This window comes from Pelecanus crispus, chromosome 1, assembly GCF_030463565.1.
Source record: "Pelecanus crispus isolate bPelCri1 chromosome 1, bPelCri1.pri, whole genome shotgun sequence".
NCBI classification, from domain to species: Eukaryota; Metazoa; Chordata; class Aves; order Pelecaniformes; family Pelecanidae; genus Pelecanus; species Pelecanus crispus.
This window is the reverse complement of record NC_134643.1, coordinates 167,319,372-167,463,550: the sequence shown is the minus strand read 5'-3', so window position 1 is coordinate 167,463,550 and position 144,179 is coordinate 167,319,372. Positions and strand designations below refer to the sequence as shown.

General features: G+C 41.5%; 1 protein-coding gene across 1 annotated transcript; it reads left to right on the top strand.

Annotated features, from left to right (window-relative positions):
* Window positions 1–78,519: 78,519 nt before the first annotated feature.
* Window positions 78,520–123,515, top strand: IPO5 (importin 5). The gene is made up of 26 exons (XM_075705877.1): window positions 78,520–78,612; window positions 83,325–83,405; window positions 89,271–89,463; window positions 89,956–90,058; window positions 90,288–90,384; window positions 91,498–91,602; window positions 94,941–95,063; window positions 95,154–95,274; window positions 98,849–98,936; window positions 102,122–102,228; window positions 104,592–104,716; window positions 104,806–104,895; window positions 104,987–105,160; window positions 105,386–105,604; window positions 106,846–106,929; window positions 107,733–107,865; window positions 107,958–108,079; window positions 108,605–108,701; window positions 109,213–109,385; window positions 109,844–109,955; window positions 110,554–110,609; window positions 114,419–114,541; window positions 115,192–115,411; window positions 118,667–118,895; window positions 120,456–120,597; window positions 123,403–123,515. The coding sequence occupies exons 1-26, from the start codon at window positions 78,520–78,522 to the stop codon at window positions 123,487–123,489; spliced, it is 3,297 nt and encodes a 1,098-aa protein (XP_075561992.1). The 3' UTR covers window positions 123,490–123,515.
* Window positions 123,516–144,179: the final 20,664 nt, after the last annotated feature.

Below are 144,179 nucleotides of genomic sequence, written 5' to 3'. Positions count from 1 at the left end.
TTTCATCACACAGGCAAGCTCACTATAAATAATATTTTCAACAGTGGCAGGAAAGAGGGGGGAGATGATCGCAAACTGGGAAGCTGTGACATGTGGCTCTAAAGCTTGTTCTGAATTTCAGCTTTCCATGTACATTTGGAGAGCAGACTTCAATTCTGAGGCAGAAAAGCAAGTTAAGAATGTGAACCGGCAAAGAAGGATTGAACGACTCACATGAACCGCAGGGCTCCTCAGAGCATGTTTTCAGCTAGGACTCCACTCCCCTCTCCCACTCATGCCCCCATAGAGCCACACTGCAGCAAATTCACTCTTATCCCATAGAAGCCTTCCTTTCTGTCATTTTTTCTGCCTATCAGCAACATTGCCTAATTATGTCCCTCTCTTTTTGCAAGAGCAAGTCCCAGTGACTTAGTGTATATCTGCAGGGAATTTTTCCTAATCTGAGGGATATCTACCCACAAACTCCACAAAGATGCTTTTCTTGAAAATGTTCAAGGTTGAAGATTGAGGCTTGCACCATAGGCCAATAGGAGGTGATAGTGTATGAGAGATACGTCAAGTGGGGATAGACCTTGAAGGTCCTTAAAAAAAGAGACTTTCTTCATTATGTGACACAGTGGAAACAGAAAGACAATGAAGAAATACAGAGACTGCCAACGTCAAAGCATCAAACTACAAAATCAGACTCCCTCTTTGGACATACCCAAAAGCCCTCTGGACATGGTCCTGGGCAACTGGCTATAGGTGGCCCCGCTTGAGCAGAAGGTTTGGATCAGATGACCTTCAGATGTCCCTTCCAACCTCAACCATTCTGGCATTCTGTGAAATTATCTTTGCAACACCATTTTAGATGAATACCTGGAGGACAAGACACCTGTATTTGTCTAAGGCAGAGAGGTGGTGATTCAGGAATCAAGACATGCACCGATTCTAACAAGTATGTGGCCAAACATTTTAAATAAGTAGAGAAACAGAACTACTAGATTGCAGGCATCTTACTCAGAAAGATCTGGAATGTGGTTGAAATCAGAAATGATGCCCAGGATAGGAGCCTGACCTGCAAGAAATTTAGTTGCATTTTCCACAGTGCTGAAGCATGTAAGGGGGTCTTTCTGGCCTTCTTGACCTTGATCAAATAGCTAGGCATCCATGGGAATGAAAGAAAGAAACAGCCTGAGATGTTAGTTTGGACAGGGAAAGAAAGTCTGCAATGCAGAGGAGGTTCTGAGGTAGTTCTATGTTTCTGTAGAGGAGGTAGTTCAGCTGGCCTAATTACCTGTCTTTACAGCAAACTATTTGCATCTATTCTTAAAGAAATGCATTTTTGTACTTTTTTCTGCTACAGTTTTTTCCAGAACTGAGTTTTCTAACTTCCATATGAGGATGTCAAGTGTAATAGCTCCACAAGTCAAGAGATGACAGGTACCGATTGTCTCCCATCAGCCAACTCTGTCAGAAAAGATTAGATTGGTTCCACACGAGTTGTTCTTGACAATTTTGCCTTAGTTGTACCTTCCAGGTGCCCAACAACAGCTTTAGTATTTCTTCCAGTAGTTTTTAGGAATCAAGGTTAAGCTGACTGGTTCCATATTTTTCTTTTGAAAATTAAGTACAAAATTTGCCCATTCCTGATTTTCTAGGGCCTCATACATTTTCCAGAAGCTCTCAACTATACCACCAACAGCTCCTGAACTGCCGGTGGTCTCTAAATACACTATGGTGAACTTCATCAGATACCAGGAACTTGGAACTATCTGTCCTATGTACACATTCTCTGTCCCTTTGTTGTCATCCCTCCTATCTTCAAAAAGGGCAAAAGGAAGACCCAGGGAACTACAGTCCAATGGGCCTCACCTCAATCCCTGGTAAGGTGATGTCGTGGTTTAGCCCCAGCCAGCAACTAAGCACCACACAGCCGCTCGCTCACTCCCCCTACCCCGATGGGATGGGGGAGAGAATCGGAGGAGTAAGAGTAAGAAACACTCCTGGGTTGAGATAAGAACGGTTTAATAGTTGAAATAAAGTAAAACAGTAATGATAATAATAATAAAATAATAATAATAATAATATACAAAGCAAGTGATGCACAATGCAATTGCTCAGCGCATGCCGACCAATACCCAGACAGTTCCCGAGCAGCGATTGCTGCTCCCCAGCCAACTCCCCCAGTTTATATACTGAGCACGATGTCATATGGTATGGAATAGCCCTTTGGTCAGTTTGGATTAACTATTCTGGCTGTGCCCCCTCCCAGTTTCTTGTGCACCTGGCAGAGCATGGGAAGCTGAAAAGTCCTTGACTAGCAAGAGCAGTACTTAGCAATAGCTAAAACGTCAGTGTGTTATCAACATTCTTCTCCTACTAAATCCAAAACACAGCACTATGCCTGCTACTAGGAAGAAAATTAACTCTATCCCAGCCGAAACCAGGACAGGTGATGGAACAAGTAATCCTGGAAGTCATTTCCAGGACAAGAAGGGGATTAGGAGTAGTCATCATGAATTCACAAAGGCAAGTCACACTTGACCAACTTGATAACCTCTTTTGATGAAATGACTGACTTGGTAGATGAGGTACTGAAGATGACTTCAGGAAGGTTTTTGACTCTATCTCTAATAACATCCTAATAGACAAGCTGTTGAAGTATGGGCTGGATAAACAGTGAAGTGGGTTGAAAACTGGATTAACAGGCCCAGAGGGCTCTGATCGGGGCTACCAAGTCTAGTTAGAGGCCTTGAACTAGCAGTGTACCCCAGGGATCAATACTGGGTCAAATTCTGTTCAACATCTTCATTAATGACCTGGATGATGGGGTAGAGTGCACCCTCAGTAAGTTTGCTGAGGATACAAAACTGGGAGGAGTGGTTAATACACTGGTCTAAACAGAAGGACCTCAACAGGCTGGACAAATGGGCTGACAGAAACCTCATCAGGTTCAACAAGGGGAAGTGTGAAGTCCTGCAGGCTGGGGAGAAAGAACCCCAGGCACCAGTACATGCTGGAAGTCAACTGGCTGGAAAGCAGTTTTGCAGAAAAGGACCTGGGAGTCCTGGTGGACACTAAGTTGAACATGAGCCAGCATTGTGGCCTTGTCACAAAGATGGCTAAAGGTATCATGGGCTGCATTAGGAGTGTGGCCAGCAGATCAAGGGAGGTCATCCTTCCTTTCTACTCAGCACTGGTGAAGCCACATCTGAAGTATTGTGCCCAGTTCAGAGATCCCCAGTACAAGAGAGACATGGACATATTGGAGACAGTTCAGCGAAGGGGCACTAGTATGATTAGGGGACTTGAGTGTCTCTCCTGTGAGGAGAGGCTGAGAGAGACGGGACTGTTCAGCCTGGAGAAGAGAAGGCTCAGGGGGATCTCATCAGTGTATACAAATACCTGAAGGGAGAGTGCAAAGGTGACAGAGCCAGGCTCTTCTCAGTAGTGCCCAGTGACAGGACCAGAGGCAATGGGCACAAGCAGAAACACAAGAGGTGCCATCTGAACATCAGGAAACAGTTTTTCACAGTGAGGGTGACCGAGCACTGGCCCAGGTTGCCCAGGAAGGCTGTGGAGTCTCCATCCTTGGAGATATTCAAAAAACATCTGGACATGGTCCTTGGGCAACCAGCTCTAGGTGGCCCTGCTTGAGTAGTGGGTTGGACCAGGTGACTTCATAGAATCAGAGAATCATAGAATGCTTTGGGTTGGAAGGGACCTTTAGAGGTCACCTAGCCCAACCCCCCTGCAGTGAGCAGGGACAGCTTTAACCAGATCAGGTTGCTCAGAGCCCTGTCCAACCTGACCTTGAATGTTGCCAGGGATGGGGCCTCTACCACCTCTCTGGGCAACCTGTTCCAGTGCTTCAACACCCTCATTGTAAAAAAATTCTTTCTTATGTCTAGTCTAAATCTATTATTCTTTAGTTTAAATCCGTTATTCCTTGTCCTGTCACAAGAGGCCTTGTTAAAAAGATTCTCCCCATCTTTCCTGTAGGCCCCCTTTAAGTACTGAAAGGCTGCAATAAGGTCTCCTTGCAGCCTTCTCTTCTGTAGGCTGAACAATCCCAACTTCCTCAGCCTGTCCTTGTAAGAGAGGTGTTCCAGCCCTTGGATCATTTTGGTGGCCCTCTTCCGGACCCGCTCCAGCAGGTCCATGTCCTTCTTGTGCTGAGAGCTCCAGAGCTGGACGCAGTACTCCAGATGAGGTCTTACCAGAGCAGAGTAGAGAGGCAGACTTCCAGAGGTCCCTTCCAACCTCAGGCATCCTGTGATTATTTTAATAAGTTTTTATATCAATTCACAGCAAAGAGTTCAAGATTTAGCAATGAGCACCCTGGGCTTGGACTCCTGACAAAGTGCATACTTCACAGGACATCAAGCTGAGTCATAAGATCCTCAACGGGAGGACAGCCAACCATTATCACCATTCATAGCCTCCTAAGAGTGCCCATAGTGCTTGATCTCAAGGGAACAGAGCACCCTGTAGCCCTAGTGGAGCCCATCAGGCAGGTGGCTCTTATGAAGTAGATGGTTTCTCTTCCACTGCTGATGGTGCTGTAAACCTTAGTAACTGGTTTGTTTTGGGTTTTTTTTTTGTCCTTGGATATCTCTGCTGACAAAATCTGATGAACCTGAATATTTCTCAGCCTAACCTAGAGCTGGAGAGATGCATCCAGTGCCTTTACTCATTCACCCAACATCTGGTCTTGCACTTCTTTTCCGCAGATTCCATGAGCTCAAGAAGAAGGAAAACTAGCAGCAGTATACAAATTTGTATACAAATACCTGAAGGGAGAGTGCAAAGGTGACAAAGCCAGGCTCTTCTCAGTAGTGCCCAGTGACAGGACCAGAGGCAATGGGTACAAGCAGAAACACAAGAGGTGCTATCTGAACATCAGGAAACAGTTTTTCACAGTGAGGGTGACCGAGCACTGGCACAGGTTGCCATCAGCTTTACAGACCTCTTTGCTGTCCTTCCCATAGTTTCTTACCAAAGTATTTCCTGCAGAGTCTGATAAGCCATGTATCAGTCCTCTCCCAGAAGATCTTCTTAAAAGGCTCCGACAGTGTTAAGTGGAGTGTCAGATTCTGTTATTATAACAGTTGCCTCATGTCTTAAAGAAATATGCATTATTTGGGAAACAATCCAAAATTATCAACATACAAAGCCCATATAGCACATTTTAAAAGCTCTTTTAATTGTACATGTGTTAAGCATTACATTTTACTTTGAAAGACTGGGGTGTTTTCTGGGACTTGTTTCCTGCATGCATCAGGACAAGAGTGCTGCATAAATCTGAGGCCAGGCATACAATTCAGCTCATTCAACTTTAAATTTAGAAATCTGGAAATTTAACATTTAAACACAGAAAGGCAGGAAAACAGTAATGGTCCAGTCCCATCCAGGTGAAAGCACTGGGATGGTTTGTGTCTTTTAGCTTTGGGGACACCCAACAGATGGGTGGGTGGGTACGGCTTCAGGCTGTTGAGATGCACAGACTCATGCTCTCAATTGCTCTCATCTGCTGCTGCACACATTATCAACATGGCAATGTCCAGCTGTATGCGAAAATGGACCATGATGTAAATATACACAGAAGAGTTTAACACAGATACCTCATTTAAAATGGTGCCTGCTTGGCAATATGGCCATCTTGGAAAGAAGGCAAGGAGAGGATCTGATGGCTGGAAGCAGTGCTCAAAACCCCAGCACCAGCCTGTCTCCTTCATTTGCTGTATTTCAATAGCCAGGAGTATAGCCAGGACGTTCAACAGCCAGGAGCTCACCAAGTCTTTGCTGAGACATCTCTTTAAAGGTGATTCTCCAAAAACATGAGGGTGAAAACCATTAAGTGGAGCAGGAGGTTCTTGCAAAATTACAATCAGCTTCTACCCCTCTAGAAGCATTCAAAACTCGCAAGTGACCTGCTAGGATTTTTACCGCAAGAGCTTTTCTCTCTTACTTCTCCATTCCTGCCTAAATATCCTCAGGCTCTTGAATGATTGAAACCCACTAAGACAGACAGATGGCCTTTTGATAATTTCTAATGGAATGTGTAATCTGGGATTCCCTCTCATGCTGAACTCTGTGACCCAGAATGAATATGTGCAAATTTCAGAATTCTAGTTCAATAATTAAATGGAAATATAATAAAGTAATTGAGCTGTTCTATTGCGAGCTTACACAGAGAGCTACTAGTATTGGAGTAAAATTGAAGATTTTACCTGGGCAATGACTTCAGTACAGAATCATGTCTAGAACATATGAAAAATATATTCTAGCTTTTTAAGGTAAGACTACGTGTAAGGTAGTCTCCTTTCCAAAATAGTTAGCTAATTGCACAGATTAGCAGGGTTATTGGGATACTCAAATGCATTATGGTCTATTCTTTCAAATGCAATTAGGAGCATTCAATTTAAGAACCGGTCTAAATGGGCTCATTTTACTCCATTATTTCAATCTAGCTAAGAGTAAATCAGTGAATAAATCAACATTTCACCATTAGCTGATTGTTATGGGATTAACAGGAAGCTGATATTACCAAGCAGTTCTTTATAGATTGGCACTCTACTGTAACAAGCCTTGTTCTGATTAAGCTTCCAGTGTGCTTTTGCACTATTTTATACTTCTGTGTGTTCTTACGTGCTTCTAAAAAGTGACAGTGACTGAAGGGGATACTGTATATGGACCAAATAGAGCCCATAATGCTCCTCACTGTTCCACGCAACATATTTGTTGGCTTCTCAGGCTCCTCTTTACAGTGTTTCTACTATGCATGACAAATTGGGCTTATTGGCTGTGTTTGCAAGTCTTACAAGTCCTTCAGTGCTCAAAATATGACTAGTAGGAATTAACCACAATAAAAGCTTCAAGTCCCAAACACTGACTTCCTGGGCTAGAAAAATGAATGCCCTGTCTTCTAAGAGTAAAACCACTTTTCTCTTTAGGTAAATCAGCTCATGGAGAAGGAGACACGAAACAATTACCCAGCGCGTTCCACATGTGTAAGCATCTGACAGCACACTGTCGGCAGGCTCTGACCTGTCACATACAATACTGGAAGGATTCAAGTACAGTGACTGGAATTTTTATGGAAGTCTTAGTATCTGCTTAATAATTTCAAAGTGTTTGACACTTCAGCAAAGAGGCCTCTTGCACAGGAGCCAATTGAGTTAACAAGAATTACAGTAGTAGAGAGATATGGTTTTCTGCACTGCTTTCTGCCCCAACTTCCTCCCAAAAGTTACTGCCTCCACATAAGCTGTTTCCATCAATACAATACCAGATTATGTAAACAGGCAAATGGAAATCTTTAGCGAAACCACAAGATGAGCTGCTCAAATTATTTCAGTCCACAGCTGATGGACAACTAGAAGTAATGAATAGATTACTAAACATTAACAGCTGCCTTAAGTTTCAGGAAGAGGTCACTACATTTACTCCCTAAACAGACCAGAAGTCAGCTGAAACTTTGCAACAAGATTATTCTGTGTCTGTGATATTACATTGGCAAAGGACAAATAGGCTTAGTTTTCCTGGATGGAGCAGTATCAGGCCAGTGCCGTAAATGTAAAACCTTCCAAGATGACTTCAGAAACATCAGTAAATAAAGGTCCCTTAGAACAGAGCCATCCTAATCCAAAGCCCTATGTATGTACATCTCAGAACATAAACATGTCCCACCTAATCTCCCTGGAAACTATGTGAGTAAAGCCAAACAAGCCCTGCAAACCAGACTGAATTCACATACACAAGAACGGGACTACCTAGTTGCTAACAGCAGTGTTTCACAAAATAGCCGTCCCATCTTCAACCTCTCCATCTTCACACTTAAGGAGCATCTTCAAAACCCCATCAAAAAACAGCCCTGGAAACTACTGCTCATAACTCATCTGAGTATTAAAAGTCGTAGATTCAAGGACAATACTGGTTTTACAATACTTCAAACTCTGGTTAATCCTTCCACAGAAGCCTGCTGGCAGGATTATTTCTGTATTTTACACTGAACAGTTGTTGGATGCAGATGGGCATCACACCACAACTGCTGATCTGAACAGAGAGAGCAACCACCTGAATTCCATTTTCTGCAGACCTGGATTCTGGGCTGAGCAACTGGCCTGGGACCAGGACCAGGACCTCTGTGGACTTTGACAAGGAAAGCTTAATTATGGACCTCTTTTGGGCTCAGGTGTGAGATAGGTATCAAGTAGCTTAGCTCTTGGGCAGATATGGACATGGCCAGAGGCACAGCTTAAGAGGCTTTGGGAACTTCAGAAGAAAAAAAATGAGGTGCTCGTGGGGCTTAGGCACCTTCAAGGCTTACTGATGTCCAGCTCCAACAGTGAAGGCCAGATCAAAGTCACATCCAAGGCAAGGAGACAGTTATTGGATCTTGTCCAAAACTGCCCAGTCTTGCAGCTATACCGTGTGGAAGCTGATTGTAACAGTACAATAAAAGTGCTTCTGACAAATAATGCAGACAGATCCTAGGCGAAAGTGTTGTCCACATGGGTGTGATCCCAGCTTCAGACAATTTCTGAAAATCCACCACCTCTATCTTCTTCTACAAGGCTACTGATTCATGTATTTCTTTGCCTCCTGCATTAGACTGTATTGTATCACTTCAGGATGCAAGGACACTGAATTGTCAGTTCTTTATCTAAATTTCTGTGTTGTACAATGGGGAACAAACGGAGAGGGCTGTTTCAACAACATAACAAAGTGTTCTGAAAGTGGATACTTTCAGAATAGAAACTATTTCAGGGAAAGGTTTGTATATTTTAGTTTGGAAAGCACTTAGCACACTGGTGTTGACAGTGGAAAGATGGATAAACACCATAGTAACATAAAATAGAATATACACCTTCCCTAACATGAAATGATAAAATAGAGTATAAAATACTGAAATAACAGAAATAAGAACATGCCAATAGTAAGTACAGCTTTTTCAGGGAGAGCAGAGTACTAGTTCTCCCGGATCATAAGCTAATTATTGCCTTCTGAAACAATATAAAGAAGCAGAATGTAACCATCTAAAAACAGCTACTGTATTTAAAGATTATGACAGGATGGAGAAGACTAATGCAGAGGTCAAACATTTGGGACTTAGATTAACAAAAATTGGCCAAAGTAAATGATGCAGTGACTGAAATATACTGGGTAGATTTGTTGGAGCCCAACTGACCAGGTACACTGCCTTGCCTGCTCTGTTCTGCATAATTAACTATCTTATTAACTGAACAATCGATTCACTACTTTATTGATTGATTGTTGCATTCATTCTCTTTTTGCTTTTTGTTTTGCTGCCAAATTTATCAGTTTAATTGCACAACTTTCTCCCTAAGTGATTCATTCCCTAGTCAACTCTCTCATTCACTGACGAGCCTGTTTCTCACCCAGTTCACTGCTCAACTGAATCCTAAACCTTCACCTGCCTGATCTTCTTGGCGTGTGTGACAAGTTGTGGGGCCCCTCAGGGTTCAGACTATGGGTTCTGTTTGATGCTTTGGACATTAGGAGATTTGATATTTCTGTGTGCTCGATGAAAAACTGCATTGTAAATTGGCAGTGATTGGCTTTTTGTGTTCTGATAGCGAACTGGAGCTACGCAAAGTCACAGTACAGGCGCTGTAAAAAGTCAATGATTCTCTGTTTATATGGATGCCTCTTTTAGACAACACACTTGTCTACATGACAACTGACTGTTATCATACTGCCCGAGGTAAAACTGCTTTTCAAATCTTAATTACAGAAGACAAGCAAATCTGCTTATTGCAAGTCCAGAGGAGGATACTTTGACTGCCTGACTAGCCTGGCTATCTGGCCAGCTAAAAAGGGCAACAAAAGCCACTTAAAAATTAAATCAGGTTGCTTAGGGCCTTGTCCCTTCAAGTGCTGAATACCTCCATGGAGGGAGGATCCACCACTGCTCCAGGCAGCCTGTTTCCATGCTTGACCATCCTTTTTGGAAGATTTTTTTCCCTATCTCCAGCCAGCATTTCCTCTGGTACAACTCATGACTGCTACCTGTTCACCTTTCGCTGTGCACCTCTTAGAGGAGCTGGGCTCCACCTTCTCCACAGTTCCCCTCCCAGTAGCAGAGGGCAGCAGTTAGATCCCCCTCACCCTTCTCCTGTATGTCACATGCTCCAGCAATAAGACAATATGATAGCAAAATGAGAAACTGCCAGATGCTGAGAGCAATGGAAGGGGAAAAGTGGCTGGACAACCCCAACCTGGGGCTAAAGTAGTAGAACAGGAGAAACTGCCAGATATCACACACAGGGAAAGGGATGTATTGGGAACTCCTCTTGGATGAAGGACATCAGAAGACAGTGGGAATAGAGAAGATCCCCAGGCTTACCAGGGTCACTGACTAAGGCCAGAATTACTAAATAAAATCACTGAAACCAGGGCCAGTGGGGAAAGAGTAAGCAGGAGTAGGTTGTTTATTTTGGAGGGGGAAAAAAGAGGAAAAAAAGGTAAACCAAATGGTATGATTGGGAAGTTCATGGGTGCCCATCAAAGCAGCCTTGCCTGGACCGACACTGCCCAGAGGGTGACAAGCACCCTGTTTTTCTGTCCACACCACATGCCCAACCTGCCTCTGTGTTCAGGGAGACCTGTAAGCTTTCTCTGAATGTCAACAAGAGGAAGCCCCAGAGGAGGATCGACCAAACCTCTCCAACATACTTCTTTCCAGGCACGGGACTTCTTTCTTTCCCCTTTACTATTTGTTATCACCAACTTTCTATCATTTCAGCTGCCCCTACTCCACTCCACCATATCCTCAGTCCTTCAAGTTTACTTGATTTTTCCACCTATCACCTCATTTTTCTCCTCCTCTTTCTAGGTAAATTAAATGACAGTGCAAGCTATAACATGTAACCCTTTTTCATCCTCTTGTCTACTATAGTTAATACTCCTTGCTTCCAAAGTGATAGCTTAAACCACTAGATCTTTGTTAGCTTCCCGTCTTAAGAAAGTGAGGTTTAGGCAGTCACATTACATGTGTGCCAGCTTTCCCTAGCACTTCTTGAACCCATTTGGCTTTTCAGCCACACGTGAATGAGCTGAGGATGACTGAGTTCCTACAGGTTCTGAGGACTCCCACAGCCAGGCAAAACAGCGACCCAAATTAGTACTCCCACTGGCAGAAAAGCAGTCCAAATTCACACATTATATATCATCTGGCAGCAGCTGGCAGCGCAAGTTGCAGGCACACCGCTCCCGGCTGGTGACAGTGCTTGCTGGTTCTTGCCGAGCAGGAGCACTGTAGGAGACATGAGGGAGAGTTGGAATGTTGCAGAGGGATAGCTTAAACAAGAAGGGACACAAGTCTGTAGGAAATTCTGCTGCTCAGGGAATTACTTGCCTTTTCAATCCATGAAAAGCTGCCAAAAAAAGAAAATCTTCTCATTAAATACTTCCAGTGGTAGAGATACTCTCAGGGATTTACAAATGCCAGGTTGGAACTATTTACTTAAAATCAGATTTATGATTAAAATCAAACTTATGCTGTTTCAAATTCATAGTAGAGTGTTTGTTTGTTTTTTTTTTTAATTGAATTAAAAATTAAATCTAAAGTAATTTAAAACAGCGCTATTGCAGGTACTTTGTCTTAATATGAGAAAATAGCTACAGGCAAAAGCACGATTGAGTAATACACACATATCCTTACCTGGAGAATATGCTCTCTGAGTTCAGTGATACTACATTTGGCATTAAAGTTAAACATGTGCAGCACCAGAGTACATAGCACCAGAGACTGTTTTATTTTTAAAACAACTTTTAGTGGCAAAAACTTAACAAGAATGCAGTTTTGTTGTGAAGCGACAGAAAACAAAAAACCTGCTTAGACTAATTTCAATCTACTAAATCAATGCAGATCATTTTATTTCAAGGCGGCAGCCAAGATCCAAGCCAAGCCGGTTTCCTACACTCATATCTACATTCTAAGGAAGGAGTCTCAAAGGCATCTCAGTGACTTCAGTGGCCAAGCCCCATGGACACAGGACACAGCCTCGGCTACTGGAGCAGCCCCTGCACTGTTGGGCTTAACTTCTCAGCCTTCCTAGGCAAAGGAGATGCAGCACACTCACAGCTGGCCCTCTTTGCAAGCACTTGCCTTCCAGTTTTTTGCACAAATGCATGGCTTTCTTATGGTAAGGATGTTGGTGAAACTCTGGCATGGACCCAGGCTCTCTCTTTCTACAGCATGTGTGAACATTTTAAACCGGAGATTTCTGAGAGCAAAGTCATTTCTCTGTGAAATGTGAAATTTTAGGAGGTGTTAGGAAACAAACTGAAAAGGCAGCCGCAGGTCTGCCACATTTGAAATTTAAGATGATACAGTGTGAACATTTATAAACATTTCAACCTACAAATGGCTTAATCAGTAAATCAAATTTAATTCTTTTACATATCTTTTTTTTTCTGCTTTCACTATATTCACACCTTAACCTCCCAGGCTTTTCTGAGCTCTCTGCCACCTCCTGCTTGCCTACCCTCAGCAAAACTCTCCACACCATCTCCCCAGGCCTCTCTCTGAACATGCTGTTTCACCATTAGCTCCCGCTACCAACTTCAACTTTGGAAATTCAGCAAATTAAAGCTCTCGGAACTGAAATATAAAAGACCACATGTCTGCAACAGCATCTGTGTGGTGTCTATGACTAATCAGAGCCCTACACTTGCCGTTCACCTCCACCTCTGTTCTCCAGGTACACACGGGTTTGCTTCTGGATATGTGCTCTGTCCAAAAACGTTAACATAAATACAATTTTCACAAATCACAAGACTCCAGAACTGCAGTGTGGAAATCAAACAGCAAACACCACGAAACCCATGATAAAAGCCAAAGAAAAGACACAATTGATCTTGTCACACAGTAATGATTATGCCTTAGTCTTCTTTTTAATAGTCTTCACTGTTACATGAAGAACGTTTGGTTGGACTGGATAATCTTAAAGGTCTTTTCCAACCTAAACGATTCTATGATTCTATAAATCCTAGAAAAAGACCTGAGATCCAGCTACCTCTGCATGACTTCCTCCTGGTGGGGATTTGCCCAAATACCCCCCGTGCAGAAGCACGGCCACCCACAGACCTGTCACGGGAGGACCTTCCCAGTCCAGCAGGCCCCAGCCCTCCTGCAACCGCGGCCCCTGGCCAAGGGGTACATGGAAAATATGATGCGGCTTTTAGGTTTTGTTTGTTAGCAGCAAAAGGGGTGAGACCTTTCTTTCTTGCTTATCTATTCCTTTTGTGAATACAGACCAGCCACTGGAAAAGATGTTTACAAGCAAGCTTTGGCACATTGCAGTCTATGCAACTTTTCTGGAAAAACTGAGTAAATACATATGTAACTAATCTTTCATCTTCCTTGGGACTGGCTGATTACCGGGACAAGTGAAAAAAAAACCCCATCATTTTCGGGCCAAGCAATTTGATTTGGTATATTTTGTTTTCCAAACAGAAAAAAGTATTGTTTCTCTACAATTAAGGACACACTGGAATGTTGTGTGAGGTCTAAACAGGACTGCATGTTCAATCATTTGCGGTTAGGGAAAAAGAGCAATGGGCCTCCTCTGACTAAGGTGCACCAGATATTTCTTTCTTTTTTTTTTTAATCTCCAGCTCTTCACAAAGCGCGCTTCTGTTCAAAAAGAGATGTTTTCATAAGCAAGCTTTTGTGTACAGCACCGCTTCAGCTGTATTTCAGAAATTAAGAGTCATCCATCTGAGATCCGCTTTAATGACTAATTTCCTGACCATAGAGTTTAAAGTACAAAGAACTGCCATGGACTGGCAGAGCCAAGCTTTCAGTTGCCATGCAACACCCCTGTCGCAGGTTTCCCTTCATCGTCTAGTGCTTTTACTCTGGCTCTGTTCTTCATGGATGAAAGTTATGCAATGCTTTCTAGATACTTAACAGCAGATGTATTAAATTTCTAATCTGATATAAACCAGACTGCAATTTTCTACTGAAAAAGTCACATCAATGAATTTAATAATGTTTTAAATTATAGTCTTTGATAGCAAAGTATCTAGTTTTCAAATTTACATTATGCTGATTTTCCTAGCATATGAATCAGTGACAACTCCCTTTTGTCTATGCCTTCTTTTAAATGCCTGTGGGATTTTGCCAATATTTTGTGGGGGGGGAAAGATCTCATCTGAAACTTTGCAAAACCACCTGTTGACACACTAGTTGGTGGCAAATGCAGAGCACTTGCTCATTGGGAGGCAGAGATGCACACTGTGACTCCTGCTAGTCACCTCATCCTCTTCATGCTGACCAGACTGGAGATACAAGCTGAAACCTCTTCATCTGAGTTGCCATACTGATCAGGAGCTAAAGGATTTTGCTATCAATTTGAATCAGATTTGAAGCAAAGAAATAGACAGAAATTACTTCATATTTTTCAATGAGACTTTGAGTGACAGAGTTGTCTATGCTGTTGCCTGTTAGTTCAGAGAACATCATCCTATTTTGGAAAAGAGTAATTTAGTATTATTACTGAACTGTAATGAAAATTCAGAGTAATCTAGACATACTAATGCAGCTATGCATTCACGCAAGGCTCCAGAGTAGCTCTGAATTGGCTAGGCAGCCATTTCTAGACACAACAGACACCAGCCATCCAGAAAACAGTGCTGTCACATACATAAAGATGATTTTTCCTTTCTTTTCCCTACATGGATGAACAGACAGGTTCTCTTGTGGTGTTTCTGAAATCTGTTTTGAAAATGTAAGAGCCTAATTCTATAAATTAGCGGGATAGTTTAAATTTCACATAGGGTGAAACTGGTGTTAAATTTTGTCTCTTTGCCATGATGATGAATATTCATTACTTTTGTTCTGCTATTTGGGTAATAGAATTACATACAAGTGCTTTTTGCAGTAAAATACATTTTTGAAAATAGACTATTTACAGTATCTAAATTACGTTCAGAAATACTCCAGAAAGATGCTGCTTGTCTACTTATTTTCTTCAGTTGTTGACCTGAGATTTATAACAAGTTTTACCATGTGATGCATTTGTATGGGTTCAATGACTCTCTTTCAATACAAATGTTAAGCTTTGTAAGGCATAAAGCTTGATACATGAGAGCCTTTTTTAAAGGCAATAGCACTTTAATAAGTTGGCATTTTATAAAGTGGGTTTTGCTTTTTCCCACTGAAAGCTTCATTCTGCTGCAGAGGAAAGCGCAGATGAGTCAAGAAAACAGAACAATTTTCATTGCATTCAGAGCCTTTGAGTGAAAGCTAATGTGTTCCCTGGTTCTGAGAAACATCATGCAAATCTTCTCCTGTGCAGACTTTCATATGAACCGTTCTGATTTTTTACAAGCACCTTCTCCTCCTTCTCTCTGCTGTTTGCTGGCCAAGGCTGGGACAGCCCCAGAGGTATTGCTGGGAGCTCCTGCTGCCCATCAGTCCCACACATGTCCCCTTCTTGCCCTTTGGTTGCTGTGGAGAAGAAATGCATGGGAATCAGAAAGGAGCCCTGCTCATCCCTGGTATCCCTGCACACCTAGCCCTGACTTCAGACCTGGCCTCCATTGACATTAAAAGTTGAGCAGACTACTTTCAAAGCAATCCAGATCAAGCTGGTCTTCTTAGTGTTTTGTGCCCTTCATTTTTCCTCACAGCTCTTCCTATTTTTTTGTGTCATTTTTGCCATAGCAAAGCTTCTTTAAAAATAACAAACTTTATCCAGCATGTAGGAAAGGTTTTCTCTTTGTTGCTGTGTCATTGTTGCTCTGCTGATCGATCGCAAACTTCATGCATTATATATCCTTCACGTAAGTTCAGGGAAGTGCAATCAGTGTTCAGCTGATAAAGTCAGTAAGTCTGAATGTAAAATTTTCAGAAAACATGACTCCGGTTTGGGCTGATAAAATATAGCAGTTAGGCGCATTTGACAAGACAGGCTGAGTATAATACAGAGGAGAGAGTATAATACATAGGCTTTTTATAAGGAACATTTAATTTGACAACAACCACCTATCAGTAGATATCTTCTCTTGCTCTGAATAAAACCTCTACCCATACTCTTTGCTTTATGTTGTTTCCCAAGCTTAGGATTCACTTATACAACAAATATCCTACTAGGTGGCTCTTAAGCCTCTCTGCTTCTGTGAGGGCCATGCTGGGGGTATTAACTCAGCACCTCGCAAAACAGAGCTTTTCACTGCTGCCATTTTCACCGTTCACTCAGCCTGTGCCCTCCCAGGCTTGGGAAATAGCAGGACATCTCTGCACAAACCAGGTCCGCATCTCTCCTGCACGAAAAGAACCAGGGCAGATGTTTCCACCACAGCGTTCCCCCATGTCACATGGTGGAGGTCCCCTGTCATGAACAGGGAGGTGATACACACATTACGCTCATGTCCCGTTGCAGGCAGGGAGCATGAAGCAAAGTACAGCCCCAGGACAAACAGAGGCTATATAAACCCTTGGAAGAGAAATCTGGAGCCCATCTTATGGTGAGCAACCCATCACCTTCAGCCTCAAGCTGGGTTGCAGTAGGTCAAATCCAATAAGTCTTGGCAATTTCTTGTCTTCAAAAAACATGTTGATGTGGCACTTTGGGACATGGTTTAGTAGGCATGGTGGTGTTGGGTTGATGGTTGGACTGATGATCTTAGAGATCCTTTCCAACCTTAAGGACTCCTAGTTTTACTTTCTTTAAAAAGTAATCCAGCCACCAAGCCAGGAAACATGAAATTAATTATTACTCTACCCTTAACTGGTTTAGTGGTGGACTTGGTAGTGTTAGGTTAATGGTTGGACTTGATGATCTTAAAGGTCTTTTCCAACCAAAATGATTCTATGTTTCCCTGATTGCTTGTTTTATGCTAGTAAAAGAGATGGGGAGGGCATGGACTTTCCATCCTCTGCGCTGCTTGCTAACTCACTTGCCAGCCTCTGCTTCAGCCTGTGCAAACCAGGAGTCTCCCAGATGATACCCAAGTATGGCTCAAGAAAGAGTACCCGGTGTGGAGGCGATCCATCAGTAGCAGAGACACACAGTTTGCCATACTATCTGACTTCAGGGCTGGTGTACGGGCACTGCTCTGCCTTGCTCAGTGGTGTAAGCAGAGCCTGAGAGCGTACCGCCAGCTTTGCACAGAGCTACTGGATTCAGGACCACGCAGCTGCCAATGTTTGCTGTTTCCAGGATGCTAATCTTGACTCGAGGGCTGGCTGCATTCCAGCAATGCACAAAATCTTTCCTTTCGATATAACAATGCGATGAACTGTTGGGCTTTACTGTGTAAAAGGTGCTACCGTACACAAGTATGTCGTTTCCCCCTCCCATTAAAAATAGCAGCAAAATAAAGCAAATCACAGAAAGCTGGCAAGCCAAAAATACATACAGCAACCTGACAGTCATACTGTGCTTCCCATTTGTTTGTGACGCAGAAGCTGTATTGCAGCACACTGCATGAAGGAGATTTGGGCATCGGCATGTATGTGCGTGGAAACGTCCACCTGCGTATGTGCCCGTGTGTTAAAAGATGGAACATTTGGGCAGGCACTGTTGCATAGTCCTGCAACTCCTTCCTCTGTCATACAAATGTTGCACCATTTTGAAATCCAATACTTTAGCCATCCTTATGCCATTTCTTCCTAGGGGAACCTTAGCAAGAAATAAAACTTCTTGTTCTCTGCTAAAGCTCTGTATCTCTAACTAAAGCTGGGAAACAAGCATTAGTGTTTATACTGAAAATCCTGGAAAGGAGAATCACCTATGTGTCATTTAAAATAATCACATCGATTTAAATGATTATGGTAAGAAATTAGATCACAGATGTCTCTTCCAACAGTGAAACAAACATTTAACATCAGTTAATCTCCTGTTGATCAGGTGAGAATTGATTCTGAATGGACAAGCAAGTCCATATTTGCAGTGAATGAGAGACACATTACATGAAGAGAATAAAATGCGTAGTTTGTGAGACATTCTAGTGTACATGACGAAGGACAAAATAAGAAAAATATACAATAATTGACAGTACAGGGTCACATGAAAAATACATGTTTTTGTAAATGAAGATGTGTAAATTAGGCAATATTTCCTTAGTTTGCTGTTAGCAGAGCAGACTCATAGGTAAGAATGATTGTCAGTAACTTCCTGGAGCGGTTAGCAGAGCAGAGTCATAGATAAAAATGATTGTGGATAATTTATTCGAACACTATCAAAAGTATCCCAAAACCTTCGAAGTTTGAACAGTATATTTGCTTGAAGTCTAGTTCAAAGCACCAACTTTCAAATTTGTTCCAATTAATAGCAAAACACAAGAAGAAATCATGATTGAAGTGGCTAGAATTCCGATTTTATTTTTCTAAATAAATGTGAGAATTAATTTCTTACCTTGAGCACCAAGTTAACACTTTAGTTAAGCTATGGTAATGGTGGTAGTCCTTTTACTCAGAATTTTTAGATTTTTACAGGTGATACATTTATATGAAGTAGCTTTCAATGGTGACACTGTAACTGAGACAACATAAGTATTTTAATAATCTATTTAATATAGGCAGTAATAAGGGAGGGAGCAAATTTTGACCTTTCTAGAATGGTTCATAGCACAAGAAGCCTAGGTCAAAACAAACTTTCCTTTTTTTAAAGAAAAGCACTCCTCTTTTTTGGTGACTGCTCTCACTTGTTTATTTTCAGCTATAAATATCAAGTTCCAAAATATGCTACACATCAGTCAAACTATTGTTCTGATAAGTTGCATTAATAAATGTAGCAATGTATTATTAAAATTATACATACATATATAACTTTATATGAAGGTAGCATGTTTAGAATGACAGCAGTAACCTGACCCTTATCAGAGGCAGAATACAAACTGGGCATGAGACTGCAGTGCAGGAGGTTGATTTACATATGCAGCGACCCGTCAGGTTTTGCAGAGATGCTAAAGCCCACCATCCCAGCAGTATTACACTTCACCGGTAAAAACACAGCACCAGGAATAGCCTGACAAACCACAGAAATCTCAGAAATCCCCAAATATAGGGGTTTTTGCTAGCATGAATTTTCTTCTACAGACAAGACATTAAGGTCTGGATAGAGTATGGTCTTCTAATATGAGCTTAAACTTATGAAACTTGCAGTCTGGAGAGTCTTGACAACAGACAGCTTCTGCTTTGCTAAATTCAGTACCTGAAGGTCCTGCTTGCCAGAGACACCAGTAGCAGGGTTTCGCCTGTCAAGCTGAGCTTATTTCTGTGGGTCCAAGTAAGAAACAAATGTGCAATCGTGGATAGATGTTCTCTGCTTATGAATATTATTTTGAAGTAGGTAGTTACACAAACTACTTATTATGGTTGATTTATTATTTAAAATGTATCAAAAGTAAAGCCTTGGCTATTCCACAGTTTAGACTGAAAAAAGTCCTTTCCAAAAGTAGGATCATATCCTTCACTGCATTTAATCACAGTGACAGCCAGGCTGTCCTGATCTGAGTCACAGTGGCTGTGTTCTTTTTCTTTTTGATTCCTTTAGTGCCAAAAAGGAAAAATTAAACTCCTGCCCGGGGTGGTCAAAAGGGAGAAGCAGCGTCTCCCACAGCATCAGGAAGATCCATTCAAGATTTGCACTGTGCATTAAGCAAGACCAGCTTCTCCTGCTTCAGGAAAATGGCCACAAAACTCTCAAACACTGCAGGAGCAGGTGGTGATGGCTGCTCAGGATGCTCTCCTTTTGTTCTTAAATGCATGAAAGCCCTGTTGCATGCACACCAGTGGGGACAGTCTGGAGTGCATTAGGCAGGTATGCTTTGGAGTAGTTGAAGTCCAGGAGCTGAGCACAGCCCTTCTGTGCAATATGACTGTCTGGCAAAAAGTACTGCTTTAGCAGATTCTTTTATAGCAACTGATATTGCTTATCAGCACAACGCGGGTTTGACTGTTTCTGCCGCAGGAGTAGCCAAGGTCTCTAATTTCCTAGTGGATATGGCGGCCAGTTTCAGACAAAGATCATTCGAATCCAACCATTCATCCTGGGACAGTAATGCGTTCTCCATAGGGGTCGTATTCATGCTGACACCGTTCCAGAAACGTGCAAAAAGCCAGCGCCTCCTCACTAAATAGCACAGTGGGCAGAAAACGCATCAGCCTGTTGTTATGCAGTATGGTCTAAATGCCAGTAAATTCCTGGATTGATCTATGGATGTCAATCACAGAATTGCTCTACCCATGTAATCCTAAATAGTTTGGAGGTTTTGATCTGCTCAGCTTTTTGTAACACCACTGGCACAAAAAGAAACACAAACCGGGTCTCCCACAGAGGTGGGCCGGCCTAGCGCTCTGCTTGGAGACTGCTCCCAGGCTTTGAAACGCTCCACCACATTTTCTCTACCTTGGCCTCCCCCCATCCTTTGGTGTGTTTGGATTTCCTGAGCTTTCTGAGCATTTCATTTTTTTATTTGTTTAAAAAGCATTTCACAAAGGTGGAGTGGACCTTGGCTGCATAAGAACTGCTGGTTGGATAACTCTATGTGTTTATGTCACATCTGCACCAGTGTTTGTCACTCCCTGAAGAGGGGAGGTGACAAATAGGAGAAGGGAGATGTTGTTGCTGAAGTTGTGAGGCCACCCAGCCTATATGAGGACATGAGGGACATGGACCTTAAAGTACGGGTGGTATTATTGTGCTTGGTAGACAGTCCCACTCTTAGGACCATTGCAGAGCACCCGTAAATGGAATATGTTTCAAGCCCTCTCCATGCTCCAAGGCCCAGGATACTCAATAACACAGCTCCCAGCACCTTGTTAAGGGTCTCACACAGGACAAAACTTTGAAAGCTGCCAGCCTAAACGTGGGGGTCAAGAATCTCCCTCTCTGCTCTGTTGGTTTTTCAGAGGCATTTTTCCTATCTGGCAAAATCTTGTTCACCTTACTTACAGCCTAAAAATATTAGACTAGGGCATCAGTCCAGACTGATCTTTGCTCCCCAAATATGTGTGAAGAATGATGAGTTTCCAGAAGCCATAGGTCTTGTTCTCCATGGTTTTACCAGCATGCAAGGAGGCAACTGAGCCATGGTTGCAGCCTCTTTGTGGTCTCCAAGGTCTGTCACCCTGACTGGCTCCTGCATGGCCTTTGCCGGCTTTGAGCTGATGCAATAGGAGGGCAGTCACAAGCTTTTTGGGCTGCAGCTGTGCTTGAAACACATAAATCACACCCTTTGATCCCAAAAATTATGAGGAAGCTGTCCAAGCTAGAAATGATGCTTGGGCAGTTCATCCTACCCTGAATGTCATTCAACTGCTCTGCCCAGCAATGACTTTTACTTAGTCCTCCAGAAGTTTTTGCTGATGGTAAATGGGCCAAACTTCCCTCAACTACAAGCACAATGCTTCAGAAAAACATGTGGGAACAAAGGAAGAGATGAATAAAGGAAGAGATGAGTGCAGACCGTTCCGAAACCCTGGTCGTCCTTGTCTACGCTGCATTTCGGCTAGTCCAGGTGATCTCAGGAATATGTCTCTTAGGTTTCCCAGACCTTTAAGCATGTCTGCCCAGCCAAGCTGCTCGATGACAGTGCAAAAATTGTCCCCATTGCCCTATGTCTCCTCTCTGGGAACAGTTACCCTTGGGCTCTCAGCTTTTGTCACCAGCTGATTGTATTGGGAAAGTTGTAGGCATTTGCTAACAAAATATTGGCAACAACTCACGGGGGGCATGGACTGAGGCAACTGTGTGATTTATTAGCACCAGTAGCTGGCATGGGCTCTCACAGGCATTGAAATCAGACCACCGAAGCTGTCACTGACCCACTGCTGGACTTTGCTCCCCCAAGGCAGAGGCATCTGATCTGCTTATGCACAACACAGCTCCTGAGCTGCCATAGTTTCCAGTCCACAGTTAAGTTTAAGTGCTTCATTTTTTCTTATCATCTCTCCCAGAGTAGTGATGCTCCCCTGTGGGAATTTTTCTTCTTCCTCATAGTTCATAATTTGTAGTTTCTAAGTAAAACTCTTGATAAAATCAACCAATATTTGGGAGAATCAACCAGGACTGTTGGTTCTCTGTCCTCCTATACCTAAGCTGCTACCATTCCTTGAGCTACCTAGGTGAAAATTAGCTTTGTTAACCTCTGCACTATGACTATACTGGCCATGGACCTTGACCAACGAGTTCAGGAGCACCTGATGCAAGTAAGAAGCTCAAGACTGGAGTGATTTTTGTGAATGGTGGCTCTCAGAACAAGCTGCTTCTCTTCCCAAGGCAATGAAGGCTAACAGTATTTTGCTCCGAATGGCTGATCAGCCCTCTTGGATTAGATGCTGTGGTTCATATGTTGAGTACTTTGCTCGTTCCTATTTGTTCTTATTTATAACAAATTTAAGAGGCTGCATCACATTATTTCTAAATTCCCCCCAAAAAATCTGCAGGACTAATTAGAGGATAGTTATCCCAGCTGGTAACCTTTTATCTTTGCTGGATACTTCCATTTACCAGCAAGGCAAAAAAATAGATTACTGCCATCACTACCATTACAGCAATCAAATGTTGTGGGCTGCCAAACACAATTTTTTCCCCCGATAAAACTTATTTCTTTTAAAGTGAACAAATCTTTCCAAAGCACATTTTCTTTCTGATGTGAATAAGTGGTTTGAAACAGAAGCACACACATGCCTATGTGATGTCTTTTTCACATCAGGTTTCTGGGCTCCAAGGAAACGAAGCATGCACACAGTATACAGAACTACAGAGGACAAGGTGGGGTCTTTTTATTGCCCTACAGCGATGCTCTTTTATCTGTTCTGGGCTGTTGGACACCATTTTGCAATACCTACTGGTGGCAATATCTTCACACTGGTCTAATGTTAGGAAAATCATTATACTGTTTTCGGAGGTGCCTCAAGGGAGGGAAGCTTACCACACGCATCTTCTCCCATTTGCCACAGGCCATCACAGGAGGAGGTTTGGAATGGAAAAGCACTGTGGACCTGTTCAGGAAGCGTGGTGAGCACTGCAGCAGTCAGCACCCCTGTGTTCAACAGAGAGCTTCTGGTCTGCTGTGATTCACACAAAAATGTGCTGCTGCTTAAACCCTCAGAAAAGGAAAAAAAATAATAAATCCTGTTTCAAAAATGCTCCCCGGGCAAGTCTGCTGCCACGTTGCAGTCCCAGGACCACCTGGCAGAGGGGATCCCAGGGCCCAGGGCTGGGGGAGCAGGCTCACTGTGCAGATGGTCGGGAGGTCCCCTCCTTTCCAGGACCTAGGGGAGGACCCCCCTCTCCAGAGTTGCATCAGTTGCACTCAGTAAGTGCACTGTGAGTGCATTTTATTTGAGCAAGAACAATACGCTGGCTGTGTCTGGATATGGAGTAGTACAAAATTCACATCTGACAAAGCTTTTCTGTTGTTGTTTTGCTGTGTTTTCTGACCGGGGTGAAGAACAATCCTGAACTCTTTGAGGATACTTTTGGAGCCAAAGTTGTTTTCCCTCTGGTTCCACCCATATGAAAATGGAGGTTTTTAACCAAGCAACAAGCACAAGCAGGTCAGCCGCTCAAAACTCCCCCTGCCAGAAGGCAGCTGCCCAGGCTCAAACAAAAGCCTCCTTGCAACTAACACTCCGAGTGATAGAGAAGAACAGAACAAGAATGTAAAATAGGGGTTTAAAATGAGGAGCCACACTTGAGCTTGGCCCTACGGTACCCCTGCTAAAGGACAGAAATTCGTTAATGTGCAATGCAGGTAGCTACCCAGGGGTTACCTTTACCGAGCTTAAAGGAAAAAGCTGTAATGGAAATGGAGGAGGGGTGAAGGCAACACATCTAGAATGTGCAGAGTCAGTTATAAGTATGCCAGGGTACAGAGAGCCAAAAAATGCCCGGTTAGCTCTGCCCTAAGGAGTGAAGGGAAATAAAAAGGGCATTTACAAATATCAGGAGAAAACAGATTTTTAATAAATCAAAGGGAATAGACTGCATGGGGATTCTGAAATGCAAAATATTAATTTTTGCATTGGGTTTGCTTTCATCAGAAAAAGTAGATAGATTTAATGCCTTGTCTTAAATGATTTATGATGAGTAAATGAATATACAAATCATATACAATCATTCATTCATTCAAAATAATGAATAAGAATAATAATGAAGAGAAGAGCAGTCTGATCATAGTTATCTGGTTTGATTTCCCATTTAACACAGTCTGTTTATCCTTGTTGGAAGCAGAGCAGATTATCAGCTTGTGGATTAAGGTGTCCGACTCCTAGATGTCTCTTAGCGCACATCTGGAAAAAGCCCTTTCCTTTTCCTGGGACCCAGTAGCTGGAAACAGGCAAAGCTTTGTCTACATTTTCCCAAGAAACACAGTCCAGAGGGTGCTTGCTTTTTCAGTCACATTTTCCTGAATCCAAATCACTGTTTGCACAACCCCTGTAACTCAATGCTAGTTGGCTCAAAAGCAGGATCGGGTCCTCTTATCACAGAAGCCTTCCAGGAGCTCCCTAGGACTCTTCTTCATGCTCAAAGGGAGGATGGCAGGAACTGGGCCAGAGAACGTCTCCCTCTGCCACACGCTCCTCCGGGAAATAAATCTTTCCCTATCAGAAACCCAAGTAAGAGTGAGCACTGCTCAGATATCCCTGCTAGGCTTTTCCAAACCTGGCGTACATTGCTGAATGTTGAGTATGCTCTGCTCTTTTTTCTTTTTCCCATGACTTGTCTATAATATTAAGAGTTCTGTGTAAAGAGGCATTTTCTTCAGCAGGAAACAAATTTATCAGATACTATCTGGTATTTGATCAGTCAGTTCATGCTGCACACTTGCAGCTGAGGCCTCTTCTTCCAACAATTCCACAGCAGGTCCCATTTTAATAAGAGCAGAAAAGTCCCATTTCTTCCCAAAAAACTTTTGGTCTGATCCTCACTTGAGTGGAATATGTTCCTTCAGACCAACTCTAATATAGTGGGAAACTTAGGTCCTCTACTTAGGGTGAACATCTGTATGAAATTTGGAAATAGCTACTACTTCTTCAGTGGCAGAGGAGCAGCAGATAAGGAAGGGCTGTCCCACTTGGGCTCCATGCTGGACCCCAGAAACCACTTCATACCCTGCTAGTAGCAGACCAAAACTTATTTGTACTGCAATGGAGCCAAAATCACATAGTAATTCTGTAAATGTCAAGGGGAAAAGCCAATATTTCAGAAAAAAAATCTTGTGTAATCCCAAAGAACAACAAATCTCCCTGAGGGCTCCAGTCCTTTGACACCAATCAATACCAGAACAAACATGGCACTCAGACACTGCTGGTGCATTTTACTGTGTTCAGCACCTGCACTTCCAACTATGTCTCTCCTTGATTTTAGGAACATTCACACTAATAGAGTTTAGAAAGACTACCACTCTGAAAAGAGGCACATGCAGATTTATTTTCATAACACAGTGAGGTATAAAGGAGGAATGGTAATTTATTTAACATGGACAGTAATGCCTGTCTGAGGCTTACTTTTGTGAACAGCTTATTGTAGCAAAATGTTAATTAATTGGGTATTTCAAGGGAACAGGCGTGCCTCCAGGAAGCCCTCAGATTTGTCTGACACTAGAAGACAACATTTGTCATCAGCAACAATTGCAAATACAATTTTATAGTGGAGTTTCTTGTGTGCATTAAGTGGATTGTGTTTAATCCCCTGATGACATGCAAAATGACATTAGTCACTATCAGTTATATAATGAATCACAAACATATAATTATAGAGTCAGCCTCCATGAGCACAGACTCTGGCAATAAAGAACAACATGCCAGCTTAAATAAAGGACATTGACTGCTGTGGTGGGGAAGAGAGAAAAGTTTTGCCCTCTTTCTTACTGTCCTGCATGTAGAAGAGTTTTATCAAGGTAACTGGCATCGCCTAAGAGCTTCTACCCTTAAAACTTACCAGAAAAGGCTTTGTTTAAAAGCAGATTTTGCCCATGATCTGCCATGCATGTCCTCTCCACCTTACAAAGCCTGTGCTCGTGGTAGATAGTACATGGGAACAAAAGGTGCAATGCATTGCCTCACAAACCAACACAAGCAGCCTTTTGTTGGCACTGGCATGGGATTTAAGATGTTGGTTTGGGGAAGGAGCTCGAGAGGGCTTTTTCATGTCTCTCCGTGACCCAGCTGCACCAGCAAACTCTTCATTTCACATGCACCAGACCCTCTGGAGCCCAGCAGGGGTACAGCTGTAACCAACTTCCTCTTGTCTCCTCAGAAGTTCCAGTTTTAAGAGCTTCAGGCTATCTTCTTAAAGAGTTCCTGTCTCAGTGTCCCCCAATGACTTTATCCCTGACTATGGGAAAACAAGACACCGCTTAAAGAAGATAAACTTCAAAGAAATCAGCACATCCACTACCTGTCTGACTACCAGCAGCACAACAGCCTCCATCTCACAGATATATATGAATGTAGACAACTCCCACGTTCTTGCCCAGTGCTCATTACCTTCCTGACTCACCAGAACAGCTCAGAAATAATTTAGGTATTCAATAAACTCATTAAGTATTTCCATTTACAATTTAGGATGCTATAATCTGGTCTTGCTGATTTGCATAAATTAAATCTTTCTGACTCATATCATACCTGTTTCTTTCAACCTCTGTCTTTACTTAGGAGATTTACATTACTTCCTAATTGCACATAGTCAAATTTTCTTATTCAAGACAGGTTTTTGTTAAAGTATTAAAATAATTTTAGAGATATGATTAATGGTTTGCCCTTTCTCATTAATCGGTCTATCTCTCATTCTTTTCTATTTCTAAGACATGCTTTTAAAGCAGGATAAAGTGTCCTTTCATTGCTTTTAGTTAAAGCTATTGCTGCTGTTGCACTTGCACTGTTATGCACCTTTAGTAGCTCTGTGCAAGGAACCTTCTATCAAAGCTGATCTCTACTCTGAAAGGCTCAAACCTAAGGGCAGACAAAGAAATAAACTGAAGTTTAAATGAGGGAGACAAAAATACAGTCAACACACAAAGCAATTTGTTTCTCTGTAGCCAGGAGGTTGCTTCTGAAAAGGTGTCTGTTTCAAAATTTCTTGGTATTCAACAAAGACCTCAAGCATAGGATGTAGCTTAGTGTAGGGTGAGACTTTTACTGAATAAGAATGAACTTGGGCTCATGAGTGTCCTATTTGTTGAGTTGAGGGTTGGTACCATTCAGATTGAAGTTAGTGGGAGAACTCCTTAAATGAAGAGTGCAGGATACAGCTCCTGGGGACTTCAGATACAGAATTTCTAAGTCATGAAACTGGAGATTTGAGGTCTTCATCAGAGACAGGTGAACACTGATTACCTTCTTTTAAAAAATGGATCAAAAAAGTTTCTCGTGATGATGGATAAAAGCTAGAAAAATTGGTATCTAAGTTAAGTGGGAACATGTCTGCACTGGGCTTATGTGCCCTGAGCTGACAGGAAGGAAGTAGGAAGAAAATTAACTCTATCCCAGCTGAAACCAGGACAAGACATTGCCTGTACCACTTGAAAACCAAAAAGTAAGGAACCTAAATGTATTATTTCAAAGATCTTGGGATTTTTAAGTTGCTGTCAAGATTTGGAAAGCTTGAGTCAAGAAGACAGCTTATCTGTGATGGGTTGTGCAGGAGCATGAAATGGGCATAGGCATGACAGGTGCACCTTGGAAGATCAAGCAGTGTATCATTGTTCTCCTGTCGGGCCTGGGGACAACAACTGCCAGGCCACAGCAAAATGGGCCCTCTGCTGTCGCTTTCTCAGGCATGTTCCAGGATATAAATGCCCAGAGATCTATATGACAGAAAACAAAGAAATTCCCCCAGGTGAAGCTTTTCCCTTGGTTCCTTCAGTGCTAGGGAGAGGGTGTGCTCCAAACCTGCCCCGAGTCGTGGACCCCTTCTTCTTTGTGCTATACCCTTTGAGATAGCTCAAGGGTCCATCACACGTCCCTGCAACCTTTTTGGCTCTGGGCTGAATGAGACCATTTCATGTTTTCTGAAATCCTGACCATGCCCATTCCTCTCCTCTGCACTGCCTACACTAGGTCCTTGTGAGACCATGATCCTTCTAGACATGGTTCCCAGATATCCCATATATCCCATAAGCTGGGCACCTCTGAGGCCTTTCCAGTCCTGAGGAGAGGATTATTTCACATATCTGGCAGGCTATGCTCCTGTTTAGATATTTGGGTAGGATATTCATCCTTTAGCAGCAGCACATCGTCGCCTAACATCTAGCTTGTTATCTCCAGGACACCCAAATCTTTTCCTGTAGGATTGTTAACCTCTATTACCTGCTCACTTGAACCTTCACTGCTGAAGTCCTGATGATAGGTGATACACGGAGCACCATGTCTCATTTGATTTTACTTCATCATTCTATTAAAATACAAGCTTGTATTATATTCAAGGCTTCAAGAAACAATTTCATGTTTTCTTGCATGATCTTTGTTTTTACTTTTTTATCCATTCTTCTGAATTTGAATTCAGACATATAAATTTGGTCTACAAAAAGCCATTCCTGTCATAAAGAACAAATGTAGTCCCCATGAAGGAAACAGAAAACAGGTACAGAGTTTATTATTTACTTTTCAGTTCAAATTCTTTTTCAAAAGCCAAAGAAACAGCAAATTAGCATAAGGGTGGGCTTGCTGATATAATGGACCCAGAGAGCAAAACCACATTTTGCTACCAGAACTACAGGATGTGTTTTGTCTTCTCTCACCATTTTTCATGCTAAATTTCACCACTTGCACTCAGGGTGGAACGAAGTTATTAAATGGAGCCTTACTTACGTAAGAAGCACATGGCAGAGCATTTTAGCAGTTCCTGCAAGGACATTAAAATGAGTGAGTCTCTGCATGAGTAAAGCAGTCTGACTGGAAGACCAAATATAAAGACAAAGATGAGCTTTCAGATGCCTACTCCCGCGTGTGTTGATAATGTGTTTATTTTTTGAAATGGGGGTTACCAGCAGTGTCAGACACACACAAAGACTGAGGGCAGATCAGTTCCAGTAGAAAAGATTAGCATAGTTTTTCTGAGGTTGGTGTGTTCAATCAAAAATAAAATGAGTAAGCAACACGAATTTGAAGTGTGTCATGAATATATCTTTTGTACTCTCTAGCCCTTAAGCAAATAATGAAAAGCAACTCTAGTTATGAGTCATGATATTTCTTTAACAATGAGAATTTATTCTTGATGCCTGCAATGACATTATTTAGTTAGATACTGTACAGTCTTTATCTACATCTTTTTTGCAAAGATAAAGTTATAGAAATGCACCAAAGGGTATTTAAAACCCCTTGAGATCCATCCATAAGCCCACATAAAGTACACTGCATTAGATATTCTAATAAAATGAATTTTCAGGTACAGTATGTAGTCATCAGTGCAGTGTTGCTTTCTATGCAGTTTTTTTAGCTAAGCTGAGTGAAGCTCAGTAAAGGTGAGTGGCTTGCTCTTGATTACATAGCACCTGGAATCCATGGCTCAACTGTTTTTCATTTTTTTCCAGCACCAGCCGCAATATCATGAAGCTGCTTTAAGGCAAGGAATGGAAACTTTTGGAGGCTTTGCACAGCATGACTGAAGAAGGATGAAACAGTAGGACACCTACACATCTGACCCTTCTTCAACAACCCTTGGCAGATCTAGGTGAGCTGGTTCATGTCAGAATAATAGTGAGGACTCCAAATGGGTCTTTGTTGTGTGGGAGTAGATGGTGGAAGAGCAAAAATGTGCTGTGAAAAGAATACAGAAAAGTTTGGTTGCTGGTGAAGGACACTTTAATGTGACATCTCTCAGGTTAATCCATGGTGGATACCTCTTGTCTACACTGCCCAGCAATAGGTAGACAGTTAAGTAGCCACGCAGTTCACATCCAAATTTGAACAAAGCAGACAACTATCCAAATCATTCACGTGTCTCCAATGCACCTCCCCAGCGCTTTTGGCTGCCCTAACACCTCAGCACATACCTGGCTCATCGCTCGACGGTCTGCAGTGGTGATGGAGCCTGGACAGCAGTAGCAGAAACTTCTCCCTTCTACCCCATCAGGGTGCCTCCAAACTGTCCAAGACACAAGACTGTACTTTAGCTTAACTCTAGCATTCGGTTTCCCCCCACGGAAGAAAGCCCATGCTGGGATGGAATGGAATGGAATGGAATGGAATGGAATGGAATGGAATGGAATGGAATGGAATGGAATGGACCGGACCGGACTAGACTGTTTCAGTTGGAAGGGACCTACAATGATCATTTAGTCCAACCGCCTAACCAATTCAAGGCTGAACAAAAGTTAAAGCATGTTGTTAAGGGCATTGTCCAAATGTTTGTTATGACTGTGCTGTAACAAACCCAATTCAGCTGTTTGTCTATCAGACTACCTGTGAGTGCCCAAGTAATAGGAACTTCAGGACACCAGGGCTTGCTATGACAGCATATCTATTGAGAGTGAGTTCACATGTCACTGGAGATTTTAGGATCTTATGATGACTTTGCTGCTGCCAAAAGTCATGTATGGCTCCATGTACCCTACTATCCAGTAATTGCCTCAGAAATACCCCCAGGATTACATTTTCCAGCAGCTTTTCTAATTTTTCCTTGACCGGGAAAGAAAAAATTTTGCATGGTGATGTTTTTGATCAAGCTAGGTTATAGCAGACAAGATCTATAGGCACAAAGGCCTGAAGTTCTTGCAGTAGTTAATGCACAGACAGTCCTTGTGTGCTCTGCCAGGGCAGGATAAGGTTTCTCTTTTTGGCTTGTAGGTACAGGACAGTCACCTGTAGGGATGGTGACTGCAAGACAGGCTGGCCCTGAGCAGAGGTACGCAGTCTCTTAAGACAGAAGAGTGCCATGTGTGTAAAAACAGATATATCCAGCTGTCTACACAGTATAAGAAAACCCATATAGTGCCCCAGAAAGCCAGTCTCTCCTGCAGCCTCTTGCAGGGAGGCTGGGGTGGAAGGAGGACCCCCTCATCCAAACCTACAGAATCCATCACCTTCGTCCCCCCCATGCCATTGCCGGGAGTGACCGTGGCCAGTCAGGCTGTCTGTTACAGCTCACTTCATCACCTCTGTTTTCCAGAAATAATAAATCTACAGACTGATTTCAGCCCCTTAATTCAGCAGAAGTAAAATTCATGGATTTCTATGCAGCTGAGAAGGTCTGAGCGGACAGTGCTACAGGTTTAGAATCAGTGAGCCACTTGCACCAGGGTGGTGATCTTCTTTCGATGTAAAGCACCATGCACATTAATGTATGGTATTTAAAAGAAGTCTTCTCAGTATCTTTTATAACTTCTGCAGGTGGTAAGTCCTTTTTTGAACAGGCAGCAAAATGACTGTAAAAGGCCGTACCCACATGTGGTTTGGGCCACCTTTATTTCAGCTTTTATCATCCAGAAGAATGTGCTGGCCTATGTCTGTTTTGTGATCTGCAACTACTCCTGTCAACTGCTCTTATCACTTAACTGTAGGGTAATCAGTTGTCACCTAGCTATGTGTTTATGGCATATACATTATACCGTTTTGGAGATAAGAAATGATTACTGACACACACACCTTCATTAATTCACTGACAGAGGAGTAATAGAGAATACAACTGTCAAGGTAAAATGACAGAATATATCAGCATTAGGGTGATCAAACAATGCAGGCGAATACCGTCTATAAACATAAACCTGTTACAACAGCAGTACTTTATGACTTTTGGCAGCCACAAAGTCATCAATAAGATCCTAAAAGCTCCGGAGACATGTGAACTCACTCTCAATAGATATGTTGTCAGAGCAATTTAGTTTGCTTTGTGGTGGTGTCACTCTCTGTTGGAGAAGGACCTTTCTCACCCTCAGAGTTCATTAATGGCAGTGTCAAAAACAGTCTTATTGCCATGACAACAATGAAGAAAGTTGAATGGAGACTACTGGATAGCAGAAAGCAGATATTTCACGTGGATGTGCTCGGCAGGCATGCTCATACCAACCAAAATGCTGCTATTTCCAAAATGTATTAAGGTGAGTTTAGAGTTAAATGTCCACAAGCAGCTTCTGAATTTTTGGAACGTGCCTCTCTATGCATAAATCTTTAACAGACACTAATTTTTATCAATCATTTTTGTACCAGAAAATTAGGAAAAACTATTCAATGATTTAGGTCTAAAAACCTGCTCAGTTCCATCACTTAGAGATGAAAGAACCTTTTGGACCCTTTTCGTCCATCTCATGGGTTTTTTTCACAGCAACGATGACCTTGTTTATATTGTTGGGTAGTGGTTACAGCTGCTCTTTTACTTTGCAGTTTAGTCACACAATCGACACTTGATAGAGTATTAATGGTAAACGCAACTCTGGGTTAATGATTTTTACGGTCTAATTATTTTTTCTGTGGTAACAAGATTCCCTTCTATCACTTTGTAATTTTCTCTCTGTGAGACTCATTGACTGAAAAAGTGGGTAAGCCCAGATGTTTGGTGTCCCAGGTTGGGGCAGTGAAAGCCAGATACATACTGTATTATCCAAATGAGAAGTGAACTAATTCCAATTAATTGTGTTTGCCTTTGTCTAAACCATTGATTTTCCCTTATTCTTGTGTTCCCAAGCTCACTTCTCCAGATCATCTGCTGTTTTATATATTGCTATCATACTCCCACTTCTCCTTGTTTCAAAAGCAAATGATCTCTATCTTTTAAAACATGGTTTCTCCTGAATATTTTTACACAGTCCCAATCATTCCCATCACCCTGTGCTGAAGCGACATAGATCTGCGTTGTTGCTTGAGAGTGTGAGCAGCAAGTACTGCACATGGTCGTCCCCACAGCGTCACACCACCGACCACATAAAAGCACTGCCTTCTATTTCCATACCTTTACCACTATGAACTTGTTTCGTTCTTTGGACTGTGGCTGTACACAGCTGTCTACCACCATATCCAAGTCCGCCTTCCTAACCTGACACAGGCAGAACAGTGTAAGGTTAATGAGTAAATCATGTTTTCCTCTCCAATTAGTATTATTTCACATTTGTTGACACTGAGCTCCACCTGTCATTTTGTTCACCTTTGTTCAGTTCTCTGGAGCCCCAACCAACCTTCCCCACTCAGGACAGATTCCAATAGTATTATTCAAGAGATCAGTACTTGAGTACTCTACTCTTAATCTTTTGCTTTGTTGGAAATGGATTCATCTGATTCTTTATTTCCTATTTCTTGGCTTTCGCTCCAGACAATACATCGCTTCTCTGAACAGAAACAAGTGATGTTTTTACACCTTCTTCTAAGGAACCTTTTCACTCACCTTTTGAAAAGTAAAATGCCCTATTTTTACTTTTTTTTACAATGCTTTACACTTCTACATTGCATTACTGACAGATTCAAAAAATTCTAATAGATTAGTGAGACACAATTTTCCATTGCAGAAACTGGTGTATTGCCGTTTTCCCTTAATGCCTCCTTTTTAATTTCTTTTTCTTAATGATTCCTTTTCTAGAGGCATGAGACATGATTACAAAAGCTATTATTATAATTTTCAACAGCAGAAGCCTGAGAGTATTAGGAAAAGAAGAGGCGATTCCAGGCCAGCCTTTGATATCTCACCGAGATATTATTCTGGCGCTCTTTGCTGGGTTCATCTACTGACTGCAAGTTGATTAATCAAATTCTTAAAGTATTAAACTGCAATGCAACCCAATTCTGCTAACTTATCATCTATTTGAAACACAGATTTTAGTCCCTTACACAGGTACAACATATTTTCAACATAAAATGCAAAATGGGAAGCAAGGAGAGAGATAAGAAACTGAAGGGAAACATCATAATTGAAAGCAGGGTCATGAGAAGGCTTCCAGAACCCCAAGGCCAGACTGAGCACTGCAGATATGCTCTCATCCATTGCCTTCCTCCTCAGGTGTAAATTCTCCACTCATATTTCATCCCCTTTTGCTTTTCTTTACTAAAGAAAAGGGGAACACATGTGTAAGACACAGCAGCTCATCTTGTCAGAGATAGACATCCCATCCATCCCACCTTTGCTGTGCAAATGTTCTGCAACACACCTTGGGTCTCAGCCTCTCAGACTGGAGACCCACCAAAGTATGCCACAGGGGTCTGAATTTTAGTGCTTGTCTTGATGTCTACCACAAGTAGCTCTTCATCCGTGCGAGCCCTGGGAGGGACCAGCCTCCTCCTGCTGACCTCTCGGTTAAGCACCTGTAAGAGACATGTGGCCCTCGCTGACCGCAGCCATTCATTCCCTGCCAATACCCTGCCTTTCCAAGTCAGGAATATGATTTTCACTAAATATTAATTGGCCTGGCTAGTGATGTTCTGAAAACACAATAAATTATTCAGCGGGTTCTTCGGCCACGTTTACTTACTGAAGAGAGGATGCCAAACGAGCTGTGTGTCAAGTACTGCGGTTCAAACAGCCGAGAAAACAAGGGCTTGCTCCGTCTGTCTGCAGAGCAGAGCAGGTGCGGGGCTCTGTGGCCAAGGGATGTCTCTACCTGATGCACTTGTATGGAATGAAAAATGAAATACTTATGTATTTGTTTTCTTTTAGCAGAAAAGAACAATGGTAAAAATTCACCTTTTTCGCTTGATGAAATTCCTTTGCTATAGTTAGAGCTACTTGGTTTAGGTTAATTAGAAATAATTAACAACTGGCCTCGTGCTCTGCACTTATGCTCAAGCCAGAAAACCATTGCATTTCTTACTTCATGGCAGCCAACTATTGTAACCTTGCCTTGTTTGGGGAAAAATATTCTAGGTTTTTTGCTTATCTATGTGCGAATGTCTGAGATCAAAGAGGAGTAAAAGACCAACCACCTAGCAATTAATGATAGGCTGTTAGTGAAAGTTCCTCATGAAATATCATAACAAAAAAAATTTAACACCAGTCCCCTGTACAAGGAATGTGTCCCTTAACACCAAGCTTTCACCCCCAAAATGCCTTGCACCCACATATTGTTGCTCTAAATGAAAGATTTTATCACAGTTTCACTGCTTGATTAAATTTGCACCTGAGTGGATGAAGGCACATCCTATGGCTTTTGCACCGTGCAACCTCTGTAAGGCTGTAATAGGGAGCAGGCTGCCCTGAGCACGGCAGTGTTTGATTTAAATTGGAACAGGTCCAGAAGGCCGCAGCCAGGTCAGTCCAAGCAGTTAAGAGGTCTCTGTGAAGATGTGCAGGGTCAACGCCGAGCCATTTCAGCTTGCCATTAACAAAGGAGCCCTACGTCCCATGTGCAGGTCTCCCTGCCTGCTGGTCCCATTACATACATGCTTTCCTGCACCCAAACCGCTGGTTAGGCTGGGCTGTACCAGGGGATGCATCCCCTGAGTGTGGTCTTCTGCCTTCAGCTGCTTCCCCTCAGCTACCGAACCATAATGGGGGCATTTCTGGGTCCCTGGAGATGGTAACTTTGATTACCTTTTTAACAGATGGGAATGACAAAAGCCCTGGTGCAAGCCCTCTGCATATTCACTTTTCTATGCAGCAGCACATTTTGCTCCACGTCCTCTGTCTGCGTGTACTGAAACAGGTAGCAAAAGATGAAAAGATAGCAAAAAAGCATAAGATGTGACATAAGGATGTGTGAATGGAGAGATTTAAAAGGTTCTGTGAAGTAAGACAGGATCACAAGACACTAAGGGAATCATTTTTTTCCTGTATAATCAAAGTTAGAATTCAAAATACAGTGACTGAAGTGTCACTTGTTCCACATCTTCTGTATGTAACAGTAGATTTGAAGTCCTGTCTGCAACAGAGGATGTATGGACCCTTGCTTAAGCAAGGCAAACAACTATTAAGCATTTATATCTGTCTCATTGGGTTTTACAAATGCAAGTCATCCAGCTTGAGAAATCCTACCAGTTGCCCTCCTGTTGCAATGATACTCAATGTAATCATTAGCATGTGGCTCAGACCTACAATAGATCATGGATACCACTCTTTTTTTTTTCCTCTTAACTATGATCCTAATTCTAGTGATGGATCACAGATGGGCCCATGCACCAGCCATAGAGAGGGAATGGGAAGACAGGTTTCTCCCCTCCACCTGGACAAGAACACATACAGTCTCTATGCCTTCTTATGATCTGATCCAGCAAATGCATGCCAGCTAGGGGTGACATCCATGTGTAGGCACCTACATGTGAGCTAGGGGTCTACAGGCCTGTGATAGTCAGTCAATATAGTCAGTGGAGCCTGGAGAGCTATCAAGCTGAGGAAATATTGGTGACATTAAGGTGAGCTGAATAGCTCTCTGGCTTCCCTTGGACTGACTAAGGGCTAGACAACTCAGTCTAAAGATAGGCATCCAGTGCCATTTAAGGTAGCCTGAATGGCCTCCAAATGCTTACCTGGAAGGACAGAGATCCTGTGCTGCATCTGTCAGCCCAAATCAGACATCTCAGATACCACAGGGCAGCTGAATCCAGCCCTAGATCTTGATTGACTATAATGGGAAGTTACACTCTTAATTCACATGTAGACATATATACTGTAGGCAACTATATGGAGACATCTGGATCTCTCTCCTAATGAGAAACACCTAATTTTTTATTTTAAATGTGCAACTTTAATTGTATAACTTCTTTTTTTCTGAAAAATAACCAGCTGCTTAGATAAAGGTAAAGTAGTAGATTTATTTTATTTAGATTTAATGCATGTCATATGGAGATTGTAGGAGTGAATACAGGAACTGCAAGGGCTCTAAAAGGAGTCTGAATGGCTATTTTTTGACAGGGTAAATTTGCATGATTTTTACACTGTTTTTAATTAAATCCTTGTTTCAGGGTTTCTACTAGTTGCTTGCAGTGGGCAGGAAGGTGTTTTTTTCTCTTGTTAATGTATAACTTGACTTCTTAGGTTTTTTCCTCCTCCCTTGAAAGCAGGAGACATGGTCTAGCTTCAAAAATAGGATGACAGGCAGAATACATTGACAGTACTGAAAACCTCTAGCAAGCTGGTTTATGTGTCTTGACGACCGGCTCAGGCTTGGACAGATCACCAGATCCAGGGGTAGGAAGGAATTTCCTCTCAAGTCAAACTGATAGCACCACAGGGGGAGACGGTCATTGCTTTTCTCTGTAATGTTGACATAGCCCAATCCCAAGCATCTTCCAGGCCTTTATTCCTTACAAATCAGCTCCCCTTGTAACAGCCCAAGTCATTGGCTCTAGACTTAGATCTTCCTTTGCTATTTTCTGTGACCTTTCATTGAATTTCTAGTACTTCAGCTTTTGTACTGAAGGTAAGGTTTATTTGCAAGGGGCAAAGGAGATGTTTCATGGCTTGTGGTATCCGCTCCGTGTGGAACAGGGATTTTACTGATCCTTGTGGATTAAACATTGACCAGATGAGGGCTTTTAATGTCAGGGCACTGGACTGATGATTTAGGCGGTCCCACTGGTCTGTACCTGAGAAATCCTACAAAACAGCACAGTCATAATCCCCTGCAAGTGGAAGATGAGAATGAGGGGTTGCACCATGATAAAAACAGAGGAGAAATTGCACAATTAGCTCAGGGCAGATTTTTCCAAAACTACTTAATAAAATTCTTTCTAAAAAAATACATGGCTGTAGAAACTTATTAGGAAGAACAGTCAGAGATTTCTCAGCAATGAACTGAGAAAAAAATAGCTTTGTCTTGGACCAAATTTTCTTCCTACAAGGGCACCATTGCTGTATTACGTTTACATTCATTCACATCACTGGCAAACCATACTGGTGATCCCTGGCTGATTCCTCATGATCCCTCGTTGGAGTCATGAGGCTATGACAGCCCGTACTCTCTGCTTACAATGTGGGTGTCACCAAGTTACATGAGTCTAAGATCAGCAGGAGACAAATACAGAGCGTACTTGCTCACCAGGTGTGGGGCTCACCTCCTTTTTGCAGTTATCCAAACTGAGGTGTCTACCTAGGGCTCAGGTGCCTGATCAACAGCGATCTAGCTAGCACGGACAGCGGGGAGGGAAGAGAGTTTGGGCTGACAGGCATCTGTGCTCACGTAAGGTGAGCAGCTCCACAGCCTCGATTCACCAGGTCTCCACCGCCCGTGACGGGAGCTCAGCGCAGTCACCCACCCCCTGCCTATATCACCCCATGGCCTAAATCCCACCCTAGCTGCCTATATGATGTCCAGCTTTTACCAAAACTATTTCCTTACAATGCCTCATGAACACAACCATTCCCAGCCTGTTCTTTAACTAAATGGGGTGTTTCAATGCCACACCAGCTACACTGCAGATAAGATATAAAAAGAAGAAACAAGGTAGCTAATAGGTGCTCTGTCCTCCCCATTTTTCTGGATATGGAGCACCAGGATATTTTTGTCTCCTTCGTCAGCAAGGATCCATATGGATGCACCAGTTGCTTCAAAAATAATTGTCAGCTTTCACCAGCATTCAGATGGGCCCTATTTCTGGCCCCATGCACGTAGCAAACAAAAGGTGCCATCTAGTGTCTCTGAGCAGCATCCGAAACCTAAAGGAGAAATCACTCGAATGGTGCATTTAATGTCTACTTTCTCATTGACAGACACAAAACAGGTCTTCAAAATGCACAAACATTTCATTTCAGGGAAGTTTAAGCAACCTAGGACTTATGTCTTCTCTCTCCCTTTGTCTCTCTACACTACCTTCATCCAAGGTCTGTACCTGAACTTAGCTCAAGACAGGGGTGTTTGGGAGTTGTATCCATTGGTTCCTTTGCCATAAACAATTTCAAGTCATTCTAAGCAATAATGATTCATTTTTTAATAAGTTGGGGCTTGAAATACAGTTTTGCATTTCACTAATAAATTTCTGCCCTGGAGGGGTTTAGTCCCATTTAAAGTGGAAAGCAATTTAGTCATTTGCTATCCCACACAGGGAAAAGAGACAGTTTCAAAACTAGTAGAATAGGCAGTAGAGCTGGATCTATAAAAGGACTTAAAAGACTAAATCCAGCTTCTTCTGCGGATGCCTTTGATGAAAAATCAGATCTCCGAAAATCCACTCACCACCTGACTGTACCTTGTAGCCATATTTGTAGTGCTAAGTCCACCGACACAAAGGCCAGGCCAAGTGGCATAGAGGTGTTGTGCCTACCCTAGTCAATCCTCATCTCCTGAAAAGCTGATGGGCCACATCCATCCAGTGCCACTCTTGGCCCCAGGTCTGATCACAGGGTCAGAGCGATGCCCTTATCATGCTACAAGTAAGAATGGTCCGGGCCTGCATTGTTTTTGGCTCAAAGTACCTCAGATAACGGGAGGACAGGGTGACACCCTCCAGACTGCCATTTTCACAGCATCAAGGAGGGATGCTGCACACCCTGGGGCACGGCAGGAGGGTATGTGGGAGTGCTGGGCGGTGGCAGCCAAAGCTCGGGGACAGTGCTAGAGGATGGTGTCCCCCACCAGAAGTGGCCAGACCTGGCATGGGCAGGTCCATACCGCCTTTTGGCAGTATGAATGGAAGCTGGCTTTAACCAACGCCTCCCGGAACTTGTTTCAGAGAGGACTGGTTTCCTGGGAGTGATCTGGGAAGTAGATATTTGAGACAGTAAAATCTTATATCTGCAACAACAGGTGCCTCTGCTATATGCAGATACAAAGGAACAATATGAAGCACGTGAAAGTTTACTCACACATACAAAATGGATGATACAAAGCAAAATCTGGCAGCTGTTGCCAGCTTTGACTCTGGTTCCACAGTAAGGGACTCTTGCTCCTTTTTTCAGCAAGAAAAGTCAAAAACAATTTATCATATCAGAGATGCTCTTTGAAAGAACAGCCATACATATTACCTGCCCCTAATTTGCAGGTATCTTGCTACCTCCTAGGCTGAGATGAGGCTACAGAGGATGGGTATCCGATCTGAACATCTAGGAACTCATATTGCTTCTCACCCTTGCAGAGCTTAAGTAGAACAACAACTGCAATAAAACAAAAGAAAATTAAAGAAGCCTGCAACAAATATATTTCTGCCTTTCCTCCCTGCAGGATTAACTCCCTTATAAAACCTCTGTCTGCTCTATGCTGTTTGTTGCATAGGCTGTATTCTTAAAGCTAAGTAATCAAGGATTATTCTGTGAGAACAAATGCCATAAATTATACTGCATTTTTTTTCAGAATCATTCATCTTTTTACTTAAGAGAAAATCTGAACTACTGGGCGAACATAGGTGATATTTACAGCTCTTTTTCCAAATGCAAATTATATATAAAGTATTTTACAACACATTTTACTCTGCAAATCTTTTCCTTGATTAGTAGGATATCTGTGCGTATAAATAGAAGCTGCTTGTTTTGCATGCCTGATTCATTCTGCAATGCCACCATCCAGTGTTCGTGATGCTTCACTGTCATTGCAATGATTATAAGGCCCTAGATATTGAACTGGAACATCAGAGGAGGGTAAAAGCTGACAAAATAAAGCTTTGTAAAAGAATGTACCAAGCAGCACATTAAAAGGAGAGGTGAGTTTGCACACCACTGTGAGTCAGATTCACTTGCCTCATTCACGAGCTGAATGCCATAGCAGGGCTCCTGTGGGCTTAAAGCTTTCAGTCGCCTTCTTTTGAGAAGCAAAGATCATGCATATGTAAGATTACCAGAAGGGTCTTTCTATATCTTTGAGCCAAGTCCCCTGGAATCAGAAGAAAACATGCAGCATACCTTCCTAAACTGATCATATTCCTGCTTGGAGCCAGTTAGATTTGCATTTTGTATGGAAAGCTGTCCCTGGATGGTTAGAAGCTTTCTTCTGATTTCCAGAGTAGTTGACGTACAGCCAGAATTCACAGGCTCTTTTGTCAATAGTGTTCCTTAACACAAATAATTCTTCCTTTCTATGCATTGGCAGAGATCAAACATGGAGCCTTAGAATAATAAAGCTGGAAGTAATTCAAGAAGCCCTGTAAGCCATTTCCCCACCCCAAAGTGGGATCATCTGTATAAATCAATATCATCCCTGACAAATACTTGTCTTATCAGCAACTTAAAGCCTTCGGTAATGGTGAATACAAAGAATATTTAGGCAACCTATTCCAGACTCTATTCGGAGATACTTTTTTTCTTAATGTCTAATCTGCATCTTCCCTTCCTAAAAAAACAGGTTCATTTCTTCTTGTCCCATCTACTACAGACATGGAAACCTGCATGGAAGACTTCCTTTTGAAAGGCTGAAAACAGCCTTTGAAGACTGTTAGCATGCTTCCCTCTTTTTTTGTAGAGTAAATCACACAAATTATTTCAACCTTTTCTCCTAAATTACATTGTCTATACATCTAGCCATTCTGGGCTGTTTCCATCACTATGAGCTGTGGTGTCCAAGAATGGACGCAGTACTGCAGAGACCTTACCATGCTGAGAAGTTTGAAATATTCTATTTCTTTTCATATATGTACTAATACGATGTCTGAATTTTTGAATCATGATTATGTTGGGATCCACTTTAGCTCCTGTATCATTTTCTAAAGAGCTGCTATATGACAATTATTCCCTATCTCACTTGGAGAGTTACTGCAAATTGAGCTGCATCGTATTTTCCACCTGATTCCTGAGAAAACAAAAGATATGCTTTTAGGCAGCTGCTTTATCTGTTTACCTGATATTTTTTATTATTTCCGTCAGCTTTCTTGGAACTCACTTGCCTCTTTATCTGATTTAGTTGAAAAGCTGCAAAGGTATTAAGTTCTTTCAAGTTGTGTGAAAATCGATGATTGGATAGAAGGAAAAGATGGAAACTACAGCCCCTGCAGAGGACCAGGCTGCAGTGTGAGCTCACTGGGCATTTATTTTGTCTGGTCTGTCAGCTGGCCCCTCTGCCTGGGCTAGCTCAGGGCAAGGCTAGCCCTGTCACCCACTGCCCCTTGCCCAGCTCAGAGCCAGGGAACACAAGGAAGAACTGGCCCCAGTGTGGAGCAGACTTGGGAAATAATACACGGTGAGGGGAAACGGCACCTTACACGGAGTACAGGGGGGACGAGGGGAAGAGCACGCTCACATAATGTACAGGGCAGATACAGATCGGGGAAATAAACCCACAGCTCCATGGATTGTCTGGTTTTCAAATCGTTTCTCTGATCACCAGCATGGCAATTTCTCTCAGATTTTGGTTACTGGCAAATTTAATAAGCATATCCTACTTAGTCATCAGTAAAAGGATGGAGTAAAAATGCACCAAGGACAGATGCTGCTGAACCCTCAGAGCTGCCCCTTCCCTGCTGGCAGTGTAACAAGGATAATACTCTCGAAATAAAATTTTTCAAACCAGTTTTGCTCCTATTCTCTCTCAAGTTGTTTAATACTAAGCAAGCAAAGCTTTCTCAATTTCTTCTTATGAAACAGGATATAATGTTCCCAATAGCAGTTTCTGCTCATCTTTATTGAGCATGGGTCATTCAAAACTATCCTGAACACAGGTAGCCAGAATTGCACACAGGAGTGCAGAGGAGGTGCCACAGGAATATCACCAGTGGCACACACTACTTCATCACTACTGGAAATACTTGGCTTGACAGGCTCCAAGATCACATTTTCATCTCCCTTTTCTCCCCATTTTCCCATCACCCTCATACACAACCTGCAATCAACTAATACAGAAAGTTTTTGTACAGTTCTGCCATTTCCAGCTGATGCATTCACAGCTTATAGGGACCTGTAATATGAATTTCTATTTTGTAAATGCCCTATACTGTTCCACTTTATCTCTTTTCCCCTGCTGCTTGGGAAGCAACTGGGGAAGTCATGTTCGGGACCTCATTAAAAATTGGCTATTCTAGTTCTCCTCTGTATCCAGAATGCCTTTATATCAACAGCAAATTTTGTTTGTATACTACAGATATTTAAAATAATGATAAACTCCCTTCCATCTGCTTTTTCATTTTTAAACAAAGCCTTTTACCATCCTCTATGTAACTGTTTTGTATCCAACTTTAAAAAATAATTTCATCAGTGTTAAGTAACAATTTTCCGTGTAGCACCATGGCTTTTGCTTACTGACCCTGAAGCAGCTGCGGCCTTCGCATCACATTGCACGTCCTCATCTCGCTAGAGTGTCATGAATTTTTGTTCATAACATTAATAATTAAAATAGTAATAACAACAAAACTACTATATAAACTACTAGTAGAGCCACATCTGTAGAGCCACATCCATAGATCCAGTTGCATAGAAATAATGGGCATCACCAGAACCATCTCACTGCAATTTTGATTCCTCTGGATTTCTCTTGGAAAATCCCCTCAGTTGAGTGGCCTTCATTCAACACGTGTGTCCTGGTTTCAGACGGGATAGAGTTAATTTTCTTCCCAGTAGCTGGCATAGTGCTGTGTTTCAGACTTATGAGAATAATGTTGATAACACACTGATGGTTTAGTTGTTGCTAAGTACTGCTTATGCTAGTCAAGGACTTTTCAGCTTCCCATGCTCTGCCAGGTGCACAAGAAGCTGGGAGGGGGCAGAGCCAGGACAGCTGACCCAAACTGACCAAAGGGCTATTCCATACCATATGACATCACGCTCAGTATATAAACTGGGGAGAGCTGGCCGGGAGGCTGTGATTGCTGTGTGGGAACTGGCTGGGTATTGGTCAGCAAGTGAGCAATTGCACTGTGCATCACTTATTTTGTATATTATTATTATTATTGTTATTATTATTATTTTCCCTTCCTTTTCTGTCCTATTAAACTGTCTTTATCTCAACCCATTAATTTTACTTTTTTTTTCCCTGATTCTCTCCCCCATCCCACTGGGGAGGGGGACAGTGAGCGAATGGCTGTGTGGTGTTTAGCTGCCTGCCAGGTTAAACCACAACAGTTGTTTTTGGCACCCAACGTGGGGCATGAAGGGTTCAAGATAATGACAGATCTGACCAGACCATGTTACAAAAAAAATTGTGATAAGCATTCATTATATTAGTTTAATAGTCACTGGTCACAATGTTGATTCATTTGCTCTCGGAGTTGTTGTGCTTGTTCTCAGAGTTGTGCTATGTAACACCTTTCTTGCCGTATGCACGCCCTGTGGTGCTGTTTATCACCTCTGGGAGCTGGATTAAAGTTATCACTTTGCTGTACTGTGTAACACTGGTTTATGGTACGATAAAATTATCAGTCATGAGATTGTACTCAGCACTACCATCATTCCCATACTTCGGGAGCTTCAGGAGCCATTTCTTGGAAACTATTAATAATTATACTTTTTACCTCTTCTCCTCAGAGAACTGATCTATTGGGGAGACAGAAGGGGACACTCTCCCCTGCTCCTTCACCATCCCTTTCTCCTTCAGATTAGTTACAACAACCCTTGAGAATTTTTAATATCCTTGGGATATTCAAACCAGCATCCTCCTACTGCTATGTCTCCTGAATGTGGTTCAGGTCTTGTTTAGGGTTAAACAACTATTTAAGAATATTGCCAGAGGAGGAGGTGACACATGCTGAAGAGGCCCCACTATATAATAAACTGCCAGAAAATGAGAAACAATATGCCCTGGTCACTGATGGGTCCTGTCGTCTTGTAAGAAAACATTGGAAGTGGAAATCTGCTGTATGGAGTCCTATAAGACAAGTCACAGAAACTGGTGAAGGAAAAGGGGAATCAAGTCAGTTTGCAGAGGTGAACACAATCCAGCTGGCTTTAGGTATTGCTGAATGAGAAAAATGGCCAGTCCTTTATCTCTATACTGACTCATGGATGGTGGCAAATGCCCTGTGGGGGTGGTTGCAGCAATGGAAGCAGAGCAACTGGCAGCGCAGGGGCTAACCCATCTGGGCTGCCGCGTTGTGGCAAGATACTGCTGCCCGGGTAGAGCACCTGGTTGTAAAAGTACGTCACGTAGATGCTCACGTACCCAAGAGCCGGGCCACTGAAGAACATCAAAACAACCAGCAGGTCAATCAGGCTGCAAAGATTGAACTGGCTCAGGTGGATTTGGACTGGCAACATAAGGGTGAATTATTTATAGCTTGGTAGGCCCATGACACCTCAGGCCATCAAGGAAGAGATGCAACATATAGATCGGCTCGTGATCGAGGGGTGGATTTGACCACGGACACTATTGCACAGGTTATCCATGAATGTGAAACATGCACTGTGATCAAACAGGCCAAGTGGTTAAAGCCTCTCTGGTATGGAGGACAATGGCTGAAATATAAATATGGGGAGGCCTGGCAGATTGATTCTATCACTCTCCCACAAACCCGCCAAGGTTTGTGCTATGTGCACAAGCGCTATGTGCTCACCATGGTGGAAGCAACCACTGGATGGCTAGAAACATATCCCGTGCCCCATGCCACCGCCCGGAACACCATCCTGGGCCTAGAAAAGCAAGTGTTATGGTGACATGGCACCCCAGAAAGAATCGAGTCAGGCAACGGGACTCATTTCCAAAACAACATCATAGACACCTGGGCCAAAGAACATGGCATTGAGCGGGTATACCACATCCCCTATCATGCACCAGCTTCTGGGAAAGTCGAATGATACAATGGGCTGTTAAAGACTACCCTGAGAGCAATGGGTGGTGGGACTTTCAAACATTAGCACACACATTTAGCAAAAGCCACCTGGTTAGTCAACACTAGGGGATTTGCCAATCGAGCTGGTCGTGCCCAGTCAAAACTCTGATGTACTGTAGAGGGAGATAAAGTCCCTGTAGTGCCTGTAAGAGATATGCTGGGGAAGACAGTCTGGGTTATTCCTGCCTTGGGCAAAAGCAAACCTAACCATGGGATAGCTTTTGCTCAAGGACCTGGGTACACTTGGTGGGTAATGCAGAAGGATGGGGAATTCTGATGTGTACCTCAAGGGGATTTGATTTTGGGTGAAAATAGCCAATGAACTGAATTGTATGATGTTAATTGCTATATAATACTGCATCACATCACTTTTATGGTTGCTATATGCCATTATCAGCATTATTACAGCAAGAATCACCCAGATTAATGAAGAATGAGCTTTAATGAAACCAAGCAAAGTGCAGCAGTGATGGAACCAGCACTGGTTTCAACATGCAACAATCCAATATCACACACCATTTTTCCTGTCCCAAAAGACTGTGATGACAGATGGAGCCCAGTCATGGACTAAATGAACTCAATGGACTTTTTAGAGGGATAGCCCACAGACTAAGGGAATGATATCTGTGTGTATATATCAAGAGACAGGAAAAGTGGTAGTGTTTAATTGGAATTTTTTTTTGAAAGGGTAGAGACCTGAGCATGGCATAGATGATATAGAATAAGGGGTGGATACTGTCCTGGTTTCGGCTGGGATAGAGTTAAATTTCTTCCCAGTAGCAGGCATAGTGCTGTGTTTTGGATTTAGTATGAGAATAACATTGATAACACACTGATGTTTTAGTTGTTGCTAAGTAGTGCTTACTCTAGTCAAGGGGACTTTTCAGCTTCCCATGCTCTGCCAGGTGCACAAGAAACTGGGAGGGGGCACAGCCGGGGCAGCTGATCCAAACTGACCAAAGGGCTACTCCATACCATATGACGTCATGCTCAGTATATAAGCTGGGGGGAGTTGGCCGGGGGGCAGCAATCACTGCTCGGGGTCTGGCTGGGTATCGGTCAGCAGGTGGTGAGCAATTGCATTGTGAATCACTTATTTTGTATATTATTATTTTTCCTTCCTTTTCTGTCCTATTAAACTGTCTTTATCTCAACCCATGAATTTTACTTTTTTTTTTCCCTGATTCTCTCCCCCATCCCACTGGGGAGGGGGAGAGTGAGCGAATGGCTGTGTGGTGCTTAGCTGCCTGCCAGGTTAAACAACAACAATGTGTCTGATGGAATAAACACACTAGAGTTTCTCATTCCTGGATCAGGATCTCAGTTGCAGCCAGCTGTGCGTTACCTGCCACTAACCTCAGCAAATCTCACCCATTAGCAGGTCTGGAGTTGGGTCAGCCAATGCTAGTCCAGGCGCCTCCGCCACACAGTGTACACCCATCCTAAATGATTCAACGGAAAAACAAAATACATTTTCTTCTGAAGGAAATGGTTTGTTTTCTGGCCATGCTGTATTTGGCAGATGTGAAGGCAGAGATAACAGAAGGTTTCTTTCCAATCCTCAAGATCTAATAGTCACCTAAGCACCCAGCAAGTCTTATGCCCAAGCAGAATAACTGCACAGTGTCAGCTGAAAATGTTTATTTATGTTCTTACATCATTTATTGTTGTGGGATCCTCCATTTCCATTTCAATACTGGCCAAAGCTAGAAATTGCAGAAATACTATTACTATTAGGGAGAACTGGAAATATCTGACAAAGTCTGATTTAAGTGTCTCTCAATTAGCATCCAAAATGAACCACTGCAGGTTTTGAGTTTTATTTGTGAGGAGCTGAGTAGGACCTAACGGTATTCATCTTAATTTGCCTCTGGGAAGTCTAGCTTTCTTCTTCAACCTTCATTAAAAACAAACAAACAAAAGAAGTTTTGTTTTATTTCTGAATCCTAGATTCAAATGATTTACAGAAACACAAGTTCATTTATCCACCCTAAAATCCTTCTGCATTCAGAGCAGACAACTCCCAGGGCCTGTGACAGTGATTCTGTGTCATTCCCTTTCACATTAAAACATCATGAGACCACGATTTTTGTCAAGGCCTCAGTATTATTTCTCACTAAAATTATTACCTTAAAAATCTCTCACAATTGATACCACATGGGGAACTGGCAAAACAAACCATTTAATTTAATTATCAGGACCTGAAAATATTTTTTTCTTCTAAGAAATGCTGATAGACCTCCCAAGTTGTTTTCAAATCAAGACATATCTCCAGTGTATTTGCAGAACGTATTTCACACCTGCTTTTCATCATTTAATATTCTTTCTGCTCCACGTGACAAAGAGTGTATAACAGAATTCACTTAATACATTCACTTACGTGTTGTTTTAAAAACAACAGTTCTTAAAGCAGATACATGAAACTGGGAAGGACACGTGCTGCTGCTGGTTTCTATTTTAGGATAAACTTCAGTACCTCTTCACTCGCAGATAAATTCTTGCCCTTTTGTCAAAACAGATGTTTCAGATAAAAGGAAAATAACATTCGGTTCCTCTTCCCAGGAGTCCAGGAGAAGGTTTGGAGGTTTCCACACTACACCTATGCCCCTATGCCCAAAGCCAAGGTGTTCTGCTACCACAGTGCAGAGGTACAACAGTGTTCAGCTGAGCTCAGATCCAAGACAAAAAGAAGAACAGCTGAAGATGACCTCCCAAGCACCACCAGTAAACCTAATGAAAGCAGATCTCAAATATGGAAAACACGTTATGGCTCTGAAACATGATAGCCCATGGTATGGAAGATTTTTTACATAAAACCTGCATGCTAGGTCAGATACTCAAGCTTAGGAAAGGATGTAGAGAAAGGGTTTGTCCCCAAAGATTCTGCTGCATGAAGCAAATTTCTAGAGGAGTAATGGTAGCTTCTAAAATCTCACTTTTTTGTAGTGGATTGGCTTTTCTTTCCATCTTACTGATAATTTCACTCAATGCACAAGTGGAGACGGTCCTACTGATGCAACATAGTCAATCTTTTGAAGAAAGTTTTTCTGGTTTTCTTTTTTGTCTTGTTTCTTATTTCTCCTTTCTTTGGCTAGTTGGAGAAAATTGGGTATTTGGACTCAAAAATTCACCTGCCTTTCCTTTTTCTTTTGATGAAATAGGCTGTAATCCATTATATGTGATATCATTATTCACTGTAGATAAGCATGATGTCAAGAAGAATAAAACTTCATAAGAGGAATACTCTCTGGGAAGTGAAGGCATTTTAAGCATCAAATAGCTGCTTTTCCTATTTTCAACAGTCTAAAAAGCAAGAACATCACTACACATCTGCATGATGAGAAGTATTTGCAAATATTATATACAGAGCTTAAATCCCTCCAGAGACTTCTTGAGGAATTATAGAGCTCTCTTCCGTTTACTGAACAGCTTGCCTATTACAATACTAGAAAGCCAATGCCTTCAAGCCAAAACTTAGATGTTCTCCTCAATTGCAGTGAATCTACAACTATCTGCATACCCAAATGAGGATTTAGAAATTCTTTGCATTATCTTTTTTAAGAGCCTATGTCTGAATTGAACTTAATCTTCAAATATTCTGAATAATACAAAGACTCATCTGAGAAAATAGAAGATTTTGATTTCAGGAAAGCTAAGAATTACTATCCAACCACCTAACAGTACGTTTCCCTCTCACCTCACTAATGAAACACCTCAAAGTAAAACTTCAGTGTAACATTTTGGAAAAGGAATGGAATGTAATTTTAAAAGGTGAGTATTTTATCTTCAAGGATGTTGATCATTTGAATGGTTCTATCTGTATTGTAATACCTTGATGAAGTATACATTGGGAACATAAGCTGGTATATTGGGTTTGCATGGCAAGATTTGGGGGGGGGGGGGGGGGGGCTACAGGGGTGACTTCTGTGAGAAGCTACTAGAAGCTTCCCCTATGTCCAATAGAGCCAACGCCAGCTGGCTCCAAGACGGACCCGCTGCTGGCCAAGGCCACGCCCATCAGTGACGGTGGTAGCGCCTCTGCGATAACGTATTTAAGAAAGGGGGGAAAAAAAACCCTGCACAACTGCAGCTGGAGTGAGGAGTGAGAATATGTGAGAGGAATGACTCTGCAGACACCAAGGTCGGTGAAGAAGGAGGGCAGGAGGTGCTCCAGGCACCAGAGCAGAGATTCCCCTGCAGCCCATGGTGAAGACCATGGTGAGGCAGCTGTGCCCCTGCAGCCCAGGGAGGCCCACGGTGGAGCAGATATCCACCTGCAGCCCGGGGAGGACCCCACACAGGAGCAGGTGGATGTGCCCGAAGGAGGCTGTGACCCCATGGGAAGCCCGCACTGGAGCAGGCTCCTGGCAGGACCTGTGGCCCCGTGGAGAGAGAGGAGCCCAGGCTGGAGCAGGTTTGCTGGCAGGACCTGTGACCCCGTGGGGGACCCACGCTGGAGCAGTCTGCTCCTGAGGGACTGCACCCCGTGGAAGGGACCCACGCTGGAGCAGTTTGTGAAGAACTGCAGCCCGTGGGAAGGACCCATGTTGGAGAAGTTCATGGAGGACTGTCTGCCGTGGGAGGGACCCCATGCTGGAGCAGGGGAAGGGTGTGAGGAGTCCTCCCCTGAGGAGGAAGGAGAGGTAGAAATGACGAGTGATGAACTGACCCCAACCCCCCATTCCCTGTCCCCTTGTGCTGCTTGGAGGGAGGAGGTAGAGAAAATTGGGAGTGAAGTTGAGCCTGGGAAAAAGGGAGGGGTGGAGGAAAGGTGTTTTAAGATTTAGTTTTTATTTCTTGTTATCCTACTCTGATTTGACTGGTAATAAATTAAACTGATTTTCCCCAAGTCGAGTCTGCTTTGCCCGTGATGGTAAATGCTGAGTGATCTCTCCCTGTCCTTATCTCAACCCACGAGCTTTTCATTGTATTTTCTCTCCCCCATCCAGTTGAGAAGGGGGAGCGATAGAGCAGTTTTGGTGGGCACCTGGTGTCCAGCCAGGGTCAACCCACCACAGCTGGGAAAATAAATTACAATCAATGCCTGTGTACTCTGTGGCAAAATCACTGTGAGCTGTTCATCAAACACCTGGACTCTCGGAAGTGGGATGGAATAGACCTGAGATTCTTCTGAGTTCAATGAAGAGAAGAATAGAGGCTTTTACTGAATACAATGCATCAATCAACAATGTTACTACAGCCTTCTTCATTTCATTTAATTTATCCTTGATTCTAGTTTCAGTTAATGAGAAGGTGTCCTGGTTTTGACCGGGATAGAGTTAATTTTCTTCCTAGTAGCTGGCATAGTGCTGTGTTTTGGATTTAGCATGAGAATAATGCTGATAACACACTGATGGTTTAGTTGTTACTACATAGTGCTTACACCAGTCAAGGACTTTTCAACTTCTCATGCCCTGCCAGCGAGAAGCTCGGAGGGGGCACAGCCAGGACAGCTGACTCAAACTGGCCAAAGGGCTATGCCATACCATATGACGTCATGCTCAGTATATAAACTGGGGGGAGTTGGCTGGGAGGCTGCTATCACTGCTCGGGCACTGGCTGGGCATCGGTCAGCGGGTGGTGAGCAATTGCATCGTGCATCACTTGCTTTGTATATAATTATTACTATTACTACTACTACTGCTACTATTTTATTTTATTTCAATTATTAAACTGTTCTTATCTCAACCCATGAGATTTCTCACTTTCACTTTTCTGATTCTCTCCTCCATCCCACTGGGGCAGGGGGAGCGAATGAGGGGCTGGGTGGTGCTTAGTTGCTGGCTGGGGTTAAACCACAACAGTCCTTTTTGGTGCCCAACATGGGGCACAAAGAGTCTGAGATAATAACAGATTAACCAGCGTGTATTAAGGAATTTGTTAACAGTTGCTGGTCACAATATTGATTCATCCATTCTCAATATTAGTTCATCTGATCGGCACCATGCTCCTTTTTTTGCTGTACATGTTAAAGAATGGTGTTGGTTTCTGCAGTTTGCTGTGCTCTGCAGTGATTAGTGATGCTTTGCCTGGGAGACTTGTTATTAAAACACTGACCTTGAGCTTTATCTTGTATTTGGGTTTTGTTCTGAAGCCATTACTGTACTTCGGGTACTACCTCTTGGAGACAATCAGCAATTATATCTCTTCCTCTGAGAGGTTTTTTTATGGAGGACAACTCCAGAGAGACACAAATCACTGCAATGTGCTGGGGCCTGGCCCATGCCTACCGAGCCCTGTTCAACAATATTCAGAACCCTCAAGGGAAAGAGAAGGTGTCTGGATCTCATGACAAAATGACAGGCACTGAAGCTACTCTAACCCCCACCACAGGCACTATGGCTAAACCAGAGAACCAACCCATGCCAGTATCTGTCGCCCCTATACACAAGAAGAAATACACAAGGAAATCAGCTCATTTAGTAAGGGATCAATATGAACCAGGGCCATTATGAGAACAGCAGGAGGAAGAGGCAGAACCCATAAATGAGATGGTAACCACCCAATCCCTATCCCTGAGTGAGCTGTCAGATATGCAAAAAGATTTCAGCCGTTGTCCAGGCGAGCACATCATCACCTGGCTTCTCCAATGCTGGGATAACAGGGCCAGTAGCCTGGAACTATAGGATAGGGAAGCCAAGCAGCTGGGATCCCTTTCTAGGGAAGGGGGCATTGACAAAGCAATTGGAAAAGGTGCACAAGCCCTCAGCCTCTGGAGACAACTCCTGCCAGGCATGAAGGAAAAGTATCCCTTCAAGGAAGAAGTTATACGTCAGCCAGGCAAGTGGACCACCATGGAGAGATGTATCCAGTACCTGAGAGAATTAGCCCTGCTGGAAGTGATTTATAGTGACCTGGACAACAAGCAGTTATCCAGAGATCCAGATGAAGGCAGGTGCACACAATCCGTGTGGCGGAAGTTTGCACAGAGCACACCATCGTCACATGCAAACTCATTGGCAGTAATGATGTGGAAAAACGGAGAGGAACAGACATTTGATGAATTGGCTGGCCAAATCCAGTAATATGAAGAAAGTCTCTCTTCCTCCCTAAGGGTCTGTTTCTTGGCTGTGGAAAAACTGTCCCGGGAATTCCAGCAACTCAAATGGATGGATCAGTATCTCAGCCATTAGGAGTAAGCATCCCTCTACCCAAGAAAAAGCATATAGTGGATATACACCACGGGGCATCCTGTGGTTTTACCTGTGTGACCACAGAGAAGACATGAGGAAGTGATATGGAAAATCTACCTTGACCCTAGAGGCACGGGTATGTGAGTTGCAAGGAAAAGCAATTACAAAAGGCGGTTCTCCCAGGAAAATTGCGGCTCCAGTTTTCCAGTGAGCAGTTCCCCATACAGAGTAAGAGGTCTGATCTTACTTCCAATCTTAATGAAAGGACTTTTGATTCACATTCACAAGAAGTGAGCAACGAATACTATGATCAGGACTAGAGGGGCCCTGCCTCCAGCCAGGTGGAGGAAAGGGACAACTGGGTTTACTGGACTGTGTGGATTCGATGGCCTGGCACATCAGACCCACAGGAGTGTAAGGCTCTAGTGCACACCAGTGCACAGTGTACCCTAATGCCATCAAGCTATAGAGGGGCAGAACCCATCTGTATTTCTGGAGTGACAGGGGGATCCCCACAGCTAACTATTGGAGGCCGAAGTGAGCCTAACTGGGAATGAGTGGCAAAAGCACCCCATTGTGACTGGCCCAGACGCTCCTTGCTTCCTTGGTATAGACTACCTCAGGAGAGGGTATTTCAAGGACCCAAAAGGGTACCGGTGGGCTTTTGGTATAGCTGCCTCGGAGATGGAGGAAATTAAACAGCTGTCCACCTTGCCCGGTCTCTCAGAGGACCCTTCTGTTGTGGGGTTGCTGGGGGTCAAAGAACAACAGGTGCCAGTGGCTACCACAACAGTGCACCAGTGGCAATATCACACCAGCCGAGACTCCCTGACTCCCATCCATAACCTGACTCGTCGACTGGAGAGCCAAGGAGTGATCAGCAAGGCTCGCTCACCCTTTAACAGTCCCATATGGCCACTGCGAAAGTCTAATGGGGAGTGGAGACTAACAGTGGACTATCGTGGCCTGAACTAAGTTACACCACCGCTAAGTGCTGCCTTGACAGACATGCTAGAACTTCAATACAAACTGGAGTCAAAGGCAGCCAAGTGCTATGCCACAACTGATATCGGTAATGCATTTTTCTCAGTCCCTTTGGCAGCAGAGTGCAGGCCCCAGTTTGCTTGCATTTGGAGGGACTTCCAGTACACCTGGAATTGACTGCCCCAGGGGTGGAAACGCATCCCTACCATTTGCCATGGACTGATCCAGACAGCACTGGAACAGGGTGAAGCTCTGGAACATCTACAATACATTGATGATATCATCGTAAGGGGCAACACAGCAGAGGAAGTTTTTGAGAAAGGGAAGAAAATAGCCCAAATCCTCCTGAAAGCCAGTTTTGCCATCAAAGTAAGGTCAAGGGACCTGCACAGGAGATCCAGTTTTTAGGAATAAAAAGGCAAGATGGACGTCATCAGATCCCAATGGATGTGATCAACAAATAACAGCTATGTCCCCACCAACTAGCAAAAAGGAAACACAAGCTTTCTTGGGCGTTGTGGGTTTTTGGAGAATACATATTCCAAATTACAGTCTGATTGTAAGCCCTCTTTACCAGGTAACCTAGAAGAAGAACCATTTCAAATGGGCCCCTGAGCAACAACAAGCCTTTGAGGAAATTAAACAGGAGGTGGTTCATGCAGTAGCCCTTGGGACAGTCCGAGCAGGACAAGATCTAAAGAATGTGCTCTACACCGCAGCTGGGGAGAATGGCCCTACCTGGAGCCGCTGGCACAAAGCACCAGGGGAGACTCGAGGTTGACCCCTAGGGTTTTAGAGTCGGGGATACAGAGGATCCGAGACCCGCTATACTCCAACTGAGAAGGAGATATTGGCAGCATATGAAGGGGTTCCAGCTGCTTCAGAAGTGATCAGTACTGAAGCACAGCTCCTCCTGGCACCCCGACTGCCAGTGTTGGGCTGGATGTTCAAAGGGAGGGTGCCCTCTACACATCATGCAACTGATGCTGTGTGTAGTAAGCGGGTCGCACTGATCACATAACAGGCTCGAATAGGATATCCCAGTTGCCCAGGAATCTTGAAGTGATCATGGACTGGCCAGAAGGCAAAGACTTTGAAATATCGCCAGAGGAGGAGGTGACACATGCTGAAGAGGCCCCACTATATAATAAACTGCCAGAAAATGAGAAACAATATGCCCTGGTCACTGACAGGTCCTGTCATCTTGTAAGAAAACATTGGAAGTGGAAATCTGCTGTATGGAGTCCTATAAGACAAGTCACAGAAACTGGTGAAGGAAAAGGGGAATCAAGTCAGTTTGCAGAGGTGAACACAATCCAGCTGGCTTTAGGTATTGCTGAATGAGAAAAATGGCCAGTCCTTTATCTCTATACTGACTCATGGATGGTGGCAAATGCCCTGTGGGGGTGGTTGCAGCAATGGAAGCAGAGCAACTGGCAGCGCAGGGGCAAACCCATCTGGGCTGCCGCGTTGTGGCAAGATACTGCTGCCCGGGTAGAGCACCTGGTTGTAAAAGTACGTCACGTAGATGCTCACGTACCCAAGAGCCGGGCCACTGAAGAACATCAACACAACCAGCAGGTCAATCAGGCTGCAAAGATTGAACTGGCTCAGGTGGATTTGGACTGGCAACATAAGGGTGAATTATTTATAACTTGGTGGGCCCATGACACCTCAGGCCATCAAGGAAGAGATGAAACATATAGATCGGCTCGTGATCGAGGGGTGGATTTGACCACGGACACTATTGCACAGGTTATCCATGAATGTGAAACATGCACTGTGATCAAACAGGCCAAGTGGTTAAAGCCTCTCTGGTATGGAGGACAATGGCTGAAATATAAATATGGGGAGGCCTGGCAGATTGATTCTATCACTCTCCCACAAACCTGCCAAGGCAAGCACTACATGCTATGCAATTGCATCACTTGCTTTGTTTATTATTATTATTATTAATATTATTACTACTACTACTACTACTACTACTACTACTACTACTACTATTTTACTTTATTTCAATTATAAAACTGTTCTTATCTCAACCCATGAGTTTTCTCACTTTCACTTTTCCGATTCTCTCCTCCATCCCACAGGGCAGGGGGAGTGAGCGAGCAGCTGTGTGGTGCTTAGTTGCTGGTTGGGGTTAAACCACAACAGAAAGTGTCTTTAAAATTTAAATCACTGTGCTGCAGAATCCAGGATATAAAACTAAACCATAGCATGTGGCAATTCGTTAAGTTGCATTTTTGATGCTTTAAAAACATATGAAGCAAGCATAAGCCTCAGAAACACACCAACATTGCATACCTTTAGTCCCAACCACAAACTTAGAGCGGTTCAGCCTCACTAGCATGGAACAGTCACAGCACTACAAAATGCTTCCCACAAGGGAAGGAAAATAAATCCCATCAGTTAAAGGAACCTTTATATCATGACAATTATCCCCTATTATGGGTTATTGCAATATTATCATCCATGATTAGATTTATGGAAAAAATCTAATATAATTAATATAATTTGTGTTAGTTCGTTCTGGGAAAAAAGAGAGAAAGGATTTCTGTGTGTATCCGTGGTGCTCATAGGTCCAACCACTGAGAGAGAAAGGCTTTTTTAATAAACTTTGATGAAAACAGATGGGAGGAAGAATGTGTTTGCTAGCATCGGGAGTTAGGTGACTCTTGGTCACCAAAGTAGATGAGGCTGATGCAAGCCACGATTGCTTGCAACTATTCAAGAGTCAGCGCTAGTGAAGGTGTTCAATTAACCCAAAATTGTTGGACAAAGAACACAGCTGCACATAGCTCTTGAGATGCTTTGTTTTTTAAGAGGGTACAAGACACAGCTAGAGAAGGCTTTTGTAGATTTTATCCTTACCAAAGGCAGAAAGTGATTGAGAATGCAAGACTATTTGTGTAAAGATAACACTCACATTCCCTAAGAAGATAAGAGGCAGAAGAGGGTAATAAAACAGGGATTTCAGGAAGGCAGACTTCAATAAGCACAGAGAATTCACAGGTAAAATCTCACAGGTCTCAAATAGAAAAAGGGCTCCTGGAAACCTTGTCAGGGTACAGATGCTAGTTTGCAAGTGAGTTTTCTCCATGCAGAGGGAGGACAGGAGCTGAAATGAGAAGAAATCAGTTTAGCTATCTTATGGTCTTTCCAGTGTTATCAAATACAGTAAATAAGCACACAGCCACAGAAACTAGGTCAGATTGATTGGGGTGTATATAAAATAATAGCATAAGCAATTAGGGGGAAAATCAGAAATGCCCAGCAGGGAAAAAAAAAAAAAAGAGGAGATGCAATCAGATGAGGGATTTCAAAGGCAACAAGAAATCAATCTGTAGCAATATCAAGTAGCAAGAAGATGACCAAGAAAAATGTCAATCTGTTGCTTGATTGGAAAGACAATCTATTGGCAGATTACACCAGGAAAGACCAAATGCCTTTCTGTATTTGTCTTCACACAAAACCAGAAATCAATTAGCTAATGAACCAAAAAGAGTGACAAATCACTGTTTAGAATAAAGACAGATTAGAAAGCATTTAAATAAGAAAAGTGTTTTTTCAAATCAGCCAGGCCTCATGAAAACTATCCTACTGGATTAAACAAACTGCGTTAGCAATCTTTGAGCACACTTGGAGGACAGATGAGTTACTGTAAAACTTGAAAGGGAGACTGTGGTACTTAGCTTTAAAAGGAGACAAAACCAAGAGTAAATACAGAAGGATAGCTAGTTGTCTTCAGTTCCCCCAAACCACTGAAACAAACAACCCAGTATATTTAAGCATCTATAAAACAAGGAGGTAAGTAACAGTCAATGTGGATTTGTCAGGGACAAATATTAATTTAAAATAGATTCCTTCTGTGGGTAGAGGAGAAATAGCAGATGTCATGTAGCTTGACTTGGAAAAGGGAAATCTCATAAGTAAACTACAGATGAAATTACAGTATTAGAAGAGCAAAAGTAATTGGAAAACTATTCAGAAAGAAACTGTCATGGACCCACAATGAAACTGGATGAAAATATGTTTCTGCAGGGCTGATGGAATCTATTACTAGCTGATGGAAAAGAGCATATTCCCATCAAACCTGCAAATTAAAAAAAAAAAAAAAAAAGAAGCAAATAAGCTTTAGGACAGGGTTAGAATTCAAAGTAATTGTTAAACTGAAGAAACTTTTTCTAAAATAGCATATGATTCAGCAAAGAAAAATACAAAAGTCTACACCTAAGCAGGAATAATGAGTTGCATGACTGAACTAGACAGCAGGACTACAAAGAAAGATCTGGCATTTCAGTGGATCATAAGCAGAACAGAAGTCAATGATGTCATGCTGTTGCTGAAAATTATATATCCTACTGGTATATAACAGGACTATAACCCATAAAAATATCAAATGACCCATCTGGCCTAACCACACTTGTTAGTTCTGAAAAAGTCCAGAGGACAGCAATCAGAGTGACCAGAGATCTAGGAAACATGACCTATGAGGCAAGACTGAACAAACAGAGGTTGTTTGGTCTGGAGAGAAGACAACCTCCACTCAAGAAAATCCCAAACTGGGAACAGGGCTGTCTACAGGGAATACAGGAATGAACAGGCTTCAACTGCAACAAAGAAGATTCAGATCGGATATTAGGAAAAAAAAAAAAACCAAACCAACATCCCAAACTTCTAACACTGAGGATACAGAAGCATGGAATAAGCTGTAGCAGGAATGCAGAGGATCCAACTTCTGAGATATTAAAGACTAGGTTGTATTACTACTTGTCAAGGAATGTTGCTGATAGAGGAGGTACTGCCTTTTGGCACAGGAATAGACTATATGACCTCTTGGAACCTCTCCCAACCATATAATTTCATGATTCTGTGCTTCCAAGATGATGTAGCTAATCAAACAAGCTAATTAACATGTCTTTATACATCTTAATTCTAGTCTCAGAGTTGCATCAGTCTATTTCTAGAAAAACAGCTCCAGTAGATTTGCCTTGCAACCACAGTGCTAGGAATGGTCTTTAATGAAAGCTGACTCTGCAGCACAAGTCTATGCCAATTCTACAGGCAAATGGCAAGATTACAGACTCCTATGTTGAGGTGTTTTAACCCAGAGCTAAATCCCATCCATGATGTCTTCAGGGCTGTGCAAGCCCCAGTGGCTGAATTTGGTCCCCTGGTATTTGGTAACTGCTGTCCCCACACCTGCTGTCTGAGCTGGACCTGACTACCAAGCAAGGACCCAAGCAGCTACTGGCAGCTCCAGCCACCTTGGGGTCCTGCTAAGTGCTGCTGGTGGCACACGCTCTGTGTGGCCTATTTTAAAGCCAAATAAACTGCTACTCACTTTTTTTTTTATGTACATGGCCTGTCATCTTACAGTCTCATCCTATTATTAACTGCATACATTAAAAGTGAAAAATAAAGCTAAGTTGTAAAACCCTAGCCTAAATTTGTCTTAATTTTCTTCTGTACAAAAACTGCCTAGTTAGAGGTACAGAATCGTATTTTGGTTTTTCATCTTTGACTCAGGTAGGTTTACTTTAATTTAGAAGCTGTTTGTATGTAATTTTTAAGCTACCCAGGGTTGATCTCTGCCACAAGCAAAGCTGCAGTAAAACCACTGTCTCCATGCAGTCGTTTCTAGGAAAGGCAACAAGAATTCCTGTAGTCCTTAAAAAAAATGTATATTATACCGTGCATATTTTATTTGCCACTAGGTGGGAGTGGAACATAATCTTCTAGTTAATCTTTATGTAGTATGAACACAGAAAGTGAAAGACAAAGTATCTCAGCTGGTCACTAAAGAAGAATCTTTCTGTCAATAATTACTTCAGCAATTCCTAGGTGTCTACAGCTACAAGCTATGGGAGCAACGCTGAACTTTTATTTAACACTTCCATAAAGTACTTACAATTCATAAGAAAGCACTTTGATTCCTACTCAGAATGCAACTTTTTTTACTTGTTTTTCAGTCAACATTAAGAATTGGAAGACTTACTTCTTTTTTTAAAATGTATATACCTAGCTAATGCATTTTCAAGGAGGTGCCTTGAATAATATAATATTGCTCAAGCCTATCACCTATTGTTAATGCTGCCTCTTTTGACGGTATTGAGAACACTGCATATCTATATAAATATTCTTCACGTACATTTCACAACAATAGTATACACCTAGAAATCATGCACTTCTTTTTACCATACAAGGCCCACTTGTGGTTTTTCATGACCAGTGACATTTAGGATCATTTTTGAAAGCCTCCATGTTGTAAATAAAAAGGGTGCTTTTTACAATAAAATATCTTGCCCAACAATCCTTTTACACATGTCTGTAACTGACTGAAAGAGGTCAATGTCTGTCATCAGTAGTTATCATATTAAACTACACATGGATCATCAAAGAAAGAAATAACCACAGTTGTGAGTCGCAGTCCTTTCTTCCTTCTTTAGAAAGCGTAACATTAAAAAAATTGGATTTTTAAGGTGTTTTTACTACTTCTTGGAAAGATATAAAGTTAAGGCATATGTTAAGAGGAAGACACTGGAGGTTTCTAGCATCACGAATGGTGTAAGGGAGGTGAAGATGGAAAGATTTTGCATCAGCTCTCTCAGTGCAAGAGCTACAGGGCGTTCCAGTGAAGTTAGTAAGGAGCTGATTTAAATAAGCAGGAGGAAGCAACGTTTCATATAACACGCAGTTAAACCACAGAAAGCAGTGCTAAGATTTGCAATGAAGTCAAAATAAAATTAATTCAAAAATTGATAACTACTCAAAACAAATACTGGAAGGATAAATCTGGCAGGTTTGGGGGTCTGGGGTGGTTTTTTAAGTGTTCATCGGTATTAAAAGCAATGGTCAAGATGGAAAAAACTATAGTATGTACATGTGGAACTAGTACAAGGTGAAGGAGTGCATTTGCTCCACTTCTTATGCTTTTTCCCCCCAGCTTTAGGAGCATCTCAGTTCTTGCTTGAGCCTTGAAAGTCCAGCCCTGCTTTGGGAACAGTTCTCCAGAGGCATGAGAGAGGTACGGTGCCACTTTAGAAAATGTCGTCAGTGCTCTCCTCCGAGGCTGACCAAGTCTGGTGGCTGCCAGGCGGGACAGGCTTGTATCTCACTATACGTTAGCCTTTAGAGAGAGCTGCAGGCATGCAAAAGCATATCTGGTTTCATGCGTATTTGTGGACTCTTTTTGTCATTCTTTAGGGTACAGCCAGCTCTCTCTGGGTCACCTTACCCAGCCAGCTCTTACCATGTGCCAAGAGGCTCTGCAAGCAAAGTACACACAGCTTAGCTGGGTATCCACAAAGCAGCCATTTCTTGGTGAATACACACAAAAGATAGCTGGGGTTTAATGAGTTACCAGGCATTAGTATGCTCCCCACCCTGATAAGACCCCTGAGGAGCCTTTGCTGACACAGGCGGCAGGCAGGTGGGGAAGGGTCAGCCCCTGCTGCTCCGTGCTGCTGACCTACCACCTCCTCACTATGGTTTTCCTTTAGGATTTTATACCTTTCCACGTTGTTCTTTTTTCCTCCTGAATTGCTCTCAACAGCCCTACCTCCATTTGCAATTTTGCCTTCCTTATCTTGCATGATTTTAGTTGCAGCTCAGTGATTTTGGTGGGAGCCCGAGCCAAGGCTGAGCAGATGGGCCGTATCCAAGCCGGGTCCTGGATGGCTGAGTCCCCGGGGAGAGGGCTCAATGCAAGGTAAAACAATGCAGTGGTTTATACCACGTGGCATCTCCAGGCAGTCCTAACATAAATTTAACCACCCTGGGCTACTAGCGGGTACTTCTGCCGTCAAAAATAGTAGGGATGACGCACACCCTGCTGCTCCTCGCCTCTCTGACTGCACACCCATGACAGCAGACCTGTGACAAGGGAATATAAAGCTGCTCTGCCAGCTCCAAGTCAGAAGGGGAGTCTCTTTGTGATACGGAAATTTGTCTTTATGATAAGGAAATTCTTCTGCAACCATTTCCTCATGTATTTGCTTCCATCAGGCTGCAATGCCGCTCAAAATTTGGTGCCACAGAATTGCCTGCAGCGCAAAATCTTTTTTGACCAAGAGTTACTAGCGAGATGCCATTGGAACAGTTTGAGCCCTTAAAATCAAGACTTTATTTCCATTAGAAAATTGTTTGCACTGAGTTCGGGATAGAGTCTGTAGTGAAGCTGCTAGAATACCTCCTCTGAGCTCTGAGGACACCCAGTCCCCTGCATAACATTTGACTATTAAGAATTTGGGGCAAAAATGCAGCTCATTTCAATGAAATCAGAAGGAGTTTCAAAACATGCCCTCGAGTGATACATTGGGTACACTTGCAAGCCTGTGCCTCAGCAGTCAATCCAAGTGACCTGGGACCCTCAACCTATAGGCACACTGCATACTGCCCCAAGCCAGGCAGGTGACCTGGTACCCTCCGCACCGTTTCCCCCCATCCCCTCAAATCATGCAGGACTTCCCTGATCTCTTTTCCTTCCCTCCCTCCCATCCTTTTTCCAAGGAAGGATCCAGCATCCCCTCCCCTGCTTTACATTTTAGCCTAATTTTTGTGCTTTCTGCTTGCAGCTGTGAGCTAATGGGAAAAGGGACACTTCCTTAATTAGCCATTTTTAGGAGCGGGAGCGGCCGCTTCTGGGACATTGTGACTTCTGTGCAGCAGAGTTCAAAATTATAATCAGGGTGATTGACAGAAACGCGGTGTGCTCGGGGACTGTGGAGGACAGTTAGTAGGACAGAGAATGCAGCGTATGCTGGCACCATCCCAGAGGAAGCTTCTTTGCCGAGGATGTGTTTCATTAAGGGAGGTAGCATTATGGTGGTATTAAACAGACCAGGTCTCCTCGGCATGGAACAGGCATACAGACCTTCACAAAGAAAAGGCAACTTCTACCAGAAAAGCTTTAAATGCTCATATTAGTTTATAAAGCCCTTTTTTTTTTTTTCCTAGTCCAGGCCTGTTTAAACCCAGCTAAGGCTAATTCTCCACTAACCCATGTTTATACACATTTACCGACATATCAGCCGCCTGGTCTAACTTGGAAGTTGGTCTTGATTTGAGCAGGCTGTTGGACTAGATGGTCTTCAGAGACCCCTTCCCAGCTGAATTATTTTGTGATTTGATAGTTTAAAGTTAGGAAGTGCTATTGTATCCAACCAGTTTGCTTTTAACTTTCATTTGGCACTTGCAGTGCCTCCATATAAACGACAAATGCAACACCAAGCAGTCACAAAACACGCTCCAGGCGTTTCACCAGCCCGTAGGCTTTGACATCCCAGATCACTCCCCAGCACTTATCCTGGCTGGGTCTGTGTCATCGGGGCGAAGTGCAGGATCAGGGGCTGTCATCTCCGGAGGGATGACGGCTGCCTCTCATTTGACCTATCTTCCTTTTTTAACAGCCGAGAGTAACCTGAACTGCGTTTCATCTCACAGATACTTACTCTCAGCTGCTTCAAATGAACAGCAGGCAAAGAAGAAAGAATCTTAATGAACAGCTAAAATATTCTGAGTATGATTTTTTATGCAGTAAGCCATCATTCATTTTTAATATTATTTACATTTTTTAAACTTTACTCAGTTTGGTTAGTAATTGCATTTTTGCACTCAGAGGAAATGCCTCTGGTGATTCAACTACTGTTAAAGGAAGAATTAAAAGGATTTTCAATATCATAACTCCAGCCAACAAAACACATTAGTTTGGAAATTATGGGGTGAGGTGCATGATAATTGTCATGAAGAATAAGCAGAAATTCCAATTAAAAGGAAAATTGCAAAATATATCCAATCAAATGATCCAAATGACAGGCAAATAGAACCATGTATTTTATCTGAGATAGTGACTGCTACGGCTAACGTGATAGAATAACTTTTCTCTTGACATTTTGAAATATCTGTGCAGAGAAAAGCTTCAAAGCCTTATTATTTAAAAAGTATCCAGAACAGAGGTGCTTCTGGTCACTAGCCACTTTGAGAATTTCAGTTATGACAATAAGCAGAGATACAGTATAAGGAACACTTAAATTATATTTTTACCCATGAAATAAGTCTATGCAAGAACCAGACTAGAATAAGCAGAGCAAATGGATTTACGTGAATTTTGTGGACATACACATTTCATTTTTATATTACAGAAGAGGTTTTTGCAACAGATCACAGCAAAGTAAAACTTTCCTTGGCATTGAGTAGAATAATGTAAAACTCAGGGAAAACGGTTGATCTGTAAGCCTGTTAGAAGGACCTGCTAATTTCAACATATGTTTATATTACCTTTTAAGCACTGTTGAGAGTAATTCTTTAACTTTAGAATGGAAACAGAGTGCAACTAACTCTGCAACAGACTGCACCCCTCTGTTCTCCTGTGACTTCAATGGAACTCCTGCCCTACAAGGTCAAAACCAGCAAGGAGCACGACACACTAACTGAATATCAGTTTAACTTCAGGAAAAACACTAAACGGTTGTGAAGGTAAAACTTCCTAATGCTTCCACTCAGAATAATTAGAAAGTATAATTCAGTATCACAGTTTCTCACAAACTTTACTGGTGTTAGACTTACACAACATGGCAAAGTGACACTAAAGAAAAAAATGTTTAGAATTTTATACTTGACAATAATTATAAAATTATTAAAAGTATGATGGGATATCATGTATTTCATAGACACAAATACATCTTCTTGCTACTTTCTGCACCGGCCAAAAAAAGTCTAATAACAAGGTATTTTTCAAAGTTGCCAATGAGAAGGCAGTCTTGCGTTAGTACTATTCTTCTAAATAGAAAAGAGAAATTCTCACAAATCAGGGACCTGAAAGAATGGATGCACACACCAGCAGGGTTACAGGCAGAGTTAGGTGAAGACAAAAGAAAGAGGGAAATGCACCTCTCAGATCAGCTCGTACAGTAGTAACACTTTGGCAGAACAAGACAGCTTGGCATGGCTGATATATGTAAAAGATACATACCTTTCTGTCAGAAATAAATGTACGTCTGGCCCTATTCATCCTTCTGTGGGATCTGCCTGCAGAGAGTAAACGGCAATGGTAAGCACACCCCACCCTGACCAAGCCTTACCTGCTGGCAGAGAGCTCTTTGGTTACCCTTTGCTAACACAGCAGCAGGTTGGTACCTCATGCGATGTCCTCTGGGTTGCTGCTCCTTCCTCAAAGGATTTAGGAAAGCTTTTGGAGATGGCAGTGGTTTTTCTACCACTGAAAAGGGTCCTATGATCCCTGAAAACTGAGAAAGCATCTTTTTCCTCTTTTCATGGCTTAGATGCCAGAGAAGGAAGTATCTTTATGATTCAAAGCCTTTCATTTCATGCAGACATATAGAGAGTGTAAGGACAAAGTTGATTTATTAATGACCTCTCTTCCTCTTGTCCCTTGCCCAGCCATGCACTAAACACCAAACTCATTGGCTTCCATCATGTGCTTCTTCCAGGAGATCTGCTTCACAGAAAGGAGAAGACCGCCTTCATTGGAAGAAGAAGGGAGAGGAGACTTTTGCAAAAGTTCCTTAGCATGCAACCACAATTACTGCACCTCAGTCCAGAGAGAATCCAGAAGGGCCCGTTCAGCAAGATGTCTTTCTCTCTTTCTAGGAAGTGACACCAAAACCTGTTGTTGTGCAGACAGAGATCTTAGCATTTAATTTTGTTATTTCAGTAGAGCTAACTTTACCAGACTAATTCTCAATCTGATATCCAAACATGCTCCTCTGCAGTATTTCATACGGAGACAAGGACTCGGTGAGCTCTGACCATAGGAAGTCTACGCACTGATTTCTGCAGCACTGCACCCCTCTGCAGGATTTCTCTGATTTCCAGCACAGAGACAAGCATACATGACTTCAGTTGGCAACTCCTCCAACTGCCCAGCCAGAGTAAGGATCTTGCCAAATCCCTCGCACTCAGGGTCTCCCAGTCCACCAACTCTGAGGCATGGAGCTGTTGGTAGCGCTGGCAAGCAGGGAGGAAAGCAGTCCTCCTTCCCTCAGCTCCCATGCAATGTGACAGAGGATCCAGACCCATCCCACCTCAACGGCATGCCTACGCTGGAAACCACGTCATCCTGGGCTTTGTCGACAGAAAGAGGAAGAGAGGAACTCCCTGGGATAATTCCAGAGCCAGGTGAACTGAATTGCCCTTGGGCAGCAGCTACTAACTCTTCTTTGAATAAATAGGGAGCCTGCAGTAACTAAACACCAGATGCCTCATGGGGACATCCGCCACGGTAAGCACAGAAAGGGATTAAAAGGAAAGCAAACAAGACGGGCACTGCAGGCAGCAGGTATTTCTACCATTACAGCTCCCTGCATTTGTTTTTTCTTTGATTTTTTAGATGGCATTTTGATAGGACAGCTAATTTCCCTTTTGTAAAGAACCAGCAATCTCCAGTTCATTGATATTAAATTTGTGTTAGTGTATATGCCTGGGTTTAATGACACTGTGTATTTAGCCAGTAGCTGTTGTCCACTTAATTGTGAAGAAATAAGAAGTGGTAGCCATACTCAAAAGTTTCCTTGAAGCATAATGAAGCAGCAAGCAACCCGCACAAGCCGGTAAAATCACGCCAAATAAACTGAAGCTGCCAAGCAGAGAGATTCACGTATTATATTTGGCAAATAAAACTGGTATTTCATTTGGCAAACAAAGCAACCATCAGTCAATGCCAGATTCATAAACTGAATCTGGCAGAGTATATTTGTGCAGAGTAACAGTCCTCACCCCTGGAGTTTTAAACACTCAGCACACCACCAGCTATCCACTACCACCACCCAAGAGACCCACACACATATTTCATGCTATTTGGTTAATCCTAAAGTAGCACATACACTGGTAATTGCTCAGTGCAATTTTCACGTGTGGCATGGATATGTGCACAGACTAGAGTGTTTTACTGGAAGACTTTCCACTTGTTACAAAATCATTGTTTGGGGTTCATTCCATAAGAAAACAGATTAACCTCTGGCTTCAGAGAGGTTTCCTTAGAAACTTTAGCTAATCTCAAAAGCAGTCCTTGAGGTAAAGGCTCTTTTTCAGCAGCAAATCGTTGTGAGAGAAAATTATTTAGCCATGTTTGTTCATAATTTAGAAGCCAAATTAAGCAACCACATACTCTGTCTCACTTTTATAAGAAAACCCTTTTTCTGATTCTTCTCCAAACCTTTTTGTGCTATTTCTCTCTTCTGGGAGGGCTCAGGCATTCCCCAGTTAGTTGAAGGAGCGGACATTGCCTGAGCATCCTGAGTATCCACTGAGCCTGGCACTCCGGGGCAATCTGCAGCTACTGCATTCACAGTGCCTCCGCTCTGCTGCATGACTTACCCTGGCCGCGACGTGCGAGTGGTCCGATCCAGCTGTGGCTCCGTTTGTCCTGTACAAGGCCTCCTCACTGAAGACCCCTTTTTCCAGAGCCTTGATGTTGCCTCTTTCTCCTCTTAGCAGGAAAGTTGCTCCTCCCCATCATGAAGGCCCTTGGGCAATAGCAATTTGTGCCCGCAGCTCTAGCCGTGCAAGCTATAGCATCCCCCCTGGATAACATGGTAACATGGGCCCTCTGCAGGCAAAGGCACTTCCAGGAGGATGCAGAATTTCTCCGTGTGAGCTCCCAAAGCCTGCTGCCAACCCTGAAGGAGGCCAGTTGTCATCAGACCAGCCATGTAGTACAAACAAGAAGTGGGCAGACTGCTGACGATCACAGGCACTGCAAGGAAGGTGGTGACATTGCTGGAGGGAAGAGCAAGCCAGCCATATGGGCTCTGAGTGGCTTTGGCATGGAAATAAATCTCACACGGCATAGACATCTAGAAGCAGAGATGAACCAAGCCAAGCCATAGCACGGAAGCTGTTCCTGCTGCGTATGCTGCACGTGTGCGAGAGGAAACGCGGGTGGCCCTCAGAGCCTGATATCTGAATCCAGATGGGTGGTGGTCCCAGAGGCTGCACACGTTTCTTAAAAGTGGGCTAATACTCAAGATGAATCATGGCCAAGCTTTTTTTCACCTAAAACATCAAGCTGCGCACTTTCAGTCAAAGCAACCACACCTTGCCTCTTATGTCTTCAAAGCTGCTTGCTGCTATCAGAAATTAGACTGTGTTTACCTGGGAAATTGAACTACTACCTGCCACAAAAATCTTACTGGTCCTAGATTTAGCAGGAAAATAATTTTCTCCCTGCTGGATCCTCACACTTTTCTGGATCTAACCATTTAAAAAGTTCTCGAAACATAGGCTTCACAAGCAGATGCTTTCATTGGACAACTCACTCGCAGTATGGCACGTAAGTGACTTCTGAGACATGTGCGAGCACTACTCAGTATAACCAAGGCAGAGCTGCTGGTTGCCTGAAGAACGTTACATACTAAGCAGGATTTTGTTGCGTCAGCCTGGTGGTTTCTTGCCTAACATTACTGAGGATAAGCAGAGGTCTATTTGAATTCATAATCTATTTTGGGGAAAGAGTGTTTCCTTCTGGGAAATAACTTCAGGATACCCTCCAGGCGATATTTTCTGTAACTCATAAACAACCAACTCATTACGCTAAAAATTATCCCACTAAGAACAGAAATTGACATATTGAGTCCAGCTTAAAATCCTTCTAACCTGGTGCCCTCTCTGTAATGGGAAGAAAACCCAGACATTTCATGGGAAATCAGAAGGTTGGAAGGAACTCTCAAACTCTCAAACTTCTATTTATAATGGCTGGAGAAAGGCTTCTGCCCTAATGCCTCCAGTTTAAGCACATCTCAGATGCTTTGTCATCACCCATTGATAGATATTCCAGATGGGCATGTGTCCAGATGGGCATGTGGCAGATGCTTGATACTGGAGGAGGATGTGCTCTGCGTAAGGAGACGTGCCTTCCTGCACAGGGGCAAAGCACGCAGGGGAGAAGGCAGGAGTGAGGACCTTCGGACTCACATGAGGAACCCTAACACAATTCTAAGTCTTCACCTGGCACCTCTATCACTGAATTTTCCCAGGCATACTTAGTTTATTTTTTTTTTCTTCTGGACCTTTGGTGTTATTTTCCAAACCAGAATTATATCCTCCCAAGGAAAGCACATTTATTTATGACTATGGCTCCAAAGGAGGCCAAACATAGCAAGAGTCATGAAAATTGTTCTCCTCCTGTCCCTTTTTCCAAACAATGTACTTTCCAAGCTACGCATGGGTTGCCTAGGAAGACTTCTGCAATTATAACACATCCAGGACCTGAAACTTGGACCGTAGCAGACAAAAACAGTGACTGAAATGTGCCCAGCATCCAAATAACAAGCACAGAAAACACAGAGGTAAAACATCACACATCCACTTTTTCCATAGATATTCTCTTTATGTTGCGTTATATGCCTAAGGGGAAAAATCTGGGGCAGAGTTTTTTGCTGGTCCGGCGTGTCATTGATTTCCTTTGAGAATTTTTAAGAACAACAGAATGTGTCTGTCCCATTCATTTTTGAAGTATTTGTATCAGCGAGTAAAAAACAAAAAAAGATAATCTAAGGAAAAAGAAAAACAAGGAAAACCCCTGCAGGAGATTTTTCTGCAAATTTATCATGCTTTCCTGCAGATATTTTTTGTTCCATTTTCCTTCATTAATCTCAAAGAAAACACATGTTCATCCAATGTTTTCCAATCATTTTATTTGACCATTGCCATGGTTGGATTTTAGGAACAATAGAAATGCTAGGAAAAAAATAATTAGACTTTACTTACCAGGACTATCAGAATGTAAATACCCTGTCCCACAAAAAAACTTTTATTAGATAAATGTGATTTTCCCTGGAAGATCTTTATTTACCTGTGATGAGATTCTGTCAAAATCAAGCAAATATTGCTCTGTTAAGGTTATCCACAGGTACGGTGATTTCTAAACCTTTTGTTTAGATGGCTGTTAGTGTTTGCCAGTATTTATTACCTGCAATATAGCTTACTTGAAAGAGATAAACCATCCATCAATAGGACATGCCCCTTTGGCAGTTGTTTTATCAACTGTTCCAAGCATCATTCTTTTTCATTAACTGTTTCATCAAACATCTGTCTGTCTGTCATCTTCTTCTTACCAAAAAACCTCCACAGCAAACTACCATTGACACATCACCCCTTGGAATGGATGATATTGTGCAAGTTTTTTACGGTTTGCGTTATCCTTTTCAACCTCCTCCACAGAAAGACGGCAAGCAAAAGGTAATATGTTTTACTAAACCATATGCAAAAAGCCCAACATGCATTTTCAGGCACCCAGCCCTTCAACACATTGGTTGAAAAAAAAGTCTTTGTACTATTTACACTTATTTACATATTATATTAAAATATGTAAATGTTAGAAGCACATAACAAGAGAATACTACTAAAAACATTCCTGTTGCTGTAGAAACTGAGCTTGATTTTTTCTGCTACACTAGTAAGAGGCAATTGACATGCAAACTAACACCCTGGCACCTTGACATTTTAGGCTAATTAAGGTGTAAGGCACAACAAAGAGATATGTGAAATGCTTTTCTTAAAAAAAATACAATAAAAAATGTTTTCAGGTAGAGCTGGAGGAGAAGTCGTTATAAACTACAAAGGACAGAAACAACCATTAGCATAGAGAGAAGAGATACTGTACATTTCTTCCCAAATAGCATGCGTGATCCAACAATATATTGTTCAAATTCTGATATTATCTTTTCAGTTTGACTGAAGTGACAAATATTGTGCCCTATCTTTGGCATAAAAAAGAATCACAGACTCCCAATGAATAAATTCAATGAAAACACGAAGAATACAGACACCTGAATTACCGATAGCATATGCGAGATTTATGTGATGAAAGAGAACTAGAGAATTGTAATGTTAGGAAGCTAAACGAGACAAGAAGAAAAATAAAGTACTTTCTAGACTTGTAAGATAAGTTTGGTATTCAGGGCAATTAAAACTAAATTAAATCTAAACTAGATTAAACCGAAACTCTTTGGAGCTCAATATGTCTTGCAGACTGTTCTCAGTCTCCATCCCTATTTAAAAAAAAAAATCAAATCTTCTTTTAATTAAACAATTTGACCTTCATTCTTCTTTGGGAACAACTTTCAGTTTCTAAGGGATAATGAAAAACAAGTGAGTGGAACCAATGCCACTTCATACTCTATGTCTAACAGACCCCAGGAGCCACAGGCAAGAATGCAATTTAATGGCTGGAAGATGTCACAAGTGTATGAGATGACACAACTACGTATCTTATAAATGAAAAGGTAATTAAAGCATGATGCAAACTCAGCTGGTACCCCACTACTTTTTTAATTTTATCAAACTCTACAATCAGTACTAAAATTTTCCATGTTTGTATCAACCACTTTTATTTTGATTTCATGCAGAACAGCTAGGCATTTCCAAGAATGGGACTGAAGGACAGTATTTTGGTTTGCCCACTTTAACAAATTCTTACAAGTTTTTCTTTGAGACATGCCTGCTTGGAAGGCCTTGAAATTTGCACTGGGGAATTTTTTTAATGCAATTATATGACATAAACTGTCTCTGGAAAAAGCCATTTTAACTTAGCACACGTTCCAAATATTGCTCAACCTTCCAAAAAAGTCACAATTCATACATGTTGAATAGAGACTTGTTACGACTTTTTCAAGAAAATGTCTCAAAAATGTTGATTATAGTATGAATCCTATAGCTCACTGTTGAGCTGGATTTTTACTCTCCAAGAGCACATCTGAGCCAGCTTTGCCCAGGTTAACAGCTGGAACCAATCTATAGTACCTGAAGAGTACAGAGAGACAGGTTCAAATACTCACTCAACTCGAAAGCCAGGCCAGATGGAAGACCATACCTTTACGATGTTCTCTCTTAAATCTTATTTAATAGATTTTTTTACTTTTTTTTAGTAATAGTCTAGAAAAATATTTAAGTTTATGAAGCTAAGCACTCAGAATTTGGAAAATACTAAAATGAAAAGTTTCCTGTGCAAACACTTTTCAGACATTTTATCAACATTACAGCAGAGTTACTTACATACATGACCTCGTATGATCGAGGAAGCTCAATGGAATTTTTCCAGAAATACAGCCAAAGGGGTTTTTTTTCCTTTAATTTAGTCCATGTGTACAGATATGTAATACTTCATATAACTCTCAACAGTGTAATTTGTGTTTGTAATATCTATCATGGTAATTCCTGATTGTCTTCTAGCTTTTCCTTTTAAATGCATCCTTCCAGTCCCCTAATTCTAGGTTAGAGTCTTTCCTCTGATAAGCACACTCAATTTTCATCAAAGGGAATGGAAATGCCACATACACAACTTGTAATCTGCACTTGTGGTTGCTACTTTCCTCTGATCACACGAGGTGATGCTTCCACAGCAATGATCATCTTTCCATTCCAGGAAGCCATGCTTCTGTCAGAGCAACCCAAAAGTACATTCATGGTTTTGCCAGTCTATTACTTGACCAAGTCATACCTAATTTTCTTGTGTCCATTCTGTCCTTCCATCTGCCTACTAAAGATTATGACTGACTGAATTTCAGGTCTTTTTTTCTTTCCCCATATGGATTATTTAATAGTTTCTTTACAATGAGTCACATTTCATGTTTTTCTTAATCTCTTATTAATACTGGCCCTTTTAAATTTGCAATTAACATTTCCTTTAATCTGAAGATCTGAAAATGTTCTTTCAGAGGTGTGTTGAAACAGGTTAATAGTAGTTAAACTTTTATAAAGGTGTGACAAATGCAATATATTATATGCAAAAAATTAACAAGTGATTTATGAGATAAAACATAGAATAAATGAAATCTGACATTTTAACACATGTTTTGGGCACATAAATCTCAGTAATTTGGAAACGCACTGTGTTATAATTATGCGCTTACAGAATATGCTTCCTTCCAATAGATTTCCTAATTACAAGCCAACTAATATGCCAAACCAATTAATGCTCTGTCTAATGCACAAACAATTGCAAATTTGATTCCTGCTGAAAAGTCTATTTTTCTATCAATACAGCAAAATGGACTGAACTTTCACTATTTAGCAATCTCTTTTCTCCCACGCATAGGGAAGCTGGAAAGAGAAATGAAGTTGTGCAACAATAAGGCAGAATCAGTTCTGGGGGGAGCAGGAACTACAGCTGAATCTTGAATTCTGGCAAGCCGACCTAGATATAGTAGTAGTGCATTTCCACAATGGTTTTCATGATTTTACATTATTTCTGAATAATACCTGATGAAATGTCAAACCTAAAGTACAGCTGACAGCAAGGAGGCTGTTAAGTTACCGTCTTGATACAGCAGGCAGCTTTCAACTTTTTCAGTAGGAAAAGCAAAATTTTGGCAGGAGCTCAGCAGGTATTCCACAGTACTTGTTCGCTGCCTCAGAAAAAGTATCGCTTTACTTTCATTCTGTGTACTTATAAAATATGCTATACAATAAAAAGGATAGCAAGTAACTAACAGAAACATATGAAAATGGTTGTGAATCTGCCTATTCCCGTGCAGCCTGGCAAGACACTTTGAGCTCAGGGGCTTGCCAAAGAATTAAATATGTAATCAGACCTGCCAACGTTCACTCATTCAAAACTACATTCTTTCGTACTGAATTCATTTTAAGGTTGTCAACTTTTGCCCTCTAGGGAAAAAGGACATTTACTGTGGATATTATGAGACATTGACAAAAACCTCAGTGCTACTCATTCCCTGGGGACCCTGAATTTGTGACTGCAGAAATGGTGTGTCATCTAATAGCCCACACAATGGCAATGTACTCACTTTGGAGTAATTCTGTTCATGTTCGTATCTTGCTTTTAAAACCAATGCACCTTTTCCATGCCAGGAAAACATCATCGATAGACCTGCATCCAAAGCACTAGCAGGTTGCTCAAATATTTTACTGTAGTCTAGGCTAACACAGGGAGGGCCAGAAAGTTTCTTCACCCTGCTCAAAGCCTCTGTGACAAGAGTCTGTTCAGAACAACTTGTCAGACCAATGCTTTTGACAAACGGCCCTAATAAAAGCAACAATACCACTGAAGTAATCTATAAGTCTTCAGTAACAATTGAATTCTATAATATTGAATTCAATTCTAAGAAAGGAATTCTATGAACGGCCAATTTTTTGTTTGGTTTGGGTTAATCCCCTGTGTCTTTATCTTAGTCTCTTAGAAAGTAATTACAACTCTCCTTACCACGTCTTGCTGTTATCGACTACAACTGATTTATATTTTCATACTTTATCCTTTTTTTTCAATACAACCCCTCTGTTTTTTGCGTTCTTCCCAACCTCTATGTTGTCAATACATCAAATCACACAGTCCTATAAACACTTGGTTTGTAAGTGTAGGAACGGTGCCTCCTAAGTTAACAAAATCAAATGGTCTTGTCTGGAACTGAACCTACATTCATTATGAATACAAACTACTATGCAAACTATTTTTCCAGTGAGATTTGCAAGCGCAGCTTAGTGAAGTTCAGCAGGTTGTAGCACTTGGTATTGCTCAGGCGATTCAGTAAATTATCCATCTTGTCTTATGATACAGCAGGCACAGCCTCAGTATAGTATTAACTGTCTCCTTCTACAGAAGAAACCTTGTCTCCTACTTCTTCTACTTTATCACTCTCCAGTAAAATGACCAGTGGGAAGAGCCCTGTTCAAGTAGTCACGTATCTCCACAGGTTATCCCAGCCCAGTACACTTCATTCTGTGCTGTCTGGTGGTCTCTGGTAAGGTTAGCGTGAACTCTTTTATCACTTATACCTGGTCTATCAGAAAATACTCCCAGACATATATGTAAGTCCCTATGAGTTCTGCTTTCTGGGCAGAGCAAAATTCCCTCAGCCTGATGTCCTCTTAAGGGATATTTGACTTTCAGTGAGTAAACCTGGCAGGGGGAAGTCTGAGATGCCTCTTCCCAACTCTACATAATGTTCACAGCTTCTTCATAGATATAGTAGCTTTTCAAATCTTTAGTGCATTTCGAATCTGTAGGGTCTGCAGTATAACCTGCTTGTGAAGCTTCCCTGTCTTCTCATTAAGCTCATTAACCATTCCAATGTCTTCAGAAAGTTCTCACCCAAGAATTTTGGATCTCATTAGTGCTTGATGGGAATTCTCCAGACTCCCAGCATGCTTGCCACCCCGGTACCCCCCTCAGCTCTTGGCCTGGCATGGTTGTATCACCTCCATCAAGCCTTGCTGTGCCTTCCCAATACAGGAAATCAGTAGGAAGCCACAGGTCAGGGCTTCCTGGAGTAGAGTTGAAGGACCAGCATCAGTGTCAGCACCCTTTTCAGCTACAGACACCCAACGCCCCATGCTTTGGGCATGGGAACCGATTGCTATGCCCTTCCTGAGCTCTGAGCACAAGAAAGAGATGAACAAAGGATTTGTGAAAACTGTGGTCCACTGCTGATGCTCGTTACCGAAAAGCTTGTAATTCTTTGCCTTACCCCACATTTTGGCCAGAACAATTCTCAGACACTGCATCCTCTTAGCAGATAGCTTGCTCTGCCAAGATAGCTTCGGCCAGCCCCCGCTGGAGCATAGCTTGCCACTGACATCAACTTACTCCGTTTTGTTGAGTTTTGCTGGAAATTTGCCTTCATGCACTTTTAAAACTCTTCTCTGGCCCCTCAGGTTACCATGGCTGCATTTTTGTGGTATGTGAAGGATATGGAATCCATACGGACCATCAACAGGTGCTTTAAATGTATACTAGATCTCCTCATATGGTAGGGCTGACATTTTAAGGACTCTGGACACAGTTGGCCTGTTTTAGTAAGTAGGTTTGGATTTATTTTGCTTTATTTTCTTTATCTTTCTTTTCTCTACTGTCTCTTTATCTCATTCTTTGCTTCTGAAGGTTGTAATACATACGTGTCAAACCCTTCACCTGTAAGTCAGCATCAGAAAGTGTTTTACAAGAGCCTGAGACACCTTTCCTCATTTTGTCTGTTATCCCCCATCTCCTATTATTCTGGCAGAAACCTTATAGTAAAATCACTGCCTCCCAGCCCTCCCTTTCTTTATAATCCATTTGTTAGCAGAGTTGTGAAGTTTAGTAGATACTTCAATAAAGCTTATGCTTTTCAAAGACCTGAATTTCCAATTTCTCAATCTGTCTGAGTTTCAAAATGTCAATAACGTTTCTTTGGATAAGCTACAGTTCAACACACTCCTTGGGTCTAGGCTGTTACAAGAGGTCAAGGGAGTCCTCTTGATTTCTGCTATTTAATGAATGTCTTCCTTTCTTTCAAAATATACAGAATAGTTTTCAGTACTTTGTACTGTCTTTTTTTTAAACTGAGACAGACTGCAGAAGTTGGGCAATATCTAGCAACACCAACATTGCTGCTGACTGCTTTGTGGCTGTATCTATTTGAGCTCTCCTCAGGTGCTTGTTCAAACCATCTTTGGTGCTGATACCTGCTTCTTCAGCATAGTTTCCGGCTCCTTGCCACACTTTGGCTTCAAACTTGCCTCAGGTGAGAACGAGCACCTGACATGGCAGACTCTTTGATCACACTGCACTAGTGACATTTTGAATTCCTTGGGACTCTTTCCGGTACCTTAGCTACTTCCTACTTAAGTGAAGTTTTTAATCTGCTTTCAGCAATATTAGGCTTTGAAGCAGAACAGCATCGATCTGCTGGGTTTACCAGCAGGTTCTTCTCAACCCAGTGCAGATGCTCCCTTCTATGTTTTGAATACCAGCGCAAAATGTATTCAAATGCATTCCTAGAGCATTATACTACCCGAGTTTAACGATGATTATACACACTGGAATGGAAACACACACACACGCACACATAGTCTCTTGCTAGGCTTGCTCTAACAAATTGCATTGGGTTGTTTCTGCCTTTCCCTTCCAAGGGAGCTCTAACTGACTCTCACTTTCAACACTGGTACTCCAAAGATGATTTAGCAACTGTCTTTTAGGTCTTTGGCAAATTACTGATTTCATTTGCCTAGCTGTTTCTCAAAGACGACTGAAAAGTTTTTATGCAACAACCCACTCCCTGCATCTACAGATGGAAAAAACAGCACAGGCAAGAAAACAATCTTCCACATCATGCAGTTTACATTCTCCCCGCAACCCCTATCAGATACCACATTCTTTAGCTAACAATCCTAGTACGGATTTATAGTGAAATCACCATTAAGACAATTCAAGATGAAAGCCAATACATTTATTTGTTTACACATGGAAAGCACACAGCAACGTTACTGAAGTTCATACAAACCACAGGTGATAGAAAGGCAGGGAAGTCGTGCTTATTTCAGGATCACATCCAAAAGGCCCTCCAGAACCTGTAACAAGCTGTAAACACATAGTTGGAGTCTGAGGGCATTTACAGAAAAGCACTTCAGATTAGAAAGCATGCTTGCTTTTGTAATTCATCTTCACTTTTGGTCCTTCTGAGCTTTCAATCAGCTTAAAATCATTCTCTAGCTCTGCCTGCAATTCTTTCTTAATTCAGTCAAGAAGGCATTTCTTTCTCTTTCCCCCCAGCTCGCTGGCTGCTCCCTTTTGCTTTTAAAGCTCTCGCATCCCCTGGGCACAGCCCAGCTGCAATGCCAACCCAGACGGGACCAGATTCGGCCAGCCGCTGCCTCATGGCTGAACCCCAAAGAGCTCCTTGGTCCACCCCGAGGCAGAAGGCCCTCCACCAGCGAGCGGGGCGACGTTCGACGCCTCTCACCATGCGCGCTACGACCCTCACGTTCCACGTGAGCACCGGTGTCGCGGTTTAACCCCAGCCGGCAACTAAGCGCCACGCAGCATCTAATTACCTTGCTATTCAGTCACATAGTTGGGATTGGGGAACGTGGCGTACCGTTGACCGGCGTTTGGAGATCTGGCGTAGCTTGGACCGAGCCACCTGAACGTGAAAATACAGGCGGGGGTACGTGAGGGATACTGGACTTATTTGAAGGAGAGCTGGACGAGGGCCTATAGAAAGGTATAGAAAGCAGGCTAAGGCATTGGCTCCCGCGCCTTCACGCCTCAGGGCTGTACGCGCGCCCGCACGCGAAGGCGCAGGTGGAAGCCCTCAACGCGCACCTGCTCCCCAAGCGCGCCGCGCGCTCAACGCCTTCCCCCGCGTCGCACGCGCCCACGACCGCCGCCACCGCCCCACCACAGGGAACTGCCGCTCAGCAGCACGTGGGGTTGAGTCACGGCCCTCGGTGCCGTCAGCCGCCCCGTCAGGTAACGCACAGCTCCCCGCCCCCCCCTCCCCCGGCAGCAGGGCTCCGGCGGCTGGGGCTCACAGGCACCCCTCCCACCGCCGCCCTCGGCGGGGAGGAGCGGGCAGACGGGCGGAGCAGCAGCACGGCAGCAGCGAGGGAAGGAGGGAGCCGGCGGCGCCCCGCGAGGTGACGCCTTGCAATCTCCCGCGCTTTGCCTCCCCTCGCCTCCCCTCCCCCACCTCGGCGCCCCGGCGCGGCCCCTCCCTTCCCGCACCGCCCGACCGCGCCTCTGACCAATCCCGCCGAGATCGCCAGCGCCGCCAGCCAATCAGAGTGCCCTTCGGGGCGTTTCCACGCCTCTGCCTCCCACCTCCGGCCCGGAGGCGCACCAATGAGAAAAGAGGAGACCCCCCCCCCCCTCCCGCTTCAGGGACGGGTGTTCAGTCGCTCTCCTCCCCCCCCGCCCACCTCGCCCCGAGCCGCCGGGACGTCATAGAGAAGGCAGGCCAATCGGGGGTGAGGCCCCGCGCGTCGCAGCCAATGGGAGCGTTCGAGAGCGCGGCTGGCGCGGTCGGCCCCAGGGGGGAGCCGGGAGCTGAGCGCGGCGGCGGCTCCGCCCCCTTTTCCTCCGCTGGCGGCGAGGCCGGCGTTCCCCCTCCCCGCCTCCCTGTCCCCGCCCGGCCGGCCGCGCTCTCTTTCCCTTTCGCAGCAATGGCGGCGACGGCGGAGCAGGAGCAGCAGCAGTTCTACCTTCTCCTGGGCAACCTGCTCAGCCCAGACAATGCGGTCCGCAAGCAGGCCGAGGTAACGGGTCCGCCTCGCCCGGGCGCTGGGCGCCGAGCCGGCCTGTCAGACCTCCCAGACCTTGCCGGAGGGAGCGGGGGGGGCAGGGAGGCGGCGGGGCCGGCCGAGCCCCACGTGTGAGCAGCGGCACCAGCTGCTGCCGGCGCGGCCCGGGCCTTGCCCCCCCGCTCGGCGCCGGCCCTCTGCGGGGGCGAGCCGGGCGGTTGCGGCGGTTCCCGCCGACGGGGCGCGGGGGCCGCTCCGGCCCCGGGCGAGGGCGAGGGCTCCGGCCGCTGGCGCCCGCCCGTGCGCCCGAGGGGTCTCCCCCCGCCTCCCCCGGGCCCTGCGCGTCTGGCACCGCTCGGCCCTCGGCCGCCTCCCGCCCGCTCCCCATCGCCGCGGGGCCGCTGTGGACCCCCCCCCCCCCCCCCCCGGGGGCCGTTTCTCCCCGTTGCCCACGGCGAGACGGGGCCTGGGCTGGCTCCGCCCGGGCTGGCCGGCGTGACGGAGCGCGGCCCCGGCTCCGGCGGGGAGGGCAGGGCCGGGCTGGCGGTGGGTGGTGGGGCCGGCCCTCGCTGGATCGGGAGCCCGGGGGGCGGGGGGGTGGCCCAAGCGAGGTCAGGGCCGGTGCCTGCCCTCCGTGGGGTGCGGGGCTCGGAGGGGCGGGATCGAAGCGCTCCGGCGGGCCCCGGGGGGCGGCTGCGCTTGTAGCCGCCTTTCTGCGCTCCCGAAGCGGCCCTCGCAGAGGCTTCGTGCCCCGGGGCTGGGGCAGGAGCGGGGCCGCAGCCGACACCCCCCCCCCATCCCCCCCCCCCCCCCAGGGCTGCTTATCTTTCCACACAGTAGTTTGGTTTTTAACTTCAGAATGGGCCGTGTATTCAAGTGTTTGGCCAGCTAAGAAGTATTTCACTAAAAGAAGCGTTTTCAGTATGCCGAGTTTCTCTGTTATCAGCGAAAACTTTTCAGATGTGTTATTTCAGCTAAAATTCTTTGTGATGGCTAAGCCACGTTAATTCTTTCTCTCTGTCATGCTTAAGACTCCATTGTCAAGCCTAGTGGGGAATCTCTCCCATTGAATTAAATACGAGCGTCTAGGTTTAGCATGAATTCCCACTGCATGGCTGCATCGAGTCTTTTATCACTCTCATCACTTCAGCGGTCAGCAGAGTTCAGCACATTGTTTGGTGAAGAATAAAAAGTATTATTGTTCCTGATGCTGCAGTGCAAGTTCCTGAAATACAAGTTGGGAATGAGAAGGAGGGGAGATGTACATCTTTAGGAACCCAGCGAAGTTCAATATTGATTACTACGAACACTTTCAGCAAGAATTACTCCCACACTCCTGAACATAGGGATGGAATCCCAGCCATTCCCTGGGAGCTCAATTTCTTTCTCTTCTCAACTGCCTGCATGTAACATCAGAACATTTCTCACAACTTTTTGAACTTGATTAAAATTGCAACAAAGCACATTTATTGGACAGCTCTGTCACAATGCCTGTGAAATAAAACATTCTTGGAAAGAAACTCTAAAACTTAGATTCTTACAGCTGGCATATTCTGTCAGAAACTTGCTTGGTACTGAGTTGGAGTTTGTTTAATCTTCAAAGATACATATGCACTACCATCAATCAGAATAAGAAATCTTAATTGTCATAATAAATTACCAAGCTTTTCAAGTCCATTGGTTTTGTATATAGATACAAGCAAGTAAGTAGTATCATTTTTACTTATTTAACTGCACTGAATCTGGCATTGGTTTCTGCATATTTCCAAGATGTATTTGAAGTATTTTTATGGTTTAAGATCATTGAGAGTGGAAGGGTCGTCAGGAGGTGCGATCTCCTGCTCAAAGCCCGTGTCAGCTATCAGGTCAGATCAGGTCACTTGGGGCTTTGTCCTGTTGGGTCATGAAGACCTCCAAGAATGGAGACTGCACAAGCTCTCTGAGCAACCTGCTCTAATGAGGACAGTCAAGCAGGAGCAAAGAGGTCTGAAGCTCTCTATCCAGTCTGAACCTCCTTTCTTCAATTTATGCCTGTTGTCTCTCGTTCTTCCACCATGCATGCAGTGAAGATCCCAGTTCAGTCTTCTTCATGGTTAACAGACTTGTACCTAGAAACACAAATCTGTCTCTCTGTAGTGTAGGTAGATTGACTTTTTTTAAGTTCTCCGTTTCTTGAAGTAAGATTTCTTTGGATGAAAGTATTGCATAGTCTTTAGAATATCTGCTTACTGAAATCATACAGGACTCACATTTGATCTTAAACATCTGCATAGTCCAGTCAGTTTTTTAAAGTGTGCTTGCAGTTGGAAGGCAACACTGAATACTATAGGGATTCAAATAACTGCGGGTAAATTGAATAGCAGGTTTTCATTTGTGTCCAATGGAGACCAGTCAGAATGAGAAATGGATGGACAGGGAACTGAAGGAGACTGACTCAGGTTATTTCTAATAGGTCTGGTCATTGAAATTAGGATGAGGGGCGGTATCTTGAAGGCTAGACTTGATGGAGATGTAGCATCTTAGCCTGTTTGAGTGGGAGTGTAGTGAAAGCTGTAAAAAACAGAAGGGGGGGAGGAAAATCTAATCACCTAAAACCTGTTTTTATTTAAGTATTTATGTATATGGCTCTATGTATGTGCTAGCACACTTGTAACTTATTCTGACCAGGTTGCTGAAACCTGGTTCATTCATTTTATCTCCCATTAAAAATTACTGGAACGTTGTCTGTTGACTATAAAAGCCTGTCTTTCTCTTATTTGTGTGTCTGTCTCCTGATAGAGAGACTTCTATTTACATTGTCTTGGTGATTTTATGCTCTTTTTAAAAATATATTTCTCAGGTTTGGAGGAACGTGAGTACTACATGTAGCTAATAGGTATTTGCTTGCATGCATTCTGAAAGTTAGTCATGCTGTGTGAGAAATTCGTACCTCTGGGTAAGGTAGCTGGGGAGCTAATCGTGAACTAAAAGAATACGGTGAAGATGTGGCAGGATCCAGGTACATAGTTAGGGCGTAGCGAAGGCTGGTAATAAGATGGATGGAGCCAGCAAAGTAGTCCTCCAGTAGCACAGGGGGAAGATTCTGGTTTTGGCCATATGTTGCTCTTGCTTACCTTGCCCTGGTGCTCTTTAGCATCCTCTGAATCCAGTTTACTGAATTGTCAGAACTATGCCAGTGAACAACTGGATAGGGTGCTGTCATTTCTAGTGAGTTTAAACAACTCAAAATAGAATTTCATTATTATCAGAATTGGCAAGAGGGAAGCCAGCTTTTACAGTGCTTCCACTGTCCATGAAAACATAAATTCAGGCCCGTGCTGGGCCTGTGTTTAGGGAACCTTCTTGTTTCTGTATTTGTCTTTACATTTGTAGATAATAGTGCAGGATAAATGTATACATTCATGGAAATAGTTAATCTGAGGAGAATTTGTATTCTGACCCTAAACCTCATTTAATTTTGTAGTCTCCGTGATTAGATTAAATGAAGGGATTCATTGGGGATTCAGTCTCATTGACTGTGAGCGTATATTAGCAACTCAAGAGAATATGATGTAAGAATTGAGTCCGTGAATGAGGCCTACTAGGAAACAGGTACAGAAAGTGGAGGAAGATGGTGTCTAATATTAAATGTGTGAATGAGGAAACTACTTTATTGAAAATAGCAGGTATACTGTCAAGGTGTGTAAATTTGCTAAAGTATTAGAAAGGGCTGCTGCAATGGTAAGAATAGGAAGTTAGGCAGGCAGGAAACTGATTGAATTGAACCTGGGCTTTGTGTAGTAGGCTTGTTCCTTGAGTTCAGGATGGGATAGTGAATATTTGGAAAGGGTGGAATAATTTATCTTCAAGATTGTGTCCACAAAAGAAGTAACTACTTCAGAGTTAGTAAGTATAGAACTATTTCTGAATGTTTTAAGTGGTTGCTCTTCAGCTTGTAATTCCCCTGCTCTTGCCTACACAGGTTTAGTATATTAGAAACAAGCATTTATAGTTTTAAAATGCTCACGTATACCATGTTTTGGATAGCAAAAGTTATTTTGCTGTGTGCCTACTCTAGCTTCTAAGTAACAATCTAATTTAAAAAGCCATAGTGAATATAACATAACTGAACTTCTCATTAAACTTTACATTTTATTAAGAGGGTTTCCCTAAGGGGGAGACTAAATAGTCTCTCTTTCTGAAGTTCAGGCAGGAGTTTAAAAATGAAACGTTCTTATTCAAAATATGTAGTTGAGATGCGTGACTGCCACATGACACTGTAAAGGCTGTAAAAAGGTTCAAAAAATGAAATGAACAAATTTTTGGACTACACATTTGTCAGTGGTTATTAACCTGTTGGTCACAGGTCAGTCTCAGGCTTCAAAAGTTCTTAATCCTTTGATGTGATAGAAGCTATGATGGATTCCCAGGAGGATAGATGTTCTGTATATGTTGTATTTCCAGGAGGACACATGTTCCGTTTAAGTTGTATTTCTTATTTCATAAGTGGCCAGCAATGCATATCTAGATCAGTCCAATATGGCAGGTGTTAGGTAACTAAGACTTTACTCATGATTTTAAAATAGGTCAGAAATTTTTATTTTGATAGGTGTGATTTTTTTTCTATGTTATTTTCTATTAACTGAATGGATACTGAAATGGTTTGAAAAAGAAAGTCAATTCATATTAATGCTTAACACATGCTTTCTAGTAATTATTTACAATAAACTGCATCCCTTTTTATGCAGGAGACGTATGAGAATATTCCAGGTCAATCTAAGATCACGTTCCTCCTACAAGCAATCAGGAATACTGCTGCTGCTGAGGAGGTATGTCTCAATAATCTTTGAATTCTGCAGATTTTCAAGGGAACTTGGAGAAGAGGGGAAGAAATCAGTGCCGGTCATTTTGAGATAAATGAACAAGTTGGGCATTAACTGAATCATCTTAATTTACTGTACATTTGTAGAGGGACCAACTCATCTAGTTTGTTGGATGTCAAGTTCACTAGCGGAGAATTTCTGATGTAGGATATTTAGTTTCAAAAGTAGTGTTTCATAAGTGACTGCTTAGACCTCCATTGTTTTCTGGTTGTGTGTTTTGCTTAATGAATGGGTTCTTTCCTTAAAATGTGTGACTAATATATGACTGTTACTGTGATGTTCCTTCAAGTTACAGTTGAGAAATCCTTTCCATTTTGGGGTCCAGTGCCTATATGTGTTAAACTTGCGCATCACCTGAAACTTCTTGTGCTTCTCAAATCAGAATTGGGGGAAGATAACGTAGCAGTTGTTTTGCATGTTTTATTCAGATGTCTTTTGCGTTTTGTCCTATTTGGGGAGGATATGGTCATTAAGTCATCTAGCAGTGTAACAGACTGAACAGAGAGCAGTCTAAGCACTATATAAAATTTTTCTGTGGGCATGCAGTAGCTGTGCCTTTTAGTTATTCCTTAATTTTGTAAAGGCTCACACACTTAGGCAATCGGGTATAGTCCTTCTTTGTAAGACTGTTATTCACTTGGATATGCAGAGTGAAGAACTACTAAGCTTTCAAGATATTACGATCTTCAGAGTCACTTAAAAGTAAAAAGGTTGGACTTTTTTTTCAAATCTAGAGTTTTACTGAACAACAGAAGGCCATAGCATGTAGAATTTCTGAACAGTATTATCAGGAGAGTATACGTGTGCTGTTTCTCTGGATAATGATCTCTTCTGGTAGATTGTATTCAGTTCAGAGGTAGATGCTATTTGTGCTTTATACTGCTCAGTAAGTATCAGCTTGCTAATACTGATGCTTATCCACCTACAAAGCAGTGTTCTTCTGACAGAATCCTTCAATATTATACTAGCAACTGGTTGCATAAGAGCTGTGTAGTTTCCCCTCCTGCCCCTCCGAGATGTTTCAAATGATAGAATGCCGTAGAGCAGTCTCTCCCATATTTAAATTTGCCATGAAAAATAAGATCTACTGTTGCTCCTTTTTCATCAGAAGATGCTTCTGTTTTGTAATGAATACATTTGATAAGTCTGAGTTGATAACTAAAGTCATGCTTGTGTAAATAAATACTTGCTCCATATACTTACTGATTTTATTCCCTTTACATCAGCTAAGGAAATAGCCCAGTCTAAAACTTGTTCAGAATCTTGCCAATGATTTGGCTTCCAACTTACTCAAGTGCAAAGAAACTTTTCACCTGTAGAAATTACTCTCACCAAAGATGTCAGAGGTCAACATTAGTAGAATAACTTGACATTTAACTCCACTAATGGATAAATCAAAGAAAGGTTTAAATGTTAGCTTATAACTTATGTAGACATTATGTGCTGGACTCAAAAAATCCTGATTAATAAAACCTGTGAACAACCTCTCTTCCCTGTAAATCCAAATACGTAGTAGCCTAATTAGAGCCTAAATGAAGTCATCCCCGAGATTGATATAAACATTGCATTTAAACATGCTGGGAAGCATTCTGCGTGTGTTCAGTATGGTGCTGGTACGAGCAGCTAGGCACTTCGTGTCTGCATATATTTCATGTAGATCCAAATGTTGGGCAGAACACTGCGCATGTCACAGTGGATAGGGCTTTGGGCCTGGTATGTGTCCTCTGAGCCCATCGAGTGTACCGGCATCACTGAACACAGGCTGCTGGAAGAACCCTTAGAACTTTAAAGATCCCTTGCCCAGGCTATGAGAAAGCTGGGTTCATGCTGAAGCCTCTGTATTGTTTTACCCCCTCCCAGGAAAACTAGGCTGAAGAAAATATTCCATCCTGTTCACAGGAGCTGGGCTGCTGTGTTGTAGAGAATACAAGATTCGTAAGACTATTTGGACAGTGGTTGAGGGAATCTGACACTGCAACCTTGTAATTTTGGCATTTAAGTGGAGAAATAGGATTCAGATCCTGCTCCCAGGACCCCTGGCATTTGACGTGGAAAAAAACATTAAGCTAGGTCAGGACTAACTCTTAAAAACTAACTGTTTAACAGGTTTTCTCTTCTAACCAAATGCCTAAACTGTGGAAATAATCACCTTTGCCTTCTGTTCTCATTTCATATTTTCCTGATAGCAGAGTAACACTGTTCACAGAAGTGGAGGGAAGTGCATGACCTAGGGGTTAGAACACTTCTCTGCCAGATGATATGTGAGTTTGTACACCTCAGGCTGAAAAGGGTCTTGAACCTGTGTCTCCAGCTTCCTGAACCTGTAGTCTCACTCTTATGAAGTCAGGACTCTACTTCTTCCTATGCAACTGCATTTTAAAGGGTTGAGCAGAAAGGTGGTATATATTGAGTTTATTTGATGGTTTTTATTCTCAGAATGTGTCTGAGGTGTTAGAGGGTTCTTCCTTTACAGTTTTGATTTACCACCTAAATCTTAGAGAGGAACAGTTCTGCATATTTTCCTGCATTTGTTTTCTTCCTGGTTAGCTCTAGATGGGCAGTTTTCAATTGTGTCCTAATTTACAGTTGACCAATTTCAGGCGCTGTGAAATACAGTTACAAATGCTGTGTAAAACTGTGTTTCTACTGTACTTGCAGCCCTCTTAGAGGGCTCTGACCTTTCCCTTCTCCCTCTCCATATTGTCACATGAAGGGGTTGCATTTCTTAGTCTGAAAACTACTGCTGTGGGCAGCTTCCTGTTCAGCATTTGGAGGGGAAGGCAGGCAGCCCATGGACTTCTGGTGCACCACGGTTCTGCCTTTGAGTTGTATACAGACCTTAGGCACTGTGTGCTTTGAATTCCACATGGGGCTGGATCCCCGAATGAGGTTGTGCAAATCCATCTTTGGACCGTGTCCTAAATATTGATTGCTTCCGTCCATGCATGTTTTCCTCCTTGAGGGCTTAAAAGGAACAGTAAAACAAAAGTAAAAATCCCTGTGACTGTGCTACGCAAGATGGTCAGTCTTTTTCTTAGAAAATGTATGGGATTACCTGGACCCTTTGAATGCCAGTGGAGAACATGGTATCCCAGATTTCTATTCATAATTCTTCTGCTGCCCTGCTCAGCAAGTTGGGTTTCTTCTTGTGCCTTGGTTCCATCATCCGTAAAATCCTAGAACATTTTTAAAACACTATAAATTGTATTAATAAGAAGTGGTATGTTGAAATTTGAGTATTATGACTACTTTTTATGTTAATACCGTTGACATTCCAATTGTATGTGAGCACATCAGTAATTTAGACATGCAGAGGAATCCAATGCTAGGAGAGAATTCTGCTTTTTTATGCTTCATTGGTAGATGGAAGTTCTTTGGGGATGTATACTTTATATTGTTCCTGTTCTCATTAAAAGGCATAGCTGGTAAGTTGGAGCATTTAAAAATGCTTGTTTGGGTACATGTCTTGTAATACTTAAATATAAAAGATCCTTTGGTGTGTGTGGAAAAATACATACTTTCTTCCTTAAAGCAGAAGAAACAGCCCCAGAGCTGCCATTAATCTAGCCATGTTCATCGTAATTAAATTGACAATGGTAATTTTTGTATATAGGTGGATATCTGCTGAGGAAAATATGCCATTTATTATTTAGATGTCAGTTATTTCTTTATCACTCCTTTAAACATTTGAATTTGCTTTAAGGAATTTGGGAATTTATTTCTAAGCTAGTAACAATAACCAGGAGCTAATTCATGTAGTGCTGATCTTGTGTCTTTCTGTATGCCTTGTTACTTGTGTTTTTACTTTGCAATCAGCCTGTGTTTGTCAGTCTTCTAATATTTCAGATTAAATTCTTCAGAGGTGGAAATTCTTATCTTTGAGACTACATGCTTTATGAAAACAAGCTCTATTCCCTGTCTGGCCACCTATTATTACTTCAGGAAAGGAATGAACATAATGTGAGTTCAGTCATTATGAGATGTCAGAGAATATGCACAGAAACACGATGCCCCGAGTAAGGGAAGACTTCAAATCAGAGTTTGTGCCTTGTTTAGTCCCAGCAAACTTGCTCCCCAGTCAAGGCTTCTCCTATGTAAGTTCACCATACTAATGAGGAGAAATTTAATGTTTCACAATATGGGCCCTTCTACGGATGGGAGAAGGGAAGATACCATTATATTGCGGTACCGTTAAAGTTTTTGGATGCATTGTTAGTGGGATTCCCAGAGGCAGTGGGGAAAGAATCTTTCTCCTTTCTAACTCACGTTCCCCATGTGACAACCTATTGCTACAGAACCTTGGCTTATGATGGGGGCTACAGCACAGGTGGGCACTGTGACCCTCTTTGTTCACCTGCTGTCTTCCTTAGATCTACTAGGGAAGATCTAATCCTACATACGTGGTGGCTTTGGTCCACACTGGAGCTGTTGAGGAGGAGGAGGAGATAAGGAACGATCTAGAGTAAGGTCCAATTCCAGGCCTTCCCTTCTGCTGGTATAGAGACACTTTGTGTGCACTACTCTTTAGCTGCGCAGAAGAGAGCTGGGTAGACTGGAAAAAGGCACAGTGAGTCTGGAGACTGCAGAACATAACAAGAATAGTATCTTGCGGGATGTTCTAGCAATACCTGATTTTTACAGGGTACGTTAGAAGTTGAGACTTCGCAGCAGCGTGCTTCTCATTTATAGGTTATGCTGTAGCAGTATAGTTGAGAGATCTTTTGGAAATTGGACTTCATTAGTTCTGGCTGCGCATTGAACATTTTTGAATTCCAAAGGCTGTTATAAATGAAACTGTTTTTCATTCAAGTACACATTAAATAAGAATATCTTAGGAAAAAAAATTGAGTGCATGTTGCATTGGATTATTTTTTTTGGTGAGGATCTAACGTGTATGAGGTTTTGTTACATGTGTTAAACTTTATAAGTTTGGGGGGTGGTTTTTAGTTACTGTTTTTCCTTCTAGAAACACTGGTTAGTGAACATCCTATTTAAGTTATTCAGAGTGCTTCATGTGTCTTTTTGCCTTTACTGCATGTACTGCATTCATTTTGAATTACTCTGCGATGTTTTTTGCTTCTAGTTTTTGTATAATTGTAAATAAATACAGATATGTAAACGATGCTGTTGTAGAATTGCTGTATGCAAGCAGGAAGCATAGAAGACTGTAATACACGGTATTGAGGTTCCTATGCTGAAATTCAAGTTTAAAGAAAAAATGTTTCATCATAGGTCTGCAAAAGGCTGAAATCTTTGGGTGGTGGGTTTTTTTTTTTTTGTTCAGAGTAGAGTTTTATTTGCCTAAATCTAACTGTAGGTTCCTGAATCTCTAGCGTGCAGTTTGGTTGTTTGAGAAAGTGAAGGAGGGTTTACAGGTTAATTGTCTGACAAAGTTGTCCCTTTAAGTCACTTGTTTATCAAAAAAACCTGTCTGGATTAGAATTTCCTCAGCGGGCCATTTAAAATAGATGTGCTTTAAACATCTTTCAACAATGCAGCTAAGTCCTTGACTTGCCACAAAATATATCTGTGGTTCAGCTCTGGAAAAAACCTGAATACCTTATTGGATTTCATGATTATTTCTTTGAAGAGCTGTAATTATCAGAAATATGGTTGTAAGCTGGTGTTTCTTTACTATGTTTTTACTTACTATCGTAATTGTCATCTATTGCTTGAGAGGTGTTCCATTCACCAAACAAGTCTACACAGTGAAAACTGATCATTTGGAAGCATGATGGCAGTCATCTTAGCCCATAAGAGTGTGATTGTCATATCAAAGCGCTTTAACATACATACTTTTTTATTCAATAGGCTAGACAAATGGCAGCTGTCCTTCTACGACGTCTTTTGTCTTCTGCTTTTGAAGAAGTTTACCCAGCTCTTTCACCTGATGATCAGACCTCTATCAAAAGTGGATTATTGTTGATTATTCAGTTGGAAACACAGTCCAGTATGCGGAAAAAGATCTGTGACATCGTTGCTGAACTGGCCAGGAATTTAATAGGTACTTTATATAAGCTGATATTGTGGTAAAATGTTTATGTGTTGATAGCAGTTGTATTTTGTGTAGATGTTTGCACATGATGTTCTAACTGATTACATGGTTTGAAATAAAATCTAATGTTCCTTTACATTATCCTTGATCAGATAAAAATAAGATTCCTTAACTCTGCTTTTTAAATTGCTTGAGTTTAGGTGAGATTGTGTCAAGGTTTAGAAATCCAATTTTGTTTAAATTCTCATGAATGTTATGCTGAACATCTGCATCAGTTTCTTTTTTTGAGTGCTGTTATATAACTGTAGGTAGAGATCATCATCTGTTCCTGATTGCCTTTAGATTTAACATTTCAGCCATGTTTTACACCGTGACTTGGACACATCTTCAGATCAGTTTTTTGGAAATTAATTTTAGTGGTGATGACTGGTTGCCCTGCACAATTGAGATCTCACCTCTCTTAAGTTTGTTTATCCTAAAACTTTGTTGTGTTTAATCTAGATGAAGATGGCAACAACCAGTGGCCAGAAGTTCTGAAATTCTTATTTGACTCCGTCAGCTCTCAGAACGTGGGGCTGCGTGAGGCTGCTCTACATATTTTCTGGTAAGCTTTCAGACTTCGCTACTTTTTTGCAGGTTAGCCATCATGTCTGTAAAAAAGTAAGAAAAACTGTCACAACTTAATTAACAAGCAGTCATATCTATTTCATTTATTCTGTTGTATTGTGGTTTACTTAACTTTTACATGTACAGTTACAGTCTGTAGCTTCAACAATGCATAAGGTTAAACTGTGTGAATTTTTATTAGTGTTTTGGTCTTTTCTTATCCTTAGGAATTTTCCTGGGATTTTCGGGAATCAGCAGCAACACTATTTGGAGGTCATTAAGAGAATGCTCGTCCAGTGTATGCAAGATCAAGAGCATCCATCAGTAAGACCTTTATGTTCATTTTTTTTTAACATGTCCTGAGCATAGAAACTGAATGTAGTAGTCTCAAACATAAAGGTTAAACCATAGACTCCAAACAGAGAATTGCATTGCCTGAAACTGATGTACATCTGGAGTTTTGACTATGCCTACTGCAAAACGAAAGGATCAAATCTTTTTGTGGTCCTAAAGCTGACTGGCTGGCTCCTATTTGAACTGCTTAGGCCCAGACTCTTCCCTAGGAGTTATGCTTGGAGAAACCTAGTTGTAGTGGCCCAAAACAGAGCCAGGGGTTTTAGCCAGCAACATGAGGGGTCAGAAACTCCTTGTTAAGCTCGTTTCTGGCCCTTGTGTTTAGCAGTATAGATACATAGTATCGCTACACATAGTATCTATACGCAGTATGTCTCGGAATTCTGAATATATGACAGCTCTTTGAACTGTTTGTGCATGCTTTGCTGTAAGGGCATGTTAGCAAGCCTTGGTTTTCTGGAAGGCTTCAGATTTATTGATTTGTGCAGAGAATGGTACTTTGAAAATGTTTCTCTTGTTGTGGAAAATGCTGGGCAAGGATTGGAAACCCTGCTGTGGTATATGGGTTCAGTTTGCTGCTCCCCCATGGATTACTTTTTCTGACCTTTGAAAGTCAACAGAGTAACATTTTCTAAAGTACCACAAGTCATGCCTTTAAAGAAGCGTGTTTTAAGCACTTAGGTCACACTGTTTGAAAAATGGGACTTTGACACTTGCATACACACTTGAAATTGGGATGGAAGTTGAAAACAATAGTTTTTTCTTTTTTGTTTTGTTAAAAAAAACACAACCCAAAACACCAAAACAAAAAGCAAACAAAAGTAAGACTAGGGAATACTTGCCACCTTGTAATATGATAAACTTTTTTCTTATATCATGGAGGACATAGATGCTGAAGATCTTCATTATCGCTTTACCTTAATTTGAAGTAAGATGTAAAAGCCCGTGATAAAAAATAATTGCTATATTTATTAGGGAAATGATAATACAAAATGTAGTATAGGCTTAATGTTAAAAGAAAACAAAGGCATGTTTCATTACCAGTTCTTCACGTTTCTTTCTCCAATCCTGCCTGTCTTCTAGATCAAGACTCTGTCTGCTAGAGCTGCAGCTGCGTTTGTGCTTGCTAATGAGCACAACCTTCCCCTTCTTAAACATTTTGCAGATTTGCTGCCTGGAATCTTGCAGGTAAGAAACCACGGAAGTAATGCTTAATGTGCCATTACTGTCTGTATTGAATGTATCCAAATGTAAATTACTGGTCTGCAAATTTGTGTGGCATGTGAATTTTTGCTGAGACCTGGATTAACTCTATCTTAGTTAGCCTGATACAGTGGAAACGGATAAGGAATCTTGTAAGCACAAGTTAATTGACAGGGCTTTAAGGAAAATAGTTCAATGCTGATTAATTTATAGAGTGTTACCTAGATAAATGAGTTAAAATTCTTTGCAAGGTACTTAACTCAAAATCATACAGCTTTTAAATTAACCATGATATTGAAATATACCTTAAATATCGGCTACCCTGAGATTTGAAGTAATCGGTATATTGGGAAATTCATTGACCCATGATATCCTCTATCTTTTCAGTTTAGAGGAAAGCGTAGGATTATTCTGAACAAAGATTCTCAGAGTAACCACAACAGTGTGGACAAATGATCTTTATTGTTTGATAAATTAGGAATTCGCAAACAAAATGCCTTTTTAGGCCTCATATAATTTCTGAGGCTGGATTAAGTCTCTTTTAGGATGGATGAATTTGAGCAAAAGTTGGAATTCTCATAAAAGGTTGTTTACTTTTGGGGGGAAGCCTATTGTAAACCAAACCAGAGACAGGAATGGTTTGAGCTCTGAAGGATGACAATTTCACTGTATAGTTCCCTTTCTGTATTAAGAAAAAAGTGGAAATAACTAAGTACCTGTGATAAAAGTGGTAGTGAACTTTTAGCGATTTTAAATCAGACTAAATTTAGGTTAAATACTGACTTCTTGCTACAGTCAGTACAGCAGGTTCCTGTTGACAGTGTAAGCTATAAACCTTGTCTGTGTGCACTTTGTGGCAAGCTGAAGAAAAATTGTGCCAAGTTTGCTGGCCTCTGCAATTGATGGAATTCTACTTGATCTTAAATGGGAACTGAGAGGAATTTATTAAAATCAACTGAACTTGAAAATGGGCTCTAGTGTGTACAAGATAAGTATTTTGATATTGAGGTCACTATTTGGTGGTTAGTCCCTGCCTGTGACTTTGGCAGTGACAGTTGTGTTGTTCAAAACCTGTGACTGCCTGAGAGGACCTTGGCCACTGAGTGCTGTATGAGTGGGAGTGAGGCAGGATTTGGGGGGGCATGTTATTCATCTTGATGTTTGGCAATTAAATAGTATGCTGTTTTTAGACTTCAGACTAATAGCCGACTTTGTGTGATATAAGTTTCAGTGCTACAAGTTTCAATGCTACTATTTTAGGCTGTACAAGCACATGCACTTGGCTTGCATTTTCAAGCTTTATTTTGCGAATAGAGCACAGAACTATGCTATGAAATCTGTCTTTTTAAAGTACTTACTGCAAGGAGGACTAGATTTTCTGGCTGTGGTAACACAAGATGGATATAAAGATCTGAGTTTATAAATAGGAGATGGGATGTGTTATAATAGTGGTGAGTGACCTTTGGAGACAGTTGGATGCTTTTTTTGTTGCTGTTCAAGTTCATTTTGTTGAAATATTGTCATGGTAAAAAAGCTAAAAATAAAATTCTAACTTGGCAATTCAGTCCTTTCAGTACAACTTCTATAATAGTTATGGTGGAAGCTGGACTTTCAGAACTAATAGTTGAAACTTGTATCCAACAGATTTATCTTGCAGTGGAGGTAAAAGCAGCTGGAACTTCAGCTGACTTCTGCGGTTGTTGGTGTTCGATACTACAGAGAAGTGCCTCTGCCTTTTAGGGATCACCGTGTATTTTGAACTTCTTTCTTCAGAAACCTAGTCTTGCTTTAAAAAACTGTCAAAGTTGCAAGGCGTATAAAATACAGAATTTTACAGAAACTTCCAGTAAATACTATGTTATCCTTTGCCAGAATCAGAGGAAGATTGGTAACTATTAGGCCAAAAGGCCTTAACCAAGATAGATTCCGCCCCCCAAAACATTTCTGATACTAGAAGATGCTGCTTCTATGTTGAAAGCATGGACTGTTTAAGTGGCTTTATTAAAAGCATTGGATTCTAGATTTAAGTATTAAAAAACACCTAACTATTCACTTTAAAAATTTTTTTCTATGTTAGGAAGACATCAAATACTTTGCTAATGAAAATTCCTTTCAGAACCCTAAAAGTGTGTTAAAAGACTTTTTTCTTTGGAGGTTTGGGTTTTCGTGTCCTAATTCTAGAAGAGTTTTAATGCCATTGAATAACTGTGTGCTGTTTTGGTACTAGAGTATCAACCTGGTCAGTGTAAAAGTAAGTTTTAAATTACTTTTCAGAATGTAGCTATGGGTTAGGAAAGATACTTGCAAAAAACTTGATTTATTTTTCTCTTTCCTGTGTCCTGTGACTGAAGGCTTGAAAGGTCTGTTTTAATTTGGTGGCTCTCCAGAGTTGTCTGGAAAAAAATAAATTATTTAATCTTGAGATTCATGGCGTTTGTACGGGTAAGAATTTCAAAGCTGTTCTCATGTAACAGGTAAAAAAGGAGTTAGGCTCGTTTTCCTTCTTTTGGGCAGAGTTGCGTTGAGGAGGTTTTTTTATTTAAAATGCATTTTGAAGTTGTGCTTGTCAAAACATAGTGTGGTTTTTTTACATGTTGGCGCCTCTGATGTGTGACCTTAATTTTTTCTGAGTGTCTGTCTACTGTGTTAGATTTAAACTAATAATGGTCCAAATTGATGGCATATAACATTGCGAGCTGTACCTTGTGGAAAACTTGTAGTTTTGGACCCTGCATATTCTCTCTTTGTAGTTGTTATGTATTTACGCACGCCGGCTACCGTACCAGGGTCCAGCCCTAGGATCCTGCTGAAAATGCAAAGTCTGAGTAAAGGCTTCCAATTAGTCTTATATTAGTTCTCAGGTTGCAGCTCGAGCTGGGTGCCTATGGAGAGGGACCACTACCCCAATTCATGCCTCTCGATTATACCACCCATCACCCAATCCCCAAGTCCAATCACTTAATTCTGGTCGGCGGGCTCTTGAGTTCTCACTGGTTTGCACTGTTGCTGGGCTGGCTGCCTTCTGAAGTTACTTCATTCTCTTGGAATTATCTCCTTGGTCCTTACCTTCTTCATTCTGCTCGTATCTGCCGGATTCAGCTAGTTCTTTGTTAGCGGCATTAGTCTTACCAAAAAGTTTACTCTGGGTCAGTTCTTGGGGCCTAAGGCTTCAACTACTTTAGCTGCTAATGCTAAGGCACTGATGGCAAATGAGACTATTCAGAGAGAAGAATACAGTTAATCAAATTTCTTCTGTAACAGTGGTCCCATTCATAGTATTATTTGTTCTTATTTAAGCTTATCTTCATCTTATCTCTTTATAGGCCGTAAATGATTCCTGCTACCAAAACGATGATTCAGTCCTGAAATCCCTTGTAGAAATTGCAGATTCTGTTCCCAAGTATTTACGACCACATTTAGAACCTACGTTGCAACTAAGTCTGAAGGTAAAGCTAGGAATTTTTTTTTAAAAAAAATCACTCTTTCTGCCCCAAAAGTTCTGTTCTAACCATTTGCTCTAATCTTCTGGATTGTAGTTGTGTGCAGATGCCAGTCTCAGTAACATGCAGCGTCAGTTGGCGCTTGAAGTAATTGTGACCTTGTCAGAAACTGCGGCTGCTATGCTGAGGAGGCATACAAACATTGTTGCACAAGCCAGTAAGTATTTTACTCATTTTCTTTGTTGAAACAGTGTGTCTTCCTTTACAGTGTTAAACTGACTTTGCAGGTGGTCAGTGGCAAAACCATGTCTAACTCGGAGTGTGCTGGTGCTGGTAACGTTAGGTGACACTGAATTGAGTTTTCTTATGGAGAAAACCCCTTCTTACTATGACTCTTCATAAATTAATCTGTACTTATGCAGCCACCAACAATTTGAATAAAAACACAGTACATTCTTCATTAGGTATTTCCAAGGAAAATACTACTTTCATGCTTTTCTGCTGGCTTTGGAAATTCGTACTGTAAAAAAAAAAAAAATTGATGTATTTAGTTCTGAAGTTCTGCGTTTGAAGTTTGGTATGTAGGCCAGATACTCTGTGGTGCTGGCAACTGAAGACTGAAGGAATTCAGCTTGCATGTTGAGCTTCAGTGTTGAGTTAAAGCTGTGAATTAAAAATCAGATGCTTATATAAATACTTAGAGATAGTCTAATTAGTCTATCTAACATGCGGATGGTAAATTCTTTGGAGGGGCACTTTTTTAATCATGCATTATTATTTGCGATACTAAAAATAACTGTCTTCTGGACAGCCCCAGCAGCAATGCTGTATGCACTGGTATTTCTCAGCCTTTTAAACCCTTTTTGTGAGTAGATCAGGGCACTGAGACAGCAGCGTAGCCTGCTTTTTGGAAGGATTCTTTTCCCTCCCTGTCACACTTGTATCTGTCTAGATTCTTGCTTGTTTTCTGGAACTTGCATAAAGACAGTCTGTTAAAAGGCAACTTTTTTTACTTGTGTTCTCGGGCTGGGGCAAGTTGTGTATTTACATGTCACTAAAATATCGTAAAACTTCTGGAAAACGTTGTAAACCGGATCTGCTTGGCTTAAGTGTTTAAACTATTGACTAGAAGTTTTGTTTACTTGTAGGATATTTTTTTTAAAGAACAGATTCTTTCAGAACATATTTTGAAATTTGAAAACATTTAGAATGCTGTGTAGCTTGTTGGGAATATTAACGCTTGACACTTGCTGTCCCCCAAATCATTACAAGCTTCTTATCTGGTCAGGCAGCGTAGTGAAGTGCCTCCTATCACTTTAGAATGTATTACTTTTATATTGGGTTGCTAGTTGCTGTTTAGGAATGAAATATGTGTATTAAGATATTGTATTAAGATAAGGTACCATGTGGGAATGAAATGTCTTCGGTTTGCAACCCATTGTGAAATTGCTCTTAGAATTAATGAGTCACTAAGGTGAAAGACATTTATTTTGCAGAGCTAGTAAAGCAATTATGTTCAGAGAATGATAAAAAGGTAGCCAACAAGGATTGCTTTTGTCTTGTGCCTTGGTTTTAAAGGCTTTGTATTTTCATTCAACTAAAAAGTTGATAGATCACTTGATCCTTGCAAACGAGAACTGGGTCTTAGGCAAAACTGTCATCTTATGCTGGTTTTACTGAACGTGATGCTCATTTAGGAGTAAGTCTGTGTCCTGTGTACCAGTTTCCTGCTCAGGAATTCCGTTTGGGTTCAGACTTCCCTCCTTGAGCTGAGTATTCAAGATAGCAGAGTGGTTTATTGCTCTTTCTGTAGAAACTCGAGCTGCAGCCTATCTTTTGGCTGTAGTTTTGCTCAGTCTCCAGAAAATGGAGAGTCACAGCACGCTCTGACAAGAAGGCGGCTTAGTGGGCTCATCCTCAACTTGTTTGTAAACAGTCTGTATGTTGGCAGTAGTTAAATTTTGAGGGCTAGTTGGGTCAATGTTGAAACTTTAATGCACAACTCTACATTTTAAAAAAGTTCTTTGTGAAACTATACTTACTGGCAACTACATTCATATTAAACATCAAGAAGAAACAGCATGTTTACAAGCTTTTGCAGGTTCTGGATATAATGAGAGCCACACAGCTTTGGATGACAGTTTGTTCTCAGCCTTGCTTGTTAGTAGCAACGAACACTACGACATCAGTTTTTGGAACTGTGTAGCATTTGTGGCAGATGATGGTTGATTTCCATATTTCAGAGGTGTGATGATACATCATTTCCACATGTGTGCTTATGAGTGTCTGTATCTGAAAAGCTTCTGGGCTATACTTTTCTTTTGGAGGAAATTCTTTTCAGGGACTAGTAAGTATATAGAAGTCTGACATGTGAGCATCATGCTAGAGAGTTCAGAGCGTCCATTAAGTTCTATCTGAAGGTTTTTGCAGCCATGGTATAATCTGTGGCTGAAGATATGTAGCCATGTCAAACAAATCAATCCATAAGCTGATCTTTTCTTGATACTTGCCCCACGATGGTGTCAGAGAGCCGTGTTTTCTTCTATGATCAGTTGACCGTAAGTTTCTCATCTGTCCAGATGTATGGTGAGGTGAGTTTCCTTAGGGTTGTGCCTCTATCTTAGATTACAGTAGTGTAAGTATATTATGAAATGCACCAGTTAGAGTATACCTAACCAGTTGCAGTAAATCTCATCAGCAGCATGGACTACTGTGTGCCTACTAGTTTTTGTGGTAGGTTGCTGTAAAGGACTGTTAACTATGACGCCTATCTTCAAGATGTGTGGTAGACTGTCCTAAAAAGATTCTTAAAGGTTGAATATTTGATTGAAAACTTTTGTTTCCAGGGCAAAGTGAAGCTTTTTTGCATAAATGATGTTGAATTCGAACTGCTCCGAGTGGTTAGTGTAATACAAAGTAAAAAATACTACGAGCATCTTTGCTCTGAAAGTGCAAGGTATACTTTTCATCCCTTGGGCTTCTGAACTGCACAGGAACAAGCAGGCTTACAGTTGACAAATCACTCCACTCCTCCCTCCTGTGAGAAAAACTCAGAAGAATAGGTGTTGCTTATTGCATAGTAGTTGAATGTTACGATAAAGTTTGTGTAATAGCCTCTGTAGAGACTTATACTGAGAAGAGCAGACAGAATCAATCCACAGAGGTAGAAATAGAAAACTGGTGGATTATGATGTGCAAGATACTTAATGATACAAATAAAACTTACATTAAGGGGGGAAAAATCTCTAGTTCTAAACAATTACCTTATTGTAAAAGTAAAGCTTTTTGCTAAGTGACCACTGTATAGACAATTAACAAAATTATCATGTTAGTGAAACTAAGGGTTGAGTATTATTCTTCCATAATGAATATAGTCTTTCATCAATAAATGTTGAAAGGATGATGTCAGAGTTTCAGCAAAATGAGTGAAGTATATCTGAGTTCTTAAAGCATATAATACTATTTTTAACTCTTCCAAGGAACTTAGACTTTATTAAGGAATTCACTTTTTACAATCTTCATGATTTAAAAAATCTTACATTGCACTATGAGTTTTGGTAAGAAATACACTCAACTTTTTTTACTCTTGATTTGAATGTTCTGAACATACTTCTCTGAAAATCTTTTCTGAATTACTGGCTGATGCGGTTTGACAGACTTGGCTGTCTGCTGCTGGAAGAAGAGTTACTTTTCTTCAATGATTTTTGAAAGGAGAGAACTTAAAATTTATGCTTGTTATTTGAGAGTCTATTTTAAGAAAGTAACCGGAGTCTAAAACTTACTTTTTTCAGTTCCTCAAATGTTAGCAATGATGGTTGACTTGGAAGAAGATGAAGATTGGGCAAATGCAGATGAGCTTGAAGATGATGATTTTGACAGGTAATTATGAAACTAGTTGTTTCAATCTATTGTCAAGACTGTGTTGCTAAAGGCAGATTTTAAGTGCAAGATGCAAATCCTGCAGTGCATTACTTCTTCTTTACTCAAATAACTCTTCTAATGTCATTCCCTCGGTCATGAGCAGTATATATGACTGTTCTCAGAGTTCATCTGTAGGTTATTTAGGTACTGTTCAGCAAGTAAGTAAATTCTTTCAGTATTCATGTATTGCTGTAACTTATTTCTACAAGTTGCATGTCTTCCTCATCTGCTGGTTTGCACTGTTTTAACTTTTCAAACTTTTGTTTCTTCTGTCATTTATGTTACTCAGTTCAGAAGTCAGTGCTTCCTAACCCTTTAAATTGAGGGCTTATCCCGAAGTTAGCTGGAACCAAAGCTGAAGGATACTGAGCTGTTTAATCATCTACAACCAATCTCTTTGTATTTTCTGTATCTATGCTCTTGAAAAGGTGGTGTTAAAGAAAAAAAGCTGCCTACCTTTGAAAGGACATCAGAATGCATAGTGGAATTCCTTGCTGGATTTCATCTAGCTCAAAAATATTATGATTTTGCTATTATTTTAAATCCCTTGGTATGGCTAGCAGTAGCTTATCTTGTTGTGTCTTAGGCAAGAAAGATCTACTAAAGATGTCCAGTCTTTCTGATTTGCTTATTCCTGCATGCTTTGTAGCTTGCTTCAGCTTTTCACTAGAATGACAGTGGTTTGTCTACAGCATCCTGTTACATCTACTCTTGTCCAAATATAGTTAGAATGAAGTGGGAGCAAGCAGAAATATGTGTAGGAGATAGTTATCCCCACAATTCTCTAAAGACATGGACGTTCATTTACCAATCTAGACACTTTTTTGCCACATCTGGCATCTCCTTCAAGATTCAGATGTAAATAGTGTTTCGAAATAATTTGTTACAGAACACATTGAGATCTTCATAGGAACATAGGCAATAGAAGAGATGGTGATTTACCACTGAACTGTATAGCAACTTCTACTAGATATCAGGCCTGTAAAGACACTTGCAAAATGGATGCATAGGAATTTATGGAAGAACCTGTTTAATTTCTGCTTGACTTGGAATACTTTTTTTGTTCCCCTTGATTATGGGATTGAAAGTATGCTGTCCTTTCTTCCCCCTCTCACATGGTAGGCCAGACCCTTTTAACCTGTTTTGTTTTCTCAACTTTGAAATTTTGCCATACAGGTAGAACTGTCAGATACCACTGCATTCAGGTTTGTCAAGTATTTCAATCTTTTCATTCAGCTAAATTTCAAGGGGAAATACAATATTAAAGTTCAAATCCTCATCAAGCCTTTCAGGGTGTGGAAGGTTATTCAGATGGCCTGCTTTAGGCAGCTTAGTAAGTACTCTGAACCATCCCCCTGAGGCATGCCACTTTCTCTTTACTGTCAGCAGAGTAACTTTGTTCTTCTAAACACAAGTTAGCTGCCTATGGATTTTAGAGTGAAAATTTTCCTTTTTTTGTTACCAGTTGCAAGTAGAGCAAGCAAAGATCAGAAACAAGTTATGCTCAGCAACCTTAGCCTAAAGGAGAAACGTAGCTCCTTTGGCCCTCCAAGTAGTAGGAGAGCTGGAGTCTTAGACACAAAATACTGGACCTCAGCTAGTCTCTGGTGATTGTGTGTGTGGTGAGTTTTTTCTTCTAGCAGGTTCACTCATGTTACTATGCGTTTCGCAACACTGAAGTTCACCTTTGTGGACAGTTGATTAGCTGATGTGTGTGCTAACTTCTTCTGGTGCTTGAGTCTTTATAGCTATATAAAAAGTCTGGAATTTCTGTGCAGTCCAAGAAACAGGCTGATGATCATCAGGCTGTAGCCTACTTAGGGTGTGTTCGGATCTGACTAAGGGGGATGTGAGTCAGCCTACACAAAAGCATCAGGGAATATTTTAGCATTTCCATTTTTTTGTTGCTCTGACCTCATAGAGCAGTGAAATTCTAAAGGAGGAAAAGGTTAATCCAACTTCCTCTTTCCCTGGCAAAAGCCTTGTGAACATTGCAGGGAGGTGTGTGGTCATTTTTCTAAGATACACTATCTTTATTTCCTCAAATTGAATGTATGAATTAGTGATGGAAGGAAAGAGCTCAAGGAATGTCATTTCAGATGAAAGTGTCCATTAACTTCAGTGGGTTTGCTCCAATCTAAACCTGTGTGTCCATGCTCTGTTGTCCTGTTGGTGATGCTTCTGTTAATTTGAACATGACTGATCTGAAGACCAAATACAATACTGTCAATATCTTTGCGCAAATACCTTTGTTCACAGCATGTGAGTTTCTAGACTGTTTATGGTTTGTAATGAGGCCTGGTGATTCAAGCATAATAGTTTGAAGACCTCTGTTTCTGACCCAGCTGACTGATACTTGAAAGAAGAGGGGGATTCATCCCTTTCTGAATCATTACTCAGTTTTTCCATCAGCATGGGTGTCCAGGATGGACTGTAATAACCTTATTACAGTTCTAGCCATACCCAGACTGTAACACTAGTTAGCTGTGTCCTGGAAACTTCTTCGCTTTTCTGTAGGGAATAATTCTATTGGGTGGAACAAGTCATCTTATACAGATAATGTTTGGCTATTCTCACTTCTGGAACTGAATGAGAGTCACAAATTCCTCACGTGGACTGGATGTTTTCTGCCCAAGTTGTTGGCAAGAGAACATGCTACTAGAGTACTGGTACTGGAGCCATGCAGGAAAGGTCTCTTACGTGCTAAAGCTTGAATTCTGCTGGTTCACCTGATTTATAGCAAGTCTGAACTTGTGTTCTCATGACAAAAAGATGCTGGCCAGTATTATTGCTCAATTCATTGCAAATTTAGTTTACAGCTTTCTAGGTATGTGTAATTGTTGCAAAAATCAGTCTATACCTTCAGTGCAAGTAAGGCCCGAGTTTTTCTGGTCTGAGACTTATTCAGCGGGCTACAGAAAATAAACATCTAAGTGGAGCATAAATAATTATTTTGTGACCAAAGCGTCTGTGGTGTGTGCGCTTTTAGGTTTGGGTATGCTTTATTTACTTACGGAGGCTCGTGTATTCAGATGGCAAAGTCTGAAGACTAGAACTGCCGGAAGGGGTGCTTCTGTGCCCTGCTGGACTGTTTGTTTTATTGTAAATATCAAACTGTTGATATTTCTGTAACTGATGTTTAGCAATGCAGTTGCTGGTGAGAGTGCACTGGACAGGATGGCATGTGGCCTTGGAGGAAAACTTGTTTTACCTATGATTAAAGAACATATTATGCAAATGCTTCAGAATCGTAAGTAACTGGTTTTTGTTTGGGGTTTTTTTTAACATTTCTATCCTTTCTGGGAACTTGGATACCTCTTAAATCTTCCTGTTTAGCTACTTAATATATTTTATACACTTCGACTTTTGATTTCAGTAGCAAAAACTGTAAATGCTGTGGACTTGGAAGTTTATACCTTTTCCTAGACTGGGATTTATTAAACTTATGTATAGCACATTACAACTTTTTGCTGGACCATGGGCAGCTGCATGGAGATGTCAAAACCAAAACAGTACATTTTTTTAAACTCGGTCTGTGAATTAAAGAGAAATAAGGGAAGACTTTTTTCTTACTTTATAATGTTCTCTCTAAATCAATATGTGATGCCCCACAGTATCTTAAGTGTGCCTAAACTGCCACCTGTTATTCTGTAGCTCTTTCTTCTTCTGTAGCTCTGCATTTAAGTTAAGTTTTAATACATTACAGTTCATAGAGGAACGCTTTTTCTTTTTTTTTCCTGGAATTTTATAGACCAAAATACAGCAGAGGTCTGTGGTAGTCTGGCTGTGTTTTGATATGCTGATTTTAGTATTTGTTTCATGAAGTGGTTCCATGTGTTCTTATCAGTTGCTTTGTATGCTTCTATTCCTCTTAAAATACCTGTAATGCTTGCTCAGGCAATCATTCAAAAAATATTGTGAGTTTGCTGCATACACTTTCAATTGACCTGTGCTTTGAGCCTTCCAAGTAGAAGATAATGCAAAAGTTCTGGCTACTTTTCCTACCTTAATGATTTAAAACCCAGTCCAAGAAAGATTGTCACCATATTGGGTATGGAATATAGGGCTGCTCAAGGTACCACCTGCAGAGTGTGAACACTTACAAAGTCTGTTTCAAGTGTTTTGGTAAAGAAGGTTTTGTTCTGAAAGCAGATTAACCTGACCTTTCCAATGTTAATAGCTTCAAGGCTAGCAAATGCCTAGTTGTGTAGTACTCACAGAAAGATGTGGAGTTCAGTGGCTGTAAGACCTGACTCCTGTGAAGGGGAGAAGTCATGCAGTTGATGCCTGATACTTTCTTTCTGCTGGGTCAGAGCTTTGCATAACCATTAGTACTCTTTGGCAAAGGGAAATGCAATAGATAGTTTGGTTCAGAGGCTCACTGGTAGGGATTTGGGGGAAAGGATGAAGACATTTAGATTAAAACATCATCGATACTCTCAGAAATCAAACTTCCCCTTCTATCCCCACCGCTTTTCTCACAAATGTTTATTGAAATAATTTAAAATTTCTGGGTAGCCAGATGGTTCAAACATGATTGCGTTTCATATTAATTTCAAGTCTGGAATGCATGCTAATAGTAATACAACAAGAGTAGCAAGAGGTGCAGGCTTAACTAGGAGCATCCAATGGACTTAAGTAGCAGCAAAATAAACTGCTTTTTCACTGTACCTTCTGTCAAAATGATACTTCATCTCATCCTGATCAAACAGAAGCTTAAGTGTCAGGATTCCAGTGCTCTGAACAGTGGTGCTTTCCATTCCAGGAATTTAATACATTACCAGCAATAATGAAATCTTGTATTATTTTGGGAAAGAAGTTCTGTTGCATGCTTTTCCCACAGGTCGTTTGATAAACCTGTTTGTTCTTCTGGATCCCTTTTCTGTAATCCCCGTGGTTTCTAGCACAGGGAAAGATTTTGTAAAAGTAAATTAATAAAAGAAATTGGAGTATCTCATATGGTTTCCCTGGCCTGAAGAAAAAGGAGAGGAGTGTGAAAGATCCATTTCAACAATACCCACCAGCCTGAGAATAGGCTAATAGGACTTGGAGGGAGGGAAGGCTTTACATCCCTAAATGGAATGTTACTGTTCTTAAACAGTCTTGGGGAGGCTGCTGAAAAGTTTAGTTCTGGTTATTTGTTTCAAATTTAGATATTGTTTGGTTCACAAGACCTTTTTCCCTTCCTGACCTAAAGAGGAAGGTATAGGCTGTTTTGATATAATTTAAAAAAAAGGGGGGGGGGGGTGGGGCAGGGAGGGAGAAGAAATACTGTCTTGATGTTTTCCTGATTAGCTCATTTAATAAAAATGCAGTTCCCAGGTTTTAGTACCATGTACATGCTTGTATCAGCAGTTTAGAATTCTTTTTTTCTAGGTCTGGATTTGGCCTCGATTAGATACTCAAATTTTCGTGCATCTCTGGAAGTATGTGTGAGGAAAAGTGAAAAGTATTTAACAAATCAAGTAGATGCATCAATTTCCCTTCCCTCTCCTATTCTTCACTCTTCCTCCTCCTGTCCCATCCCCCCCCAAAAGGTGATTCTTCTTTGTGGTGCTTTGTAGTTTCCAAAATGAATAAATACGTATTTATTTTCCTTTTACTCATCTGTAGCTGACTGGAAATACAGGCATGCTGGCTTGATGGCGCTCTCAGCCATTGGAGAAGGTTGCCACCAACAGATGGAGGGAATTTTAAATGAGATAGTTAATTTCGTTTTGCTATTCCTTCAGGATCCTGTGAGTCTAATTCAATTAATTATTTCAAAATGTTTTCATTTCTGCTGTCATGACTACTTGTTAACTATTTGAGGGAAATACTTTTTCAGCATCCAAGAGTAAGATACGCCGCTTGTAATGCCATCGGACAAATGGCAACTGACTTCGCGCCTGGTTTTCAAAAGAAATTTCATGAGAAGGCAAGTAGTGGAATAGTCAAAAAAAAAAAAGTGGTAAAACTATGTCCCTTTCAGAAACCTGTTTTTCTGAAAATAAACACTTCTGTTTCAGGTAATAGCAGCTCTTCTGCAAACCATGGAGGATCAAGGCAACCAGCGTGTTCAAGCCCATGCAGCTGCAGCACTCATAAACTTCACTGAAGATTGTCCCAAGTCACTGCTTATCCCATATTTGGATAATCTAGTGAAGCACCTTCATTCCACTATGGTGATAAAATTACAAGAGGTATAATATACTGAACAAATTGCTTCACGGAGGGTTATCTGTGACATATGCAAAATAAGTTTAGCTGAACTAAGATGTCAGAAATAAGCCAGTAGACATATCTGCTGATGTTGTTATGAACAGACAAGAATTAGGATACGTACAAGAGAGTTTTTTAGATTTGGCATGCTTTTAAGTAAAATATGTGCTTTAGAAATATAACACTTTATTCTTCCTCTTTCCAAGTTGATACAGAAAGGCACTAAGCTAGTTTTGGAGCAAGTTGTGACTTCAATTGCATCAGTTGCAGATACAGCAGAGGAGAAGTTTGTTCCCTACTATGACTTATTTATGCCCTCTTTAAAACACATTGTTGAGAACGCTGTTCAGAAGGAATTAAGACTTCTACGAGGAAAGACTATTGAATGCATCAGCCTAATTGGTCTTGCTGTTGGTAAAGAAAAGGTAAGCTTATATCTTATCTAATGGCCTAAATATATTTTAAAGCACCTTTGTTTTCTGTGGTGTTAACACTGAATTCATATATTAACTTGTTAAACATAGAACTATGTTGTTCCTGGTTTCTGTGTTTGTCTTCATGTTTTCATTTCTGAGGTAACTGTCTTGCTGTTTAGATTCACAGATTCAAAACAGAATCTTATGAAAATGTTACAGCTTAAGTTATTCTTGTCATATTGAACAATGTTGAAAACAAGTAGGTTTTTTGCCGTAAGAGAAATACTGGAGCATCTCATTTAGGCAGTGTCAGAATGTCAGGTAAAATGTATGTAGTTAAAAGGAAACTTAGCATTGGTTTTTTGTATGTCGATGCCTGAAAAAGTTTAAATGTACTCGTAATAGAACTTGATGTACTTGTTTATCATGAGACTCGATGTATTTAGCAGGATTTTTTTTGTTGATGGTAAGTTGGTTAAAATGTGTCTCTGTAAAAGTACCAAGAAAGAACTGTGAAGGACTATATAAAAGTCTAAGTGGTGCTCTCATAGCAACTTCACGTCATGGTTTACAGATTCTCATTTTATTGAGTGAAGAAAACAAAAAAATCACACTTTATAATAAAATAACGTGAGGTACACAGTACGAAAATACTAATAGCCCCGAAATTATCGGCCCTTTCCTTTGACTTAGAAGGACTACCAGTAAACTTACCATTCATGCAACTAAATTTTAAACAAATTTTAAACATAACTGATGTTTAATAAATTATTCTTGGAGGACTACTGGGAACGTGGGGATTGAAAAGAGGATAGGTGTAACGTCATTGGGGCATCTGATGCGACCTGAAATGTTACTGACGCATGAGTAAGTAGCTCATGCTGTCAGCTTTCATCACAGTTCCATAAAGGAGTCAAAATAGTAAGGAGGGCATCTGGGGAAGTTAGAATTGTCAGAATATTTTTTGTGAGTATTAGTATTTATTTGTGACGTGTTTTATTTAAATAGTCCTCTGCTTTCAAGTATATGATTAGAGGTACAGTGAAGCATAAGACAAGAATGACTTGGTGATACTTCCAGAAAAAGAGCTTGTGTTTTCACTTTTAGCCATGTTTCAGTCTATTTCCAGCTTTAGGTTGTGTCTTGATAGTGTGTTGGACATAAATGCTCACCTAAATTATTTGGTGTTAAGTCTCAGAAATGTACCCTTTTAATTTGCCTTTAAAAACATAGTTGTTTCCTATATCTAGTTTATGCAGGATGCATCAGATGTAATGCAGCTGTTATTGAAGACACAAACAGATTTCAGTGATCTAGAAGATGATGATCCACAGGTATGTTAAAATTGTCTCTTTATAGTGTGTAGCTCATTGGTTAGTATTAAAAATTTTCTTTGTACATGTGACATTCCCCCCCATGTAATTACACCTTCAGACTAGTTGTTCAACATGTCTTACAAAAATTGAGATTGATTGCCCTAAGATGGCCTTAGAATCTTTCACAGAGTGGTGTTTAGGAAATGAGACTTGCAGGGCCTATATTTGCTGAAGAAACTTCAGCATGTGGATAATCGTTCCTTGTCTATTAGTAACTACTTTGTTTGGCATTGTATGACCTATTCCCTTGCTGTCACCTTCTTATAAATAGTTCAACAAGACTTGTTAGACAGCTGTTCTGATGAGTGGAGAGCTATTTTGACTTGTGCATCTGAAAATAAATACTCCTCTGAAAACACAGTACTGCACTCTTTTTTGCTTTATTTGCTATTTTCAGGAACGTGGCTCAGTATCATTTAAATTCAGGAAATTATTCATTTCAGAAAGACATTTACTCTAAGACAGTCATGATTGCATTACAAGTACATCTTATGCTGTCACATTTTTACATGTATAGCAACTTTGATCAGAGGTACTGTCAATGTGTTGTTACAAATAAAGACTTGGGACAGGTCTTTTGAAGATGCATTTTTATATGGATTGCATATTGTATGAGTTGTTCTCTTTGAAATAAGTTTTATGCACTACTGACAAATTCTTTTAAAAAGTCCTATTGTATAATGTTAGTCCTTTATGCTTTTCGTTTAAGTATGCATTAAAATAAAATGTGGGACATGAAAATTCTGACTGTTCTCTTACAGATTTCTTACATGATCTCAGCATGGGCTAGAATGTGTAAAATTCTTGGAAAGGAATTTCAGCAGTACCTTCCTGTTGTCATGGGACCTTTAATGAAGACTGCATCCATTAAACCTGAAGTAGCTCTTTTAGACAGTAAGTTTAAGATAGTGTTTTGCTTGAAAAAATACTGAAATAAATGATTTTGTAGCACTTAATCTTCCCCCCCCCTCCCCTCTGTATAACAGCACAAGATATGGAGAATATGAGTGATGATGATGGTTGGGAATTTGTAAACCTAGGAGATCAGCAAAGTTTTGGAATTAAAACTGCAGGCCTTGAAGAAAAAGCAACTGCATGCCAGATGCTGGTGAGTAGTAGGACAATTTTGGTGATCTATGTATTGCTGGACAATCGAGTCTGAAGCCAAAACCTGTAAGGAAAATATTCTTTATAGTATCAACTGAAAGTTCTGTTTTTCTTTGGGTGGTAGTGTTAAGTTTGGATTTCAGACGCTTTGTGTGGTTTACTTGATTAAACATAGTTTCTTTAGTTTGGAGCTTCAATTTTTGAGATGAACAGGTAGTTTTCCTTTGTTAGCAAAACTTTGAAGGAATTGGAGATGTTAAAGAGTAGTTCCTTTTTGCAAATACTGATGTTTCTGAATTGGGTTTAAAAAATACACACATGTACTGAGTGAGAACTGATGATGCTATCAGGGTTTCTTAAAGTACCACAGTGGATGGAGTAGGTAAATGGATTATTGCATGTATTCTTAAAATAAATTAAAAAAAACCCTTAAACTTCTAACAATCTTTCTCACCATTACAAAGTTGAAAAATACTAGTAACAGCATTTTCCCTTAAAGGTGGCACTTCCATGCTTTGTGTTTCAGGTTTGCTATGCAAAAGAGCTAAAAGAAGGATTCGTGGAGTACACAGAGCAAGTTGTAAAGCTGATGGTTCCCTTGTTGAAGTTTTATTTCCATGATGATATCCTATGAATGAATTCTACTGTGAAAATGGAAACTTAGTTGGGAAGAATCAAAATAGTGCTTGCTGTTTTCCTAAATGAATTGAAAGTGTTAGTGTTAAAATATTCTGTTGCTTTATAGCTGAAATTGTTTCTGAGAACGTTGTTTTACGCACTGTTGTAGGCAATCCTACTTTTTTCCCCAGTTTCTTTTTAAATAAGCATGTCTATAATGTTAAAAGCAAATAGTAGAGGAAGTGATGTTTGTGTCAACAAAGTGAAGGAGAACTTGAATAGCTTTTCTGTCATAGCCTGAAACAGCCTTGAAACAACTTTTAAATAGCAAGAAGTTTAATTTTCCTATGATCTTAATCGGTATCTAATTAAGAAATCAAATGCACTGGACTGTAATGAAAAAAAAAACCAAACCAATTTCTGGTAGAAAACTAGTGACTTCGTTATGGTGATGGGTGCTTGTATTCTAAGCACTTTATGTTGGTATTGATTGTTTTATTTCCTTAATAATGAAACGTGTTCGAGTGGCAGCAGCAGAGTCAATGCCTCTCCTTCTTGAATGTGCTAGAGTTCGTGGCCCAGAGTATCTCACACAGATGTGGCACTTCATGTGTGATGCACTCATCAAAGCCATCGGGACAGAACCAGATTCAGATGTTCTCTCAGAAATAATGCATTCTTTTGCAAAGGTAACTTTCTCCCTTACAAATTTTGTGGTGTTACTGTTCGTAGCTTTTCTTGGTAAGAAAGAACATGTGTTTGATGCTCATTTAAATGGCTGGAAGAAATACAAGGCTTTCTCTACATTAATTTTGTTTGACTATAAATGTTGTTAGAGCTGATTGAAACACTTAGTTGTACTTCTTTTGCAAGAACAAAAATACGGAAGTATTAACCTGAAATATTTACCAGATTTGTTCATTTTAACTACAAACCATAAACTGAAGTTATGTGCATGAAATGTACAGTGGTACTGTGCCTTACTTGTATAATATGAGTATTGATTACAGTATGAATGTTCTATTAGTATTATTTCTGCTAGTGATCACTTGGAGCATGTATTAAAATTCTCTATGTGCTTAGATTTCATTGACACTGCTCATGGAACTTGGGTAAAGCTGAAAAAATGATCATTTTATTTCACTAGTGCATTGAGGTAATGGGAGATGGATGCCTTAACAATGAACATTTTGAAGAACTTGGAGGAATATTGAAAGGAAAACTAGAAGAGCACTTTAAAAATCAAGAATTAAGACAGGGTAAGTTAACACAAATTCCTTTTAACATGTGATAATGGCTATTCTTTAAAGCAGAATCCCTGATAATGTCTGAACACACAAAAAAAGTACCTAGTTCAGATTTCTTTAATTTGCATATTTATGTAAGGTAATTGGGCTTTGAAACAACAGAATCCATGAATTATATTTATAAGCTCTGGGAGGATGAAGATGGCATCATTTGCAGAAATACTGTAGTTTAATCAAAAGTTGGACAGATTTACTTGAAGACAGTGGACGTCTTGTGGTGTCACTTCTGTGGGTTTTTCTCCATCTGGAGTCTTTGCATTTTTCTTAAAGCAGTGGTAGTTTCTTATTTCTACACGCTTTTCTTGTCCTTGTGGACAAGTTGGTGTGTTTATTTCATGTGCTTTTACACATTCTTAAACTGAGCTGTCTCATTATACTTCTTGTTTTTCTGTGAAAGCTCTTTGAAGCTTCTTAAAGACGGAAAATTCCTGTTGCATCTTCAGCTACCTTTTCCTGTTTTCTAAATATGTTTCTGCATCATTTTTTCCCTTTCACAGGCTTCTTATGCACTTGTAGAATGTAATGGTTTAATATTTGTTTTTTAATGTAGTGAAAAGACAAGATGAAGACTATGATGAACAAGTTGAAGAGTCATTACAAGATGAAGTAAGTTGGTTTGGGGAGTTTTCCACTCTTAAAGCACCAGGATGGAAACACATTACACGGATATGCTATGCTACTCAGTTAAAGTATAGTGCATCCTCAGAATTATTTCTTCCTGGAAGGATGTTCTGTTACCGTATTTGTTCAAAACTTCCAGTAAGAAATGGGTCACACTACATGTGTGGATTAGAAAATACGAAAGGTTTCCTTGTCCAGTATACCTAAGGAAGAAGTTCAGGATATAGCTCTTCATTTTCTTCATCCTCTCAAATGACTCTTAGATGACTTTTAAATAGTCTGCTGTCAAATGCTGTATCAGTGATAATCTAAGGCCTAGCCCTGCTGACGTGCTTTTTCTTTATTCCTTATGACCTAAGCGGCTCTTAACCTTGAGCATACCTCTGATACCTAGACCTCTGATGTGTCAGGTCAGGAGCCTGTCTCAAAAAGAATAGACCTAAAATAGTATCAAAGGAGGACAGCAAGATGAATAGCTGGCATAATGCGTTTGCTTATGAGAGAATTCCGAAGTGACTGCTTACCTGCTGAGATACTGAGCTGACTTTTTAGTTTGAAGTGGAGGTGACTGTAGGAGAGATACCATAGTTCTATTAAATCATTATCGGTATGGAGAGAGTAATAAAGAATGATAAGTCTCTGTTGCTTGTAACATGAGACATAAAGGATGCTCAGTAAATTTAAGAACTAGGAAATTTTTTTGCCACACAATGCAGGTGTGAAGGTTGTGAAATTGAATTTTGAAGCTTGTTTACATGAGTTTAACCTGTATGCAGACTTTAGAATATATCTTGGCAGATCACGCACCCATATGTAAATACTTCTGTAAATAACAATGCAGTTCTTGAGCGCCTTTCCTTTGGGAACATTAGGCCAGCATTCAAAAGGATAGATTTCTGGCACCTACATACTGCTTGGGATCAAAAAATAACAAAACTCAAGTTCTGAGCCAAGAGCCTTTCCTGATTTTTCTCCTTTTCTTATTTGCAATGTTTAGTGTTCGTTCTTGTAGACAGTGAGTTAGGCGGTTTGTTATCTTTTTCTTATGTGTCACTCTGTACTGATAATGAGAGAAAATGCTAGCAAACAGCAGTTTCAGAAAAGCTGAGTCCATACTCTGCAACACAGTTGCAAGGCATTTTTAAAAATGCTTTAATTTATATTTGACCTTGTGGTTTTTTTTTTTTTTTAAAGACTGCAAGGAAGACTTGTCTGCATTACCCTGTCAAAGTAGGAGTGGGACCAGAATGTCACTTGCCATATGGACAGAATTAACATATGGTAATGAGTAACATTTGGATATACACCTTTGGTCCCAGAATATGTTTATGTAACCTTTATCTCAAGGCAGTAGAAGTATAAGGGAGTACAGAAGTCATGAAAGATATTCAAACAGTAGTTTCAGTAAGATATCCAGATACAGCCCTTAGCTTAGGCAGTAACTAAACTGCTGATTTGACAGAGGGTAGGAGAAGGCATACACTAAGCAAGTGTTATGCTCCCTCCCCCTGAGCATCTGTTATCAGCTATCAGTAAACAGGCAATACCAGGCCAGGTGGACCTTGTGGTGTGCTGCAGCAGTTCTCTACCTCTATTTTCATTTGTCCGTATGTTTCACAGTTATTGCTTGAATTATGTCTTGACAATGCAGAAGTGTCTAACTGGGGAGGGTTTAAGTATCCAATTGTGGGCAGCTGTCTGTTGCATGAGAAATTTTTATTAGTTTCTCACTAGGACCAGAAACTAGCTGTATTCTGTTTTCCCTGCCTGTTAAACTGATTAAAGGAACCATCCTGAGTACAACAGAATTTGCTTTTAAACAAAGTTAAAGGGTTTTCCCAACACAAGTGTGTCCAGGGAACAATCCTCTCTTGTAGATATAATGTGAATTGATAGCTGAATCTGAGCTAAGGGTCTTTACTTCACCAGTTTGATGCATTAATTGGGCAAGGTGAAAAATGAAGTTATGTGGTAAGAGGAGAGGATTAATATTCCTTATATTTTTGCCACAGTCTTCTGTCACAGAGGCAGTTGTCCGTTTACTTTTTAATAAAAGGTTGTTGCAGTATCTGTAAGCTACGGAAGAGGAAAAGGGCCTTCTGTATTCTGTAAAGGATTGGAGCAGTAAATTTGCACAAGACAGTGTTTGCCTTGGTAAAATTTTTCTGTCCCTGAAACAAACCTTCAAGTCCTAGGTAATTAAGTACTAGTAATCGACTTACATTTTTAAGAAGGGTAAAAAGGAGGACCCTGGGAACTACCAACCAGTCAGTCTCACCTCTGTGCCCAGTAAGATCATGAAACAGATTTTCCTGGAAGCTATGTCAAAGCACATGGAAGACAGGGAGGTGATTAGAGACAGCTGACATGGCTTCACAAAGGGCAAATCATGCCTGACTGATCTGGTGGCTTCTATGATGGAGTGATTGCATTGGTGGATTAAGGAAGAGCAACTGATGTCATCTATCTTCTGTAAGACTTTTGACATGGTCACACACAACATCCTTGTCACTAAATTGGAGGGATACAGATTTGATGGATGGACTATTTAGCGGATCAAGAATTGGCTGGATGGCCATGTCCAAAGAGTTGTATTCAGTGGCTCAGTGTCCAAATGGAGATCAGTAACAAGGGGCATTCCTCAGGGGTCCGCATTGGGACCAGTACTATTCCATGTCTTCATTAACCACATAGGTAGTGGGATTGAGTGCACCCCAGCAGGTTTGTAGATGACATGAAGCCGAGTGGAGCAGTTGATGTGCTTGAGGGATGGGATGCCATCCAGAGGGACTTGGACAGGCTTGAGAGGTGGGACCATGTGAACCCTGTGAAGTTCAACAAGGTGAAGTGCAAGGTCCTGCACCTGGGTTGGGGCAGTCCTTAATCTCAATCCCTTCATCCCCTGTCTGTATTGATAGCAGCCCTGTGGAGAAGAACTTGTGAATACTGGTGCATAAAAAGCTGGACGTAAGCCAGCAATATGCACTTGCAGCCCGGAAAGCCAACCATGTTCTGGGCTGCAGAAAAAGAAGCATGGCCAGCAGGTCGAGGGAGGTGATTTCTACCCCTCTACTCCGCTCTGGTGAGACCTCACCTGGAGCGCTGCATCTGGCTCTGGAGCCCTCAGCACAGGAAAGACATGGAGATGTTGGAGCGGGTCCAGAGGAGAGCCACAACAATGATCCAAGGGAGCACCTCTCCTATGAGGCCAGGCTGAGAGAGTTGTGGTTGTTCAGCCTGGAGAAGAGAAGGCTGCGAGGAGACCTTATTGCGGCCTTTCAACAGATAAAAAGGGCTTATAAGAAAGGTGAAGAGAGACTTTTTACCAAGGCCTGTGCCTGTACCAAGGACAAGGGTTAATGGTTTTAAACTGAAAAAGGGTAGTTTTAGATAGAACATAAGGAAGAGGGTTTTTTATGATGAGGGTGGTGAGACACTGGAACATGTTCCCCAGAGAAGTTGTGGATGGCCCACCATTGGAAGCGTTCAAGGTCAGGTTGGATGGGGCTTTGACCAGCCTGACGTAGTGAAAGCTGTCCCTGCTCATGCAGGGGGCTTGGACTAGATGATCTCTAAAGGCCCCTTCCAATCCAAACCATTCTATGATTAGACCAAGAGTTGAAAAACAGTGGACTTAAAAGATTGGTTTTACAAAACTAAATCATGAAACAACTTTATTCCATTCGTTTCGAGACCTTAGCATTTCATGTGTCTTTTCAAACCTAAAGGTTTCTATGATTCCACGGTTTTAAAGATCGTTACTCTTAATGTGAGTTGTATCCTTTTCCTATCAGGATGACAGTGACGTTTATATTTTGACTAAAGTATCGGACATTTTGCACTCAATATTCAGCAGTTATAAGGAGAAGGTGCTGCCATGGTTTGAAAGGCTACTTCCACTAATTGTCAACCTAATTGTAAGTACCTTGCTTCCTTTTAATTTGACTCTGATTTTTTTTTTTTCTTTTTCTTTTCCTTCCGATGTGTAATAGGCCTTCCATGCTAGAATCTTAGAGAACTTGGTAGACAGAATGTAGCAATTATTGTTTTACAAAATAGAGGCAGTTCAAGGTTTATTCTGGATCAGGTGTGAAGTTGTTACCCTATGCTTTTTGAACAGCTGCACTGCTGTGCTACTTCTAATTTCTGTGTTGCGAGACCCAGGATCATTGACACACGCAACTATTTTAAGAAATTTAATTTGCCTGGGAGTGTCTGATACTCTCCAAAATGGATTTCAAGAAGAGGGCCAAAAAAGTGTTGCGGACTAGTGGGGAAAATTGGGACTGAAATAGGTAACAGAGTGTGAAACAGAGGTAAAGGGTTTAGCCTAAAATCATTATTATTTTAATTAGCTCAGCTATTCACCTGGATTTTGCTTTGTTTATGGTATTGCTGCAAGTATCACTACAGAAAATTAGGTGTTTGTAGGATTAAATTTAATCCAGGAAGATTTTAACAAAAATACTAGACCACTCTTACTGTGACTGTTCTGTTGATACAATGATTGACTGTACAAAAATTACCGATTTTAAGGTGGCTTAAATGTTACCCGGTTTTGATGCAGTGTCCACATAGGCCATGGCCAGACAGGCAGTGGGGGCTATGCATTTTTGACGACATTGTAGAGCACTGCAGCCCCTCCTCGTTCAAGTATGCTGAATACTTCCTGAGGCCAATGCTACAGTCAATATGTGACAACAGCCCAGAGGTTAGGCAAGCAGCTGCCTACGGTGTTGGAGTTATGGCACAGTTTGGTGGGGACAGCTATCGTCCTTTTTGCACAGGTATGTACATGCATCTGATAAAACTATTTGAATGTGTGATTCGGGGAGGGGAGGGGGGGAAATTAAAAATTGCTTGCCTTTTGGCTGATGAGGTCTCTTCCCTTTGGCAGTGAAATAGATTGCCAGTATGACCTGCGTGGCAGTCTGGTGATGATTAGTAAAGTACCTGAATTCCTTGGGCTTTTTGTGATGTTCTGCTTAGTAGCATTTCTGTGGCAGAATTTACTGCTTAGCAAACTTGATTTACGTATTTTTTAAAAAATATGGTCTGACCTGCAAATGTTAATTTCATAAAAAAATAGCTTTCTCGTACACACCTGTCTCATAGTTGCTTTTTATTAATACTAATGTAGTTACATATTAATGCAAAACCCTTTAGATGTCTGGAAAAATTATACAAGTGACCTGTATTAGGGAGTAGCCTAGAATACAACAAATGTGGCTCTGCTTTCCTGTTTTGTAAAAAAAAGGAGCCTAATTTCTGTGACTAAGAAATGAAATGGGTATGATAATGCCTATCAGAAACACTTTGTCTGCTTTCTTTCTGAATGTCTCAGGTTTCTCTAAAACTTCAAATTTGTCTTGAATTTAAAGAAGTGATTGTCTGCTGGCACTCTTCTTGCCAGTCAATAAAGTTGATTTTGCACACTAAATAGGGTTGGGGTTTTTTTTTTCCTTTTTTAGGAAAATGCTTAGCTCTTTCAAATATGTATTTCACATGAATCTTCAATGAAAGCTGAATTAAATGATGTAAGAAAATAAGAACCATGTGATAGGAATAAACTAGGGCTGTAACTCACATGGTGACAATCAAGATGAGGTGTCTTTTTTTTTTAAAAAAAAAAAATGAGCAGGGGGCGGACCTTGCAGTGAAACATTAAGAGCATTAAAACTTAAAATTATCTAGAAAAATACTTCCTAAAAGTTCTTTTTTTGTGAACTTTTCCATGAAGTTTTTATGTCTTGTCCCAAGACTAGACAAGTAGAGACTGAGGTCAAGATAGTTCTGATTTTGGAGTTTTGGGGGTTTTTAGCATCTGTTGAAGTCCAATTTTATTTTTCATTCATTAGACTTTACCTTGGCCCACTTAAATTTTTGTAACAACTTTGATCCTTTTCTTTGTATTTGGACAAATAATTTTTGATTAAACCCAGACACTTGGCCTCTCCTTTAGTTGGATGCTTAGATAAAATAACCTTTTACTTTACAGCATACAGCCTATTAGCAGGCATCTCAAAATTATTTTAAATACTTTTGTATGAACATGAAAGAACTTTGTGATTTATTTTAATAGATGAAGATGTGCTGTGATTAGAAACAAAGTAAATCCATGGCACAAGAAGCTCTCTACCCCATAGGTTTTACTGTCTTCCCAAAAACATCACGTTTGTGAGCTGTTATTTATAATTTAATTTCTTTACTGATTAATGTATAGCACTGGCATATTGTTCTTTTGCAAGTTTGTAGCAATATGTAAAGACTTGAGACTATTCAGAAAAAGCAGATGTATTAACCGTGAGCATTTTTGGCAGTCAGTTGAAAAAAATACAGGAATATAGGGAGAACTTGTAAATGGCACAAGAGCTACATTATGATGAAACAAAAGGAATTAAAAACAGAATTAGTAAAGAACAAAGTAATAAGATTGAAAGAAAAACTACAGCAAATCAAGTAACTTTCTAAATGGGGTTACAAGGTTACAATTTATGTGACTGTCAACGTTGCTTCTATTTCTTCTGTTCATGGAAGAATATAATCAGCTACTCTCTGTGAATATTGTATTAATCAACTGCGTGTGTTTCTCCCTAAATTGTATCTGTGGCCCCGAAACTTTTGGTGGTACACGATGTCAGAGCAGTCAGTCTTTGGAAAAAACCTATTATTGTTATAGAAGATGGTCTTTTATAGTCAAAAGGGGGTTTTAGGGATCATCTACCACAACATCTATCTGAGAATGGATCTGCTTTCTAGACAAGAAGAAAACTTGTCTACTAAGCTACGGATCAGTTTGCCTGGACATTGTAGACTTCTATGAAACAAACTCTGCTTTGCAGAAAAGTCCAGCATTGTTATCTTGCATTCTGTACACAAGCTAGTGGGTCTGATGACCAATGTTTCTGCAGTTCTGTAATGTTTTTCAGCCCTGTAAAAGTATCCTCATCTAGCTTAGGGTTAATCACATTTTTCCATAGCTGCTAAATTCGTCAAAAATCTAATTCAGTGAAGTTGGTATACCAAGTGTCATTGTGTATTCCTTAACTGCAAAGCTGCTACTTACTCATCAAAATGAAGTAGTGTGAGATCTCACTCTTCTTCAGTAATTTGAGTTATTTTGAAGTATGCTTTCAGCACAATTCCACAACCTGTTTTCTGTGCTGATAAAGAATTCTACAGCTTTATCATTATATTTTTGGAAGAACACAAGGACAATTGTTCCCGTATGCATGTAGAGTGCTCTGAAGTCTGCATGGACACTAGTAACTAAACCCGTGACATTAATGTTCATTTAGAAGTGTGCATGTGGTTACCTGCATGACTATTAAAAAAAAAAAAAAAAACCAAAAAACCACAAGCCAAACTTGCTATTAGTGTAGCAAGAAAGTTGGCAGTTTTCCTTGATGTTTGGTTTTTTTTACCATCTAAACTATGCCAGGTGGATTCACCAGATGAGATTACTCCTATGAGCTTTTCCTAGTGCACCTTTTAGCACTGGGAGGTGTGTATGTGTACGTACATACATACTTTACATATGTGTGCACAAGCAATAGATGTGCATTAGGCATACGCTGTAGACATGCACTACAGTCCAAATTAATGTGAATGTTGCTGTATCAGTGCTTTTTTTTGGTCCCCTGTTTACAGAACGTGTTAGATTAAAAAGATAATGCTTGTTATCTTTGTTTCTACTTTAAATTACAGTGTCTTGTATATTGTAGATTGCATAACTCCAATAGAGAGATACCAGGTTTTTTTTTTTCTTTTGAACTTATAAAGCACATCCAAACTTTTGCAGTAGCTGTTCTCTTGTGTTTCCTTGCATAGCTTTACAGCTTGCATAGCTGTTTGTTTTTCATATGATGATTATTGAGCAGGGAGGAACCTAGAAGTAGTGGGACGTTAGGATGACTTGGATTTTGGTGCTTGGCTCACAAAAGACCCCAGTTTTAATACGTGCAGTAGTCTCATGTAGAATTAGCAATAATAAAATACAACTTGATTGTACATTAAACTTTATTCTTGTGTTTAACAACTAGAGGCGCTTCCATTGCTGGTGAGAGTCATTCAGTCACCAGATGCCAAAACCAAAGAGAATGTCAATGCAACAGAGAACTGCATTTCAGCTGTAGGAAAGATAATGAAGTTCAAGCCTGACTGTGTAAATGTTGAAGAAGTCCTGCCACACTGGTTATCATGGCTTCCACTTCATGAAGATAAAGAAGAAGCGGTTCATACTTTCAATTATCTATGTGACTTAATTGAAAGGTAAGGCAAAGTCTTGACATAAATGCAGCAAGTAAGCCTGTTTACAGGTTCTTTCCTTGCATTCGCTTTCCAAAACTGAGAAACTGTCAGGTTAATCTGCATATGCTTTAGAGAAGATAATTTGGAATGTCAGAACTGAGCCTTCCATGATGTTATTGCTGTTTTTTAAACACTTGGTGTTCTCATCCTAACTAATGCCTGTATGGCTTGACAAAATTCTAGGCTGCTTTATATGTACATGATGGGAAAGGACCAGCTGGGAACTTCTACAGAAAATTTCAGGAAAATTTTTGATACTCTGCTTACATATCAGCACTAATAACTGATCAGGTCTTTTTACTTAAGAGCAGCACATGTGCCCTTGCAGCTCCTTCTTTTCCTAACCTTTTAAAGTGGCTTTGCAGCTTTTTGCTTTCCAAAAGCTTGAGTGTCATCAAAACAAAGTATGAAGTAGATCAATAATACAGATAAATTCATGGTACAGTGCTATCTCCCTCAATAAGTTTGTAATAATAATAATTTCAGTTAGTATTGAAAGCATCTTGTCCCACAGCTTGCTCTTTAGATTTGTGCTCCCTCCCGTAGGTCAATGGAAGAAAAAAAAAAAATTCTAGTGTGGGTGCAAGTTGCACTTCATAATTGAGTGGAGGAATCTCAGCTTCTGAATCATTATATAGTAGCCATGTTCTGGCTGACACGGTATTATATCTTAGTAGAAAAGTAGAAAGGGAGTAGCTTTCCTACGGTCATTTCTACTATGTGAATACCTTGTATCTCTTGGTGCTTTACTAAGGCAAGATCTCAAAATGGATGGTGGCAACTGAGGTCTCTAATAGTACAGTTGTGTAGAGATGCCATAATAATACTGGCATGTATGCATATACACACGTACATAGAAATCAGGAATTACATTGCTAGCACGCTTTGGTACCCAGTTCTGTGCAGGTGGCTCAGCCTCGCTACGTACTTCTCTGGCGCTCCGTCAGTCCTACATTCACAGCCTCTGCGTTCCAGCAGTGGTAGGTGGCAGGGCTGGAAGTAGATCATGTTTTCCACCCAGATCCCTGGTTGCCAGCTCTCCTCTACTCCAACACTTGGCTGGGAAAGAGAGAGCAGAACTGCTTACTTGCTGTGTCAGTGAGAGTGCTGGCAGGGAGCTGAAGTCACTGGTGCTCTCTGATGCCAGTAACACAACCTCCTCCCCATCGCAGCACTGAGAAAGAGAGAGGAATAAGCCCTTTTAGGCAGGGTATTTCTGTCACGCTATTTGCAGTTCCATCTGCATGGATCTCAACAGTTCTGTAAGGTTCAGAACTTCTTCCTGATCAAGTGTAGGCTGATTAAAGAATCAGCTGGTTAAATATTAACAGGAGAGGGAACATTCTGTCAGCAGGAAACAAAGCCATGCATACTTATTCAGCTGAGTGAAACTTAGATGTAAATAAACAGGTTTAGAATAAGATACTTCAAAATCACTCAACTGGCATGTAAAATGTTTATGTTAATTTCTTTTTTAGTTAAACATTAATTTATTTGTAATATATATTTTGATTGTAACAGCAACAACCCAGTTGTCCTCGGTCCCAACAACTCTAACCTTCCCAGAATATTTGGTATAATTGCGGATGGTGAAATTCATGAAGCTATTAAACATGAAGATCCATGTACCAAGCGGTTGGCTAATGTTGTTCGCCAAGTGCAGGTAAATAAATGCTTGCTTAGGTGTAAAGGGAACATTTAGAATCTACTTTCAGAGGTAACCAAACTGTTAAACTGAGTTTGAGAGCCTTGTCTCCTTAGAGAATAATGCTTCAACCAGTGATCTTGGAGATCCTTGGACATTCCTTGAACCATTAATATAATTATTTGCACTTGAATAAAGTCTGTCCCTTTTGATAAACTTCAGAATCTTATTAATTAAAAAAAAGTTTTAAGATATGTGCAGCTACATGGTTAACATGCTAGCCAGTGCTACTTGTTTGTGGGTTTGGTGGTTTGTTTTTTGAGTTTTGTTTTGTTTTGTTTTTTTCTTTCTGAGCCAGAAATTAAAAACTGGAGAGAACTCTGCCTATCTCTGTATCAGAGGACTGTACTGCAGGATTTGGTCCAGTATCTGGTTCCTGTAAGGGTCCCTAGCACCCTGTGGTGACTTACTAATATAGCAGAGGCGTGGGATCTTTGCTAGAGAATGAGTGCAAACCACAAGTAATTTTACTGCTGCCTTCTTTAATCCAGTGCAAACATACACTGCCGTTCAGTATTTTCCCTACATCTGGGGAACTGCCTCGAGGTTCCCTTCCTTTATGCCATAATGAGTACTTATGGTGCTGGGTGATGAGGGTTTCCAAGTATTTAAGCTGCACCTCTCCACGGTGTTGTAAGTGTTAGTGTTCGTAGGGCACATCTGATCCAGGGCCCAATGTTATCAGGTGGACTTACTTGATAGTTGCAGCACCTAATGGTAGAAAGTAGTGTGCCTGGCAAGCATATAGCTTATAAAAGTGTGCAGAGGATTTAAAGCAGCAGCTGTTCAATTATTGTCTGTTCTACCTGGCATGCTTTGGCAAAACTCAGGTTCGAGAATTTTAGGAATACTTGATTTTGGGAAGGATTCACTTGAATGAATGTATCAGCCTGTGAGATCCAATGTGTCTGGTAGAAAATGACTTGTTAAAACTCTGAAGGCATAAAAAGAATGAAAACAAGCGAAGTTTCAAAGTGAAAGTGGTATAAGTGGCTGCTCTAGATTCTGGCTGACAGATACAAATCCTTGCTGTTAGTACTGAAAGTCTGGGTGTGGAACTTTATATTAGGGTTTGCTAATGCATTTCTTCAGTCTACCTTAAATGCTCAAGGTTAGTTGATTTTTTTTAAAACAATACAATGGCACATACATGTATAGATTAATTGTGTATAGCAAAGTCAAGTCTTGTTTTGGCCAGGAATGATAGAAACATTAAGATGGAAACAAGATTTCTGCATTAGTTAAATGATTTAACTGCAGACTGTGGGGGAAAAATCTTAAAGGTCATGTTTTTGTAAAAATATAATTTTAGCTTACTTTTACCAGTCCTATCTCTCTTCACGCATAATACTTAGACTTTAGTAAAGCACTGTAAATGTTTTATACCATGGTAGCAACTTTAAGGGCTGTGTAGTTGCTAACAGTCCGCCTACTGTTGCTGCTTCCCAGATTCCAGGAGAAAGACTTTTTTTTTTTTCCTACTTTTTTTTTTTCCCTCCAAAATGATCTCAGTAAGCTGTTCCACTGCCAGCATCTGACATGAGTAACATTATGGTCATAGTTGCAATTAAACGTCAACTTTTTTCTTCATGCTTAGATATTCTCAGACCAGAAATACTTCAGTGTAGTGTATCAATTTAAATGCGCATCAGAATGCTGGAAGAGCACATTTAGTTTTGCAATATTCCGTTATACATGGAAAGTCTAAAATGCCTAATATTATTTAAAACTAAAAACAAATCCAAATTCAACCTGAGGACTTTGTTTTTAAATTCTTTTGAATTCTGTGAATCCATTTTTATTTTATTTTTTTTAAAGAGTATGTGAGAAAAGGGCATTTTAATAGAGCTGAACATAAAATATGCCAAATATAAATGAAAACAACTCTTTTAAATTTACTTCAAGTATACTGCTATTGGAAAAGCCAATCTAAAGGCCTACAGCCAGTCACCTGCAATGTTTTTTCCTATCATTGTCCTTCTAAAGAAAGCAGGGTGCCAGTTGCTTCCAGCTTCTATCGATAAGCGAATAAATACTCCCAGTCTTTTTTAATTTTCAGCATTTTCTGGTACCATTAGAACCAGTCCCTACTGCTGGTGACTTTAAAAGCTAATGCCTCAGCCGAGGGCTGTGGTAACACAGACGAGGTATACTGAGGGGCAGGGAAGTGCGGGTTTACGTTTACCCAGATAGATGCTGAGTACTTATCGTCTCTTCTCTCTGGGAAGTAATTCACTATTACTTTCACTGAAGAGTAATGCCGTGTGTTGGCAGCAGAATTTTGCACGTATGCACACGGTGCATGCAGCGTGTCATGCTGGAATCACAGTGCTCCCTTCCTCTGAATGCATTACTGGTGCACCAGTGCCCAAAAGATCTCTCCCATTTAGTTATGGTTCAGTTTTGCCTGAACATTGATCTTTTAAATCCAGTGCAAAATGGGGCAAATGGTTAAGCTATGGTTAACTTGAGAGTGTCAACTGTCATTTGACCCACTTAGTTATAGGGAGTTCCCAGGAGCTTCAAATCAATTACGCTGGTGCTATTTAACCAGAGCTTGCCTCTGTTTAGCATTTTAGAGCATCTCTAGTTGAACCTCTCTGTACGACTGTATATAACTGACAGTTCCAGTCTGTTCTCTTTGGCATATATATTACAGGAATAAGCCCGGTGAATGTTGAGCGTTGTAAACATATGCAAGTTTAGTGTGTGCCTTAGAAGCTTGTCAGCCTGCATAAAGACAACTTCTTATTTGTTTTCTAGACATCTGGAGGACTGTGGACAGAATGCATATCACAGCTCAATGCAGATCAACAGGCAGCCATACAGGAGCTCCTGAACTCTGCTTGAAGGGCCTTAATTATCATCTGCAAGAAAACTAACTCCAAATAAACGTTTACCCTATCGTTTAGGTTTCTTTTGTTTCTTTTTTGAGTAAAACCAGAACTGTAGTGCGTGTAGGCCGTTCTTCTGCAACCTACAGGCAGCGGCAGCAGGAAGAAGCATTCTTTCAGAATGGTGTTTAAATCGGTTTCTACCCCACAACACAGAAGTTTCCTGTAAACCCTACAATAGCACTGAAGAGTATTTTTCTAACGGTATAAGCCATCCATACGATGGTGAAAGGGAAACGAGTTGAATTTTCTCATTAGACATAATGAATTAAGAAACAGCTTTAAGACCTTGTATTCAGCAGTAGATGTACGTTATAACAGATAAACGTTTCTCTACATCTAGTGTTAATTGTATTAACTGGAGTGTGAGTCTTTGTAGGGTAGAAAGTGTCCTTCTGCCCAACAAGCTAGTAGATCAAAAGATGAAAAACTGAAGACAAACATCGAGCATGAAGACCTCATTGATCGCACTTTCAGATTCCCGAAAACAACTTGTACAGTGACTCAATGAGGAAAGCTGTTCAGCTTCCAGCCCTTGAATGTGAAGTCTCTTTGGCATGTCTGACAGTATCTCATTCACTCCTCAATAAATGACATTGAAACACAAGAAGCTTGTGTAGAAGTTCAGTGGTGTGTGGTTCTTTTGATTTCCTCTTGTGAAAAGATGCAAGTAACAAACTATACAAGTCATGATTTTATATTTAAAACTCTGTATATTGTTGTCTATTACAGACTTTATGCATTTTTGTTTCTTGACTTTTTAACAAATTTTTCACCCAAGTGTATAGAATGGAACCTTAATGGCATTCCTTTTAGGACAGTAAGTTTACATATCTGGACTTAAAAATGGTTTTCATGTTCAGATGCAATTGCATTTCATAACTTATAAAATGTAGTGTTGTTCCAGCTACAAATGTGCTACATGATTTGGCAGCCAGCGATACTGTTATAGTCGTGTGTGTTGTGTTGAAAACAATCGGATAGTTGATAGCCTGGCCTGAAAGATTTAAAAAACTTTTCAGGTCGTCTTGGCAATACATCATTTCCCAGCTAATGCACCAGCAAACATAAGCATAGAGTATCTGATTTCTAACAAAGGTGAGTCAAGTTTTTGCACTTTCTTACTTTGAAGATGTTGGTATACACGTTGATCTTTAAAAACTTCAGTTGTTTACTGAAGTGTTCAAGTCAATCTCAATAGTCTCTTAAAATATACAAATCTTTTCAAAGAGGGTCTAAGTTTTCTTCCTTTACAACAAGAAAAGGTAGAACTTTACATGTAAGAAATTGCTCTCTTACTCAAGAATAAACTTAGTTTTGCCTTTGAAAATGTTTCAAAAAACAACCCCAATACAAAACGAGGTCATTATATCCAAATATTTGTGACACAGCCTGCCTTAACCATAGGGGTTGAGGCTGTAGTTTTGTTTAGAGGCAGCTGAAACAGTGTAACAAAGTATCTACTGGTCCAGTTTCTACTTTGTTAAAATTGTCAGTCTTGTATTAGCAGCAATTCAAGCATTCATACATCTGGAAAATGAGCTGTTAAGGATTAGATACCAGTACTGTGAGAGAACTAGTAAGTCAGGTCAGTTATCTCAAGCACTGGTCCTGACTACAAAATTGGGGTATTGCGTATCTTTCATCTTTCCTGTTGATTTTTTTTTTAAGTATTCTTTATTTGAATTTCCCTCAGTCTAAAAGATTCAAGTTTTTCCCTGAAGCTTGCTTTTTCTTTTTTTTTTTCTCAAAGCTTCAGCCTTAGAATTTTTTTCTTTTCCCTTCTTTGGATTACCACCATGTGGAGAAAATAGTAGTACATCTGGTATTTCCCTGAAACAGCATCAACTTTGGCTGTCTGTAATATAGAAGACCAGCATTCTAATTGCTCTCCCAGTGGACCAACCTGAATCTTCTTTTCTTCCTTTCAGTCCCAGTAAATGAGAACAAATAAAACCAGCAGACAGGGTTGCTCCGTGTGCCAGAGCCAGCGCAGAGCAACTTTGTGGAGTTGCTTCTACCTTGTTAACAATCATTTTATCAAAGAAAAGGGCACTGAGTCAGTCACTGGTCACTGCCACCCTGACAGGAAGGTCGGTTCCTGGGAGTACCTGGAGGTCTTGTCTTGCCTGTCCCCACTGAACTTGTCAGGGTTAATCCAAAAGCTGCTGTAGCATTTTCTCAACTCATGCAAGCTTTAAAAACTCTACACTCCCTTTCTACCTATTTAAAAGCTGTCTGAATCACTCATCTTAGCTTTTCAGGTTCCTTAATGGATGCTTACAGGAGTACAGAATTTTTAAGCAGTCAGCCATTCTTCGTCTTCCACAGCACTGAAGTACTCCTGCCCAAACAAAGTCTAGGAGAACAGTAGCTTTATCTGCAGCTATCAAAAAAATAAAAAGTCATCCTTAGGAAGGAGATGAAGGAATCTTAACTGCTGTGGCATTCTGTCATTGCCTTTCTCTGCAGAGACTTCAAAGTAATGCTGAGTGCAAGGGCTGCTATTCCCCAGCACAGAGCAGTTGTTGTTATGCCAAATGTTGTTTGTTGTTCTCTACATGTCTACATCTTTCAGTCTCATGTATGGAGTACATGCGTGAGAGTAAGACGTGTTGCACAGTTGGGATTTTTGATGAAATAAAGAATTAAGGAAGATGACTTCCCTAATGACTCTGTGTATGCGTGTATGTACTCTGTACGCAGCTGCCTTGGGATCCTGAACTGGAGCCTTATTTTTGCATTAGTGGTGTCTGCAGGGATGCACACATACACTGAGTCTTTGAAATACGAGGGGGGTATTAAAAAAATACAAAAGTATTTGCCACCCCATATGGTTAGGGTTTTTTTTCCAACTTTGAAGTATTTTGCTGTGCATCAGAGCGGCCTTAGCCTTTGCTATTTAATCATTCAGTCCACTCTTATTTGCTAACTTAGACAATGGTACTTACTTGCATGGGGCTTGATGGTCTCTTAAATTCTAAGAAATGCATTTGTTGTCTTCTGAGAAGCAGTGAATGGGATTTAAGCTTCTGTCTGGTAGAGGTCCTTTTCCCTTTTTTGATTATCATGAAGATGTTTGTGTTGCTTCAAGAAAGAACATATCACAGGACAGCTTAACATCTGTTGAGACTTCAGAGGTATGGGCTCAATATTAGATAAAAGTCGTGGGATTCATCTTGCCTGATACTGGATATCTGTAACAATGTTTGAACATAAATGATTGTCTGCAGCCCTGTTCCGAGAAGGAAAACAGGTGTGTTAGATAGTGATAGATTTTTGTCATAAGGAAGTGTTTTGAGACCAAAGGAGACTGCCATCTGAGTTGGTGCTGATAGACGAGAAGTTGTTAGTATCTCAGGTGGTCCTTGGGATGGTGTTTATTATTGGCAGTTCAATGGCTCACTGAATAGCCTCAGTAGTTGTACTGTAATGCAACTACTTGGAAAGACTTTGATTTCCTGGAATCTAATTTTTTTCCTACCCCTAGAATCAACCAATTTAAAAAAAAAAAAAAAAATCCAAACCTACAACCCTTTCTCTAAAAGTCAGACAGGCCCCCAGCTGTCTCATTGTGTCAGTTCTGAAGGAGATTTCACTAGCTCTTGAGGTGTTTCACCTGGCAAATTACCTGCTATTAAATCCCCATTCAAAGGTGCGATTCAGAAGATGCTTTTATTTCCAGAGGGTGTAAGCTACCTCCACCAATATCTCCTTTTGTCATCAAGTTAGTTAGATTTCTCTCTGATTTATGTTAGCCTCAGACTAACATGCTATTAACAGGTATAACTCCAAGTTTGTGCCTCTTTGCCACTACTGAATCAATTTTCCTCTTTCACAGAAGCCTCATTCAGGAGATGTTACCCACTGCTATAGCCCTAGAAGCCATAAACTTGGTTTGCTTTTAGTTCAGGAAAAGGTTTCTACAGCATCTTTTCTGACTCAAAAGAGATATGAGGAATGGAGACCCATTCAGGACAGGAGAAAGCTGTGTGTTGCGTATCTTTGAATACAAAATGCTAAGCTCAGTAACAGTATGGTTATTCCAGTGGAAATCTAGGTTTTTGTCTCTCAAGTTTTAGAACTTTTCTGTATTGGAGTATTTGCTTTTCAAAGGTGGTATCTTGTTCCTTCACAGCCCACGAGGCCCAAATGTTTGGTCTTTACATTTATTACGTGTTCACAGATTTTTGCTTGCAGAATTGACTCTGGTCTTTCCAATTACCTGATAGAGAAGAAATCAAATAGCCTCTCAGCTATTCTGAGTCTATTTAGAAAATCAGCCTGGGAATGGCAGCCTGGGATGATAATCTTCAAGCGCTCTTGCAAGGCTGGATTTAGTGTGAAATTCGCCTCTCTGGTTTGGAGACAAGAAACAGCGATTTCTGCTCTGAGAAGAGTGTTTCTACAATCTCTGTCAGACCTGTTCCTGCTGTTCCAGTTGAGATCAGTGACGTAACTTTCTCCATATGTTTTCAAGAAGGTAAGGTAGGACCTCGTACGTTCAAGTTGGTTTTGATTTTCATGACTTTGCTTTCTCGCTCAAGAAGCTGCCCATGACCTCCCTTCAGGTGCAGGGAATTTTTGTGGCTGCTGAACCGTGAAATCAAAATGTCTTCTGAGTTTAGTATTGGTACCACTCTTGGTTTAAGAATAACTTCAGCTGATATAACACTAGATGCACACAAGTATTTTTAATAGAGTTTCACTTATTTAACAATAGATACTGAAAATTTAACAGTAAGTAGTGAATGCCTTAAGTTTGGGGTTGCTCTTTTTTTTTTTTTTGAGGATGTGGTGTTGTGTATTGCTCCTAGCAGAGGAGGTTCAAAGCTCTCCTGAGGTACCACATGAGCAGCACTGGTTGCTGAAATGGAATTTTGGAATTTTCTTCCAGAAAAGTGGGAACGATGCATGTTGGCAGACGGTCCCCCGGGGACCATTACCCAGGGGTAAATAGTGAGGTATTCCTGAGTTAGTGGTGACTGATGGGAATGATAAGTTTAACTTCAGTCAGTTTTTGCTCAGAAGGTCATTAATTGTCTCTCCTTTTGCCAGCACCATTACCACTGGTCACTACCTTTTGCGGATGGCCAGTGTCTTCTGAGGGTGGGGAAGGAGGAAAAAAGAAAGGGGATATTTCCTCAACTTACTATTTCTGCATTAAACGTGTGACTGCTTCTTTCCTAAGTAGCAACAGAAAGTTATATTTTAAATATATCTGAAGTATGGGTTTTCACGTAATATATGTGCTGTTAACAAAAAGTTATTCTTTAATAACTGCATGGTCCTGTCTTGAGGTGATAGGATTTGTTGTAAATTAATTAAATGGTTTTAATATTCAGTTCATATACTATCTTAAAAACTGATGCTAATTTTCCAACCAAAAAAGCTTGGAATAAAACTCACGTTTTGTACTCAGACCTGCAAAAAATATGATCAGATCATAACACAATATTGTGAATTGGGGAAGTTAATGTTGCCTGAATTACTTGAAGTAAAATTGTGCAGCATCACCATTTTTAAATATCTGAGAATAAAATACCAAGAGATGTTTTTACTGTGGAGTTTTGTCTGTTTAGGAGTTGATATTCCTGGGGGAGGGGGGAAGGGGAAAAAAAAAAGCAAACTCAATAAACACTGAACCCCCCAAACTTACTAAAATGGGGCCTTATCAACAGTTAGCATGAAGACCTGTGTGGATGCAGTGGTTATATTTCACCAGTTCTGTGCTCCAGCTGAAGTTTCATCTGGCCAGTAGATGGAGATGATACAATAGAGTATTAGAAGGCCATGCACTTGTACTAGGCAAGTTTGATACTTTACAGTCCCTAGTTTTTTGGGAGGGTGTTTCTTAACAGGGCCATTTTATAGGCAGGGTGTTAAACTGTAACTTCTGTTTACTGGAAACGTGTGCACAGAGCAGGTAGTTTGTCTCAAGAACTGCCTATTGCAACCATAGAGAAAGAAAAGAGAGAACGGGGGAGTGTTAAATCAGTACAGGTTTAACCAGGTCTATTCCCTGTCCCTGTTTCTCCCATCATTAAAAAGTCCAAATAAAGTACATGCCCATAAATAAACGTCTCGCTGTAGAATGAGACAGCCACAGCAACTTTCTCCTTACTGCTGTGAAGGCAAACTCTGTCTTTGGAACCTGCCACTTCTCCTCATCCGCAGGGTAAGGAGGAAATGAGTTTCATTTGGGTTGCCTGTCAGTCTCTGGGAGCAAGTGAAAAGGAATGGCAGCTGTGTGGATGAGCTCCTGAGGCTCTACAGTAATATAAAAAAGTGTGGATTCCTGTCCTTAAAATGAATAAAAGCTTAAAGACATTGCTGGAGGTAGCAGAGTGTGATAAGAAAATATATTTCAAGTGGAAAGTTGAAAAGGGATAACTGGGGAAAAAAAAAAGAAAAAGGGTATGAAATCTGAGAAGAGGGAGTCTTCATTTGCCCTCACTGCTATTAAAATCTTTTCACATAATATTTATTACCCTTGGGGGAAAAAACCAAACAAACTACATATAAAATGGCCTAGCCCAAACCACCAAGTTGCTGGGAATTGGACTCCTCTCATCACTCATATGCCTGAGCATAAAACAGACCTCTGAGTAGCTGCCCACTGTAACTTCTATTTTCTAAACAAACATTTAATAATCTTTTATAGGTCCTAATATAAGTGCAGCATACAATTTTTGCCTTGCCTCATTTTTCAGCTATCTTGTCTATAGTGTTTGGTTTGCTGGAATTGGAGTCTCTTGCTAGTCCTATAGCATTCAGTTGGTGCATTTTGTAGGTCTATTTTTCTTCTTTAACACAGCTGCCAATGTTTTTCTTTGAGAAGTGTTTTCAAAATGCAAACAAATTTTAAAAATTAACTTCTTGACAACAAATCACATGGACTTTGCGTCTAAACTATGAGACATGGACAGCTAAATATTTTCTCTTGCCCTTATGCTGAAATACCATCCCTAACTTCAAAATGCAAGCAAGCTTTTATTGGATCATCTAAAGAAGAATCATAATTCTTTTTCCCCGAAATCCCAAATTTCTCTGGTAATACTGTAGTTATGGTGGAAGAGAATGATTGCTTTGGTTGGAAAAAGGACAATGCTGAATGACTTTAGCCTGGTTTTCCTTGTAAGAATTCCTCTTCCTTCCTAAGGAGGGAGTTGAGCAGCAGGGCGCTGCAGTTGCCACTGCCAGGGCTGTTCTGTGCAAACATCTGTGCACCTCTGCCTTGACTTTGCATGCAGTCTTGATGCAGGTGTTGGAAAAGGGATATAGCAGAACTGGAAATGTTGAGAAAGAGGTGAGACGTTTGAGAAGTAGGCAGTGCAGCCATCTGAGGTGAAACTAAAGAGGTTGAGGCTCTTCAGATTGAAAAAAGGTGACAACTCTAAGGGGAAGTAGAATAGATAAATCTACACAGTTACCGATGTAGGGGAGTGGGTGAAGAAGGAACAATTCACTGTTTCTTCTAACGCAAGATCAAATGCTACCCAAATAAAGTATTAGATGTTGAAAAACAACAAGGAATATTTTTTCATATGCCGCAATTAAAGCATGAAACTAATTTCTGATGGATGTGTCTGGAAGTCAAGAAAAGAATCGGACCAATTCTTTAAGGGTAGGTTTGTGAATGGTTAATAGGACTTGCTCAAGAAGGCCATAAATCTTTGGCTGTCAGAAGCTGGGAGAGTAGGCTAGGGGAAGGATCACTCTACATTTGTCCCATTTCTTGTATTCTTTCCCTCAGGTTCCCCTACTGTATCTCCTGTTAGACACCCGGTTCTCTGATCAGGCTTCACGCGGTCATTTGTACACATCCTTCATTACAGCATTCCCCTCCTCACTTTCCTTCTGCCCCGGTTTTGTTTATACAGATCAGAATCTCTTTACAGTGTTTGCACAGGGCTTTGTGAGATACAAATACTTCTCCACCCAGGTCATATAGGATTGACTAGAATAGGAATCACTTCATATAAAACATATCTCAGTGCTAATATTCGTGTAGACACTTGCTCTGGGGCCTGAGAAGGAAAAAAATCTTTTCTCATCTTGACACTGTTGAGTGTTATGCGGTTTCTAAACAAAAGACAAAGGAGAAATATATAATCAAATAAAACCATGATAAAATGTTCTATCCTTTTTTTTTTCTCTGCACCATTTTGAAGGAGCTAATGGATTTTTCAGGTATTCAAAGGTCGCAAATCTGAAATGCTGAATTTTAGTAACTTACACAAAGGATCAAAGTGCAGTAGAAAGTAAGGCACGCAGTGAGACTCTCTAGCTTTCCCTAGTAGAAGATTAAACCATTTTAATATTCAGACAGTTTTACGAGAACTGCAGCTCCTTTGTTACTGATCTGCCTCTTTAGGAGGAGAGATTACAGCAGGAAATAGGGATTAAGATTTCCTCCCCAGTGCCAGAGGGAGATATGGCACCGTACAGATGTGCAATACCCAGCGTTGTCTACAACTGCAGAGAGACTGTGGAGGGAGCAAACTAAACAGGCACTGGTGAAGCAATTGGAAATAGCAAAGAAAAGAATGCATTTCAGAATTTAAAAGCATGAGGTGATAGGCATCTTTATAATAAAGAACTGGTTAAATTTAGTGCAGACTATTATTAAAACTGGTGCTTTAAAACGTTTCTTGGGAACTGTTCTGGTTAAGCCTGTCCTATTTCAGCAGAGTGAATTCAATTCAGTTATATATTAAGTTCATGTTCATTTTGAAATCTAATGTTTAAAAAATAAGGTTATTTTTCTCTTTTTTTTTTTTCTTTTTGGTAACAGAAAATTTTGATATTTTTAAAGGACAAATGTATCCTAGAGATTACTCATAAACCAGAAACGATTACTTTCTGTTTCATTGTCAGAGCAAACAGTGAATCTCACATTTAAAATACTTACAAGTGGAAAACTGTCCAATAAACTGAAAGACTATGGAACACCATAATGCTGAAGGGAATGCAGACTTACGTGACATGCAGACCACTAACTGAGGAAATGGAAAAAAATACTGCTAACAACAGACAGAAGGGAATTTTTTTTTTCTTAAGTAGAGTGGGAAAATGATCTAATTGGAAGCAGTGGTAATGAATTATGAATTATTATATTTGATGGAAAACCCTGAGCATGGAAAAAACTCATACCGCCTTCATCTCTACCCTGCATCTCAGAAAATTAAGAGACTAAACAAAAACTGTCCCCTGTCCATCTTTCAGCATCAGGACCTAGGAAACAGGAGAGCATTCATCACTCAGTTGAAACTCACAGGCAGAGCCCAAGTTGCCACAGACGTAGAACAGGTTAAATAGGATCTTCGACAGCGATAGACCAGCTAGCGTGTTTACGTGGGGAAGAACATCACCAACAGTTCTGCATATCATCATCGGTAAGTGGATAGGAGCTGGTGGGAGAAAAAGCATAGACTTAATCTACCTGACCTTTAAGGAAAATTTTCCTTCCTGATTTGAAAGTATATTATAGCAGAAAGTAGACTATATCATGGTAGGTGATTTTTCACATCAGTAAAATGGAAATGATGCTTCATATTTTTTTTAGTCTAAATTCCACTTGTTAGAGCAGTTATTTTGTTTTCATTCATTGGAGTTTTATTTCTGAGAAAAATAAGCAGGAAAATAAATGCTTTTCAAGTCTCTAATGATTTGATTATTTGGTTTTATTAAACATAAATTATGCAGATCTTGCTAAGCTTTCTACAGTGAAATATTATTTCTGTAAATTATTTAATACCTTTCACTTTCTGAACAGAAAGTTTCACAGATCCCTTTTGAAGAAGGAATTTCATGCATGATACTAAACCCGGATAGAAAATAGATGGTCTTGTTTCTCTTCAGTCTGCTACATTTCTCATACGGGAAGCAAATAAATTACCACCCTTAGAAGACCCGGCTTCTGGTCTGACATTTAGGAATGGGCTAATTTCAGAGGCTGCATTCTGAAATAGCAAAATCATACAGTGAGTTGATGTTTGCTTTGACAGGTTTTACAGTTGCTCCCTCCAGCCAGATTTAGATGTTCTAAAAATTAAAACAGAAGAATATGACAATGGAGAAGACAGTAATTAAGCCACCTGTTGTTACTAACCATTGTAAAAATAAAGTGCCTATCATCCAACGTGAAGTTAGAAGGGACCCATGGGAGATCCTGAATGTGACAGAGCACTAGATAAGGTTCCTCCCCAAACACTTAAAGTGGAGATTATCCCAAAAGTATTTATTCAGACACACTGATATGTTCCAGATGTATTCCCTTGCAGGAGGTGACAGCACAAATATTGGCAGGGGGCCTGGGGGGAAGAGGAAAGCAAGAGGGTTATTATTTTCATGGGAATCTTTAAGTCTGACAATGCTAAAAGCCATGTTTAATGTGCTATATTCTTCTCATTTTCCTATTTGCAAGGGGACTCTTTTCAGCTGTGTTTACTCATGGTATAAATTCTGAGGGGCTGCAGAAACAGCATTTTTTCCTCTGTTTTAGAACCATATTTGCTTACATCAGTCCAGGTACTTGAATCGTTCTTCTTCACCACAGTGTTAAATGGTCTCAAAATCATTTAATGAATTTAGTTGCACCATCTTCCTGGAAAGTATCACCTGTTTTCTTTTCTTTTCTTTTTTTTTATTTTTAAAAGCACTGGAAGACAATGAACTATGGTGCTAGGAGTTTTACCCTAAACTCTAAACTCTAAGGGCACATTTCGATTTCAAACACCACATTTCGTTTTCTTCTCAAAAGTAGTATTGAAAGATTAATGCAGTTTGGCTGTTTTCTAAAAGCCACATTCAACAGGGAGATGATGAGCTTTCATTCCTGCCCAACACACTACATCTTGCATGGCAGGCTTGATGAAGGCAGCTATTTTTTTTAGTTTTTTTTTTTTTTTATTTGTTACTCAACATGTGAAATCTTTGCATATCTGCAAATATTTTCTCTTTCCATTACCACTTCTCTCTCCTCACCGTGACAGAAGAGGTACATTGTTTCTGATGGAAATACTGGCATAGAATACATATATTCAGTGTTCTTTTTCCCTTCTTTTGGGAGAAAAGGTGAAAATGGGTTGTAGGAGAGGAAACCTGAATAACAAAAGGATATTTGATTTTTTTTTTTTTACAAACCTCTGTATTTTTTCTTGGCTTCTGTTTTCTTGAAGGTTCTGATATTTGTAATTTGATAAATGATTATTTTATAGATAATGATAATAAATTATTATTAATATTTTAATTTACATTGCAGTAGTTAACAATTTTGTCCATTAATAAATACTTTGGAATCCTCAGTGCCATTTAAAAAATGAGCCTTTTTTTTCTCCTTGGATTTGCAGAAGGGAAAAAGCAAGCATGAAGCAAGTATAAGCTGATGCAATCTATGTAGTTTTGATCAGTATAAATTGTTCATTAATTTCAAGCAAACTTTTTAGCTTTGAAGCTTCAGGGATGATCCTTCTATTAACTATTGCACTGGTGATCATCTTAGCACAGATATGCAGCTAATGTAACAAATGCGTTAATCCTGAAACAGGCAAATATGTTGGACAATACAAGGTAAATATGATGACACGTAACAGAGGTGATGTTGTATAGTATTAATACTGAGGTTAGGGAGAGGGGCTTGATCCAATAGCTTGATACGCAAAAGCTCCCTTTATATAAATTCTTAAGGACTTAGGAAACTTTTGCATATACCATTAAAAGGCGCTCTCTTAATTCATGGTATTATATACTTTGAGCAGGCAGTAAACCAAATCTGTTAATTAGCTGGCTTTAAGTGCTTAAATGGCTTCTTTTCAATGGTTCAATATTTCTTTCACATGGAAATCCTGAAGTTTGAGAATGGAAATGGACTCCTTTGCTAACTGGCTAAATATTTATTTGCTTTTTTCTTTGTTTTTCCCCTCAAAAGTTAAGACATGGTCTACTGCTAGTATTATACACTATTATGAAAATTGTTAATTACCACGGCTTCTAGCTATAATTTGACATGGCATTCTGATGTAGAAGCGAGGAAGACATTAGTTCAACATTAGTAACCTTACCAGAAGAGCTAGTGGTATGATAATCTTAACAACTGACGACTGTAATAATATTTTGAGAAGACATGGGTAGAATTCTATTACAAACAAAAGCCACTGACATAGTGGGAAGCATGTATGCTGCAAAACTTGTAATAAAAATAATGGTGAAATGATCCTGGAAGAACTGGATGGATAATTCTGTCATGCTCTTGCATAAAATTAGCAAAACCAGTTGAGTTAACACAAGTTAACATAAAGACATATGAGAGAGCGCCTAAAACTGACTAATCAAATGCTGTAGGTTTGCAAGATTGAGCCCCAAACCACATTTATACAAGAACACACTGACAAATCTAGCACGAAAGTATTTGCTGAAAGGGTCTTTGAAACAAAATTTCAGGCTCCAGGGAAAACATCTGTGGAATGTTTTATGAAAAAGAATTACTAGACAAAAGACATAGCTGGAATACACAGATTTCGATTAGGGCAGCATCCTAGCTTCTCACCTTAATAAACCACAAAAAATCATTTGAACTCAACACATATTTTAAAGTAGTTTACAAAAGAGGCACAGATTTTAGGGCCAGAAAGACCACTGAAGAATCTTGTCTGACCTTAGTGTAAACCAGACCAAATAACTTAATCCGCATACTTGGGTTTCAAGTCCAATTTAGTTTGAGAAAGCCCACAGACAGGCAAACAAGTTACCACATGGCAGGTGAAAATGTGAATTTGCAGGTACTCTGCCATAACTGTCTGCATACGTGCATACATTCTAGAACCTCGCAACAAATATGAGAAAAATGTCAGTGAAAAAATAACCGCAAATCATCCCAGCATACGAGAGTTGTAAAAAGTGAAGACTTTCCAGAGATCTGTATTTGCATTCCATCGTAGCTTTTGCTATTCCTTTCCCAACAGGGAAAAAGGCAGAAGGTGCAGAGAGGCAGTCTCTCAAGACGCCAGAACCCTTTTAACATATTTCTCTCCTTCCCTTCCTTTCCCTTGGGTTCTCTCTTATCAGGTAAGGCAGAAATGAATGATCATGCCAACTTGGTCTTGCTTAATCTGAAATCCAGTTCCACCTCTTCTCTTCTTTGTCAGTGGATGCAGACAAAGCTTATCTGTTTTCTTTCAGAAACATGAACTAACTAGAACCATTTTTCTAATTTCAGCGACTTTTCAAAAACAAATGCTGTTTCTCTCCTGTTTATTTGATGTCCCAACAAATTCCACATCTCATTCAACAGGGAAGAAACGTAACCCTATGTACTACAGGAACTAAGAGCAGCAATGAGTGCTTTTCTTAGCAATTACATCACAAGAGTACAAGTTGCTGCCATGTGTAATTTACAAGAGAGAAACCTGTTTTAGAGAAAAATTGCGGCTTAAGAATTGTAGAGACCATCAATGGGAATGGATGGGGGAAAGATGACGTTATGACTGACTACATAAACATCAAGAGGCAGTAAAGAAGTCTTTTTGGATGTCAGTCCCTAGTTGTCCTCCATTCCTTCAGAAGATGCAAGAATCAAGGGTTAACTAAATAAACACATGCAAGCTTGTCCTTGGCTCCCGCAGAAATGACCAGCATATTATCACCTTTGATGCTTCAGTAAGTACACCATTTAAGGCTGTATTTCACTGTTGCTTTTTGGAGCTCAGTAATAAATGATCCGTAGCTGCAGGGCAACCTGTTACTTCTGTTCAGTACTGAGAAACGTTTCAAGGTCACTCAAACTTGGAAGGCATTGAAGATGACCTCACTCATTCGATGTAGATTACAACTCTTAGGTGTGAATGAGGCATTAATGATCTGGAAGTGTACATAAAAATCACCAGGAAATTCTAAATGTTACAATTGACCCTTGCAGTGCTGCTCTTACCCTAACTGCACCTTACGTAGGAGTTAAAGCTGCTGACAAAATAAGTATTTGGAAAAAGGCAATCTTTTTTTATTATGTCAGTGGGTTTAGCCACAGTTCATATGGCCAGGCAGTTGGACTAGGTGGTCGTTGTAGGTCTCTTGCAACTGAAATATTCTATTCTATTCCATATTGTCAGAATGAGAACATAATCTTTCTTCTTGATCTTCCACAGATCATACATTTTGTGTGGAAAAAGTCTGGGGGAAAATAACAGTAATTACTATCTCATCAAGTATTGACAGCTAAAGGCAATTTCCAGCCTTTCAGTCAGTAATGTATGTACTTTGGTTAAGGTTTCAGGGCTGACCAAAGAAATGAAGTTCCCTTGATCTCACAAGGTTGGTTGGCATAGGCATTGAGGTATTTGTAGTGAGGTGTTTGTGCATAGAGGCATTGCTGTTGACAGCAGAGGAATTTGTCTTCTGTGGATTAAGCAAGACCAAGGCTTAGATGAAAAAAATATTTATAGCGTTCACATATCTTAAAGGTCTTTTCCAACCTAAACGATTCTATGATTTAAAAACTAGAGATGGTATTTCAGCTCCTCAAATGGTCTTTAAATTCTAGGTGCTCAGAAAGGTTACTTTATAAATACACGCCTAGTTCACTGCTCCCTCCTGGGTCACTGGGAGAACTTCAAAGACCTGAAGCGTCTCCCCTGCATCACTCATTTGTGCGCACCACCCAGTCCTCTTCCTGAAAAAAACATTGGGTAAATGACTGGAAAAGGCTCAAAGAGATGCACACGCTAACACAAGTTACGCAAATGGGTAGTGGCGTTTTAAGGACTGCTGTATGCAGGCAACTATGCTGGTCCTAGGTGTGACAGCCTTTTTGCTCTAACTCCAAATCTCTGAGGGAATGTACAGGGTCTCTGGGAAAGGCGCACCTCCAGCCCCGGCCTTTGCGTGGGGGTCTCCTTTCTATTCACATACTGGAGCGGAGACTGTTTTGAGACAGCCCTTGGAGCCCAGAATGCTACTGCCTGTTAAATTTTACAGTGCTGTAATCTGTGGTTGTCTAACGAGGAAGAAAACATAGGTCGCTAACTAGTAACCGCAAATGTGAGTACACTACCCACAGACCTAGTCCTCCGGTTCCTCTGGCATCTCAGGCAAGCGCTGGGAGTACGCTGGGCGTGGAGGGATACCTCTGGGTAAATCAAGCATTCGCCTGTTCCCCGTTGATTCCCGAAGCCGCCTCCTAAAGCAGAAAAGCTGGGATATTAATGGGTTTGCACAGACCCCTTGAGGCAACGCCCTGGCTCCCCCCGAGCGGGCCACCTCGTTTAACAGCCGGCGAGCGAACCAGCTCCCCCTCCACGGGCGGCGGGGGGCACCCGCCTGCGAGGCACCCGCGGCCCTGAGGGCATCTGCGTCGGATGGTCCCCAAAATCCACGGGAAGGGGCGGTGACCGCGCAGGGCCTCCCCCGTGCCCCCCGGGGCAGCAGCTGGAGGCGGGACGGGAGCCCCCGCCGCCCTCCCGGGGCCGCCTCGCCCCTCGGCGCTGCAGCCGGCTTTAACCCTTCCCTCCCGCCACGGCCGCCTGGGCGCTGCCCGCCCCTTCTGCTGCCCGGCCGGGGGAGGAGGAGGAGGAGGAGAAGGAGGAAGGGGGTGGGCGTACCTGCAGCCCCCCCCGGCACCGCACCGGCGCAGGGCGGTGGTTGCTGCTCCTCCTCCCCTTCCCCCGACGGGCTGCCGGGCGGCACCGCCGAGGCGGGCACCCCCGCTGCCTCCGCCGCCGGCAGCGCTGAGGCGAGCGGCCATGGCGAGCCGCCGCCGCCGCCTGTGAACGCTGGAGGGGGCTCTCGGCCGCCTCCTCCCGCCGGCGGCTCCCCCTCCGGGAGGGGGCAGGGTTAGGGGAGGTGCAGCCGCGGCAGCGCGGCGAGCGGCGTCCAGTTCCCGCTCCCCCGGTCTGCAGGCGGCAGCAGGGCTCCCCCCGCTCCTCCCTCGCCGCCTGCCCCCTTTCTCCTCAGCGCCCGGCCCGGTGGGCTCCCCCCGCTGCGAAGCCGGACATGGCGACCCTGCTCCTGCGAGCCCCCCGCTGTCCGCCTCCTCCCCCCGCCGCCGCCGCCACTCCTGCCGCCGCCTTCTCCTTCTCCTCCCCGCGGAGCTTTTAATGGCTCGGACCTCCGGCGGCCAAGCGCGACTGCCCCTGCACCAGCCGCAGCGAGGAGAGCCCGCGGGAGCCCGCGCAGCCCCGGCCCGGCGCACGGTAAGGGCGGCAGGGCGAACAATGGGGCCGGGCGGGCAGCGGCAGCGGCTGGCGCCCGCCCCGCCGGGCAGCGCGGCGAGGGCTGCGGGGCAGGCGGCGGGACCCGCCCGCGGGGCGGCCAGGGCGTCAGGGAACCGGCGGCCGCCCCCGGCACCGCCGCCGCCCCCTCCTCCCCGGGCGGTGGCAGCGGCGGGGCCGCGCTGCCCGGCGGGCGCCGCTCAGCCCCGCTTAACCCTATTACCGCGGGTAAATCCGCGGGGAGGCTCGGCGCCCGGACCGCCCTCCCTCCCCCGCCTGCCCCCGGCCACCGCGGCCGGGCGCAGTCCGGGCGGCGGCGAGGGCGGCCGCTCAACTTGGTGCCTTTTGTTTCGCCCCCCCCCCCCCCACCCGCCCCGGCTGGGACCCGGCCCCGGCGGCGGGTGGGACGGGCCCCGGGCGGCCCTGCGGCGGGGCGGGAGCCCTGAGGGGACGCTCGGTGGCGGGCGGAGTTGGAGGGACGGGCGTCCCCGCTGGCCCCGGGACAGGTTTATCCCAGGCGGGCAGCCGGCGGGGAGGTGCCGCCCCGGGGGGGTGTGCGAGGGCGGCCCGCCCGCCTCCCGCCCGCCCCGCCTCGGCCTCAGGGCGGCTCGGCGAGGGCGCAGGGCCCGGGCTGGGCGGCGGTGGGCCCGGCGGCGGCCGGCTCCCCGCTCGGCCCCGGCCGGTGCCGCCCGCCCGGCTCCCCTGAGCGGCTGCAGCCGGTGTTCCCCCGCCTTCGCACCCAGGGGCGCGCCGAGGGGGCTCCGGCCTGGTGCCCTCGACGCCTCTGCCGCCACCTCGCCCGTGCCGGAGCTGGGAAGTTCGCCCCTCCCGAAACCCAGTGTTTCCCGCTCTTTGGGACCATCTCACCTCAAACAGGCGTCAGCCACTGGGGAAAGTTTTGAGAAAACAGAAGTTTATTTTCAGAGTTGGAGGTTGTGCGTAGTAGGCCTTATCTTTCGTGATTCGGCGGCTTTTTTTTTTTTTTGTTTTGTTTTTAAATTTTTTTAAAGCGCATGCAAACTCTTTGGAGTTTTTTCTTAAAGTTGCTGGATTTGCTTGATTGCTGGCATGAAATAAATGAAATGGGTAGCGTATCTTTTTCGGTCACAGCCTTCTTAAGAGGGTTTTCCTTCAAAGAGATTTGTCCCTGGAGAGTGGAAAGATGATTGCTCTAAAGGAACAGTACTGCTCTGCTGTTTTATTATTTGTATCTCTCAGATACTTTGACTCTTGCTCTTTGTATTGCTTCCCATGTGTATTTACAGTAAGTAGCTGACGTTGGAATCAAGCCAAGAACAACAACAAAAAAAAAAATTCTGAAGGAGTTCAGTTAAGAAAAGCCCCGAACGTTCTTCTGAATCAAGACATCCCCTTCCCAAGCTTACAGCTGATTTATGCGAGAATTGCGGTATCTCGCTAATTAGTGGATCTGAGCCTTTTAGAAACGGTCCCGCGTACCAAGCAAGTACAAAATCCTCTTAGCCGTGCCTCACGTGTGTGACCTGCTGGGGTCCTGAATCTCTGCGCTGGCTGACACGACCGGACGGGAGCCGCGTGTGCTGTGCCCCCCGCCTGGCATACTGGGGCTTGTAGTTGCCCTGACGTGCACCTTGCTGGCCAGCCTTGTGTGTGTAAGGACCGGGCTGTTAATGCCGCCAGGTGAGAGCTTCTTTCCCCTTGGCCTTGCCTGGTATCAGAAGTGTCTGGTGCTGAGCGAATTGTAGCAGCTCTGTGGCTTGTGGATCCCGCTTAATGTTTTTGCTCTCTAATTCAGAACTTCGTCCTCTTAGGTATGGTTTTGCTCTAGGGTTGGCTGGAGTCTCTTTTCTTTTCCTTTCTAAATTGCAAAGACGAGGGGTTATGTGTAATACACTGAATTACGATGGCTGTTTTTGAAAGCTTAGACCTCGCTGTATCAGCCCAAACTCGCTGTAAGTTCTTTCATCCCCAGAGACTTAAGTTCGCATGTAGCCGTGGAAGGGATTGTTGGCAGTAGGGCCAACTCTCATCGTCATGGGAAGGGGCTAGAAAGCTGTATTCCTCTGCTCGTTTTTTGCTGTATCTTGTGTATAGTCAATTAAAACGTGGCTTTTTTCTTCTGCACTCTATTTTCTTGAACAAACAATATAAACTAGGAAAGTGGGGAGAATATTTAACACGCAGTAGCATGGGACTTCAGAATGTCAAAAGTTGGTAAGAGATTGAATGTGTGACTTTTATTTAATGGCTGGACTTCAAATTGGAAAACCTCCCCTCCCCCGGTTGACACTGTTCATTAGTCATTGTGTAATCAATATCTTAAAACATGCTACTTGTAACCAAACTTTTTGAAAGAAAATTGTGGATGATGAATGACCAAAGGGAAAAAGCCACTTAAATGATGGCTTGAAAAAGAAAAGAGAAAGACTTGCTTTAGGAGATGTATTTCTGCATTAAAATTCAGATAGAGAATTCTGAATTTATAGAGCTATTCAGTAAATTTTTCCCTGCTGATTTTAGATTAATTTGACTTAGGAAAAAATCCAAACTTCCACTTAAGAAATTCATATATGATGAAAATTAGCATCTCTCTTTTAAAAAAAATATTAAAATTCTTGACACTGATGAATATGAGGCTGCCAGTGCTGGCAGCTTTTTAGATTATGTGTGCTTCATGATGGAGCTACGCAGAAGAAACGCTTCTCTGGTTTGAAGTATCCTTGCATTAAGTCTTTGGCTTGCTCCTGGGCACAGATTTCTAAAAGGGGCTGACTGGTGCAGTGACTCCCAAACTGGGATCTTTTAGTGCAGGAAGCTGGGGAAGAATGGTCTGTGGGACCATATAGTTTTCACAGTGTTTGTAGTGAAAAGTTGGCTGGTGGGCAGAGAAATTTCAGGGCTGCCAGCGGGCTAAAGAATCACGTGTACGTTGCCGGCTGAGCGTGTCCCCTCAGGTTTTGCAAGGTGGAAAGCTGCCCAGAGAACGACGTTGCGTCTTTGCTGGTTGGTAATGGTCGTCCGTCCCTCTTCCCCGAGACTGGAATTTGAAGCACAGGTCAGTGCTCTGACCTCATCCTGCCCTCTGCTTTGCTTGGGGAAAGGCAGAGCTGCGTCTTGCTGACTGCAGCGGAGATCCAGATCCAGAACCTCAGTAGAATTGACTAGACTCATCTTTTTAAACTTAGGTTTGTAATTAGGAAGTATTTTTTGCAACTGTAGGATTGGGTCGCAGAACCTGATTATACACATAAATTAAGTTCTAGTGGATGTTTTCTGCAGTTAAACCTCTGTGTTAGTAATCTTGGTTACATTCTAGTGCAGAGTCAATGTATTTGCCTTATACTTTAAATACTGTGCTGTGATGTCAGTGATAGGGACTAAAGTTACTGGTTTGGTTTCTGGTTTGTTTTTTTATTTCCATTGTTTTTTTTAATGGTGCTTGTCTATGGCAGTGTCCTTATTTGATACTGTCTTTTTTAGAAAAGCATGATAAAAATGCTGTTTATTGAATTTGGGTCCACCAACTTGTCCTGCTTTTTCTGTTTCTTCTTTTAGAAATTGGCATGTGTGGGCTTTTCCAGACTTAATTTCATGACCTTGAAAGGTTGCAGTTTGTGTATTTTCTTTCTTTTTTTATTTTTTCCGTGCACTTTTCTACTGGTAGGTGTTGAGTAGATGGTGAAGTTTGTAGTTTACAGATGGACTGCTGAGTAAAGGGGTGACTTGGTTTTTTGGTTATAAAGGCACAGAGGTATAAAAGGTCATCAGGCTCAAATTTGCATTTGTGCAAAATGTCAGTAAATTTGGCCTGCAGAAATGTAGGCGAATCAGACAATTAGGTCAGTCTTTAATAGATGTGGGCACTATCTTGTTTATAATCAATTGCAGCATGATGAGCTTTTTAGCCTTGTCTGTAGTGAAGTGGAATCGATTAAATATTGTGAGAAATGAAAATATGATATGCCTTTTGGGGGATTTGAGAAACAGGGTATGCAACTATTTTTTTTTTTTTTTTTTTTTTTTTTTTAGTCTGGAAACATACATGGGGGAAATTATTTTTAATGTTTGGTTGTCAAAAAGGACTTGAAAAAAAGAATGGTGGCTCTGTTAGTTGGTACTTAAATGAAATGAAGCCTTGTTGGTGAAGTTCACAGAGGTGCTGAAGTTCTGTTTTCTGTTGATCTCAGAGGGAACTGGTTTTTGTAATGTGCCCTTGAATGTTACGCAGTAAAGTCCGTACTGTAAAATCTGTTTTTGTGTTGCTGTATAAAACAGAGGAAGGAACTTTCTGAAGCCATGAAATCTGGATGCTGAGGTTTACAGTACAAGATTTCTGTACAATACACGTTTGTTACTAGTCATGAGGAACACTTGCAAGGGATTGGGTGGTATTTTAGTATAAGGCAGGGATGGTGTTTCCAGACTGTGTTTTCCTCCACAGGTTATAAATTGGGTGTAGTGG

Bases quoted from the DNA above. Each gene is read 5' to 3' on its own strand.
- IPO5 (XM_075705877.1), top strand. From the start codon at position 78,520: ATGGCGGCGACGGCGGAGCAGGAGCAGCAGCAGTTCTACCTTCTCCTG. The intron at 90,059-90,287 runs GTAAGCTTTCAG...TCTTATCCTTAG, and splicing joins GCTGCTCTACATATTTTCTG to GAATTTTCCTGGGATTTTCG. The intron at 108,702-109,212 runs ATATCCTATGAA...TAATAATGAAAC, and splicing joins GAAGTTTTATTTCCATGATG to GTGTTCGAGTGGCAGCAGCA.